The sequence below is a fragment of the Dasypus novemcinctus genome, chromosome 7 (assembly GCF_030445035.2).
Source record: "Dasypus novemcinctus isolate mDasNov1 chromosome 7, mDasNov1.1.hap2, whole genome shotgun sequence".
Classification (NCBI taxonomy): domain Eukaryota; kingdom Metazoa; phylum Chordata; class Mammalia; order Cingulata; family Dasypodidae; genus Dasypus; species Dasypus novemcinctus.
In genome coordinates this window covers 114448705-114592883 of record NC_080679.1, presented here as the reverse complement: position 1 = coordinate 114592883, position 144179 = coordinate 114448705, and the positions used below count along the sequence as shown (strand labels likewise).

The 144179-nt window shown below is 39.7% G+C and overlaps 2 protein-coding genes and 4 pseudogenes across 17 annotated transcripts in view; 3 read left to right on the top strand and 3 right to left on the bottom strand.

The window, feature by feature from the left end:
- The window catches only part of R3HDM1 (R3H domain containing 1), a 139114-nt gene extending 111551 nt beyond the window's left edge, over window positions 1-27563 (top strand). For all 15 annotated transcript variants that reach the window (XM_058301079.2, XM_058301071.2, XM_058301057.2 and 12 more), the window contains 6 exons: window positions 6669-6772; window positions 9125-9297; window positions 16341-16485; window positions 24729-24811; window positions 25269-25353; window positions 26213-27563. In XM_058301079.2, the coding sequence (XP_058157062.1) occupies window positions 6669-6772; window positions 9125-9297; window positions 16341-16485; window positions 24729-24811; window positions 25269-25353; window positions 26213-26574 (952 nt within the window). In that variant the 3' untranslated portion in view covers window positions 26575-27563. The remainder of the gene's footprint in view (window positions 1-6668; window positions 6773-9124; window positions 9298-16340; window positions 16486-24728; window positions 24812-25268; window positions 25354-26212) is intronic.
- A 36196-nt stretch (window positions 27564-63759) lies between these two features.
- Window positions 63760-73055, bottom strand: LOC101417898 (mediator of RNA polymerase II transcription subunit 4 pseudogene; annotated as a pseudogene).
- Window positions 73056-77087: 4032 nt separating this feature from the next.
- LOC131279226 (lipopolysaccharide-induced tumor necrosis factor-alpha factor homolog pseudogene) lies at window positions 77088-78844 on the bottom strand (annotated as a pseudogene).
- A 3446-nt stretch (window positions 78845-82290) lies between these two features.
- UBXN4 (UBX domain protein 4) lies at window positions 82291-143918 on the top strand. Of its 2 annotated transcripts, none has more exons than XM_004480159.5 (13): window positions 82291-82609; window positions 93109-93211; window positions 97122-97150; window positions 98501-98619; window positions 99284-99461; window positions 108521-108614; window positions 115680-115734; window positions 116482-116646; window positions 117328-117455; window positions 128455-128557; window positions 137654-137785; window positions 138244-138446; window positions 141585-143918. In XM_004480159.5, exons 1-13 carry the CDS (start codon window positions 82528-82530, stop codon window positions 141721-141723), a joined length of 1530 nt encoding a protein of 509 aa, XP_004480216.2. In that variant the 5' UTR covers window positions 82291-82527; the 3' UTR covers window positions 141724-143918. The 2 variants fall into 2 exon arrangements, with proteins under 2 accessions (XP_004480216.2, XP_071072573.1); XM_071216472.1 differs by having other exon boundaries at window positions 82389-83297.
- LOC139439370 (gamma-aminobutyric acid receptor subunit rho-1-like) lies at window positions 124092-126435 on the top strand (annotated as a pseudogene).
- LOC139439369 (small ribosomal subunit protein uS5 pseudogene) lies at window positions 139834-140662 on the bottom strand (annotated as a pseudogene).
- Window positions 143919-144179: the final 261 nt, after the last annotated feature.

The window sequence follows — 144179 nt, the reverse complement described above, 5'->3', positions numbered from 1 at the left end:
ATTAAAGAAATAATGAACCATATTAGCCTTTTTCAGGAATTTGAATCTGTTTTTCCAAGAAAATTGTGGCAAGTGACCATTCATTTACAGTGGAGGATGATTATCGTTTTATTATGGTTAACGATAATTGCTAAAATCTGGTTGGTAAAGAGTGGAAGTTTGAGTAAAAAAAAATGGGAAATGTTACTATTTGGGCATTCTTTCTTTTGAAATTATGCTTAAAAGTTGGATGAAGCTGTTAGAATAATGGGATGCATGTTCTTCAGCTGTCACACAAGAAGGTAAGCATTGTCCTCAGTGTCTATGACAATTTTATGATCCCTCTAGGCTTAAGAAATAGCTCAATTATAGCCAAAAATAGCAGCTTGAGGTCAACTGTAGTAAACTAAAATTATTGTTTCACAAGTGTTTTCTGCCACTTAGATGAACTACGAAGTGATATACCAACAGTCCACTAATGCAGATGCTTGACAGAATCTGGCTCATCCTCATGGGCCAATCAAAATATGGCCCTTTCAAAATCAGCCATTTTCCCAGGAGCAGTGGTTAAATCTTTTTGATTGATTGTGTTTGTTAATACCTGCCCTTACAGTTTCTCAAGCAAAAGACATCTTTCCCATGAATTTTGTAGTATAGACCATTGGGTCTCATGCAAGTACTTATTTAAGTTCTTGGAGAGTTAAAGTCATTTTTAAGGAAAATATTAGCCCTACCTCAAGGTACTTCTGCATCCTACCTATTTATTAAATGGAAAATAATCCTCCCTTTGGGCTAGATTACTGGTCCAGCCTCAAAGTTTAGTAAAATGTCAACTATCTCATATATTGTACCAAAGGACTGGATTCCTGTATTATTAGACAATTACAAGTTTTAAATGCATCATGTTTCCCTTAACATCCTGGTAGACTTGTATAATCCTCTGTGTTCACCACTTTGTATTAGCTGCCAGGAAAGACAAAGCTAAATTAAGTGTTCCCTGAGAGCGACAATCTTATCCCAGGTGTTTCTGCTTCTGTAGTTTTTCTTTGTTTAAATATTTTTTTTTTCATATTCAGTTTTTTAAATATTTCATATTTGGGTATTGGTGAGCTATAAATACAAGTATTTGGGGCCGGCAGACTTGGCCCAGTGATTAAGGCGTCCGTCTACCACATGGGAGGTCCACGGTTCAAACCCTGGGCCTCCTTGACCCGTGTGGACCTGGCCCATGTGCAGTGCTGATGCGCACAAGGAGTGCCCTGCCATGCAGGGGTGTCCCCCGCGCAAGGAGTGCGCCCCATAAGGAGAGCTGCCCAGCACAAAAGAAAGTGGAGCCTGCCCAGGAATGGTGCCACACACACACAGAGATGACGCAACAAAAAGAAACACAGATTCCCATGCTGCTGACAACAACAGAAGCAGACAAAGAAGACACAGCAAATAGACACAGAGAACAGAAAACCAGGGTGGGGGCGGGCAAGGGGAGAGAAATAAATAAATATATCTTTTTTAAATTAAATAAATAAAAAAATACGAGTATTTAACCCAGACAAATTGGGTGTTAGCACTTCAGGTATTACACAATGTTTTACTTGATTAGTTTAGTCAAATTTAGTCAAGTTTTGAGTAGTTGGGAATTTATTTACTTTTTCCTAAGCTTATGCCCTTATCACAAAAATATATAGGGTGGAAATTACCTCCACTTGGAGAAAATTTGAGGCAGAAGACTAATTTTTTTTCCCAGAAACAGAAAGCCTGACTGAGAGTCTGACCCTTAAATGAAATTGAAGGTTTATATTGCTCAATATCCATGTAACCATCTCCAGATGACCGTGCTGTAACATCTGCTGAAGATTTCTGAAGCAGATTCAGATTGTTCGTTGAAATTAAATCCATGATACAGCTTTTAAAAGTTAAACTTCTTTGACTGTTTTCGTAGGGTATTTTTAGTGTTTACTTTTTATAATTTCAAAATGTGTGCCTCTTTGGAAACTCTAAAAAAAAAAGTAAATGAGCAAGAATCAGCCATGTTCCCACTACTGTAAGTTGACCACTGTTGGCAAGTTAATATTTTTCTCTTGGTCTTTTTCCTTTTCTTACATAGTTTTAACATAGTTGAGTTTCTGTTACTTTTTTTTTTTTTTTTTTTCATTTGGCATAGTAAGTATTTTGTCACTGAAACATTTCTTTGTAAATATAATTTTTTCTGATTGTATTCCATTTTATGAATATATAGTGATTTAGCCTATTGCAAAACATTTAAGTCAAACATTTTTTTACTTTATTGAACCATCTTGTGAGCAGCTTTAATTTCTTCTCTGATACAGGGTCCTTAAGGGGAATTAATAGATAAAAGATTTTTAAGGTCCTCAGTACATATTGACAAAATCTTTCTCATTTTATAATCCCAGTTGGTACTGACTCTTTTTCATGTTTGCACATTTCATAAATGGTGTCATATCTCATTTTAATTTGGATCTGTGATTATTAAAAACAAAGTTTTTGCATTTGACTCTTTGTATTGTGAGTTGTTTAGCTAAGTCTTTTATCTTAGAGCTCCTTAATCAAAGTTGGAAGATGATAATTTATTGTTTTAAAAACTGCTTTCATAAATATTGTTATTTTTGAATCTCACAGTAGCCTTTTAAGTTTGCCAAGAAAGGTGTTAATGCTCGTTTATTAGTGAGAGAGCTGAAGTTTAAATAATATGTTCAAAGTCACACATCAAACACAAAGTGGAGTTTGTACTCAAACAGTCCTGCCTTCTGATACCCAAATCCCTGGTACTTTTTTAGGCCAAGTAAAACCATTAAAATAGATAATAATGTAACATAACTTGAATTTGCAAAAATATCTAGTGACTGGCTTAATACCAAGCATTAATTACCATTCATATCATGGTGTATCATATAGATTATCATTAATCAAAATGGTATCTGCTGTACCTTAAAAGGCCAATTTTAAGCACTCCTGGTGGGTTTTATGACATAAAAAAAATTCTTTACATTTTGATAGACTTCTGATTTAAAAAACATATAATGTATTTGTCATTTTTCCCATCATGACTTTGATTTTCCAAAAGACAAGAATGAAGAAATAAGTATCATAAAACATTTTAGAAAACAGATGAACATTATAGAAACACAGAAGAAACTTCATTGGATATCTTACGGTGCCATTCATCAATCTCCAGTGATCTATAGAGAGGCATTTCTTAGAAATTTTTTTTTTAAGATTTATTTCTTTATTTCCCCTTCCCCCCTCCCACCCTGGTTGTCTGTTCTCTGTGTCTATTTGCTGCATCTTCTTTGTCCACTTCTGTTGTCGTCAGTGGCATGGGAATCTGTGTTTCTTTTTGTTGCATCATCTTGTTATGTCAGCTCTCCCTGTGTGCGGCACCATTCCTGGGCAGGCTGCACTTTCTTTCGCGCTGGACGTCTCTCCTTATGGGGAGCACTCCTTCCACGAGGGGCTCCCCTATGCGGGGGACACCCCTGTGTGGCAGGGCACTCCTTGTGCGCATCAGCACTGCGCAGGGGCCAGGTCCACACGGGTCAAGGAGACCTGGGGTTTGAACTGCGGACCTCCCATGTGGTAGACGGACGCCCTAACCACTGGGCCAAGTCCACCGCCCATTTCTTAGAAATTTAACTGACTTTAGCATATAATAGGAAGAGGCAAAAAAAAAAAAAGAGGCAACTCCTAAAAATTTTGGCAAAACAATTGGCCTAAGTGACCAGACTAATTTTCGTTGCTGTGGCCCTTAATACCTTTGAAAGTTGATGTTATTAATTAGTTATTAACTAGTTACTAATGTGAATTAATTTACACATTCATGGTTTTAATTCAGAACTTTTCAGGGAGTTTGGGAACAAAGGGTTCATGTGATTAATATTTTATTTTCCTGTTCAGGGTAGAATATGAACTTCTTCAAGGGTTAGACTTGGCTTGTTACTTTAAAAAGTCCCCTTCTTTCTATTTAGTACAAAGTTTTTTCTTTCTGCTTAATTTATATATTTGTATTTTAAAGTGAGAGTGGTATTTAAAGGCTGACTCATGCGTTTCTATTTTCTGTGTTCTCATTCTTCCTTTAAGGGAGGCAAATTAGATGATAATTGAAAATATGAATGTTTAAGTGATTTTAGAGGGTGGCTCATTGCCCAGTCTGTGCCCCTTGAAGTGTCTGTCTTTCTCTTGAGGGAGAATAGTAGAGGTCTGGCACACAGTTTTATAATTCTAAATCTTGATTTTTATTTATATACTTAAAGGATAATCTAATGCTAGAAAACTAATTTATACTAAATAAAACTAAAGCCCTACTAGAGAGGTAAATTAGGAGTAACAATTTGTTAGAGATAATATTGGGATGTACCTCTCACCTTAGTATAATATAGGAAAGATATTGTCATCGGGATATGACCAGAATATTCTCACTCCTCTTCACGGTGCTTTCTCAAAGCTGTGCCTCAGAACATGAATTAGCCATTGGACTGTGCTTAAAGAACCATATCTGGGTGTGCACTGCATGTCCCCAGGGCAGCACATTTACAAACTGTCTCTTAAGCTGCATCATTTCCATAAGTAGCAAACACTCATTTAATGCATTTCAATCATAGTTAAAATCATTTTCAAAAAGCACTGTTTATACATTTTGTCATATATAGTCCAAAATACTCCATGACATTCTCTCTTTGCCCCTGTCTTTTCCCCCTTTTATGAAACTGCACCAAGTTACTGATTCCTAAAAAAACAAAATTTTACTAATTCCTTTTTTTTTGAAGTACTGAGGCCAGGGATTGAACCCGGGACCTCGTGTGTGGGAAACCAATGCTCAAACACTAAGCCACATCAGCTCTCCTGAGTTAGTTCCTTTGTTTGCTTGTTGTTTTTTTGTTTTGTTTTTAGGAGGCACCAGAAACCCAGCCTGGGGTCTCCCATCTGGGAAGGTGTTCAACCTCTTGAGCCACATCTACTCCCTTTCTAATTCTTATTAATTGGGCAATTTCCAGCCTGAATTAGAACTAGTTTCTTTAACTTTTTTTTGTTATGGGTATTTTTTAATGTCCATAAAAGTATGTAAGTAGACAGAACCCCCATGTACTCATCGCTTAGCTTCGGTGTTTACCACCTAATAACTACTTGGTTTTCATTTAAACCTCTACCCTATCCCATTTTATTTATTTGTTTGTTTATTTAAAGACTTATTTTTTTTATTTAGTTCTCTCCCCCTGTCTTCCCCCACCCCTGTTGACTGCTCTCTTGTATCCATTCACTGTGTGTTCTTTTGTGTCTGCTTGCATTCTCTGCGGCACCAGGAATCTGTGTGTCTTTTTTGTTGGGTCAGCTCTCCGTGTGTGCAGCGCCACTCCTTGGTGGGCTGCGCTTTTGTTTCATGCAGGGCAGCTCTCCTTGCAAGGCACACTCCTTGTGCATGGGGCTCCCCTACACAGGGGGACACCCCTGAGTGGCATGGCACTCCTTGCATGTAGCAGCACTGCACGTGGCCCAGCTCACCACATGGGCCAGGATGCCCTGGGTATCAAACCCTGGACCTCCTATATGGCAGGCAGACACTCTATCAGTTGAGCCACGTCCGCTTCCCACATTTTATTTTGAAATAAATCCCAGATGATATATTATTTTGTTCATAATCCCACAAAACCACAGTACCATTTCATATCTAAAGAAAATTTAACAATAATTCCTTAATTTCATTAAATATCCTGTTATCCTATTTCCAGCTATTCTGTAAATATTTCTTATGTTTATACATTCTTGTTTTATAGTTTCCCATAGTCTGGATTTTACTGATTGTATCAACAGGGTATCTTTTAACATCTCCCTCTATATTCTCTGTAATCTGAAAGTTGAATCTAAAGTAGTATTTTTAGTAGTTATAGGAAGTGGAAGTGCAAAAAGTTGTCCAAGCTAGATTAAGAATAATACTGCTTTTCCTAAGGAATGCTTTTTAAAATGTTGAAAAAAAGCTAATTGGCAATTAATAGGGTTTTATATATTAATTAGTTGATAATTCTTAGAATTTAAAGTATCACTCTGCTTTTAAACTGTTACTCTGGAGGAATTTGCTAAGCAGAAAATTTTAGAGACATGAGAAATCCCTTTTATTTTGAGTCTCAACGACTGTTTAAAAAATACAGTAATAATTTAATGGTTTACACTAACAGCCATTTATTTTTGCCGCTATTTATGTTAGAATTTGTCAGAATCTTGGTCTGTTATTTTCTTTATTTTTATGTCGTACATTCTTTATGAAATGAAATATTTTCTGGGTCTCATTGTCAAACTTCATATTTTCTAAACTATAGCTCAGAGAGATCCAAAAAATTTCTCTTTTTTGTGAAGTTTTAGTCCGCTAATTTTATTCTTTTTCAAATAATTATTTGAGCAATACAAAACCCAAATGTAGAATAGATTGCTGAATTATAAGAATGATGGAATTAGGAGTTGTTTTTTCCTTGTTTTTAAAAAAAAGTTATTTTCATAAATATACAGTGGTTTTATGTAGTAATTATTTCTAATTCAGAGAAAGTTAGGTTTGACTTTTACTGCTAACTTATTTGAAATTTTATTTAAATAAATTTTTTAGACTGTTCGTTCAAAGAATCTTTACAGTCATCATCATCTCATTGTGCTGTGTTTTTGTGTTTGTTTGATTTTATTCCCCATAGCTCATCAGTAGGTTTCTTGCAACATCCAGGATCAGAACAAGTACAGTTTCCTCGAACTACTTCACCATGCAATTCCCAACAGCTTCAAAGCCACCATTGTGCAGGTATGAATCAATAACTGAAAAAATTAAAAAGGGAATGGTTTATCCATTCAAAAAATAAGTTCCTTGGGCATTTCTAGAAAAAGATTCTAAACTTGTTATGTGCCAAGACATACCCAGGATATAAGGGTGCTGTAGTAATTTAAGGTTTCCATGTTCAGTGCACTTCTTTGGCTTAGGCTACTAATACCACGCTGCTACCCTGGTTTTCCTCCTTCAGGCTCTGCTTCCTGTCCTGCCTCCACAGTATTGATATTCTCTAGGATCCTGTCCTAAACAAGCCTTTCACTATTCTTCAGGCTCTTTTTAGGTGATCCAGCCACTCCAAGTCTTCACAATGCTTTTTGCCCAAACCTCCTAAGTCTTATATCTGCTGAGAAAAACTGTATACTTGACTGCCTACTGGGCATTCCTATCCCACTTGTCAGAGGCACAGCAGAATCGGGATTTCACCCCCACTTTGTCTTCCTCTTGAATTCCTTCCTTACTTCCACCAAGGGACCATGGCAGAAATTCCAAAGTTATAATTAACTCCCTTCTGTACTCCTTCACATTCATGAAGTTAGCAGTTCCTCAAATCTGATACTTTCTTTCTCCATTGTTGCTACTTTTAGTCAATTCTATTCATGTCTTGTTTGCAGTGGTCTCTTTTTTTTTTATTTTAATTTCTCTCCCCTTCCTACCCACCCCCCCACCCCCCCCCCACCCCCGGCCCCAGTTATCTGCTCTGTGTCCGCTTGTATTCTTATTAGCAGCACTGGGAATTTATGTCTCTTTTTGTTGCATCGTCTTACTGCATCAGCTCTTCGTGTGTGTGCAGCGCCACTCCTGGGCAGGCTGCACTTTTTTCATGCTAGGCAGCTCTCTTTACAGGGCTCACACTTCAGGCGTGGGGCTCCCCTACGCGGGGAATACCCCTGCGTGGCACGGCACTCCTTGAGTGCATCAGTACTGCACGTGGGGCAGCTCATCACATCGGTCAGGAGGCCCTGGGTTTGAACCTTGCACCTCCCATGGGGTAGGTGGACGCCCTGTCCATTGGGCCAAATCTGCTTCCTGTGCAGTAGTCTCTTAAGTGATTTATTTGTCTCATGTTCAAATCACCAACTTTCCTCCTCCCAAACACATACACACACTGTCTTTCTCTTTCAAAAATTATCATCCTGAAAAATATCTCATCATGTCATTGCGCTGAATAAAAACTTAGATGAATTCCTCACCTAAGCTCCCTAGTGAGCAAGCCTCCTGTTTATACTTATATGCTCAAGTCAGACATAACTTTGTTTCCAGAATACTCTATGCTTTTTTATACCAAAAATGCCTTTGTACCTCTTATTACCTCCACCTGAAATGCCCATCCATCATCCTTCTGTTTGTCAGAATCCTTTTCATCCTTAAAATTCGGCTCAAAAATCACCTCTTCAAGCCCAGTCTTAAAGACAGTGTTTGTTGCTTCCATAATGCTTTATACAAAGCTTTATTATCACACCATATTTTATTGTAATGAATTGTCAGCAATAGACTTAAGCTCCTGAAAAACAGATAATTAATAAATGATTATCAAATAAATGACTAATGGTGGCTGCACACATGGCTGTTGTGGCCAAGGAGAACTTACAGATGTCCCTAAGCCCGTCCATGCTTTGCCTAGCAAGTGAGGTTGATTCCATCTCTAGAGCTAGAAAACACCATTATGGTTGCTACAGTGCAAACTGTGTTCCTGAAGACCAGACATGGGATCTGGCCTCACAGAGGTGAAGTTAGGGGCAGATGAAGTGCATGCCTGATGCCAGTACTGCTGTGCTACTAGTATGCAAGACAAGTAAATATTGTAAAATAGATAAAATCCAGAGTTATGGGATATTTCAGTATACTAAAACTATGCTTTCTTTTCCATGTCCCAAACTTTTTCCTCTTCATGAAACTGGTTCACTAATTTACTCTATAAATAATAAAAAGATGACTTTTTATTGCGTGTCAGTATTTCTAGAGGATTATTACTTTTTTCCAGTTTTTCTTTGTGTATTCAGAATAATGCCTGTTTTAAAATTAGTTCATTTTTTAAAAAAACACTTTTCAGATTATAAGTACTAGCTCCTGCAGGAGCTAATTGGTCTTTCCTCAGTAACTCTAAGCCTCTTATTTTTAGAATGAATGAGATATTTAGGTCTGCGGGGTCACTTTTTAAAGCACACATTGCTTATAGCATAAAACATTAGAGCTTAAATCTGGCTTACATATCTAATAGTAATATTTTGTTTAGAAATGTAAAGTTCTTGCCATTATCCTACTGTTAAAAGATACCAACTAATTGCTAAAATACACTGATGGTCGTGGCCTCGTTCTGTTTTTCAGCTGTGCCGCCTCCGCCACCTGGTGGAGGAATGGTGATGATGCAGCTCAATGTACCAAACAATCCGCAATCTCGTGCCCATTCACCTCCCCATTGGAAACAAAACAAATATTACTGTGATCACCAGAGAGGACAGAAGTGTGTGGAATTTGGGAGTGTTGACAATATCATTCAGGTATAATGCTTCCTTCGCTTGTTATTATTTTAAACCTTGACAACATTTTAGTCCATAATTAAGTTTGACCTATAAGGCTTAACACTGATATCAAAATCTTCTTAAGCATATTAATAAAGAAGTTTGAACACTTCTATATCCAGACTTTTTTTAATATTTCAGTATTTTTTCCCAACTTATGCATGTCCTTTGTTTGTTTGTTTGTTTGTTTGTTTGTTTGTTTGTTTGTTTTGAGGTCCAGGGGCCAGGGATTGAACCTGAGCCCTTATATGTGGGAAGCCAGCACTCAACCATTGAGCCACATGAGAGTCCCTGAGTTTGTTTTCTTGTTTGGTTTGCTTATTGTTTTTTGTTTTTTCAGGAGGCATTGGGAACCGAACCCAGTACCTCCCATGTGGGAGGCAGGCGCTCAGCTGCTTGAACCACATCCGTTCCCTGTCCAAATACTTTCTGACTTTAGAAATCAGAAGACAGGGAAGCGGATCTGGCTCAACTACTTGGGCACCTACCTGTCACATGATAAGTCCCAGGTTTGGGTCCCGGTGCCTCCTAAAGAAGACAAGCAGACACCACCCCCGCTGCAAAAAAAACAAGCTAGATGCTGCCCCTTCCGCAACAAACATGCAGCAAGCCAGCAGACACCACAGCCTGCAGGGAGCGGGTGTGACTCAGGCCACTGAGCACTCGCCTCTCATGTGGAAGGTCCCAGGTCCACTTCCCGGAACCTCCTAGAGAAGGCAGGCAGACTAGAGAACCATCTGGGGGAGGGGAGGTAAATAAAGAAAAATAAAAGTAAATAAATCTTTTTTTAAAAAATCAGAAGATAGATGAGGAGTGGCTGTAGCTCAAGTGGTTGTGTACCTGCTTCCCATGTACAAGGTACCTCCAAAAGAAACAAACAGAAAACGAAAAAACTACAACTCTCAATGGGAGCAGAATGTAACCAAATACTTGATGAGGAAATGTTCTTCATAAGAAATCTAGCTAACAAATGCGAAGCAATGGTAGAATTTGAAAATGCCTGTTTTGTAACCCTAGTAATATAATTGATCAGCAGATACTAAAAACACTAATTTAAAGGGTATATGGGGAACTTGAAAATGGATGGACTAGACATACAACACTTGGACCCACTGATCAATGGTAGCATTACTAAACGGGGCAACCAAACATTATTTGACTCCTAATATGGTATGAGAAGAAGTACAGAGGAAGCAGTTATGGCTCAAGCCATTGGGCTCCTTTCCACTAGATGGGAGGTCCAGAGTTTGATTCCCGGGGCCTCCTGGTGAAGGCAAGCTGGTGCAGCAAGATAACGCAGCAAAAAGATACACAGAGGAAAGACAACAAGAGATACAGCAGACCAGGGAGCTGAGGTGGTGCAAGAGATTGAGCACATCTTTCCTACTCTGGAAGGTCCCAGGATTGGTTCCCAGTGCCTCCTAAAGAGAAGGCAAGCAGACACAGAAGAACGCACAGCAATGGATAAAGAGAGCAGACATGGGTGGGGGGAATGGACAAATAAATAAATAAATCTTGAAGGAAAGGAAGGGAGAGAGGGAGGGAAGGAAGCATAGGGAGCACATGTGGTTCGAGCAGTTGAATGCCTACCTCCCACATGGGAGGTCCCAGGTTCAGTTCCCAGTGCCTCCTAAAAAACGCCAACAACAAAAAACAGACAACAAGCAAACAAGGGAACCAACTCAGGGGAGCCAATGTGGCTTAGTGGTTGAGCGCCACCTTCCCACAAACAAGGTCCCATGTTCAATTCCTGGCCCCCAGTACCAAAAAAAAGATAGTAGTTGCAGCATCACTGATGATTTACTGGTCAGAAAAATTAAACTTGAATCTAATAAAGCCTCTAAGTCTAGCTACTAATTAGGCAATATGGAAAGAAAAAGAAGAAATTTGTGATACCATGGATATTTTACTGGACAAATTGACCTGCTTTTTTTTTTTTTTTTTTAATGGCATTTTGAAATGGGAGTAGTAGGACTGTTACCAATTAAAAGATTGTATAATGGTCAGGTACAACATATGGATCTTGTGTGAAACTGATCAGTCAGAAGACATTTTTTAAGACAAAAGATATTTAAATATGTTAATTTTGGTAGTATGATAATGGTGGTGTAGTTATGTTAAAAAATAGTTCTTATCTGTTAGAAACATTTATATACTAAAATAGTTACAGGTGAAATGAGATATCTGAGATTTGCTTTAAATACTTCAGGTAAAACAAAGCAGGAGGGATTGTAGTTGAAGCTGGATGGTAGCTGCATGAAAGTTCATTAGTATCATTGTACACTTTTATTTGGTTGAAATTTTAAAAGGTTTTGAAAAAAAGAATATTTTCAGAACCTGTGACAAAACCATAGCAGAATAAAAGATCAAAAGTTATTTATAAATTATTTCAAAAACTAAATGGCTAATTGCCATTAAACAGGTAAATACATAAAAATATTTTTCAGCTGTGTGATTTAGAAAATTTAGGAAGAGTAACAATTTGAAGTGTTAACAAAGATATGCAATTATAATCTTGCTTGTATTCTCTTGGTGGTAGTGTAAATTTGCACAACTCCTTTTGGAGTATATTTTGGTAACATTCTTCAAAATGTAAAATGGGCATAACTTTTGATCCACAAACCCATTTCTGGAAATTGGCCCATTAAAAATTATGAAACAAGCCTACAAAAATATGTACAAGGACATTTCTTATTTCCCCATTGTAACTTTGAAAAATTGGAAATAGCCTTGACTTTCATCAATAGGTAGCAAATAAATTACTGGTACTACCATGCAGGAAGATACCCTTAAGCATATCTATTAACAAGAATGAGATATACCTACCACCCAGATCATGTTTTCAAGTATCATTCTCCACTTAAAGGAACCAGGGCTCCTTATAGAAATGACCATTGCCAGTGTTGGGGCAAGGAAAGTACAAAATTAGATTGGAACATATTACTGTGCTAGAAAGTAAGAAAGTACTCAGAAGAAAGAATTAGGGGAGGTAGATGTGGCTCGGGTGACTGGGCTCCCACCTATTACATGGAAGGTTGCTGGTTCAGATCCCAGTGCCTCCAAAAGAAGACAGCAAGCTGAATGCGACGGGCAGGCACAGCGAGCTGACACAAAAGGGATGTGGGCAGGAAAAACATAATGAGAGATACAACAAAGCAGGGAACAGAGGTGGCTCAAGCAATTAGGCACCTCTCTCCCACATCAGAGGTCCTGGGTTCAGCTTCTGGTGCCTCCTAAAGAAACAAGGAAGACCAACAGACACAGCAAGTACAAACAACAAGGAGGTGGGGAGAAATAAAATAAATCTTTAAAAATAAAAATAAAACAAAAGAGAATGAATTGGACATGTCAGAGGATATAGGATTAGACTTGGAGTCTCTGGGCATCAAAATAATGAAATAAATGAGTAATAACCCATAGAATAAAATAAGAACCCATGAGTCCATACTGATATAAATAAATGAATAAATGAGGGAGAAAGTGAAGTTTTTCCTTTCAGTAGAATGTGAGTTAATGATGTAAAAGTAATAATGGAATTAGACAGTCACCACCTGGAAATCATCAGGCAAGAATCATGATTGGATGCTAAAACTAGTGTATGAATAGACTAGTTTTCACGAGAAGTAGAATATTTTTATAAAATATCTTCCCACAAGATATTTAAAACCACAAAGGGAAAAAATATAGTAACTTTACAATGAAGAAACCTGGCACACACTACCTTAACCAAGTGATCACAGTAAACATACCAGCCTGTGATATAAATGCATATCATTTTCCTCCTGATATGACGCGCTGAGAAGACGCAATGTCGTTTCTCTGGTATTCATTCCCAAAATGCTTGACATGAACTTATTGATGAGGAGGCAGCAGACAAACCCAAATAAAGGGGAAAATCTACCAAATAATCTTCTAACTGGTCTTCAGAAGCTAATCTTCAAAAATGTCAAAGTCATGGAAAAAGAAAGACTGAGATTCTGTTCCAGATTGAAGAAATAGAAGAGCCATGACAGCTGAGTGCAGCACGTAATTCTAGACTAGATTCTCATTAGAAGGGGAAATTTTTCTTCTCTTTTACTATAAAGACATTAATGAGACACTTGACAAATTTTTAATAAAGTATAATTAGGATATAGTGTTAATTTCTTGATTTTGGTAATTTTACTGTGACTATGTAAGAAAATATCCTTAGTTTTAGGAAGAGACAAATATTTCAGGGTAGAGAGGCATCATGTGTGCAAACCGTTGTAAAACAGTTCAGGAAAAGAAATAGAAGCAAGAGAAAGCAAATATAATATGATAACATTTGGGAAATCTAGGAATTTTTTGCACTTTTTTTTATTAGAGAAGTTGTGAGCTTACAGAACAATTGTGTATAACATGCAGAATTCCCATGTATCAGCCCACCACCAGCACTGTTTTGGAACATTTGTTGCAAATTATGAAAGAATATCATCAAAATATTACTGCTAACTATGGTGCAAAGCTTACATTTCATATTTTTTCCATAAACTACCCTATTATTAATGCCATATATTAATACTGTTCAAGTATCATAGTTCATGAGGGAATGCCCTCATATTTGTACTGTTAACCACAGTCCATAATCAACCATATGTTCACTGTGTTATATAGTCCCATGCCTTGTATAGTCTACCCAAAGTATACACTCAGTGGCTTTCAGTTTCATAACAGAGCTGTGCTGTCATTACCTCAGTCAATTTTAGAACTTTGTCCAATAGAAAAATCCCATACCCCCGTTACTGACCCTTAGCATTGATGCAGTACCTCCTTCGCCACTGATGCAAGAATATTGCAATACTGCTGTTAACTATAGTCCATAAATTACATTAATTATATTTTCCCAGGTATACCACATTCTTAACACCTTGTAATAGTGACATACATTTGTTCCAGTCCATAGAACATTCTTGTACTTCGATTTGTACCATTAACCACAACCCTCATCCATCACTGAGTACAGTGTGGTATACAGTCCATAGATTATTCTCTAGCTTTTTTTCCATTGACTTTTAGGTCCCTAGGCTGCCCCTTTCAGCCACAGTCATGTTTATAAATCAGCAGTGTTAGCTGTACCCACTATAATGTGTTACCATCTACTCTTATTTCCACACTTAGAGTCAACCTAATTAAAAGCTTTACATACATTAAACATCAGTAACTATTCTCAACTCTCATTTTATCTCCTAGTAACCAGTGCTCTAAATTTAACTCCATGTGTTTGCTCATCGTATTTAGTTCATATTACTCAGGCCATATTATATTTGTCCTTTTGTGTCTGGTTTATTTCACTTAACATAATGTCCTCAGGGTTCATGTGTGTTGTCATATGCATTCCAATTTCATTTCTTCTTACTGCAGCATAGTATTCCATTGTATGTGTATTTATCACATTTTGTTAATCCATTCATTGGTTAATGGATGCTTGGGTAGTTTCCAGCTTTTGGCAATTGTGAATAATGCCTCTATGAACATTAGGATGCACATGTCAGTGTGTGTCCCTGTTTCCAGCTCTGCTAAGTATATTCCTAGTAACAGGATTGCTGGATCCTACATTAGCTCTATATTTAGCTTCTTGAGGAACTGCCAAACTGTCTTCCACAGAGGCTGCACCGTTCTACATTCCCACAACAGTGAAGGAATGTTCCTGTTTCTCTACATCCTCTCCAGCACTTGTAATTTTCTGTATTTTTAATCATGACCATTCTATAATGTGTGAAATAATATCTCATTGTACTTTTGATTTGCATTTCCTAGGTTCTTGTGATATTGAACATCTTTTCATGTGTTTGGTTTTTTTTGCCATTTGTATTTCCTCTTTGGAAAAATGACTTTTCAAGTCTTTTGCGCATTTTTTAACTGGATTGTTTGCCTTTTTATCATTGAGTTGCATAATCTCTTAATGTAACATGGAAATCAAACCCTTATCTGATATGTGGATTACAAATATTTTCTCCCAATGAGTGGGCTGCCTTTTCACCTTCTTAACAAAGTCCTTTAAGCACAAAAGTGTTAAAGTTTAAAGAGATCCCATTTACCCATTTTTCTGTTCATCGCTCATGCTTTGGGTATAAGATTTAAGAAACCACCTCCCACCAGATCTTGAAGATGTTTCCGTACATTTTCTACTTCTTTGTACTGTTTTTGCAGTTATTCTCTAAAGATGAAATTGTTTAAAAATAAAATACTAAAACAAAGCAACGTTTAATGTGAAAAAAATGAGGTAAATGTATATATTCTCTCATGGAAAAGTAATATAGTTAAGGTACAAAAGCAAGCTACAAGAATAGGATCTGTTAACCATTCTTGTTAAAAATGTATGTATAGGAAGCAGATGTGGCTCAAGGGATTGGGCTCCCATCTACCATATGGGATGTCCAGGGTTCGATTCCTCGGGCCTCCTGGTAAAGGTAGGCTGGCTCTTAAGGAGAGCTGGCCCACACGGAATGCTGACCCATGTGGCGAGCTGGCCCATGCGGCGAGCTGGCCCGAACAGAGAGTTGGCACAGCAAGATGACACAACAAAAAGAGACACAGAGTAGAGACAATAAGAGGCACAGCAGACCAGCAAGCTGAGGTGGTACAAGAGATTGAGCACCTCTTTCCCACTCTGGTAGGTCCCAGGATCAGTTCCCAGTGCCACCTAAAGAGAAGACAAGCAGACACAGAAGAATGCATAGCGAATGGACACAGAGAGCAGACAAGGGGGGAGGTGGGGAGGTAGAGACAAATATATATATATATATTTTTAAATATATAGTGCTCACTTCAACACATGGACTAAAACTAAAATATATAAACATATATACATAGAAACAGCGCCGTCAGTATTTGTTTTTGGGAGTTGCAGATTTTATATTTCTGTAATGTATGGATTTTTTTTATAACAAGTACAAGTAATATTTGTTATCAGAAAAAATAGAAAGTTTTTATCCTTAAGAAAATTTGCAAAAACCCTGTCTAAAATGCTAACCCATTTTCTTGATGTATTGTAATTGCAGCACAGCCCTCAAATCAGTAGTCCCATTATTTCACCAGCTCAGTCACCAGCACCAGCTCAACTATCAACCCTGAAAACTGTACGTCCCTCTGGACCACCACTTTCCATCATGTCCCAGTTTTCTAGACCTTTTGTCCCTGGACAAGGTAAGTGTGCATGAAACTAGTTATAGCCTCATAGAATTTTAGTCAGATATTCCCAATTTCTCTGTGATTGACCTTGGTAATTCTACTACTGCCTTTCATTTTTCTTTCAGGCCTGCATTTTTACCTCCAGCAAGGCATATCTATTACCACATACTCTTCTATCCTTAATGTTCCATCAGTAAGACTTATTTCATTTGTGAAACTAATTTTCACTTGCACTGGTTTGCTGAACACTAGAAACAGTTTGACTCTAAGGAAGCCATTTTTTTAGATGAGATCCACAACTAAGTTGAGATGGAAAAGCTACTTTTCACAGAGAAAATGATCTTATATATATATATATATATATTTTTTTTTTTTTTTTTTTAAGATTTATTTATTTAATTCCCCCTCCTTCCCCGGTTGTCTGTTCTCTGTGTCTATTTGCTGCGTCTTGTTTCTTTGTCCGCTTCTGTTGTCGTCAGCGGCATGGGAAGTGTGGGCAGCGCCATTCCTGGGCAGGCTGCACTTTCTTTCGCGTTGGGCGGCTCTCCTTATGGGGCGCACTCCTTGCGTGCAGGGCTCCCCTATGTGGGGGACACCCCTGCGTGGCAGGGCACTCCTTGCGCGCATCAGCACTGCACATGGGCCAGCTCCACATGGGTCAAGGAGGCCTGGGGTTTGAACCCGCGGACCTCCCATGTGGTAGACGGACGCCCTAACCACTGGGGCAAGTCTGTTTCCTTATATTTATTAAGTCATTTAATAACTAGAATTAAAATAGGTTAACTTAGAATCCCTTCCTTTAATGTACAGTGTTCTATATTTGTTCTTTATCTGATTTCTATATTAAAGTATTCAAATCATCAATTTATTCAAGAACTATTACCTGAGTACATTCTGTGCCCCTGATGTAAAAGGTTAAATAAGGCAAAGTCCTCACCCTCAGTAACTCCTCAGTCTAATTAGAAAAGCAAACATGAGAAGATGATTATGGGGCAGGAGTAGCGCAGTGATTGAGTGCCTGCTTTACATGTATGAAGTCCCAGGTTCAATCCCCTGTATTGCCTTAAAAAAAAAATTGCTAAGTACCAGAAACTGGAATCAAAAGATGAGTATAAAGTAATATGGAAACCATTCATTTTATTTCCTAGAATTTATCCTAAGGATACTGCACACAAAGAATAATGCACGGAAGAATCCTGTAGCAAAAAAATAAAAATCAACATAAATTTCAAAGAGTGAGGATCAGCTGAATTATGGAATATGCATAAAAAGAATACTATGCAGCTGCCTAAAAACTATGTTTTAAAGACTCTTTTAAAAGGGTATAATTCACAAAATGATGAGTGATTTTAACATATTACTCAAACATTTCACAAAAGAAGAAGGTATACAAATCTCCAATAGGCCCTTGAATAAGTGTTCAACATCATCTGTCATTGCAGAAATGAATATTAAAACTAGAATGAGATAATACTTCATGTGCACTAGAATAGCTAAAATCAGTAAGACCAACATCAAATGTTGGTGAAGATATAAAGCAACTAGAACTCTCACATATTGGTGGTGGGAGTATAAAATGAAACAACCACTTTGGGAAAAGGATTGTCAGTTCCTTACAACATTAATGACTTACCATATAACCCAGCAAACCTATTACTAGGTACTTAAGAGAATACCTTTAAGAGAAATGAAAACACGTCCACACAGACTTGTACAAAAATATTCATAACAGCTTTGTTTTATAATGGCCCAAACTGGACATGACCCAAATGTCCATCAGTGGGAAAAGAAATGAACAAATTGTGTTATATCCTTACAATAGAAAACCATTCATCAGTAGGAAAGATCCAAATGAGCTAATGACACACAAAAACATAGGTGAGTCATTATGTTAACCAGAAAACAAACGAGACATAAAATCAATGTATACTGTATGATTCCAATGATATGAAATTCAACTAAAGACAAATCTAGTGTCTGGTGTTAGAAATCAGATAGTGGTAGAGATGGGGGATAGAACTGATTAAAAGAAAGTTTAGCATATAGAAATGTTCTGTATCTTACTAGGGTTGTGGTTATTTAGGTTTTTGGTGGTGGTGGTGTTTTTTTTTAAGAATTTTTTTTCTCTCCCCCCTGCCTCCCCAATTGTCTGCTTTCTGTGTTCATTCACTGTGTGTTCTTCTGTGCCGGCTTCTGTCCTTATCAGCGGCACCAGGAATCTGTTTCTTTTTGTTCTGTCATCTTGTGTCAGCTCTCCATGTGTGCAGCACCATTCTTGGGCAGGCTGCACTTTCTTTCGCACTGAGCAGCTCTCCTTATGGGACGCACTCCTTGCACGTGGGGTTCCCCTACACGGGGGACACCTGTGTGGCACAGCACTCCTTGCACGCATCAGCACTGCTCATGGGCCAGCTCCACACGGGTCAAGCAGGAACAGCGGACCTCCCATGTGGTAGGCGGACGCTCTATCCATTGGGCCAAGTCCACTTCCCTATATAGGTTTTTAAAATTTTCATCAACCCCGTTATCTTCATTTTATTGTATGTAAATTATATCTCAGTTTTTTATGTTACAAAATACATACATAGATGGAGCAAAGACTGAAAAGATATCACCAAAACATTAGCAGTTTGAAAAACCTTTAACTAGAATGACAAAGAAAAAAAGAGAGAGAAGATATAAACAACTAAAATCAGAAATGAGAGGAGGGAATGTTGCTTCCAATCCCACTGAAATAAAAAGGATTATAAGAAGATACAATGAACAATTGTATGCTCACTAATTAGATAACCTAGATGCAATAGACAAATTACTAGAAGCACATAAATTGCCTACACTGACTTAAGACAAAATAGACAAGACAATCTCAGCAGACTAATAACCAGTAAAGACATTGAATCAGTAAATCAAAAAGGTCCCAAAGGGGAAGCAGATGTGGCTCAAGTGGTTGGACTCCTGTGTACCATATGGGAGACCCTGAGTTCGCTTCCTGGGGCGTCCTGGTGAAGGCAGGCTGGCAGCCTGCACCACAGAGAGCTGACACAACAAGATGAAGCAACGAAGGGAGATGCAGAAGACCGTGGAGATGAGGAGGCTCAAGCAATTGAGTGCCTCTCTCCCACACCGGAGGTCCCAGGATCAGCTCCCCTTGCCTCCTAAAAGAGAAAAATGAGAAGAAAGGACAAGCGGACACACAGCAAATGGACACAGAGAGCAGACAGAGAGCACAAACAACGACAGGGGAAAAAGAATAGATTAAAAAAAAAAAGCTCCCAACCAACAAAGAAAAGCCCAGGACCAGAAGGCTTCACTGGTGAATTCCATCAAATATACAAAGAACAATTAACACCAATTCTGCTCAAACTCTTTCAAAAAATTGAAGAGGAAGAATACTCACTACTCATGGTCAGCGTTACCCTAATAACAAAACCGGATGAAGATATCATAAGAAAAGACAATTTTAGACCAATATCCTTCATGAATATAAATGCAAAACTCTCAACAAAATAACAGACCAAATCCAATAGCACATTAAAAAATTATACACCATGATCAAGTGGGATTTTTGCCAGATGTGTTAGGCAGTTCAACAGAAGAAAATCAATGAATGTCATCACCACGTTAACAGAATGAATTGAAACACTATTTCAATTGATGCAGAAAAGGCATTTGCCAAAATTGAGCACCACTTCTCAGTAAAAAACATTTAGAAAACTAGGAATAGAAAGAAATATTAACATGGTAAAGGGCATATGTGTAAAACCCACCACTAACGATTTACTCAGTGGTGAAAAACTGAAAGCTTTTCCTGTAACATCAGGAACAAGTCAAGCATGCCCACTGTCACCACTGCTTTTCAACATTTACTGTAAGATCTAGCCAGAGAAATTAGGCAAGAAGAGAAATAAAAGCATTCAATAGGAAAGTAAGAAGTAACACTCTGTCCTCTTTGTAGATGACATGATCCTACATAGAAAAAATCCTGAAAAATCCACAACAAAGGTTCGAGCTAATAAATGTAACCAAGGTTGTAAAGGACTTGTGCATGGGAAACTACACAACCTTGATAAAAAAATTTAAAGACCTAAATAAATGGAAGGACATTTCATGTGCATGGATTAGAAAACTAAATACCGTTATGTCAGTTCTACCTAAAGCAATATACAGATTCAGTGCAATTCCAGTCAAAATTCCAACAGACTTCTTTACAAGAATGGAAAAGCCAGTCATCAAATTTATATGGAAAGAACAGCAGCCCTTCAAGCCAAAACCATCTTGAAAAAGAACATGTGAGTTAGGGAACTCACAATGTCAATTTTAAAAATTATTACAAAGCTATAGTAATAAAAAAAGCATGGGGGAGGCGGATTTGGCTCAACGGATAGAGATAAATAAACAAAAATAAAAATCTTAAAAAAGATTCATCCATTTTATAGCATGCATCAGAACTTCTTTCCTTTTTATGGATGAATAATACTCCATTGTCTGCACAGATCACATTTTGTTTATCCATTCATCTATTGTTGGCTACGTGGGTTGCTTCCACCTTTTGGCTATTGTGAATAATGCCAATAAGAACATCATTGTGCAAATATCTGTTTAAGTCCCTGCTTTCACTTCTTTTGTATGTACCTAGAAGGGGGATTGCTGAGTCCAAAGGTAATTCTATACTTCATTTTCTGAGTAACCACTAAATCTTCCACCCACAATGTAGGAGGTTTCCCTCCCTTCCCCCCACCCCAGTTGTCTGCTCTCTCTGTCCATTTATTGTGTGTTCTTCTGTGTCCGCTTCTATTCTTGTCAGCCAGCGACACCTGGAATCTGTGTCTCCTTTTGTTGCGTCATCTTGCTGCATCAGTTCTCTGTGTGTGTGGCGCCACTCCTGGGCAGGCTGTACTTTTTTTGCGCTGGGCGGCTCTCCTTACAGGGTGCACTCCTTGCACATGGGGCTCCCCTATGCAGGGGACACCCCTGCGTGGCAGGGCACTCCTTGCATGCATCAGCACTGCGCATGGGCCAGCTCCACACAGGTCAAGACGGCCCGGGGTTTAAACCTTGGACCTACCATGTGGTAGGGGGATGCCCCATCCACTGTGCCAAGTCCACTTCCCTGGATGAATCTTGAACACATCGTGTTGAGTGACATAAGCCAGACACAAAAGAACAAATACTGTATGATCTTACTTATATGAAATAAACAGAATATGCAAATTCGTAATGTCAGAAACTACAGGTTACCAGGGACTGGGTGAAGGAGGGGAATGCAGAGATGATGGCTAATGAGTACAGAGGTTCTGTTTGGGGCAAAGGAAACGTTTTGGCAACGGATGACGGTGATAGTGGCACAGCTTTGTGAATATGAATGTAAATTTGGAAAAGTAAAAAGGGAAATTTTAGATTGTATAAAAGGTGCCATAAACATAAAATTACCCTGTGGAATCATAGAACACACAGAGTGGACCCTAATATATACGGTAGGCTAAATTAATAGCATAATTACAATATTTTATCAGTTGTAACATGTACCAAACCAATGCAAAATGTTAATAATAGGAAAAACTGTTCAGGAGGGAGGGTATATATAATTCTGTACTTTATTTTCACCTCTATTTCTAAATTTCTACCAAGCCCCTGGGACACAGGGCACAGTCAGAGCAGGGGCCGCCCCCTCATGGGTCATGCCCTGCAAACTCGCAGGAACCCTGGTGCTAAGCCATTCATAGACCACCTGCTTCTGATCGGGGTTTCCTGCATAGCAAAGCAGCTCCCTGCAATCTATTGGAAGTTAGCTTTCAATACAAGGGTTTGTAAAAACTGAAGGTGAAATTCTACAAAGCCAATTACTTTAATAATCCAGAAAAATAATGTAAAAACTAAAACCGTGTGTGGCGATACAGTGAAACAGAAACATGGTCTAGTATTAATTCTCCTTACCCTGCCTTTAAGGAAGGGTATCTGGTCTTCATTTATAGCTAACTATCTCATCTCCATATTTGAAAAGAATACTATTCCTCAGGACTAGGTGTCCTTTACCAGGGTGTGATTTACCAGGAGTTTGCCTGAATTTTTGAGCAATATTCTCTATATTCTTTTGATACTAAGTTTTTGTACCTTATCAATTTCTTAACTTCATCATGGTAATATTAGCTGTCACTTCTTTGCAACAGATTTTTTATGCATCACCACACTTCATATTACATCTCTGATCTCAGTCCTAAGTCACCATGTCATAACTGTACCCTTCAACTGGAACTTGGGATGGAGGAAGTATTTCATGGGGGTGTCCTGCCAGATAATTGCCTAAAACACCTTCACAGGTGTTAAAGCAGGAAAGAGCCCCGTGTGTCATAGGAATCCACACCTTGGTTCTCTCTTAAAAAGCTGTCAGGATAAAAGAAATAAGATTTCCTAGAGGTGCTTTCCAAGCATCTCCCCATAACCCTCCTCCAAATACAGAATGTGCTAAATTGGGACTTGTGGTTAAAATACAGTGAAATTGAGACATCAGTGAAAATGTTATTCTCCAGGACAAAGTTTTGTCAATCGACATTTATTAAGCCCATACCATATGATGACTTCAGGCTCTCTTGAGTGAAAGAAAATAATTGGAAGATCGTCCTGCCTACCCACCTCTTGTTTATTTAGAAGTGGGGAATACTTATTCATGGCTAACAAGAACTATGCCACTCATTTTAAGCAAGTACAAGTTATAAATACAAATGTCCATTTAAAGAGAAATTAAGAACAGTCCTAGGGTTATACTGGATAAAAATATGTGTGAATATATGTAAATGTATGCCTGCATATATTTATAGCAATTGATACTGAATTTGGAGAGATACAGAACTTAATGTTTATCCTTTTTTTTCCCCCCATGAAATCTACGTTATGTTAATTTTTAAACATCATGGAAAGATGTGGTTTTAAGTGAGTTAGAAAGAGTATTATAAATGTTTTGTTGGACTTCATGTAGGATGTTAGGATTTTTTTTTTTAATTGAAGCCATTTTCTTTGTACACTATGCAATCCATCCAAAGTGTCAATCAGTGGCTTTCAGTATAATCACAGTTGTGTATTCATTACTTAATTTTAGAACATTTTCATTGCTCCAAACATAAAAAATAAAACAAAAAGGGTAAGACCCTTATCCCTTATACTCCCCTATTATTAACCTTTAGTATTGGTATAGTTTCTTTGTTAAAATTAATAAAAAAAAATTACATTACTGTTAACTATAGTCGATAACTTGCATTAGTTGTATATTTTCCTGTATACTACCCTATTATTCCTTATAATAGTGGCATACATTCATTATAGTTCATGAAAGAACATTCTTATATTTGTACTAGTAAATCCAATCATCCACAACAGGGTTCCCTATGTTATATAGTCCCATGTTTAATCCTCTCTTTCTAATGACATACATGACCCTGAACTTCCCTTTTCAACCACAACCACACACACAATTCAGTGCCACTAATTATGTTCACAATAATGTGCTCCCATCACCTCTGTCCACATTCATATATTTACTATGAACCTTCTTGTAAATTCTGCACAAATTGAGCATCAGCTCTCCATTTACCACCCTTGTTCTATTTCCTATTGCAACCTATATTCTAGATACTAAGCCCATGAGTTTGCTCATTATAATTAGTTCATATTAGTGAGATACAATATTTGTCCTTTTGTACCTGGCTTATTTCACTCAACATCATGTACTCAGGCTTCATCCATGTTGTTGCATGCATCAGGACTTCATTTCTTCTTGCAGCTAAATAATATTCCATCATATGTATATACATTTTGTTTATGGGATGTTAGGATTTAGTGTCAAAGTTTTCTCAGATTCTTTCTCTTCCACATCTTCCTGTTTCGTTTTGTTTTTTAACCTTCCGTTGTCACCCACTCTTGAAAGTTTTACTCAGTTTTTTAGATAATACATTGAAAAGGTTCAAAAATCAACAGATATTTAAAAGAATCCAGAGCCCTCTCTCTACTCTGTCCCCTACACACCCATTTCCTGCCATTCACCCTTCTTCATAACCACTTAGTCCTTTCAGAAATGTACTCCAATTATTTAAAGAATATACAGAAATGGTTAACTTTTTTAACTGTCAAAACCTATTCTTGTTTTATTCTGCCAAGTGTGTTTTCCCCTTCTTGTTTTAGTTGGTTTGAACAACTTAGAAAACTTTGTCAAATAAATTTATAAATGAGGAGAGAAAAAGCTAAAAATATTTTTTATTGGTTTTCAGGAGATGCCAGATATCCATTACTTGGCCAACCACTGCAGTACAACCCTCCTACCGTTCTGCAGGGACACATTCCAAACCAACAGGTGTGAAAGCCAGCTGTCTTACCTCCTAGGCATCGTTGGTAGAACAGCACGCTTCTGTTGCTGAGTGTGCGGGAGGGACCCCCAAGCCCACCTGTTGGAGCACACAAAGGAGAGCTCTGTTCTTGTGTATAAAGGTTAAGTCACTGGCTCCATTGAGAACAGAGCAAGGAAGAACGGGGTGCACTGCAGGCCTGAGCAGTAATTCGCCAGCACTCTCCAAAGGTGGGCAGTAGCAGGGAGGGTCACCGGTCCCCTTGCTTGTGAAAGCAGGGACAGGTCCTAGTGAGGGACAGAAATGCCATTGCCATGGAAGCAGAATTCAGAAGCCCTGGGAATGTTGTTTTTGTTTTTATTTTTTTCCTGCTGAAATAAAAAAAACCCAGACCAAGTTTTTTAACATTATGAATAAAATTTTCTCCATAATTAACTTTGTTTTCATCTGTTTGTGGGTTTGCAGGGTCAGGCCAGCAATCGGCATGGAAACCGAGGAAGGAAACAAGCTAAAAAGGCTGCATCTACTGACCTTGGAGCAGGGGAAGCAGGTGTGTCCCTGAGGGGCAACTGAATGTGGTTGTACAAACTCTTTACTAGTTTGACAGTTATTAAAAATGTGCCATACCACAGAGAGTGGATGTAGCTCAATGATTGAGTACCTCTTTCCCATGTACAAGGTCCCAGGTTCAATCTCCAGTACTTCCTAAATATGTGTGTGTGTGTATTTATACACACCACACCTTAGAAATGGATTTTCCTCTGCCTAGAATCTCCCCAAAAGCTACAGGAATTTCATACCATCTAGAACTAAAAGTTCTCAAATATGTTCTTTTAATTTTGTCTCTCTTCAGATGTGAGAATATGGTAACGTACAGGTGGATTTAGGAAAAGCAAAGGAATCAATAGAAGGACAATTAGAATTAATTCTTTGCCTCTGAATTCTTCAAGAAAAGTGGCGATCCTTTGCTACCTTTATGGGAAATAGTCTGAATGAACAAATATATTGCTTTCCTACATAAAGTGATTTCGAGTATATATTTTAACTTTCTACACATAACAGCCTTGGGGTGGTTAGGATGAGTGTATCTTTACAATGGGAATGTTAAATTCATAAAACTGTTTGCCTGAGATTACATCCCTAATAGAGAAGCCACTGTCCAGTGCTGCAATTTGTGTGTGCAACTCTCAGTGAAGACCATGAAATAGGTAGATCAATAAGGTTTGCCTAAGGGTCAGTTGAAAAGGATCTCAGAGGTGACTATAACAATTACAATTTTATAGATTTGAATGGTTTCAGAAAATTCCGTTCTTTTCCTATATCATGTTTGAAATTGCAGTACTTTTTACCCCTTCCCCCCCCCCTTTTTTTTAATGGGATGTATTAATCTTACACCTTTTCCATTCCAGTTGTTGGGAAGGTTTTGGAAATTACTGAACTACCAGATGGAATAACACGCATGGAAGCTGAGAAGCTTTTTGGAGAACTCTTTAAAATTGGCGCTAAAATCCGGTGGCTCCGGGACCCCCAGTCCCAGCCCCAGCTGCGTCGTCACCCCCTCTACTGTGGCAGCGGGGACAACACTGTCAACCCTGAACGCTCTAAACCCAGTGACTTGGCCTCCACATACACTGTCTTAGCCACATTCCCCTCCATTTCAGCTGCACAGAATGCACTGAAGAAACAAATTAACTCAGTTAACAAGTTTAAGCTGAGAACAAGCAAGAAGCACTATGACTTTCACATTTTGGAAAGGGCAAGTTCTCAGTAACAGAACCACCTTTGGACCCTTTGCCTTTATGATTACCCTGTCCTCTCCCATCTTTGATTGGCTTGGTATTTGGAGCTTCTGTTAACATTATAGAGACTCCTAGGACATGTGGTCATGGCATTATAGCTGTTGAAGAAAGGCCAGTGATCCAGCAGAGGGTGGGGGGGCATATGCATTTTGCCTCAACTGACTGTAGGAATCCACATCGGAATGAGACAGTTAGCAGCTTTTTCTGAGGAAATGCTGTTCAAATGCCTCCTAACTTTTATAGTTACTTTGTTTTATATTTCTGAATTCTTGTATCAGATCCAAAGCTCTGTTGTACAGCAAATTATTCTTCAAAATGATTATAACCAGTTGCAACCTGTATTTCTTTTTGCAGCCAGCGCACTGTGACCCAACTTAGAATTTGGGAGGGAAAGAATGCAGGAGTGTAATAACCAAGTCAAAACTATATACTGTCTTTTTTGGAGGATGGGGGATGACCAAGAAGAGCCCACAAATAGAAGATTACTTATCCCCTAAATCTTAAACACAGAAACAATGTCCATAAAATACGGAACTCCCATATAAGGTCCTTATTCATTCAGGTCGTATCAACATTAAGTGTCAAGTAAATTATGTTCTTAACACCTCTAAATCAGACCACTTAAATTCAAAGGGGAATAGGAATCAGTCTAAACAGGAAAATACTTGCACTTCTTTTTTTTTAAGAGATCCTCCAGTAACTAAATGCCACTTATTTGCATTCCCCTCCTTGTGGATCCTATTTTCAGTTACCTAAAGAATTGCATTTGATGAGTGCTGGAAACTTGTTAAGTGGTTTAAAATTCGTTTTCATTGTTTGCAGCGGATCACTGGACATCAAACATTCATTGCACTTACGGACAAGGAACCTTGTTTTCAATTTCTGTGTAATTTGCAAGGCTGTACAATGTGTGCTGATGCAAGCCTTTTTCAGTTCAAAAGAATAAATGTTTACAAATACAGATGCACTTTGTCTTTTTTAAATTAAAAATGCTTTTGAAATGAGTTTCTGTTTTGAAGATTTAATAACATGAATTGAAGATTTCAATTTCGAGCTTTCAGAAAATGAAAGACAGTAAACCACCTTGTTTTACAAATGACCTAAAAATTAGCCCTTTCTCTTCTGTGGGAGTGATTCATTATGGATACAATTCATTATTTGGTGTTTTCATAAAGTTAATACCAATCAGTTGTGAATGATTTGGAAAATGAAAAAGCACACCTGACAACTGAAAAGAGAACATTAGGGGAGCCGATGCCACTCAGTGGTTGAGCGCTGGCCTTGCATGCATGAGGTCCTAGGTCCAATCTCTAGTACCGCCTATAAATAAATAGAACATTGCTTAGGCAAAGACTTCATGTTTTTAGCTTAAATATTGAACATCCAATTGTCCAGTTCTATTCAAATGATTTATAGAAGGCTTTCCCTACTTGTTAGCCAAGCAAAGTCAAATTACTCAGAAATCTAAAAGGTGAGGGGTCTGCCACCTTCACTTTGCCTAGAGACAGGTTTCCTTCAAGCCCAGACTAGAAGTTTACTTTTAAAGTGAAAAGCAACAGGTATCAGACTCTAGGATAGATGTTCACTCACTCTAGAGCAGAGGTTCTTTTTTTTTTTTTTAAAGATTTATTTCTCTCCCCTTTTCCCCATTGTCTGCTCTGTGTCCATTTGCTGTGTGTTCTTCTGTGTCCACTTGGCTTCCTCCACGGCACCAGGCATCTGTGTCTCTTTTCGTTGTGTCATCTTGCTGCATCAGCTTTCCGTGTGTGTGGTGCCACTCCTCAGTGGGCTGTGCTTTTTTCACACAGGGTGGCTCTTCTTAAAGGGTGCACTCCTTGCGTGTGGGGCACCCCTACGCAGGGGATACCCCTGCATGGCATGGCATTCCTTGTGCACAGCAGCACTGCACACAGGCCAGCTTCACCACATGGGTCAGGAGGCCCTGGGGATCGAACCCTGGGCCTCCATATGATAGACAGACGCTCTGTCAGTTGAGCCATGTCCACTTCCCAGGAGCAGAGGTTCATAACCAGGGGTCTGTGAGCTTGAATTGAAACTCAAAAAAAACATAATTGTCAGGACATGGTTGTGTGTGTGTGTTATATTTATTAAATAATATGCATTATAATGTGGGCTTAGTAAAGGGTCCAAGGTTTTCACCTGACTGCCAAAGAGGTCCGTGGAACATAAAAGTTAAGAACCCCTGCTCTAAAACATTTGCAAAGTCCCACTTGGCCCCAGAGAGTCCGAGGCCTTACCCACAAGCAGGCACAACCTCATGAGTACTGGTGAGATCAAAAGTTGGAGCTGCCTTAGAACCATGTCAGACTGAGGAACCACAAGGCCTGACAATTTTTTTTGTCCTACAGAAAATCAGAGATGGAGAAGACATCTAATCAGGACCAGATTACAGCAAGAATTATTCTTCAGTCATACATGGGAATGGAGACAAGCACAATCCCATGGTTTATTTCAGTCAGTTTCTCAGAGTATTATCTTTAACTCCTGAGGTTGGAAATCTGATAAATCCAAGGCTTTTTTTGTTTTATATTAAAGAAGTTAAATGTTTATAGAACAACCATGCAAAAAATACAGGATTGAAATATTTTCAAACTTACAGGACAGTTGCAAAAATAGTACAAAACCCGTGCAGAGAACTCCAACATACACACACAACCCACATATCCAAATCCACCATTTTAACATTTTGCCACATTTGGCATGTATTTCCTGAACATTTGAGAACAGGTCATTTACATCATGCTCCTTGAATACATTATACTTCCTTGTACATTTCCTAAGAACAAGAATGTTCACTTATTTACCTTAAGTACAGTTATCAAGTTCAAAAAATTTAACATTGATATAAAGCTTACAGTCTATATTCCAGTTTTTCCATAAATATTGGTCATGTCCTTTTGAGTTTATTATTAGATCCCATTCAATATCATGTATTGCATTCATTGTCTCTTTAGTTCCTCTTTTTTTAAATTGGATATAAATATAAACTTTCCCATCTCAACTACCTCCAAGCATATCATTCAGTGAGATTAATGGCATTCACAATGTTGTACTACCCTCACCACCATCCATTACTAAAACTTTCCCATCACTCCAAACAGAAACCTAATGCCCATTATACATCAACACCCCAGCCCTCCACCCTGGTAACTAACCTCTATTTCAGTTTGTCTCCCTAAGTTTACATATTCTAGCTATTTCATGTAAGTGGAATCATACATTATCTGTCCCCTTCTGTCTGACTTGTTTCACTCAACATGTTATCCTAAGGGCTCATCCATGTAGTGGCATGAATACAACCTCATTATTTCTTAAAGTTGAGTAATACTCCATTGTATGTATAAGCCACATTTTATTTATCCATTCATGGATGGATGGACATATGGTTTCCTTCCACCTTTTGGCAGTTGTGAATAATGCTGCTATGATCATTGGGGCACAAATTTCTGTCCAAGTCCCTCCTTTGATTTCTTTTGTAAACCCAAGTTTTTGCTTTAGACTTTTGGCTTACCCCGTAGGAGTTGGTTACTGCCCAGAAGAGAGACTAAGAAAGAAGCGTAAAAAGATCAGAGACTATTGTGAAGTCTATCCTTAGTCACAACCACCCATTCCCTGTTCACATGGGAGTACTAATGAAATTGATGACACCCCCAACATTCCCTAGCCTGTATATTGCCCTGTTATTTTTTGATCTGGAATCTTATTTCCACTACGTAAGAATGGTGGGAGGGAGAACCACCCATATAGATGTGATTTGGCCCAGACTTCAAGCCTTCCTGAGGACAGCTTCAGACATCCCACAGTCCTGGCAGCGATCCTTCCTATGGTGGGTTTTCCCAAAGTACTAACCATATTTAGGGGCAGATGTTACTTTTACCAATAAAATGGAATATTATTTCTTATGCCAATATTAGCTCCAATATTATCATTCCTTTGGGAAGATGAACTCACTTCATAACTTTCTGTCCACTTCTATATATATTAGAAAGCCGAGAATAATGTGTAGAGGTTTTTAAGCCTTTGGTCCATGAAAAACAGATATATTGGGTATGTTTGTGAATCTAGAGCAGAAAGTATGTTTGCCATGGTACCAAAGGCAACTGAAAATGATAAGCTTGACTTCTGAGCTGACAACAAAATAGAGATCTGAACCTTCTTCCGAAGTCAAGAAAATATTTTCTTTATCCCACTGGACAAGGACCTGTGACCTATGAATAGTTTCTGCTCTGGACTCTAGTAGAACCAACACTTCCTGAGTGGGAGGAGGCAAGCTAGCACATCCAAACCTACCTCAGGGAGCAGGTGGGAGTCGGACATTCCACATGTCCCTGTCAACAACAGAAGAAAGTGCCAGTCCAAAGGCAGCAGAGGCCAGCTGTAGGACCTGATGATAGGGCCAGAACCCACACTGACAGATAATGGGATGTGGTATCTGTAGTCTTCAAAGGCAGAGGAGATGGATTTCACCTTTTACTAGTGCCCAGTGCTGTGCTAGCACGGAGGTGCTCTGCACGTGCTGACAGCACTCAAAGTTGGACCATGTTGATTGGAATTTTAGAAGCCTTTCTTTACGGCCTGGTGCTACAAGAAAACCCAAGGCTCCAGTGTGCACACTCAGCCCATGGACATTCCTCAGCCTAAACAAGAAGTGGATATGTCTGCTCTTTAATCTGCCCCCACGCACACATAGGCTCAGTCTGCATATTACATATTTGTGAATTCTCTTTTAGTGTCTTCACTTTGATTCATTTCAGTCTGATTTCACCAGCATAAAAAGTCAGGGGTGGGATATGTTAAAGAACAAACAATACGAACTTCTGAATCGGAAAATAAAAATGTTAAAACTCAGAGGTTGGTCCTTGGCGGGGTGGGGTGGTGGGGCAGGGAGCATTGAAATAGATAAACCGGGAAACGGACTTGGCCCAGCGGTTAGGGCGTCCGTCTACCACATGGGAGGTCCGCGGTTCAAACCCCGGGCCTCCTTGACCCGTGTGGAGCTGGCCCATGCACAATGCTGATGCGCACAAGGAGTGCCGTGCCACGCAGGGGTGTCCCCCGCGTAGGGGAGCCCCACGCGCAAGGAGTGCCTCTTGTAAGGAGAGCCGCCCAGCGCAAAAGAAAGTGCAGCCTGCCCAGGAATGGCACCGCCCACACTTCCCCGTGCGGCTGACGACAACAGAAGCGGACAAAGAAACAAGACGCAGCAAAAAGACACAGAGAACAGACAACCGGGGGAGAGGGGGGAATTAGATAAATAAATCTTAAAAAAAAAAAAAAAAAGAAAAGAAATAGATAAACCATTAGCTAACATACTCCAGGAAAAGAAGAAGAAAAGCTGGAGCTGGGCTGGAAGGTTCAAACTAGCCTTACATGCCTGAGATTTGAGGATCTGTGGGCTGGCTGTCAGCTACAATACCAAGTTCTCCTCATGGACCTTCCTTCCAGTACGTTTCTCGTCCTCCAAGGAGGCTCTCTGTTAATGTGGCCTCTCTCCAGGGGCATACACAGAACTTCATCACACAGCAGCTGGGCTTCCCAGAGTAAAGCGGGGAGCTACCTCTATCAAGATGGTGCAGTGAGATGCCTCAGGGTTCTATTCCTACAGAAGCTTTGACAAACCAGCAAGAACTGGCAGAAACATCTTTCTAAAAGCTCCAGAAAACTGTTAAAAGATTTCAGGGCAGTGGAAGCAGATTTGGCTCAATATTCAGAGCATCCACCTACCACATGGGATGTCCGAGGTTTAAACCCAGGGCCTCCTGACCCGTGTGGAGCTGGCCCACGTGCAGTGCTGATGTGCGCAAGATGACGCAACAAAAAGACAGATTCCAGGTGCCGCTGACAATATAAGCTGACACAGAAGAACACCCAGTGAATGAGCACAGAGAGCAGACTACTGGGGGGGGGGGGGGCGGGGAGGGGGAGAAGGGGAGAGAAATTTTTTTTAAATAATAATTAAAAAATCTTAAAAAAAAAAAAGATTTCAGGGCAAGTTCTTAATCAAGTAAAAGGACACTACAAAACAGTAGGATATCCTGGTGCGCTGGCTGGCCCTTCCTCCACCCCTCACTGGTTTGGCGCAGAGCTGACCTGTAATCCCATTGCAGGTCCCCAGTTCCAGTTCTGGAGGAGAAGAGTAACCCTCATGCACATACTGGGAGCATGTATGTCTGGTCCCATCTGGTAGTGGCCTGAGAGACTTACTGTCCCAGAACTTTCCCTGCATGTAGAAGGCAGCTCTCTGAGCTCTCCTACAGAATACTGTGGGAGAACAGTCAAGGTATGCTATCTGGAGCAAGAATTGCTGGCTGTAGAACATACAGTGTGGTGCCCCAGACCGTAAAAAACTTTCACAAGGAAGAGGGGTATTTGCATCCAATTCCACAAGAGAATTCCTAGGTCCACACTACTGCCAAAATAAGCATGAGCAAAAAGCATGCAGAAGGCCTCATACTTTGGTCTGGAGCTATTCAACTATTCCCTAACCTCATTATATGTACAAACCCTGAAGGAGAAGTCAATCCACAAAGACTAAGAAAGGTGTTTTCTTTTTTTCCCTTTTCCTCCCCACCCCCCCCTTTTTTTTTAGCTCCTGGCATTCAAGGAAAACTCTGTCATGACACTAGCTAGATACAAGCGCAATGAGTGAAAGGAAAACATGGGCAAAGAACTAAAGAAAATCCAGAAAAAAATAGATGAATACAAAGAGAATATCAATAAAGAGCTGGAAAATATGAAATGGAGCCAAAAAGACCTGAAGAGCATAGTAACAAAAATTTTGAATTCCCTAGAGGGGTTCAATAGCAGATTGGAGCTGGCAGAAGAAAGAATCAGTGAACTTGGGTATAATACTATTTTATCCAATATGAGGAGCAGAAAGAAGATAGAATGAAGAAAAGCAAACAGTCTGAGGAACTTGTGAGATACCATCAAGAGCACCAGTACATTCATTGTGGGAGTCCCAGAAGGAGAAGAAAGTAAGGGGCTGAGAGAATATTCAAAGAAATAATGGCTGAAACCCTTCTAAATTTAATGAAAGGCATGAATATACACATCCAAGATGCTCAATGAACTCCAAATAGGATAAATTCAAATAGATGCCATATTTAACCAAACTGTCAAATGCCAAAGATAGAGATTTCTGAAAGCCTCAAGAAAGAAGCAATGTGCCACATACAAAGGAGCCACAATAAGATCAAATGATGATTTCCCATTAGAAACCATGGAGGCAAGAAGGCAGTGGGAAGACATATTTAAAGTACTGAAAGCAAAAAAAAAAAACTACCAAGAATTCTATATCCAACCCAGGAAAAGGGACCTCTGCCATTTTGACTGGCCATGTGAGAAAGAGGACTCCAGTTCATTTACAGCTGCCAAAAGGCAGAGAAGCCCAAGTGATTGAGAGGTACTGGAGTCTGAAATTAGTAGAGCACCAAGGAACAGAATGAGGACCCTGAGGGGCCAGGCTCAAGGAACAGCTCAAGGCTGAGGAGATCAGCCCTACGTATACTTGATTGCCACATGACAGGACACCAAGAGCACCAGGAGCTGACTTTGGTGAGAAAGCATCTCTGATGGTTCTTTGATTTGGACATTTCACAGCCTCAGAACTATAGTTTTGATCCTGATGCTTCCTTGAAACACTTGTAATCAGTTATAGGCCAAAGCACTTCATCTTCAACAAAAAGGACTGTCTCAAAGACTCCTGGAAATAACTATGCCAGGTAATCTGGGTAGAAGGCATAAATAACTTTCAGACCATACCACTGGACTGGGTCACAATCTCCAGAATTCCAGTGAAGAAGCCGATGATTTTATCAGATTGCAAACACAAGGTCAAATGGAACAAAGCTTAATTACCCAGGTAGGACTGAATGAAATGATAAAGAATGATTATAGGTTTTGTTTGGATTATTGCTTATGTGTTTTTAATGCATAAAATACAGGATTCCCATACACCACCCTATCATTAGCACCTTGCTTTGGTGTGATACATCTGTTACAATTGATGATAGCTCACTTCCATAATTATATTATTAACTAAAATCCATGGTTTAGGGTTCACTGTATTGTGCAGTTGTGCAAGTTCCATGGATTATAGTTTTTAATTTTTATTCTAGTAACATATATCCAACCTAAAATTACATCCAAGTATATAATTCAGTACTTTAATTACATTCACAATGTTGTACCACCATCACCACCATCCATTACCAAAACATTTCCATCATTCCTAATGGAAACTCTGTACATTTAAGCCTTGAGTCTTTATTTCTACCCTAGCCCAGCCCCTAGTAACCTATATTCTAGATTTTGACTCTATAAATTTGCTTATCTAATTATTTCATATCAGTGAGATCATGAAATATTTCTCCTTTTGTTTCTGACTCAACACGATATGGTGCCTTCAAGGTTCATCTATGATGAAACATGTATTGGGACTTCATTCCTTTTTATGGCTGAATAATGTTTCATTATATGTATATACCACATTTTGTTTATCCAGTCATTGGTTGCTGGACAGTTGGGTTGCTTCCACCTTTTGGCAATTGTGAATAATGCCACTATGAACATTGGTGTACAAATTTTTTAAACTTTTAAACAAAGAATTCTATATCCAGCAAAACTGTCATATAAAAGTGAGAGAGAAATTAAGCCATTCCCAAATAAAAGCTGAGGAATTTCACCACCACTAGACCAGCACTACAAGAAATGAAAGCTGGGACTCAAACAGATAATTGTACTCCCATGCCATAGTGGTATTATTCATAGTTTGCAAAAGATGAAAGCAAACTAAGTGTCCATCAACCAATGAATGGATAGACAAAATGTGATATATCATGCAATGGAATATTCAGCTGTGAAAAGGAATAAAGTTCTGGTACATGTGACAATATGGATTCCTTCTTAACATAATAAAAATAAATCTATTTTAAACTAAAAGCAGCACTGTACCAAAGAGGAAAACACCAGATACTTTCCCACTAACATTAAGAACAAGCATCTCTACCATAACCACTATGATTTATCATTGTTTTGAAATACCAGTCAAAGCAAAGAAACAAGAAGAAAAAATAAGGCAATATGCCTCACTGAAATGTTGGAAGTAAATTAATACTATTTGAAAACTTTATAATTATAGAATTTAAAAAGCCAAATTTTAAACACAGTAAGAGAATTCAGAGAGGTGCTGGTACAAATTTAATATATAGCAATCAATAATTTTTACAAATACCAATAGCAATGAGTTAGAATTATAATGGATTTTACCAAGTCATTACACCCAAAATGGGTAATTAATGGGAAATCATTAAATATTATTTTGACTTTTTTTTTTAAAGGTTTATTTATTTTTATTTATTTAATTCCCCTCCCCTCCCCCGGTTGTCTGTTTTCTGTGTCTTTTTGCTGCGTCTTGTTTCTTTGTCCGCTTCTGTTGTCGTCAGCCGCACGGGAAGTGTGGGCGGCACCATTCCTCGGCCCTCCTTCGCGCTGGGCGGCTCTCCTTATGGGTGCACTCCTTGCGCGTAGGGGAACCCCACGCGGGGGACACCCCTGTGTGGCAGGGCACTCCTTGCCTGCCTCCCACATGGGTGGTACCGGGTTCGGTTACCAGTGCCTCCTAAAGAAAACGAGCAGACAGAATGAGCAGACAACAAGCAAACAGATGAAGAAGCCATCTCAGGGGGGCAGGTGAAATATGAAAGGAGCAGATGTGGCTCAAGCAATTGAGTGCCTGCTTCCCACATGGGAGGTCTGGGGTTCGGTTCCAGGTGCCTCCTAAAAACAAAAGCAAACAACAAGTAAACAAATGAAAGAACCAACTCAGGAAAGCTGATATGACTTGGTGGTTGAACATCGGATTTCCACATCCAAGGTACCAGGTTAAATCCCCAGCCCAGTACCTCAAAAAAAAAAAGTTGAAATATGAAGAGAAGCAGAGACCAGGAAGCAAAATTCACTCATAATCCAAGCCCCCCACCAAAAAAAAAAAAGAAATCCATCTTAACAAGGAAAAAAAAGCATTAACTCTAATCCCTTCCAGAAATAACCATTCAGAATCAATATTTTGATATCGTTTTCAAGTTTTTTGGTCCTGTTCACAAGCTTACTTCTATAAAGTTAGGGTTATTCTGAAAGCTTTCTGTAACCTCCATATTTTAGTCAACAATATGCTAAAAAATACTCTTCATGTAAATAAATATGCTTCCATAACAGCATTTGAATAAATACATAGTAGTTCATTATTTGAATGACCCTTTCAAATAATGGGTACTCCATATTTAGACATTTCTACTTCTTTCCCAAGTTTTTACCATTATAAACAGTTTTAATACAAACATTGTATTAGTCAACCAAAGGGGTGCTGATGCAAAATACCAGAAATCGGTTGTTTTTTATAAAGGGTATTTTTATTCATGGTAGGAGCTTACAGATACCAGGCCATAAGGCATGAGTTACTTCCCTCACCAAAGTTTATTTTCACATGCTGAAGCATGATGGCTGCTGACGGCTATGAGGGTTCAGACTTCCTGGGTTCCTCCCTTCTTGGGCTTGCTTCTCTTTCCTCTGTGTACTCACTTCCTGGGGTTCCAGTTTAAGGCTTCAGCATCGAACTCCAACATTAAAACTCCAAATCAAAACCCCTTAACTCTGTCCTTGGTCATGCCTTTTATCTGTGAGTCCCCACCCACCAAACCTATTGGCCTAAGAGGTTTACATAATCACTTAATCAGGTAAACCTATGAACCAATATAATCTAATATGCCCACAGGAAAAGATCAGTTTACAAACATATTCCAATAGTTCTTTTTGGAATTCATCAGTAATATCAAACTGCTACAAACATTCTTGTAGCTAGATCTTTGCAAAACGCTCCACAACCATTACCTTACCATAAATTTCCAAGGGTGGAATTGCTGGACCACAAGTATTAGCATAATCAGGCCCTTTATTCCCTCTATGAAGCCCACTTGGCATCCACAGATTGTATACTAGTTAAAATTACTTTGTTTGCAAACAAAAAAACACCTTATTTTGGTTATCTTAAGCACACAAAAGTGGTGCTTTATTGGAATACTACTGTAGCATATCACAGAATTGAAGGCGCTACACAGTGAAGATCTGGGAAGGGCACAAAGCAGGATAGCCCCAAGTACCTCCACGATGGAGATCAAGAACTTCTTAACAGCGCTGTCATTTCTGGGGCTCAACAATAACCACTGCCAGGTTCTGTGACGCTTCGTCTGAGCTGTAATTTCCCAAGAGAGAACCTGACTGTACTTTCTTTGGTACTTCCATTATATAGGAAATACGGCTCCTGGAGCCCGCTTCTGTGAATAGGGGCATGCCACCTCAGAGTAGTTGTGAATTGTTGTGTATTGAAATGGTATTAATGGCTTTGAATCCCCCAAAGCATTGTGAGCATGTTAACCACAATTAGAATGTAAAATTGAAGGAAACATGCTTTTGTAAAAAGTCCTAACCAGACGTTTATGCGAGAATATGATATGGACTGGCTTCTTGCCAGCCAGAAGAGAGCCTCCTATAAAATCCAGTACAGACGCTGCTTTGGCAAGTGTCAGGTAAGAGGCAGGCTGACACCTGGTGGCGCCGACTCCCTCCTCCAGCGCCCGTGCTTTGCTGTGATATCCTGCCATTCTTGCTGACACACTGCAACCAGACCAGAACTTCCCAAAGTCGGCTTGGTAACCTCTGCTGAGCACAACGTTGGACCTGGCTCCTGTGGCCCCTCCTTAAAGATACAGCCTACTTATCCCCCTGTCGTTAGGCCCATGGACTTTAAGAACTCTGATATCTGCCATGTTTAAAAGTATTGTATGCTCTCGATCTGACTATTGTGCGTTGGTTGTATTGGCAGCTTGCGACTGCATTGAGCATTCAAACTAGAGTCATGTCAGATTTGTTTCAAGGGCTCAATTTACCTTCGGTTTCTATCTGCTTTCAGTTTATCACAACAAATACATTTATACTACACCTAGGCAGTACCCTGAAGGAATAGACTAGAAAGAATAGTGGTTAAGAGTACGTGGAGTGGGTGCCATGTCAGAGGGCCCTACTTTGGAATTTGTGCTCTTGAGTGTGATACTCAGGGGACTTGAATCTCTGGACTGCCCATGCGCCAGCTGGGCCTTGAGCCTCAGCAGAGTGGCGACTCCTACTCTCTGGTTTGTTGGTCTTACCCAGGTCAGCTAACAGGGAGGTGAAGATGGTCAGTCACTACACCAGGGAATCAAGAGCACCTACAACTACAAGCAGAGGAATTGCATCCATCATCCATGTGGAATCTAAGCCCCTCTTGATCTAGAGGTGGAGTGGACATCACCATCCCAGGATCCACAGAATGGAGGAATAAAATATGGACTAGAGTGGACTTACTGATATTCTACTATAAAACTACTGTGACGAGTAATAGAAGAAATTTTAGCATCACGGTGGAGAAAGTGGCCACAGTAGTTGCTGAGGGCAGGGAGAGCATAGAAGAGATGTGACGTGGGGGCATTTTTGGGATTTTGAGTTGTCCTTAATGATATTGCAGGGTAAGATGTTGGACCTTATATATCCTGCCATAACCTACTGAATGTACTGGGGAAGAGTGCGAACTATAGGGTAAACTATTATCTGCGTAGTGCAGCAGTGCCCCACAATGTGTTCACCGAATGCAATGAGTGTGCCACAATGATGGGGGAGGTTGTTGGTATGGGAGGAGTGGGGTGGATGGGTGGGGGTGTACAGGAACCTCTTATATTTTTTTAGTGTAATAGTGTAATATTTATTCCTTTTGTGATGTATATATCTTCAAAAAAATACAATTTACAAAAATAATGTGGTGGGGGTGGGGAGTGGATTATATGGGAACCTCTTATGGTTTTTTGTTTTTTATGTTTTTTAATGTAACATTCCTTGGGATCTATTAGCTTTAATTTTAAAAATAAAATAAAAATAAAAAAATAAAATAAGGATTTAAAAAAAAAGAGTACATAGACTGAGAAGCGGATGTGGCTCAAGCAGTTGAGTGCCTGCTTCCCACATGGGAGGTCCCAGGTTCGGTTCCAGGTGCCTCCTAAAAAAAAAACAAGCAAGCAAAAACAAAACAAAAAAGCCAACTTAGGGTTGCTGATGTGGCTCAGTGGTTGGGCACCAGCTTCCCACGCATGTGGACCCAGGTTCGATTCCCGGCCCCCTGCTACATCAAAGAAAAGACACACACAGGACCTGCTCTCAAATGTTCAGAAGGTACAAATGTTCAGAAGGTAAGATGGATAGATATGAGAAAGGGACTGATAAGGCAAAGGTGGCAAAATGTTACAATTGTTGGATTAGTGGATCTGGGTCTCTGGAGAGTATATGTTGGAGTTCTCTGAATGGGGTTTTCATTGTTTTTGCAACTGTCCTGTAAGTTTGAAATTATTTTCAAATAAAAAGTTAAAAAAAAAAGAATATATACACTGGAATCAGTTACTTGGGTTTAAACCTTGGCTCCATCACTTACTAGCTAGGAAGGCTTGGCAAAATTACTTCGAAATCTCTTTCTTCCTCTCCCCTCTCATCCCTTTCTTTCCTTTCCTTGCCCGTCTCTTCTGTTTTCCTCTCTCCTACCGGCCTCTTATCTATCTACACACTCTTCCTGGGTTACCTCGTGCAGTTTGATGTTTAAGAACCACTGACATGCTGGTAATTTTCAAATCTATCTCTACCCCTTACTTCTGCCCTGGATCTCCAGACTCATAGAGACATCTGCATTCTTGAAGACTCCACAAGAATAGCTAATAAGTGTTTCAGGTTTAACATAGCCAAAACAGGGCTCTTGTTTTCCACCCCCTCCCAAAACCTACTCATCCTGCAGTCTTGCTCATCTAAGACATGACACCAGACGGGAAGCAGATTTGGCTCAACTGATAGAGCATCCGCCTATCACGAGGAGGGGCCAGGGTTCAAACCCAGAGCCTCCTGACCCGTGTGGAGCTGGCCTCCGCCCAGTACTGATGCGTGCAAGTACCGTGCCACGCAGGGCTGTCCCCTGTGTAGGGAGCCCCACGTGCAAGGAGTGCGCCCCGTAAGGAGAGCTGCCCAGGAATGGCACTGTACACACGGAGAGCTGACGCAGCAAGATGATGCAATAGAAAGAGACACAGATTCCTGGTGCCGCTGACAAGAATGCAAGCAGACACAGAAGAACATACAGTGAATGGACACAGAGAGCAGACAACAGGGGGAGGAAAGGGGAGAGAAATAAATAATAATAAATTAAATATATATATATATGACACCAGAATCCATTCATTTGCCTAATTTAAAAAAATTTAACTCTGATTTCTCCTCTCTTCTCCCACCCTTGTTGATCAAATCCATCAGCAAGTCCCATCGACTCTACCTCCAAACCAAATCCTGAATCTAACCTGTTTTCTGTATTTCTGTTACTGAAACAGTCTTCCTAACCAATTTCCCAAATCCCACTCTTGTTCCCCTATCCACACAATGGCCATAATGATCTAAAGGACAATCAGTTCTGGGAAGCAGATGTGGCTCAAGTGACTGGGCTTCCGCCTACCATATGGGAGAATCTGGGTTTGATCCCTGGGACCTCCTGGTAAAAAATGAATAAACAAAAGTAAAAATTTTTTTAAAAAGCATGCCCACTTGGCAAACCAAGTGCCCCTGTGTCAAGCCAGTGCCTGCACATGGGAGTCATACAGCAAGATGATGATGCAACAAAAGAGAGACAAAGGGGAGAGTCAAGGCAAGGCACAAAAGAAACCAGGAACTGAAGTAGTGCAGGTGACAGGGGACCTCTCTCCACATCAGAGGCCTCCAGGATCAAATCCCAGTGAATGCTAAAGGTGAAAATGAGAAGAGAAGACAAAAAGAGAAATAGACACAGAAGATCGCACAGCAAATGGACACAGCAAAAAACAGCAGGGGTGGGGAGGGGGAGGGAAAACATTTTTTTAAATTAAAGAAACAGACAATCAGTTCATGTCGTTCCCCTGCCTAAAATCCCCCAATGGCTCCCGTGATACTTAAAATTGCAAACATTTTTCATCCTGGCTTACAAAGCTCAACTTATCTACTTTGCCTAGGTCTCTGTCTTCTCACCTCAAGACATTTGTACTTATCTGAAATACTCTTCCTCTGAACTTTGTCTGGCCAGTGCATATAAATTTCATTTCAACAAAGAAGGCTTTATTGGCCACTGAGTCTAGTGCCTGACCTTTGGCATACAGGCCCAACCCTCTCTATATCATTTGTTTCAATTTTCTGCATATCACTTATCAATATCAGATGTTTTTATTTTGCTTGTTTTCTCTCTCTACTACTAGAATATAAATTCCACAAGATTGATCCTGTCTTGCTTGTTGCTACATTCCCAAGCCCCTAGTAGTTGTTAAACAAATATTTGTTGGCTTTTTAGTAACAAACAGAGGATCAGGAGAATCCAAGTGTATTAATCAGACAAAGGGGTGCTGAGGCAAAGTACCAGAAATCTGTTGACTTTTATAAAGGGTATTTATTTAGGGTAGAAGCGTACAGTCACAAGGTCATAAAGTGCAAGTTACTTTCCTCACCAAAGTCTGTTGCCACATGTTGGAGCAAGATGTCTGCCGATGTCTGCCAGGTTTGGGCTTCCTTTTCCTCTTAAGGCTCCATGGTTCCAGCTTCTTCCAGTATCAGCTGTAGGCTGGGATATGTCTAGTCTCTCTCCCAGGGCTCGTTTCTCTCTGGGGCTCAACAGCTCTACTCTCTCCAAAACCAGCTGTAGGGAAGTGGACTTGGCCCAATGGTTAGGGCGTCCGTCTACCACATGGGAGGTCCGCGGTTCAAACCCCGGGCCTCCTTGACCCGTGTGCAGCTGGCCCACGCGCAGTGCTGATGCACGCAAGAAGTGCCGTGCCACGCAGGGTTGTCCCCGCGTAGGGGAGCCCCACTTGCAAGGAGTGTGCCCTGTAAGGAGAGCCGCCCAGTGCAAAAGAAAGTTCAGCCTGCTCAGGAATGGTGCCGCACACACAGAGAGCTGACACACAAGATGATGCAACAGAAAGAAACAGATTCCCGTGCTGCTGACAACAGAAGCAGACAGAGAAGAACATGCAGCAGATAGACACAGAGAACAGACAACTGGGGTGGGGGGAAGGGGAGAGAAATAAAATAAATAAATAAATCTAAAAAAAAAAAACAAGCAGCTGTAGACTATCAGGCTAATGGATCATCTCTCTTCCCGGGCCTCTGCCATGCCTAATGGAGCCTTTTCTCCTTCCTCGTGTATCTGCTTCTCTGTCTCTGTCTTTATTTCCCAGGGCTCCAATATCAAAATTCTAGCACCAAAACTCTTACTTTCTCTTCTGCCATGTCATTTTTTCTGTAAATCCTACTGACATGGCCCAATCAAAGTCTTAATCATTACTTAATCAAGTAAAAGTGAAACCTCTCAATCCAAACCAATCTAATATGCCCAGAGGAATAGTTCAGCTCACAAACATAATTCAATATCTATTTTTACAATTCATAAACAATATCAGACTGCCACACTCCACCCTCTGAATTCCAAAAAGACATTACAATATTCAAAAAACCTTATTCCAGTAAGAATACAAAGTACAACATCATATCACAATCAGTTTAAAGAAATACAGCTTGTCTTGGGAAAAGTCCATTCTGGCTGTAGACCTCTGAAACTTACAAAACAATTTATCTGCCTTCAATACACAAATGGACAAAGGATAAACATTTTCATTATCAAAGAGAAATTGGGAGGGAAACACGAGTCATGGATCCCCTAAGTTCTGTAAACCTGCAGGGCATACTTCATCAGATTTCAAAGTATGAACGCCAGTTTTAAGATGATGGTTTCTTCTCCCTGGGGTGACATGGGGATCCACCCTGTCCAGAGGCTCTTCCAGCACCCATTTTCTTGGTTCCACCATCATCAAGCACCTGGGTAACAACCAAGCTCCAGACTTCACTCTGGAGCACACTTTATCCAATCTTTGGGTTAGAGTCTTTTTTCTTTTTTAAGATTTATTTTTTATTTATTTCTCTCCCCTTCCCCTTCCTCCCCCCAGTTGTCTGCTCTCTGTGTCTATTCACTGCTCTTTCTTCTGTGACTGCTTCTATCCTTATCAGCGGCACCGGGGATCTGTGTTTCTTTTTGTTGCGTCATCTTGTTGTATCAGCTCTCCGTGTGTGCGGCGCCATTCTTGGGGGCAGGCTGCACTTTCTTTCATGCTGGGCAGCTCTCCTTACGGGGTGCACTCCTTGCACGTGGGGCTCCCCTAATGGAGGACACCCTTCATGGCACGGCACTCCTTGTATGCATCAGCACTGCGCATGGGCCAGCTTCACATGGGTCAAGGACGCCCGGGGTTTGAACCACAGACCTCCCATGTGGTAGGCATATGCCCTATCCATTGGGCCAAGTCAGCTTCCCTGGGTTAGAGTCTTAACCCCCCTAATACAGTGAAGTGAAGACAACATCCTCCCTAACCTTTGGCATACAGGCCCAACCCTCTTAGAGCAACGAGATGGTGATCAGTCCTTCCCTAATCCACGGGGAACTGGCCTGCCCCTCTCAGACCTATGGGGCATCAACCTCAACCTCCCTAATCCCCAGGGAATGTGCTCCACTCTCTCTGTACCCTGGGACAGAAAAAACCCCTGAACATTGGGTGGGAACATCCACCCTCTTCAACTGCTGGGGCAAACTCACCCTCTCTGTACTCATGAATGGAGTTCCTCTCTTAGCCCAAGGATGTGTCTTAATTCCAGACATGGTTTTCCTCTTAAAGTTGTTTCCCCTTCAATCTTGCTCTTCCATGTCCCTCTTATCCCAGACTGAGAGTGATTTTGTTCATACAGCTCTCTCAAAAAGTTTGGTGATTTAGCATGCAGGAAGCAGGGTCCAAGGCATCAGACAGTAAGACTTTCCACAAGTCTTCCCAAGATAACAGCGTTTTCTTTTTCTTTTTTAAAGATTTATTTTTTGTTTATTTCTCTCCCCTTCCCTGCCCCCCTAGTTGTCTGCTCTCTGTGTCCATTCACTGTGTTTTCTTCTGTGCCTGCTTGTATTCTTGTCAGGGGCACCCAGAATCTATGTCTCCTTTCTGTTGTGTCGTCTTGCTGTGTCAGCTCTCTGTGTGTACAGCGTCATTCCTGGGCAGGCTGCACTTTTTTCGTGCTGGGCAGCTCTCCTTATGGGGCACATCCTTGTGGGTGGGGCTCGCTTACACGGGGGACACCCCTCCATGGCACGGCACTCCTTGTGCACATCAGCACTGCACATGGGCCAGCTCACCACATGGGTCAGGAGGCCCCAGGTTTGAACCTTGAACCTCCCATGTGGTAGGCAGACGCCCTATCTGTTGGGCCAAATCTGCTTCCCAATATCAGCATTTTCAATCCTGATTTACAAGTTCCTAGTTAAGACCTCAAATGGGGCACTATCATCTGGGAGCTTGATTTCCAGTGACTTGGAATCTGACTCTGGAATCAGTTTCTGTTTTCATTGTGCCCAACAGTTCAGCTCTCATTTTATTTCTCTCATCTCGCATTTTACTGCAAGGTGAAGCCAAGTCACATTCTCTGAGTTTACTTTGGAAAGTTCTTCAGCTAAATGCCCATGCTCATCATTTTCAAATTCTGTCTTCCACAAAACATTAGGTGTCAACCTTGCTAAGTTCTCTGTGGTTTTAAAACATTGATCACCTTTCCTCCAGTTTCCAATAAGAGTTTTGTCCCTTGCTTCTAAGCCATCATAAGTCTCTTCAAAGCACACTAGGCCTTTTCTATCAAACATCTCGCAATTCCTCCCCAAAAATACCCCTTACCCACTTATAAATCTGTTCCAGCATTTTGGCAATTGCAAGAGCACAGCCCCACTCTTGGTACCAAATTCTGTATTAATTAACCAAAGGGGTGCTGATGCAAAATACTAGAAATCTGTTGGCTTTTATAAAAGGATATTTATTTGGGATAGAAACTTACAGTTACCAGGCCATAAAGCATAAGTTCCTTACCTCACCAAAGCCTGTTGCCACGTGTTGGAACAAGGTGGCTGCTGATGTCTGCAAGGGTTCAGGCTTCTTATTATTATTAAGGCTTCTTGGTCCCAGCTTCTTCCAATATCAGCTGTAGGCTGGGATAAGTCTCAGCTCTCTCCCAGGGCTCATTTCTCTCTGGGATCAGCTGCTCTGGTCTTCCCACAATGTCAGCTGTAAACTATCAGGAAAACACTTTATCTCTCTTCCCAGGGCCTCTGCCATGTCTATGAAGCCTTCTCCCCTTCCAACATTAAAACTCTACTGTCTGTTCTGCCATATGGTTTTCTCTGTGAGCACTGCCCACCAAGGGGGCAGGGACTCAACATCCTACTGACGTGGCTGAATCAAAGCCTGAATCATAATTTTTTTTTTTTTTTAAAGATTTATTTATTTATTTAATTCCCCCCCTCCCCTGGTTGTCTGTTCTTGGTGTCTATTTGCTGCGTCTTGTTTCTTTGTCCGCTTCTGTTGTCGTCAGCGGCACGGGAAGTGTGGGCGGCGCCATTCCTGGGCAGGCTGCTCTTTCTTTTCACGCTGGGCGGCTTTCCTCACGGGCGCACTCCTTGTGCGTGGGGCTCCCCCCACGCGGGGGACACCCTTGTGTGGCACAGCACTCCTTGCGCGCATCAGCACTGCGCATGGCCAGCTCCACACGGGTCAAGGAGGCCCGGGGCTTGAACCGCGGACCTCCCATATGGTAGACGGACGCCCTAACCACTAGGCCAAAGTCCGTTTCCCCTGAATCATAATTTAATCATGCAAAAATGAAACCTCTAAATTCAATACAATCTAATATGCCCAGAGGAAAAAACCAGTTTACAAACATAATCCAATATCTATTTTTGGAATTCATAAATCATGCCACACTGCTACACCAAACTTCCAGACATGATCATTTTGCTTGTCTGGAATGCTCCTATTAAGTGATATCAAGAGATGAGAGCAGAAGGTGGGGCAAGATGGCATCTGAGTCAACTAACAGGGAAGTGAAGATGGTCAAGCACCACACCAGGGAATCAAGAGCGCCTACAACTGCAAGCAGAGGAATTGCATCCATCATCCATGTGGAATCTAAGCTCCCTCTTGATCTAGAGGTGGAGAGGACATCACCATCCCAGGGTCCACAGAATGGAGGAATAAAATATGAACTAGAGTGGACTTACTGATATTCTACTATAAAACTATTATGACGAGTAATAGAAGAAATTTTAGCATCAAGGTGGAGAAAGTGGCCACAGTAGTTGCTGAGGGCAGGGAGAAGGAAGAAGAGATGTGATGAAGGAGCATTTTTTGGAATTTTGAGTGTGTCCTAAATGATATTGCAGGGTCAGATGCTGGACTTTATATATCCTGCCATAACCCACTGAATGTACTGAGGGAAGAGTGTGAACTACAAGGTAAACTATTATCTGTTTAGAGCAGGAGTGCCCCAAAATGTGTTCACAGAGTGCGATGAGTGTGCCACAATGATGGGGGAGGTTGTTGGTGTGGGAGGAGTAGGCTGCAGGGGGAGAGGAGTATATGGGAACCTCACATTTTTTAATGTAACATTTTTTATGTGATGTATATATCTTCAAAAAAATTCAATTTACAAAGACGATGTGGTGGGGGTGGGGAGTGGGTTATATGGGGGGAAATTAATTAATTTTTAAAAATAAAAATAAAAAATAAAATAAAAACAGTAAGAGAAAAAAAAAGAGATGGGAGCTGGAATGGAAGCATGTTTCACTTGCCCTGTTCTGGCTATGTTCTGGCCCTGAGCTTAATTCCTTACTGTCTGGGGCTTGAAGGGAGTCTATAGAGGTGGGTTGGTTGGTCACTAGTGGAAATGAAATGATCAGCACTAAAGGAATGCTTCTTAAATTTTAATGTGCATATGAATCATCTCAATAATCGTGTTGAAATGCAGATCCTGGTTCAGTAGGTCTGAGTCGGGGCTTGAGAGTCTGCATTTCTAACAAGCTCCCAAGTCAAGATGATACTGCAACTCCTCAGACAACAGTTAGTAAGGAAGCACCCAGGCATCCCCATTATCAGAAAATGACTCAAAACACAAAGAGTTGGGTCTTAGGGAAACGGACTTTGGCCCAGTGGTTAGGGCGTCCGTCTACCATATGGGAGGTCCGCGGTTCAAACCCCGGGCCTCCTTGACCCGTGTGGAGCTGGCCATGCGCAGTGCTGATGCGCGCAAGGAGTGTCCTGCCACGCAGGGGTGTCCCCCACGTAGGGGAGCCCCACACGCAAGGAGTGCGCCCGTGAGGAAAAGCCGCCCAGCGTGAAAGAAAGAGCAGCCTGCCCAGGAATGGCGCCGCCCACACTTCCCGTGCCGCTGACGACAACAGAAGCGGACGAAGAAACAAGACACAGCAAATAGACACCAAGAACAGACAACCAGGGGAGGGGGGGGAATTAAATAAATAAATAAATCTTTAAAAAAAAAAAAAAAAAAAAGAGTTGGGTCTTATATCAGTCATCTGAGGAGGATATTATTCTAGGTGCTCAGAAACCTCAGAAGTAGTTCAGAATCGTACAGCTCCTTACCAATCAAAGCAGGGGATTCTCTGCTCCATGCACTCAAATGACCAATTCTTGAGACACCACTGTTTCAAAGAGAGAAAGAGTTTATTGCTAAGCACAGAGCAGGAGACCAGATGGTCCATTAGCCTAGAATTTGTCTTCCCTTGAGCCTAAGAAGTTTAGGGTTTTTATGGATTCAAACAAGGGGAGGTGGAGTTGTTACCTTTACAACAAGAATAAACAGACTGGAACTAAGCTAGAATAAACATTACAATAGCAAGTATAAGCACTGTAGTCAGCGGTTACACTGTAACATATCCTTAGCTTGGTTAACTCCACATGGACAACAGAGAAGCAACTTCTTCAAATAACTCAAGGACAAATGCCTGCAAAACACTCATTTTGTTGTTTTGCCCCTGCAGTGTCACAGTACAAATATCCACAAGCTATTCCTCCTTAACTGTGGTCTACATCATCCACTCTTCCACCCTCACCAAAACATAAGTCACATTTTGTGGTGGACAGCCATCAGATTTGGATGTCTTTTAAATCCTCTTTCCATATTTGGGGATATTCCTCCATTACAAGTCCCTAAAAAAGAAGCCAAGACTCAAATTGCCAGCTTCTCTTATGCTCAGAAAAGCTGCATCCTAGCTAGGATGCTGGCTTGTAATCTGGGTTCCAGCAGCAAGATTCACTTGGGAAGAATTTGTTTAGGAAGAGAGCAAGGAGAGGAAGCAGGTTTTATTAAAAATCCTTAGTCATAGTATGACAGTGGTTGAAAGGAAAAGTCTAAGGTAGTGTATATTACTAAAAGGAAAGCTAAAAAATATAACATAGGATTGCACAGCATAGTAAAACCTCATGTGAAATATGACTATGGGTAATATTGCATATATAAGACTGTTTTTATCTGAAACTGAATAAATGCATGTTAATGTTATAAGATGTTAATATCAGACAAAAATCGTTGTGCTAAGTGAAACAGTTCAGACACAAAATATTACATATTGTCGAATTCCATTTATATGAAAAGTAAACACAAATCAATTTATAAAGAGGAAATTATATTAGTGGTTATGCAGGGCTGGGGAAAGAAAGAGGGATTAAGAGGTGACTGCTAAAGGCTATAGAGGTTTTTTTGGAGTAAAGAAATTGTTCTAAAATTTTTTGTGGTGATGAATGCACAATATTGTGATTATAGTAAAAGCCATTGGAAACAGATGTGGCTCAACCAATTGAGCTCCCGTCTACCATATAGGAGGTCCAGGGTTCTATGCCCAGGGCCTCCTGGTGAGGGCAAACTGGCCCCCGCAGAGTGCTGGCCCCGCACAGAAGTGTGGCCCTGCACAGGAGTGCAGCTCTGCTTGGGAATGTCGCCCAGTGCAGGAACATTGCCCCTCCCAGGAGTGCCGGCCATTGCGAAGAGCTGGCACAGCAAGATGATACAACAAGAGACACAGAGGAGAGAAAATAAGATATAGCAGAACAGGGAGATGCAGTAGTGCAAGAGAGTGATCGCCTCTCTCCTGCTCTGGAAGGTCCCAGCATCAGTTTCCAGAGCCGCCTAATGAGAATACAAGCAGACACAGAGGAACACACAGTGAATGAACACAGAGAGCAGACAATGGGGGGAGTGAGGGGGGAGAAATAAATTTTTAAAAATTCTTTAAAAAAAAAAGCCATTGATTTTACACTTTGGATAGATTGTATGGTATGTGAATATATCTCAATAAAACTTCTTAAAAAAAGAAATGTGCAAGAATAGCCAGAAATAGCAGCTATGTATAGCAGGGGAAGCACAGAGATTGAAAGTTGATTAATTTTTTGTTTATTTATTATTATTATTAACATAATGAAAATGCTCTAATAATGATTGAAGTGATGAATGCACAATTATATGATTATACCAGATACCATTGGTTGTATACTTTGGATGGATTATATGCTTTATTAATATGTATCAACAAAATGATTTGCTTTTTTTTTTTAAATTCCTTGCCACAGTTGAATTGTTTCTGTGTGCAGTCCCGAGAGATTTCAAAACTGCTGAGCCTTATTCTCCTGAGGGTTTGTGACCAAATATCTTTTTATTTTTTTTAATTAGAGAAGTTGTAGGTTTTCAGAATAATCATGCATAAAGTACGGGATTCCCAAATACCACCCCACCACCAACACATTGCGTTGTGGTGGAACATTTCTTACAAGTCATGATTTTTATAATGGTACTATTAATAGTTTTACTATTAAAGTCCATGGTTTAACTACATAGTTTTATATAGAGTAATTCCATGCATTATTTTTAAAATTTTTATTCTGTTACGAAATATACAATCTGACATTTCCTCTTTTAATCACATTCATATATATATATATATATTTCATTGCTGTTAATTGCATTCACAACATTGTGCTACCCTGACCACCATCCATTTTCAAAACATTTCTATTGTTTCTTAAGAACTCTACATTTTGAGCCTTAACATCCCTTTCGCTATCCCCACCCTGCCCACTGTAACCTATATTTGAGATTCTAACTCTGTGGGTTTGCTTTTTCTAATTGTTTCAAATCAGTGAGCTCATAAAATATTTGTCCTTTTGTGCCTGGCTTATTTCATTTAACATGATGTCTTCATGATTCATCCATGTTGTTGCATATATCAACACTTCATTCCCTTTTTTGCTGAGTAATATTTCATTGTGTAAATATACCACATTTTATTTATCCATTTCTTGGTTGATGAACACTGGGTTGCTTCCATTTTTTTTGCCAATTGTAAATAATGCTGCTATGAACAATAGTGTACAAATATCTGTTGGAATGCCTGCTTTCAATTCTTTGGGGTATATACCTAGCAGTGGGATTGCTGGTTGTATGGTAGTTCTAAACTTTGCTTTCTGAGGAACTGCCAAAATGTCCTCCACATCAGGTGCACCATTTCACATTGCCACCAGCAATGAATGCGTTCCTATTTTTCCATATCCTCTCCAACACTTTATTTTCTGGTTTTTTTTTAAATAGCAGTCATTCTAGTGGGTGTGAAATGGTATCTCATTTTGGTTTTGATTTGCATTTCCCTGATGGTTAATGATGTTGAGCATCTTCTCATGTGCTTTCTGGCTATTTTTATATCTTCTTTGGAGAGATGTCTGTTTATGCCTTTTGCCCATTTTTTGATTGGGCTATGTGTCTTTTGTTGTTAAGTTGAAGTTTTTCTTTATATTATGGCTATTAAACTTTTACCAGAAATGCGGTTTCCAAATATTTTCTCCCGTTGAGTAGGCTGTCATTTTACTTTCATATTGAAGTAGGAGGAGGGACATACTGTCGGGGACTTTCTCAAATCAGTCTTTCCCAGAACAAAACAAGGCCAAGGACCTACGAAGGGGGCACAGGGCTCTGAAGTGCCCTGAGGAGGGGATCAGAAAGGGCGCCAAGAGCTTCTTCGGCAGCTCTCGAAAGCTTGGCGTTCCCGGGCCGCCTAACAAATGCAGCCCCTCAGCTTCCCTGAGGGGGCGCGGACTCCTTAAGTCTCCACTGCTGCGACCCCTGGTGGGGTGGTTGAAACGACGGCTGGCGACACCTCTGTGCTCAGGAACCTCTCCTTACCGTCACCTGTAGCTCAAACCCTTATTGTTTCTCGCCCAAACTACCCCAATAGCTTTTGGTCAGGTAGAGAAATTTAGGGTGTGATCTTCCTTACTACAAACTTTTCATAGTCCCTCTTTTCTACAGAATAAAACTTAAATCCCACATGACATGACTCCAGCTTGACTTTTGGTCTCATGCCCTGTACACGCAGCCTCATGCAGCTGAACTGTATATTCTGACTAAATCATATTTCTCCTTGTTTCTCAATCACATATTTACTTTCATGCCTATTAGTCAGTGCCTTTGCTCATGCTAAAGGAAAGCTCATTGCATGGGCAAATCCAAATTAAAAATAATAGTAAGGGGCTTAATTCTTCCTGGTGACCATAAAGGAAGACTTCCTTCTCATCGCTCTTTGCATTTACTTTGGAAAACCTGTAATTGTCAGTTTTTAGAGAAGTTTTAGAATACAGAAAATTTACATCATAAGTATATGGGCTTCCAATATAAAACCCCCATACACATTTTCCCCTATGAAAACATCTTACATTAGTGGAGTAGTTTGATATGGTTATGAATTCTAAAAATAGACATTGGATTATGTTTGTAATCTGGTCTGTACCTGGGCATGACTAAGTTATGATTAGGGCTTTGATAGGGCCACATCATTAGGGCATTGAGTTCCCATCCTTTGGTGGGTGAGGACTCACAGATAAAAGGCATGGCAAAGGACAGAGTTGGGAGTTTTTGATGTTGGAGTTTTTGGGTTTTTTAAAAAGATTTATCTTTATTTATTTATTTCTCTTTCCTTCCCCCCCACCCCTCACCCCCGTTGTCTGTTCTCTGTGTCTATTTGCTGTGTCTTCTTTGTCCGCTTCTGTTGTTGTCAGCGGCACAGGAATCTGTGTTTCTTTTTGTTGCGTCATCTTGTTGTGTCAGCTCTCTGTGTGGGCGGCACCATTCTTAGGCAGGCTGCACTTTCTTTCGTGCTGGGCGGCTCTCCTTACGGGGCACACTCCTTGTGCGTGGGGTTCCCCTACGCGGGGGACACTCCTGCATGGCATGGCACTCCTTGCACGCATCAGCACTGTGCATGGGCCAGCTGCACATGGGTCAAGGAGGCCCGGGGTTTGAACCACGGACCTCTCATGTGGTAGACGGACACCCTAACTGCTGGGCCAAGTCCACTAGAAGGACACCCTAACTGCTGGGCCAAGTCTGGTTCCCAATGTTGTTGGAGTTTTGATGTTGGAGTTTGATGCTGAAACCTTAAGCTGGAACCCCGGGAATTAAGCATACAGAGGAAAGAGAAGCAAGCCCTGGAAAGAGAGGAACCCTGAGCAAGGAAAAGAACACAGAGGAATAGAGACAGCTCCTTAGACACAGCAGAAACCCCAGGGAGAGAGACAGAGCCATTCACCTGATAGTCTACAGCTACCCTTGTGGAGAAAACAGAGGGGTTGAGCCCAGAGGAACCCAGGAAGCCTGAATCCTCCCTGACATCAGCAGCCATCTTGCTCCAACCTGTGGAAATAGATTTTGGTGAGGGAAGTAACTTATGCTTTATGACCCAGTAACTGTAAGTGTCTACCCCAAATAAATACCCTTTATATACACCAACCAATTTCAGTATTTTGCATCAGCACCCCTTTGGCTGACTAATACAATTAGTAAGGGTTTTTTTTTTTTGTTGTTGTTGTTGCTTGTTTTGTTTTTTAGGCAAAGAAGTAAAGAGTTTATTGAGAAATGAGAGAAAAAGAAGTACATACCCCAGACATAGGTGTGGGCATGGTCCAGGGTGAGACACACCAGTGAGGTGCATTTGTTATAATTGATGAACCAAATTGAAGCATTGCTACTAATCAAGGTCTATAGTTTATGGTTTACACTTTACACAATATAGCTTTATAGGCTTTGACAAACATATAATGTCATGTATCCATCATTGCAGTATCATATAAAATAATCCCAATGCCCTTAAAAATGCCCTGTGTTCTACCTATTCATCCCACCTTCTCCCCTCTGAACCTCTGGTAACCACTAACTTTATATCAATGTTACAAGGTCTTCTGTTACCACATGATAATACTAATAACAATAAATCTAAGGGGAGCAGATGTAGCTAAAGTGGTTGAGCACCTGCTTCCCATGTATGAGGTCCCAGGTTTGATCCCTGGTACTTCCTAAAAAATAATAAAATAAATCTACATTGGTTCCCCCCTCTCCCCATGTTGTTCATTCCTCAATCTTGAATTTGGGATGATGTCCACTCTTATTGCTTTGAATTGAGAGGGGGCTTAGATATTTTGAATTGAGAGGGGGCTTAGATATTATGGGGAAGATGAAAGGAACTGTTTTGCTTGCAGATGTAGACACTTTTGTTTTTCTGGGGGTGGATCTTGTCCATCATCATTTTATTAGTTGTCCTGGGCAAGTCTGAAGAACTGGAGAGGAGGTGTTGGCCATAACTCTGTTGGGATTCAGGGCTCAACCAGCATATGAAAAGTCCAAAGATTTAAGTCTCTGAGACATATATTTAATGGGTATAGTGATAACTATAGGTTTAAATAAAAGGGGTAGAAGAATCATGAGTAGGGAATTTATAAATGAGTCTATCTCTGTTATAAATACTGGAAAATAGGTTATCCTATATTCCCAAATAGGGCCTGCCAAAGGGGTGTTGGTTTCATGCAACTGTGTACCTTGCCTATAGAGTCCAGATGTCTCTAGAGTCCTCAAGAGCACCTTTGTTTGAGGCTCTGTTTACTGGGGCAGTTAGTGAAATCTTCCTGAGATGTGTATAAGCATAACCTCCAGAATGACTTCCCAACTAACGTTGAAATGTCTCAGCCATAAAAGTTTTTTTATTTAATGGATCCCCCTTTTGTCCAATGTCCATTTCCACATGCACTGGAGATTGGCACTTGGTAATAATTACTTGGTGCCGGGAAGGCTCATCCCCAGGAGTCATGTCCCATGTTGGGGTGTGGGGGTGTGTGGGGAAGGCAGTGAGTTTATTTGCAGAGTTTGGCTTAGAGATAGGCCACATTTGAATAACAAGGAAATTTTTAGTAGTTAACTCTTAGAAATTAATTATAATTAGGCTAAGTTTCATTTTTGCAGGTATAAGGTTCCTAGTAGAGGCATTAAGATTGGAACTTGAAGGGAAGTGGATGTGGCCTAAGCAACTGGGCTCCCACCTACCACATGGGAGGTCCCTGGTTTGATTCCCAGTGCCTCCTAAAGAAGAGAGTAAGCTGGCGCAACAGGCAGGCATGGCAAACTGACACATTAAGATGACACAACCAGAGACACAATAAAAAAACATAATGAGAGACACAACAAAACAGGGAGCTGAGGTTCCTGGTGCCTCCTAAAGAGGACAAGCAGGATAGCAAGCTGGCATGATGGGTAGGCATGGCAAAATGAGGCAACAAGTGACACGAGGTAAAAAACATAACAAGAGACACAACAAATCAGGGAATAGAGGTGACTTAAGTGATTAGGCACCTCCCTCTTACATTGGAGGTACTGGGTTCAGTTCCCGGTGCTTCCTAAAGAAACAGAGAAGATGAACAGGCACAGCAAGTGCAAACAAGGGAGTGGGGAGAGAAAAACAAATAAAATAAATTTTTTTTAAAAAAAAAAAGATTGAAACGTGAAGAAGACAAAAGACTTTGAATAGACATTTGTCCAAGAAGAAATACAAATGGTGAAAAAAAAAACCTTGAAAAAATTTTCAACATCACTAGCAATTAGGGAAATCAAAATAAAGCTACAATGAGATATCATTTCATACCTATTAGAATGGCCACTATTAAAAAGACAGAAAACTACAAATGTCAAGAGGACGTGGAGAGGGAAGCAGACTTGGCTCAATGGATAGAGAGTCCACCTACCACATGGGAGGTCCACAGTTCAAACCCAGGGCTTCCTTGACCTGTATGGAGCTGGCCCACGCACAGTGCTGATGCATGCAAGGAGTGCTGTGCCACACAGGGGTGTCCCCATGTAGGGGAGCCCCATGCACAAGGAGTGTGCCCCATAAGGAGAGTCACCCAGCGTAAAAGAAATTTTAGCCTGCCCAGGAGTGGTGGCCACATACATGGAGAGCTGACACAGCAAGATGACACAACAAAGAGAGACACAGATTCCCGGTGCAGCTGACAAGAATAGAAGTGGACACAGAAGAACACACAGCAGATGGACACAGAGAGCGAACAACTGGGGGAGGGGGGAACAAGGGGAGAGAAATAAATAAAAAATAAATCTTTAAAAAAAGAAGATCACTAAAAGATGGAAACAACCCAGTTGTCCATCAACAATGAATGGATGAACAAATTGTGGTATATTCATATAGTAGAATATTATGCAGCTGTAAGAAGGAATGGTCATGAAGCATTAGACAAAACGGGTAAACCTGGAGGACCTTATATTGCATGAAGCAAGCCAGACACAAAAGGACAAATGCTGTATGGTTACACTATTGTGAACTAAATATATTGTGTAAGCTTATAGAGTTAATGACTAGAGTATAAGTCACCAGAAAATAGAATGAGGTTAGAGAATAGAAAGCTGAGGTTCAAACTGTGCAGCATTGGTAAAAAGTTGCTCATAAGTCTTTGGAAATGAATCAAAATGGTGAAAGCAGATGATGGTGTTTGTAACTAACAATGCTAATAAATGGGTATGAAATGGGATTGAAAGGGAAAGTCTAAGGTCCTGTATATTACTAGAAGGAAAGCTAAAAAATGGGAGCAGATGTGGCTCAAGCCTGTGTCCCACATGGGAATCAGAGGTTCAATCCCTGGTACCTCCTAAAAACAAAAAGCAGGGAAACGGACTTGGCCCAGTGGTTAGGGCGTCCGTCTACCACATGGGAGGTCCGCGGTTCAAACCCCGGGCCTCTTTGACCCGTGTGGAGCTGGCCCATGTGCAGTGCTGATGCGCGCAAGGAGTGCCGCGCCACGCAGGGGTGTCCCCCACGTAGGGGAGCCCCACGCGCAAGGAGTGCGCCCATAAGGAGAGCCACCCAGCGTGAAAGAAAGTGCAGCCTGCCCAGGAATGGCACCGCCCACACTGCCCATGCCGCTGACGACAACAGAAGCGGACAAAGAAACAGCACGCAACAAATAGACACAGAGAACAGACAACTGGGGGAGGGGGGGAATTAAATAAATAAATAAATAAATCTTTAAAAATAAATAAATAAATAAAAATAAAAACAAAAAGCAAACAACAAGGAAACAAGCAATAAAACCAACTCAGGGGAGCTGATGTGGCTCAGTGGTTGAGCACTGGTTTCCCACATATGAGGTCCCAGGTTCAATTCCCCAGCCCAGTACCTCAAAAAAAAAAAAAAAAAAAAGTAGCATGGGACTGTAGAGCATAGTGAAACCTTGTGAAATATGAGTAAGGGGCAATACTGTATAAAGAAGACAGTTTTTCTTTGAAACAAACAAACGTACATTAATGTTACAAGATGTTAATATCAGGAAAATACAACCAAAGCAAACCATGGACAGTGTTATATAGTAATATAGTAATAACCTTCCATTAAGGATAAACAAAAAAGGAAATAGACTAAGTGAAAGAAACTAGACAAATAGTACTACTTGTTATTAGACTCCATCTATACAAAATATAAATACAAATAAATGAGAGAGATGGAAACAGAATAACAGCTATGTATGTCAGGGGAAGGATAGAGAGATTGAGAAGTGATTATTAAGGGGTAGAGATTTTTTGCTTATCTGTTTTTTGTTTATTATTGGAGTAATGAAACTAATATTTATTGAAGTGATGAATGTACAACTCTGTGATTATATCAAACATCATTGATGGTACATTCTAGCTGGATTGTATGTTTTATAAATATGTATCAATAAAATTTATTTAAAATGTTTATATTTTTAATGTAACATTTTGTGTGATCTATGTATCTTTAAAAAAAGATAATAAAAAATAATAAAAAGAAATTTTAAAAAATTTTATTAAAAATGAAAAAAGATAGAAGCTCATTGTGTAGGCAAATACAAATTTAAAAGAATAATAAAGGGCTTAATTCTTCCTCTGGAACATAAGGGAAGACTTCATTCTACCTCTCATCTCCCTTTACATTTACTTTAGAAAACCTGTGATTGTAAGTTCTTTCTTAGTTTATCCTTTTAAAATAAATGTAGATTTAAGATGTAATAGGTTGAATGAGCCTCTTGAAATTTTCACCACCCTCTGAAAAAGTTCATTGGATGAATGAGTGAATGAATGAAGCATCATTGTTCATTACGCCAGGACCTTCCATTTTCTTAACTTTTCCTTTCTATTCTGCCTCTCTAGTGTAACCCCTTACCATTCACTCCTTTATTGCTGCAATAGCCTTCCAATTGGTATACTTGCCTGCAATTTCTCCTTCCCTCTCTTCCACTCCACCTAGCCACATCATACCTATGCTTCAACCATGAAGAACTACCTGATTAGTCAAGGTTACTGAGATTTTTAAAAGTCAGTTTTAACACCTGTGGCAGTTTGATATTATTAATTCCAAAAAGGAGGTATTGATTATTTTATAAACTGGTCCATCTCTTTGGGCATGATAATCCTTTGATTATATTAGATTCACCTGAGACATTTGATTAAATTTTGTTAAGATTAGGGCTTTGATTCAACTATGTCATTAGAGTGTGATGCAGCATTGAGTGCCCACCCCGTTGGTGGGTGGATAAAACAGACTCTCAGGAAGCGGACGTGGCTCAACTGATAGAGCGTCCGTCTGCCATATGGAGGGTCCAGAATTCCATCCCCAGGAGCTCCTGACCCGTGTGGAGCTGGCCCATGTGCTGTGCTGCCGCGTGCAAGAAGTGCCATGCCACGCAGGGGTGCCCCTGCATAGGGGTGCCCCACGCGCAAGGAGTGCACCTGGTAAGGAGAGCCGCCCCACGTGAAAAAAACACAGCCCACCCAGGAGTGACGCCACACACACGGAGAGCTGATGCAGCAAGATGACGCAACAACAAGAGACGCAGTTTCCCAGTGCCCCTGGATAAGGCCAGCGAACGCAGAAGAACACACAGCGAATGGACAGAGCAGACAACAGGGGCGACAGGGAGAGGAATAAATAAAATAAATCTTTAAACAAACAAACAAAAATAAAACAGACTCTCACACAGAAGTAGACACACAGAGAAGATACACACAGGATTCTGAGACCCCAGGAAGAGAAAAGAGCCTGAGAACATACAGCTGCAGCTGAGCCTAGAAAGAAAGAAGCCCCGGGGCAGAGACGAGCCTTATGCTGGCCTACAGCTGAGATGGGAGGAAGCTGGGACCATGAAGCCTTAAGAGGAAGAGGAAGAGGAAGACTGAACCTTCTCAGACACCAGCTACCATTTTACTCCAACACGTGGCAAAAGATTTGGTGAGGTAAGTAACTTATTCTTTATAACCCTGTGACTGTAAGCTTCTACCCTAAATAATATCCTGCATAAAAGCCAACAGATTTCTGGTACTTTGCATCAGCACCCCTTTGGCTGACTACTATCACACCTAATGCTTATTAAACACTGTGTGCTAAGCATTGTACTAAAGGCTTCATAATGCTTACCAATGCAAAAACCTGACTCAAAGGGGCTAAAGGAAGTAAATCTACTAGCTCACTGTAATTGAAAAGAACTGGGGCAGATGTTTCTGGATCCAGGAGCTCTGCAGTATCATTAGGATATATTCTCTTTTCATCTGCAGACTCTTCTATTCTGCACCAACTGTATGTAGACAGGTCTTCCCATTTTGTAACACCATGGCAACCAGCAGACCCAGTTTATATCCTTTTCTCTTAGCTCCCACAGTGAAGAAGAATGGTTCTTTCCCAGTAATTCACTAGTCTGGCTTGGTTCAAGGGACCTCCCTAAACCCACCATGCTAGTCAGGAATATGGATTTGGCCAGTGCTGGAACATGTGCTAACCTCTGCAGAAGAAGGATGAACGCAGCTCCACCCAGACCAAGCACACGGAGAATGAAAGAAGTTGTCCATGGGGGGAAAGTGGGAGGTGTGGGGAGTGGGGCTTATGGGAATCCCTTCGATTTTTTAATGTAAAATTTTATGTAATCTAAATCTTTTAAAAATAAATAAATATAGGAGAGCCTCGACCCTAGTTTCCGTATCATAAAAAATAAATAAATAAATAAATATAGGAACTATATAAACTGAAAAAAATAAAGGAAGGGAGATTAGACAACCGTGGTCAGAAGACGGAGAGTGAGTCCCTTACAGGCAGAAACTACAGACATCTGTACCAAATTCATCAGGTCATTTCCTTCTTAAAATACATTTTTTATTTTATGCATGGTTTTTCTGTAAATCCTCAACTTCTATCATTAAAAAAGGCACAGCAATTTCAAGGTCAATATCATTAGCTACATTTTACTAAAGCCTAGCTTAAATAGCCAACTAATAAGTTATTTCATCAGGTTTAGAGCTCTGTTCCCTAAACTCTATCCCTTTCTGAATTGTGTATAGCATAGTTTATACTCCCTTTGTGACTGATTTGGTTTTTGTCATATACTGCCTAGTATTGTTGGCTATTTCTCCATGGAAAAATTTTATCCCAACTCCTAAAACTGTGCTATCCTATGTGATAGCCACTAGCTACACGCAGCTATCGATCTATTTATTTATATTTTATTTTATTTTTTTATTTTTTTAGGTCCTGGGATGGGGCTTGAACCCTGAACCTCTTATGTGGGAAGCCAGCACTCAACCACTGAGCCACATTTGATCCTGTGAGTTGGCTTTTGTATATTTCTTTGCTTGTTGTTTGTTTTGTTTTTGGGGAGGAACCAGCAACTGAACGCAGGATCTCCTATGTGGAAAGGAGGTGCTCAACTGCTGGAGCCAAATCCACGTCCCTTGATTAAAACTAAATTTAAAACCCCAGAAAAAAAAATCCATTTCCTTAGTTGCACTTGCCACATTCAAGTGATCACTAGCCACTTGAATATTGGAATGAGCAGATACAGAACATTTCTGTCATTGCAGAAAGTTCTGTCAGATTGCATTATCCTAGAAAATTGGGGTAAGGTCATATATATATGTGTCTTTAAGGTCCCATAGAACCTTATGTTCCAAAGATTCTGAATAAATGCTGATTAATCTAAAACATAGTGAAAATCAAGTGTGGATGATGTGATCTAAGAGCAGAAATTCAAAATACAGATAGATGAGGATGTGGGATAAAATAGTCAACTTGTCATTTTACCTACCTCTGTTGGCATAGAACAGTGTAATGTCAAAAGTCCCTTATCACTTCTCTCCTGGATAATTGCAATAGTGTCCTGACCGCTCTCTCCACATGCCCTCAACCGCCATACCATCTACTCTCCACTTTACAGCAGTGCGACCTTTTAAACACCACTCTGATCACGGCACTTTCCTGTTTAATGCCCTTCAATGACTTCACGGCCCACCCAGAATCCTGAACAGGACTCGCATGCCCAGGCCGACCTCTCCACGCTCATCTGGCACTAGGCCCTCTCCCCTCCTCTCGTTGTGGTCAAACTGGACTTGTCTAAGTTCCTCAAACATGCCATGCTCTCTTGTCTCTGGGGTTCTATACATTGTGATCCTCTGCCTGACACTCCTCTTCTCCCCTTCTGTGGCAGAGATTCACTAGTTTTTCACCAAACTGGGAATCTTTCTTCATAGGCAAAACATCAGAGTAGGTTTCCCAGCTCCCTGTATCTATGTGGAACCATGTAACTGAATCTTGGCCAATGAAATGTGGACAGAAATGATGTGTCTTACTTTGTCCTTTTAAATGTAGGTAAATTTAAGATGTAAAAGGCTGAATGAGCCTCTTTAGCCTGGCCCATAACGCTTTCTGAGAGATTCTCTCTGCCCTTGCTAATAGAGTGGAAACTGGACCAGCACTTATCAGTATTACCACAGTGTTTGCTGCAAATGCAAAACCTTAGGTCCCACCCCAGACTACTGAATTCGGATCTCTGTTTTTAACGAGGTCTTCAGGTCATCTGTAATCATATTGAAATTTGCTTGTTGCTGGGTGTAAAGGAACTAATGGAGATCTCTGGGGATCACAAGGAAAGGAAGAGGCACTGGAAGGGAAGATCCTGAATGACTGTATGGAGCAGAACCACTTAACCAATGCCCACCCCACCACACCCCACACCTGTGCGTGCACACATGTGGGTGCACACACACGCACACACGCACACACCTCTGACTGGCCTCAGTCTGTGAAGTGAATGAGAAATAAACCTTTGTTGTTAAGCCACTGAAATTTGGGAACTGTTTGTTTCTGGATGTAACTTACTCTCTGCCTGGAACATTTATGCTTCCTACTCCACCTTCCAAACTACTCCTGGTTAATTTGTACTCATGCTTCAGATCGCCCAGTATTAATACTTCCTTTAGGTAGCCTGCTCTTCTTCTAGAATTCCTTATTTTAGTCCTCAAGATTACGTCATTTCTGCTTGTAAAAAACTCTAATGATATCCTGTACTTCCTCTTCAAAGCATTTATCACAATGGTAAGTATACGAATAAAAATGGAAAACAAGGTGTTCAATGTTTTTCTACCCATCAGATCATAATTTTCAAGGGCAAGGAAAATGTCTTTCACTCTTCTTTAAAAATACATCCCCAGGGAAGTGGATTTGACTCAACAGATAGAGCATCCACCTACCAGGGTTCAAACCCAGGGCCTCTTGACCCGTGTGGTGAGCTGGCCTATGCACAGTGCTGATGAGGGCAAGGAATGCTGTGCCACACAGGGGTGTCCCCCACGTAGGGGAGCGCCACGCGCAAGGAGTGCGCCCTGTAAGGAGAGCCACCCTGTGCAAAAAAAAGCACAGCCTGCCCAGGAGTGGCACCGCCCACACGGAGAGCTGACACAGCAAGATGACACAACAAAAAGAGACACAGATTCCCGGTGCCACTGACAAGACTCCAAGCAGACACAAAAGAACACACAGCAAATGGACACAGAGAGCAGACAACGGGTGGAGGGGGAGAAGAGGAGAGAAATAAATTAAAAATAAATCTTAAAAAAAAAAATTACATCCCCAAACCTACCAGTACCTGACTCAGTAAATACCTATTGAGTAAATGAAGAAGTGATCTGGCTAAGTGAAATGCTTTGAATCTTGAAGGGCATATAAATATTTCTCCAAAGCATAGTTTTGGCAGGCAAAAATAAAGCCGTTAATTACTATATGCCAAGCATTTGGTAAGCCCTTACCTGGGTCCTTATTTAATCGTCTCAAGAGCCCTATTACCCCAGTTTACCCCAGTTTACTAAACTGAAGTGTCAGAGGTAAGGTAATTTGCCCAAGATTGCACAGCTAATAAGTAGTGGTGGTGATGTGTGAAGTGGGCAGGCTGACTCCAGAGTTCATGGACTTACCCATTGGTGCTTCTGCCTCAAGCTTTGTTAATGTAGTAATTACTATTTTTTAACAACAAAAATGTGTTTATTTATAAAAATTACAATAATTATGAACAGCATAAATTGAGACAATTTTTCCTGTTCCAGCAACAGAAGACAATAGCCTTCACTGTGAAATGAGGGATTTTGTTATTCTGAAATATGTCACATATTCAGTGATCCACTGTTTTTTATAACTTGCTTTTCTAAATTCCAGGACAGCTGTGGATGGGTTGTTTCTCTTAAATCTTATTTCCAGAACTACTATGTACAAGCCCAACACAACAGGAATAGAACAGGGTAAGACAGCAGCAAACAACTGAATAATCTTTTCTATCAACAGTAAATTTTGATTATTCCCTACACATTCAGTGGATGAGAATTGAAATCATGACTTTTGACTTTAAAAAGAAAACTCACTGTGACTTTTTAATTGGTTGTACAACACTGCTATATTGCCCATATTTACATTTGGCTATACTTACAGGTTTACGATTTACATTTCCCTGCTATTGTTTAAGGAAAAGAATTCTTCAATATTCAGTTCTATATGCTTTTTTGTCTTTTATGCCTGTTGAATCAAAGTCACTATTACTAGAGTAGTCGGGTGACATTACCTCTACATTATCTTCATTTTCTTATTATGTTCCAAGAGGTTCCCACAAAAAGTCATTACTGTGATTTGGTGGTAACTTATTCCTTGGCGTATCGTTTGACTGCTACGGAGACTGTGGAGCAAGCTCATCTGGCAATCTGCCTGCTGCAAGTGTGTCCCGGTAAATGACCACTGACACCGTTAGTGGAAGGATCACTCATCTGACCCAATAACCCACTTCTCATCTCCAAATCGGTAGGGAATGGTGTCCGTGGGTCCCCTGGAGCCCAAGTCAGTGGGGCACCCATGGCATTGTTTGCGCTAATCCTATGTGCTTACTCAATGGTTTCTTCAAAGAAGATAGCACCTTTTCTTGCTTTTCTACTGTGTTTTTCTTTTGCTTGGTAAACAGCTGTCGCCAGTATTTGTTTTACTTCCTTTAGCTCAGGGGTTCTTTTTTTTTTTTTTAAGATTTATTTTTTATTTTTCTCTCCCCGCCCCCCAGTTGTCTGCTCTCTGTGTCCATTCCCTGTGTGTTCTTCTGTGACCACTTCTATCCTTATCAGCGGCACTGGGAATCTGTGTTTCTTTTTGTTGCATCATCTTGTCAGCTCTTCATGTGCGTGGCGCCATTCCTGGGGCGGCTGCACTTTCTTTCACGCTGGGCCGCTCTCCTTATGGGGCGCACTTCTTGCCTATGGGGCTTTCCTACGCCGGGACACCCCTGCGTGGCAGGGCACTCCTTGCGCGCATCAGCACTGTACATGGGACAGCTCCACACGGGTCAAGGAGGCCCAGGGTTTGAACCGCAGACCTCCCATGTGGTAGGTGGACGCCCTATCCACTGGGCCAAGTTTGCTTCCCGTACCTCAGGGGTTCTTAACCTTTTTTGCTCCACAGACCCCTTTGCCAGCCAGGGGAAAACCACAAACCCCTTACTAAGTCCACACTACACTGTGTATTACATAATAAATACATCATTCCTGTACCAACAGGTCCCCACAAGAATGTTTTTTTGAATTTCAATTCAAGCTTACGGACCTCTTGTTAAGATCCTCCCTGCCCCCACACTGCTTTAGCTGTTTCTATCGTTGCTGACTATCACTGTCTCTCTTTTCTATTTCTTTTTCTAAAACTTGCGTATCATGGTGGATTTTTCCTGATTAAGTGCTAATGTCATTAGATCTTGAAATTTCCCATCTCTGTGAATTAACAACTCCAGGATCTGGTTTCCCCCTCCAGGCTGTAATGTCTTTTGGATTCTTGAAATAGCCAGTATTTCTTTAAGTTCCCTCTACAAGACCTGCCACTGACAGTGGCTGCTCTCAGGTCCTCTTACCACCTGCCTCTCTGTAATTACTATTTTTTATTTGCCTTATTTGCCTTGATCTGGATGAGAAGTCAGAGAGGAGTGCCATCCTGTCTCTAAATATGAAAATTCTAATGTTGTGAATGAAGCTTGGAACATGGTCAAATGTTTGTTTCTTCTTTCAGTTTCCATTTTTTGTGCATCCATAAGCTATTCTCTTGCACATCTACAGGTGAGTGATGTTGCTTTATATAATCAATTTCCTCCCTTATACTTTGCACTCTTTCAGTCCAGAACAGGCAAGAACACAGTAATATTTTTCTTTGACATGTTTTTTTATATAAATAAATTTATTTATATAAATGACTTTGCCATATGTAAGTCATATAGCCTCCCCTGGTGGTAAACATGTACAAGTTTTTATTTTTTTAAAGGTTTATTTTATTTCTCCCTCCCTCATTGTTTGTGCTGGCTGTGTTCATTCACGGTGCACTCTCTGTGTCTGCTCATCTTCTCTTTAGGAGGCACAGGGGACCAAACCCAGGACCTCCCATGTGGGAGAGAGGTGCTCAGCTGCTTGAGCCACATCCATCCACTTCTTGTGTCTCTCATTGGGTTTCCTCTTTGTGTCATCTTGTTGCATCAGCAATTCAGTGCCAGTCCATTGTGTCAGTTTGCTCTCTTGCTCATCTTCTCTAGGAGGCACTAGGAAATGAATCTGGGATCTCCCATGTGGTAGGCAGGCGCCCAAATGCTTGAGTCACATCTGCTTCTCCATGTACGTTTGTTTTTTTTACTTTTTACAATTTTATTGAAACATATTCATAAACCAATGCAATTCATCTGGAATGTACAATCAATGGTTTTTGGTATAATCACAGATTTATGCATTTATCATGTCAATTAATATTAGAGCATTTTCATTACTCCAAAAATAGAACATGACAAAAAACAAAAAATAATCTATATCCCTTATTAGTCACCTCTCAAATCTCCTTTCTTTCATGCTTTACATAACTGCTAAAAATATATGTCTCTGTAATTGATTTGCATTTACATTTTGTGTAAATGGAGACAAATATTATGTAGTAATTTTTGCCTAGTTTCTTTCACTTTATTTTCACCATTGATGGAAGATTTTTAGTATAATATACTACTGTTAATAGAGTGCTTTGATTGTATTTTTGCCCAAAATAGCACCCTGTACTAACCTCTTTTAAAACATTAATGTACATTTTTTTGTACAAGTTTTGACAAAGAAAATGTATCTGTTTTTTAAAAATGCATGGCGTGGGACTCCATATTTTGAGGTCATTTTACCAACTCAGCCTCCATAAGAAAGGCATTTTGAATTCTTTTTCAAGTAATGGTAAAAGGCTGGCATGGAACCATTCATCTTCTTAGGAGTACTGGAATATACTTGAGTAAGCTGAGTTAAGAATTCAGATATGGAGGATTTTTATCTGTGCAAATTGAAATAGAACATGTGAGGAAATTTTGGCCTTAATAGCACCATTTATTAATTCATCCATTTGGGAAAGAACACAAAGCTTTATGAGGAATAGATAGAAGGCTGAGTAGAGTTACTGCTTATCATCTTTGGAGGAGAGAAGACTTAAAGAAACTTAAATAACTGTATAAAACAAAATGTTCATGGGATAAAATGACCATGGGAAACTTAGCTCTTTCTCCAAATGTGATTCACTTTACTTGAACCAATTGTCCTTCAGGGTCTTAGATGTAAGTTAGTATGGAGCAGGTTGGTGAAATACTAACCAACATGGTGTGTGTACTTATGCCTAATGCCAGCTGAATGTGGACAGCCATAGTTAATATGGCTGGAGAGTAAGTAAATGCATGAAGATTAGAAATGGGAGGGGCTGCAGCAAATTAGCGTGCATGTGACTTTTCTAAAACCTTGTGCAGGGAGCCATAAGAATATCATATACAATCCACTGGCTCCCAGACAAGCACAGAACCCAAACATTCAAAGATCCTGCACTGCCAAAACATGATGAGAGTTAAGGGCCCCTTCAGGTCCTCTGATGAGCAAATCTGAAGAAGCACAGGAATACACAGGAGTCCAGGAGTGATCAGTCACAAAAGTGAACTGATAGGTTTCCAGAGGTGGAGGGCCAGAGGGTGTATGATTGACCAAATGGGATGGTTCCCCCTCTCGGCCCAGGACAACAAAGAACAACCTCCCTGTCTCTGATGATAAGAAGCCAAACTTTGAGAATGCACAGTGAGGTTAAGCAGTTTGGTTGAGCTGTTGTGGTGGGGATTCTTCCAATGATCATAGACATATCACTGAAATCTGTCCTTCTTCAATGTCTCTAGACCTAGTAACAGGCCTGACATCCAAGATTCCTCTAAGAACTCATTGCAATGAAACCACTCTTAAAGGGGCCCATAAAACCTTGGAGCCCTGTTCGTGGGAAATCTTTTACCTCTAGAACTGAGGGGTGGCAGTGAGAAGGAATAGAATTGACTTCCTCTTTCTCCTACTGCACACCAATAAACAGACTTTTTTTTTCTCTCCCCTCCCCACCCCCAGTTGTCTGCTCTCTGTGTCCATTCACTGTGTGTTCTTCTGTGTTAGCTTCTCTCCTTATCAGCGGCACCGAGAATCTGTGTTTCTTTTTTTGTTGCATCATCTTGCTGTGTCAGATCTCCGTGTGTGTGGCACCATTCCTGGGCAGGCTGCACTTTCTTTCGCGCTGGGCAGCTTTCCTTACGGGGTGCACTCCTTGTGTGTGGGGCTCCCCTATGAGGGGGACAACCCTGTGTGGCACCCCTTGCACGCATCAGCACTGCACATGGGCCAGCTCCACACGGGTCAAGGAGGCCTGGGGTTTGAACCGTGGACCTCCCATGTGGTAGGCAGACGCCCTATCTATTGGGCCAAGTCTGCTTCCCCAAACTTTATTTTAAGAGCCTAAATCTAAAAAGAAGTTTATGTTTTCATCAGTGATTCAGGTCCATTTAAAAAATAGGGCTGACTCATTGACAAGCCCTCCATGTCCCTCCCTTCTTCCATATATGGCTCTTTCATTTTGCACAAACCATCGTATTACGTATTTATGTATCAGTTTTTCTCACTTACTAGTGTGTAAGCTCTCCCTCAGTACCTAACATAGTGCCTTCCCCATAATGGATATTCAAATTTTGTTGATTGAGAAAGAAGAGCATTTCATGCAAGAGTTGTGGTGTGAACAAAAGGAGAGATGGGACAGAGCATGACCCTGACAATGAATAAAATAGTCTGTGTGGTCTAGAGAGCTCAGGTGGGAAAGTCGGTTAGAGTCAGACTGGAAAGGTCTTTGAATGTTGGACTACAGAATTTGTACTTTTTTTAATCATCATATGGCCTCTTTTTATTTTTACAACATAACCCTCTGAGGTCATACTATTATTATCTCCATTTTACAGATGAGAAAACTGACACACAGGATGCAAAGCAAATGACTCGAGATCGTAGATGAACAAGAGAGACAGAATGCCAGGGTTAGCTACTACTATTTTCTCCTTCCTTTGCTCTCATTGCAACTATGGCAAATAATAAAGGAATGAAGGAAAGGAAATCCATGTTTCTTAAATACTCTCCCCGAGCTAAATATCTTCAAATTTTGTCTCTTTTTAGCCACGAAATGAATCTGAGAAGGATGCTTAATTCTTCTCATTTTTACAGAAGGAGCACAGAGAGTTTGATTAACTTTCTCAAATTTACACTGTACATAAGGTAACCTACATGTAAAAAAATATATTTTTATTACAGAGGTTGTGAACTTACAAAACAATCATGCACATGTGTAGAATTCCCATACAACACCCCTTCACCAACATACTGTCGTGGAACATTTGTTACAGACTATAGATAATATCATCAGATTTTACCACTAACTATGGTACGTAGGGTATATTTGGCATATTTTTTCCCTACTCCCTATTATTAATGCAGTACATCTTTGACAGTGATGCAAGAATATTAAATTATTGCTGTTAACTATAGTCCATAAGCTACATTGTTTTTTCCCACACTTCTCCACATTCCAACGATCCTGCAATAGTGACATATATCTGTTCTAGAACTCAGAGGGAGATTCTTGCATTTATACTATTACCACAATTCTCATTCACCTCTGGGTTCACTGTGTTATTCGGTCCCTAGATTATTCTCTAGCTTTCTTTCAATTGACATTTACATCCCTAGACTACCATTTTCATCCACAACCCATTTATAAACCAGCTCCTACTCACTATAATATGTTACCATTAACTCTATCCATTTCCACACTTTTACAGTCAAGTTAATTAAAACTTATATATACATTAAGCATCAGTACTCCTTCATGGCCCTCCTCTTACCTCCTAATAACCTAGACTCTATGTTTTAACTCCATGTATTCATTCTTCATATTTAGTTCATATTAGTGAGATAATGCAATATTTGTCCTTTTGTGTCTGCTTATTTTACTTAGCATAATATCTTCAAGATTCATCCATGTTATTATTACATGTGCCCCAATTTCATTTCTTCTTACTGCAGCATAGTATTCCATCGTATGTATATATCACATTTTGTTTATCCATTCATTGGTTGGTGGACAATTGGGTTATTTCCATCTTTGGGCAATTGCAAATAACACTGCTATGAAAATCGGTGTACAGATGTATTTGTGTCACAGTTTTCAGTTCTGAATAATTTCCTAGTAGAGGAATTACTGGATCATATACTAGTTCTAAATTTAGCTTCTTGAGGAATGGCCAAATTGTATTCCATAGATGCTGCACCATTTTACAATCCCACCAACAGTGAAGAAGTGTTCCTATTTCTCCATATCCTCTCCAGAACTTATTGTCTTCTGTTTTTCTTTTTTAATAATGGCCATTCTGTGCAGTGAGATGATATCTCATTGTCATTTGAATTGCATTTCCCTAATAGCTAGTGATATTACAATTTTTTCATGTGCTTTTTGGCCATTTGTATTTCCTCTTTGGAGAAATGTCTAAATCTTTTGCCCATTTTTAAATTGGATTTCTTTCTCTTTTATTGTTGAGTTGTATGATCTCTTTATATAGAATGGAAATCAAGCCTTATCAGATATGTGGTTTCCATATATTTTCTCCCTTTGGGTGGGCTGCCTTTTCACCTTTTTGATGAACTCCTTTGAATCACAAAAGTGTTTAAGTTTGAGGAGGCCCCATTTATACATGTTTTTCTTTTGTTGCTCATGCTTTTGGTATAATCTTTATTTTTGTCTTCTCTTCTTGTCTTTCTTCTCTAGAGTTCACCAGGATTCAATCCTGAGGACCTCTGATGTGGAGAGAGGTTCCCTGTCAATTGCACCACCTCAGTTCCTGGTCTCTGCTGTGCTTCACCTTGACTCTCCTCCTTGTCTCTCTTTTGTTGCATCATCATCTTGCTGTGTGACTCACTTGCGTGGGCACTGGTTCACCATGCAGGCACTCGGTTGCTCTGTGGGCACTCAGCTCGCCATGAGGACATTGGCTCACCGACGGGCACTGGCTCACCATCGGGCACTCATGTGGGCACTCCGCTCGCCACATGGATACTAGGCTTGCTGTGCAAGCACTCGGCTCGCCCCATGTGCACTTGGCTCGCCATGTCAGTATAAGCTTTAAGAATGCATCACCTACACCAGGTTTTGAAGATGTTTTTCTACGTTTTCTTCTCAGAGCTTTATGGTTCTAGCTTTTATATTTAGGTATTTGATCCATTTTGAATTGATTTTTGTGTAATGTATATATCTTTGGGCTATGGATATCCAGTTTTCCCAGGGCCATTTGTTGAATAGACTGTTCTTACCCAGGTGGGTGGGTTTGACAGGATTGTCAAAAATCACTTGATCATAGATGTGAGGGTCTGTTTCTGAACCACCAGTTCTGTTGCATTGGTCTATGCATCTATCTTTATGCCAGTACCGTGCTTTTTAAAATTTCTTTGTTTTGTTGTTTTTACCACTGTAGCTAGGTAATATGATTTAAAGTCTGCAAGTACAAGTCCTCCTACTTTGCTTTTCCTTTTAAAGATGTTTCAGGCTATTCGGGGCCACTTACCCTTCCAAATAAATTTTGATACTTGTGTTTTCCATTCATTTAAAAAATGCTAGTGGAATTTTTATCAGGACTGCATTAAATCTGTATATCAATTTGGGTAATATTGACATCTTGTTTTTTATATATTCTGTTTGTTTTTGAGATATTGGGGCCAAGGGCTGAACCCAGGACCTCATAAGTGGGAAGCTGGCACTCAATCACTCAGCCACATCAGCTCCCCTGGGCTGATTTTTTCATTTGTTTGCTAGTTGTTTGTCTTTATTTTTAGGAGGCACCAGGACCCAAACCTGGGACCTCCCTTGTGGGAGGTGCTCAACTGCTTGAGCCACATCCACTCCCGAATTGACATCTTAATGATATTTAGTCTTCCAATACATAAGTATGGAATGTTCTTCCAAATATTTAGGTCTTTTAAAAATTTCTTTTAGTTTTTATTGCTTTTAGCATTGTAGTTTTCTGAATACAATTGCTTTACATCCTTGGTTAAGTTTATTACTAAATATTAGATTCTTTTAGTCACTATTGTAAATGGAATTTTTTCCTGACTTCCTCCTCAGATTGCACATTACTCGTGTACAGAAACACCACTGATTTCTGCATATTGATCTTGTATCCCGATACTCCACTGAAATCTTGTATTAGCTCTAGCAGCTTTGTTGCAGTTTTTGGGGACTTCCTAGGTATAGGATCATATCAATATCATCTGCTAATAGCGAAAGTTTTACTTCTTCCTTTCTGATTTGGATGACTTTTCTTTTTCTTGCCTGATTGCTCTAGCTAGAATCTCTGGTGCTATACTGAGCAACAGTGGTAAAGTAGGCATCCTTGTCTTGTCCCTGATCTCAAAAGGAAAGCATTCAGTCTTTCACAATTGAGAAAATTTCCTTCAATTTCTATCTCTTTTTTTTAATTGTTTTTTTAAGGATTTATTATTTATTTATTTCTCTCCCCCCCCCCACCCCATTGTCTGCTCCCTGTATCCATTTGCTGTGTATTCTTCTGTGTCTGCTTGCATTCTTGTCAGCGGCACCAGGAATCTGTGTCTCTTTTTGTTGTGTCATCTTGCTGCATCAGCTGTGTGCAGTGCCATTCCTGGGCAGGCTGCATTTTTTTCACACAGGGTGGCTCTCCTTGCAGGGTGCACTCCTTTCATGTGGGGCTCCCCTATACAGGGACACCCCTATGTGGCACAGCACTCAGCACTGCGCATAGGCCAGCTCACCATATGGGTCAGGCGGACTTTCTATCAGTTGAACCAACTCTGCTTCCCAATTCCTATCTTTTGTAGTATTTTTTATCAAGAAGGATGCTGTATTTTGTCAAATGCCTTTTCTACATCAATCAATAGGATCATGTGTTTTTTCTTCTTTGATTTCTTAATGTGGTGTATTACTCTGACTTTCTTGTGGTGAACCAACCTTGCATGCATGGTATAAATCTACTTGATCATGATGAATAATTCTTCTAAAGTGTTGTTGGATTCGATTAGCAAGTATTTTGTTGAGGATTTTTGCATCCATGTTCATTAGGGAAATGGATCTGCAATTTTTTTTTCCATAATATCTTTACCTGGCTTTAGCATTAGAGTGATATTGGCATCATAGATGAGTTTGGTAGCATTCCTTCTTGTTCAATTTTTTGGAAAAGCTTGAGTAATATTGGTATTAATTCTTCTCTGACTGCTTGGTAGAACTCACCTGTGAAACCGTGTATCCAGTCTTGGGCTTTTCATTTTGAGGAATTCTTTGATTACTATTTCAATCTCTTGTGATTTGTTTAGTGAGGACTTCTATTTCTTCTAGGGTCAGTGTAAGGTGTTTGTAGGTTCCTAGGAGTTTTTCCATTTTGTCTACATTTTCTAGTTTTTTGGTGTACAGTTGTTCATAATATCCTCTTATGATCTCTTTTATTTGGGTGGGGTCAGTAATACCCCCATTTTCATTTTTTATTTTATTTATTTGCATCTTGTTTCTTTCTTTGTCAATCTAGCTAAGGGTTTGTCAATTTTGTTAATCTTCTTGAAGAACCAACTTTTGGTTTTGTTAATTCTCTACATTTTTTTTGGTTCTCAATTTCATTTATTTCTTCTCTGATCTTTGTTATTTCATTCCTTCTGCTTGCTTTGGGAAGAGTTTGCTGTTCTTTTTCCAGTTTCTCCAGCTGTGTAGATAGGTCATTGATTTTAGCTCTTTCTTCTTTTTTAATGTAAACATTGAGAGCTATAAATTTCCCTCTCAGCACTGCACTTGCATATCCCATAGGTTCTTTTTTTTTTTTTTTAAGATTTATTTATTTATTTAACCCCCCCCCCCCCCCCCCCCGGTTGTCTGTTCTCTGTGTCTATTTGCTGCGTCTTGTTTCTTTGTCCGCTTCTGTTGTCGTCAGCTGCACGGGAAGTGTGGGCGGCACCATTCCTGGGCAGGCTGCACTTTCTTTCGCGCTGGGCGGCTCTCCTTACGGGGTGCACTCCTTGCGCATGGGGCTCCCCTATGCGGGGGACACCCCTGCGTGGCAGGGCACTCCTTGCGCACATCAGCACTGCACATGGGCCAGCTCCACACGGGTCAAGGAGGCCCAGGGTTTGAACCGCGGACCTCCCATGTGGTAGACGGACGCCCTAACCACTGGGCCAAGTCCGTTTCCCTCCCATAGGTTCTGATATGTTGTATCCTCCTATTCATTCATCTCAAGATTTTTTTTTTTTTTTAAAGATTTATTTATTTATTTAATTCCCCCCCCTCCCCTGGTTGTCTGTTCTCGGTGTCTATTTGCTGCGTCTTGTTTCTTTGTCCGCTTCTGTTGTCGTCAGCGGCACGGGAAGTGTGGGCGGCGCCATTCCTGGGCAGGCTGCTCTTTCTTTTCACGCTGGGCGGCTCTCCTCACGGGCGCACTCCTTGCGCGTGGGGCTCCCCCACGCGGGGGACACCCTTGCGTGGCACGGCACTCCTTGCGCGCATCAGCGCTGCGCATGGCCAGCTCCACACGGGTCAAGGAGGCCCGGGGTTTGAACTGCGGACCTCCCATATGGTAGACGGACGCCCTAACCACTGGGCCAAAGTCCGTTTCCTCATCTCAAGATATTTATTGATTTCTCTCACAATTTCTTTTTTCCCACGATTATTTAAGTGTGTATTGTTTAATCTCCACATATTTGTGAATTTTCCCTTTTTCTACCTCTTGTTGATTTCTAATTTTATTCCATAATAATTAGAGAAAGTGCATTGTATAATTGCAATCTTGTTGAATTTATTGAGATTTTCTTTATGACCCAATATATTCCTATCCTATGGGGAGGAGGGTGTGTGTGGAGATGGAATCTGAAGGCACTCAACAAACCAGTTTGTGTGGACCAAAAGCACCTGCAGTTACCTGGAGAAGCTGGGACAGGCCCCATCGGCTTCTGCTCTGCCGAAAGTGGGACTGGAGCCTACACTGGGGCTGTAGACCGATCTGGGTGGAAAGAAGCTGGTCCCTACCATCACAGTGATTTTCAATCAGCCCTGCTTCCCCTCATCCTGGAGGCGGAGTTAAAATGGCAGCTACTGGCCTCTTTTTTACTTGGATGGGTTCAAACTTTAGCTGTTCTTTAGCCATCCAAATTTACTAATCAGTAGCTGAAGTCAGTGGCCAACTGTCTCTTCCGCCCCCATCTTTGGGAAATGGATCTTCCAACTGCAGTCATGGAATTGCTCCAGAGGTGGCTTGTTTGCCTGTGGAGGATGGGCACTGGCCTCTGCAGAGTGGAATGTTCTACTCAGGAATCTCCACTGCAGATGGGAAGTCTCCTTCCACTCTTTCAAGGATGTTGCAGGATGCTCTTCTGGTTTCCTGGGCCCCCAAATGAGTCCATTACAAAGCTCTGGATGATTACTAACTGCCCTGTAGGATGAGCTGACTCTTGGAGTGCCTTACTCAGCCACCATCTTGCCCCTCCCTGTACTTTAGTTTTGAAGGCACTAGAAAATCACCAAAGATTTTTAGGCAAGAACAAACATACTAAAAATAATTTGAGGAGAAGATGATATGACATCAGTGTGTGGACTGGACTGAAGGCAGAAAGAGATTCATTAGGAAAGTTGGGTGACTCTTTCAAGCATTAGGTGATTAGGACTCTGTCACTTGGTGTGGCAGTTTGATATTATGAATTCCAAAAAAGGGCATTGATTATACTTGTAAACTAGTCTGTTCCTCTGGAAGTGATATCCGTTTTATTGTATTAAATTCAGAGTTTCACTTTTATTTTATTAAATCAAGATTAGGGCTTTGATTTGACCATGTCATTAGGGCATGCAGGATTGAGTCCCCACCCCCTTAGTGGGCTATATAAATGGATGCTCAATCAAGAACATGGAATACATGGGAACACAGAGGAAGAAAGACAGCTCCATAGACATGGCAGAGGCCCCAGGAAGAGAGATTAGCCTAATAGTTTGCAGCTGAAGAGAACAGAGCAGCTGAGAAGCCCTGAGAGAAGAGCCTTATGCCAGCCTACAGCTGAGATCAGAAGAAGCTAGGATCATGAACCTTAAGAGGAAGAAGGAAGGCTGAACCCTTGCAGACATCACCCACCAAGTTGCTTCAATATATGGCAATAACTTTGGGTGAGAAAGTACATCTTAAGGTACCTTGAGTTGGACTGTTTGGGGCTTGTAACTATAAGCTTTTACCCCAAATAAATACCCTTTATAAAAGCCAATAGATATCTGGTACATTGTATCAGCACCCCTTTCTGCTAATACAGTTGGGTTCACAGAAATAAGCTGAGAGATTTGAGTGCAGGAAGTTTATTAAGAATTGAACTCATTAACAACATTGGTAAGATGCAATTGTGATAGAGACCTCAGATGATCCCATGGGGAAAGCTGGAGATGAGATGGCATGTCAGAGGCCAAAACGAGGCAAGGGGCCCAGGCCTTTGTGCCCTCAACTAGGTGTAACTTCTGGAGAAGGGCACAGCTTTGAACCTACAGCAACTGACCCTCCTGGCAGTGCAGGCAGTGAGTACCTGACACTGGAGGGAGGCTCTAGGTAGGGCACTACAGGGAGGAAGCAAAAATGAAAAGGATTTAAGACAGCACAGAAGAATTGAAAGATGGCTGACTGGTTGGTGACAGGGTCAAGGGTAGACTGGTTTTACACTATGCAAGAGGAAAATTTTAAAGAACAAGAGGCAAGTTGATTTGGGAAGGGAAATGTTCTCATTATTGGGTTCAACAATTTCAGACTTCAACATTCAAGAATCTTTTCCACAGGTTCCCTCCCCCAGAAAATTTAACTTTTTAAAATCCCATATTGCTGACTAAGATCTCCTGCCTGCCCTAAGTTCTAGGCCATTGCCCCTCACCCACCTTTTTTTTTTTTTAATCCATTGTCTCTCTTCTGCATTTATTTCCCTCTCCATCTCCATCATTTTTGCTGTTTGTTTTTAGAAGGTATGGAGGATTGAACCTGGGACCTCATATATGTGAAGCAAGTGCTCAACCACTGAGCTACTCCTGCTCTCCATGTAATTTATTTTATTTTGCCAGTAGATAAAATTATTTTTTGGTTGTTGTTCAAATATAAGAAGTGAGACGCATCGGCAAGGGTGAAAATAGTATCAGTCACATGGTTATGGACAATAGTTCTATAAAGCTCTCCTTTCAAAATGATGTTCAAAGAATGTTTAAGACCGAAGGAGTTCATAAAAACTGTTAATACACATAATTCCTGTACAAGAAAAAAAAAGCTTTCCATGTACAGTGGCACAGAGGTTCTGATATGTAGAACCAAAGAAAGGCGGATCATAGATAAGATCCAGCCCTCTTTTTCTAACATATATTCAAGACCTCATAGACATGTCTGGTGGGTAATAAAAGTCTCTCATTGGACTTAAAAAAGAATTAAAAAATTAAAGTGTATTTGCATGCTAGTGGAAAAGTCTACAAATGATAGAATCTGAGAGCCAAGCCCTTAATGTCTATAAGGCAAGATTTTTGTCCCTGGGGTGGGGCAGGACGGATAAGATGGTAGGCACTGAAGGCTGGTCCAGCCTAATTCAAGACAGAACAGTCTCAAAAATAAGGAAACCTGTGACTTCTCAGTTTGAGACCACCACCAGAAGGGCCCACTGATGCAGGAAAAGGAGCCGCCCAATGACAAATCAGCAGACAGGGCAACAATCACAGTTAGATGGTGTGACTTGGGTCATGGATAATGGGTGGAAAACCCTTGAATCAACACTCAAAAGTGACTATCTCTGCATGTCCTGTGCAGATCTCCAAGCAGCAATTTCTGACTTTTGGAGGTTGATTACTTTTGCCAGATACTTCCCCCAATAAAATACGATGATGGAAGCCTTGATGCCACCACCAAAGCAGAACTTCCACCGGGGCAGAGCTGGGTAACAGTTGGAGAGCCAAGTCCTACAAACGTTTATAGGTGCCCAGGAGCACGTTGCAGTTGGGACAGTAGTGGCGCACGTCCTGCACGGAGTCCAGGAAGAAGGGGATGAAGCAGCAGCCCCCTATACACCCCAGGAGGCACAGGCTCCCGCAGGTCAGCCAGGTGAGGGCGCCGGCGGTGTAGGAGAGCTGGGTCACGATCATCTTGCTGCAGGAAGGACAGCACATCTGGACAGGGCGGTCGAAGAAGGAGACGGACTGCTGGACAAGCACGGGCTGCGCAGCAACGGCGTTGGCGTTGGGGTCGGGCACCAGCTGGGTGCGGCATGCGGGGCCAGACCCCTGTCCCGTGGCCGGCCCGGGCATGGGCGCTCGAGGTGTGGGAAAGTAACTGTTAACAGCCACAGTCTCTTCGTAGGACGGCGGCACGGTTGGCGTGGAGGAAGGCCCGGCGGCCGCCTGGTATTGTCCCGGAGTCGACATTTCACGGCCGGAGTGGAGTTTCCATCTAATTTAGATGGCAGGTTCCATCACATTCTTTTGCTAATCTCCTAAATTCTCTTGTTCTTTTGTTCTTTCATGCACTGCCTAGCAAACAAAACCCTGGATAAAGCCAAGTATTCACTTTCTTAGTATCTGAACCCCAGACCCTCAGAAATTGAGTGACCACTGGAGAAAATCAAACAATTGAGCAAATTCAGGGTTACCAATTTCACTGGGCACTCATCACTGCCTGGTGGACCAACTATTTTTCTCTCATTCACTTAGCCTCCAACACTCAACAACATTGTTTCAAACCTTGTCCATTATCTACCAGGAGCCAATTGCCTTACCTTCCCCTTGACTCAGCAAATGATCTCTCTTTCATGGGGAAAAGTTAAGCCTTCCGATGAAAATTTCAATTTTTTGTCCTGAAATTTATAAGCTTATTTACATCCAAACTTATTTTTCCTTTCTTCTTCCTGATAAAAAAGGAAAGTGTTTCTTCTATCTACCTGTGCTCTGGATCTCATCCCAGTTTGTTTAGAATGATGGGGAAAAAAAAAAAGAATGGTGGTGATTACAAGAAGCAATAGCCAACTTACAGTGGCCTAAACAATGAGGACAGTTGTTATCTCAGAAAAACAGCAAGTGTGGAGACTGGATAGTTCTAGGGTTGGTTCCAGAGCTCTGTGATGTCATGGTTGATGCAAGTTTTTTCCATATTCCATGCTACCATTCTCAGAGTGTTGACAATGCCTACTCTCAAGGCCATAAGATGGCTGTAGCAGTACCAGGTACCATATGCACACAACCAAAAAGAACAGTTGTACTTTCTTCCACATGTCTCTTTTTATTAGGAAAACTTTTCCTACCTGTGCCCTGTCTCCCAGCACTTCCAAAATGTCCCACTGGCTGCAAGGGGAAATTGGAAAAGCAAGTTTCTGGCAGTTTTTGCCTCTCAGTAGAAAGTGGACTCTGCCAGCAAAGAATAATAGGGGTTCTTATTGAAGAATGATCATTGGGTGGGCTATCAACAGCCACTTATCCCACATCCCCTCCCACCTTCATAGGGGCCTCCCTCTCTCCTGTGTATTCAACCTCTCCAAGACTAGCTTCTTTCCACTGGCATTTAATCTTGTACAAGTCTCTCCAATCTTTAAAAAGCTCTTTTCCATCCAAATCCCTGCCCAAATAATGTCCATCCTTTTCCTTCCTTTTATACACTGATTTTCCTTTCTTCCCTTCCCTTACTCTTCAGGACTGTCATTTGGCTTCCACACAGAAGAACCCACCCAAACCATTATTGGTAAGTTTACTCATCACCTCTATGTTGCTAAAGACAGTCGATGTTTTTTAGTGTCTTAATCCAAAAGTAGCATTTAATATAGATTCTTATCATTCACTTCTTCTCAAAACTCTATCTTTGGCTTCTTTGGCATCACACAGTAACATGTTCCTCCACTCTACCTACCCCTCATTTTCTCCTTCTGAGTTTACTGGTTTATACTTTTGTGTACAGCTCTATAAATTGTGAGAGCCTTAAGACCTCAATCATATACCCTTGTCTAATTTCACTCTATACAATCTTCTCAAATGATAGCATCCTCCAGAGCCTAATTATGCCCTGTATGTAGAGGAATCTCAGCTTCCTATCTGCAGTTAAGAACTGTTTTCTAAGTTTCAAATCTATTATCTGCCTATTTAACATCTCCACTTGACTGTTTCTCCAGCACTCTAAACATGTCTATTATTGAACTGACAATCTTCATGTGCCTCTCCCACTAACTTGTTTTTCTTATCTACAGTTTCTATCTCAGTACCACCTTTTACACAATTTCACAAGACAAGAGACCCAAGATCCCTTAACTCCATCCTCAACCTTCATATCTAATCATCAACAAAACTCATTGGGGAAAATGGATGTGGTTCAAGCGACTGAGCTCTCGCCTACCAAATGAGAGGTCCCTGGTACAGTTCCTGTTGTCTCCTAAAGAAGACAGCGAGCTGGCGCGATGGGCAGGCGCAGCAAGCTGACACAACTAGATGACACAACAAGCTGACATAACATGATGATGCAACAAGAGACACAAGAAGAAACACATAATAAGAGGCACAACACAGCAGAGAATGGAGGTGGCTCAAATGATTAGGTGCCTCCCTCCCACATCTGAGGTCCCAGGTTTGGTTCTTAGAGTCTCCTAAAGAAACAAGGAAGATGAACAGACACAGCAAGTGCAAACAACAAGGTGGTGGGTAGAAATAAATAAATAAAAATAAATCTTAAAAAACACAAACACTTGAGTGGGTTTTTTCATTTGTTTCCCTGTTTTATTTGTTTTTAGGGGGCACCAGGAACTCCCATGTGGGAAGCAGGTGCTTAACTGCGTGAGCCACATCTACTCCCCAATCCTAAGTAGCCTCTTAACCTAACTCTTCACATTCATCCATTCCTTTTTCCAATTGACACAGCCAATATAGCTACAATTGAATGTCCAAATTTTATATGTTGCTCATTGGTCCAAAATTCTTCATTTTCTATAATCTTTAGAAAATTGTCCAAAATGCTTAAATAATTTCTAAAACCCTGTATAGTCTTGATCTTTGCTTATCCTCCCAGCCTCATTATTTTCCACATTTCCCTATGTTCTACCCACAATGGATGTTTGCCATTTCAAGTGCCCTGTGCTTTCTTCAGTCTTCACAGTGTTGTTTCCTTTGCCTGGAATAGTCTTCTTTTTCTCTTCCACCCAGCTAGAGCTCTCTTAACATGTCATTTCCTTAAGAGGCCTTTTTGGACCCCAGCAGGCCATGTTGGCATGTCTTCTGCACTTCCCCCCTGTGGCACTCTTCATCACAATTACCTGTTCAACATCTTCCTTCCTGACAACACTGTACCGTCCACAGGGGCCTCGTCTGTCTGGATCACCTCCTTATTCCCCAGTGAGAGGTATCATGCCTAGCTTATAGTAGATGAGTAATAGTCTGATGAATGAATGGAAGGCTAGGAATGAGTATTAGACTAAACTCTACTGGAAGAATTTACAGATTGAATTTAAGTAAGACCACTTAAAGTTGATGTGAAAGATCAGTCTTAGTACTTCCTAAAGAATGGTGTCCCATTTAAGTAACAACTGTCTGTAATCTGTTTAATAATCTGTTTAAAATTATGCTATATGAGATGCCTGATTAGGAAAAAATTAAATATTTACTGTGGTTCTGTTAGCTACTTTTAAGTAAACTATATGTGGGAAAGGGATATTTGTACTTCCATAATCATGCAAAGATTGTCAAATGGTTTCACTGCTAGAAGAACTATTTAATTGATGTAGAATGCTATAACGCAACTTTAAATAAATCATGTAAGCCCTTAGCTAATATCTATGACAGATTACAATATATCATGAAAATATTAAATATGAATCACTTTTCATTTTAATGGCAACCACAAATTGCCATATTTTGATTACAGGACATTCTCACATAAAATTGAGAACCAAATCATTTTCTATTCTCTGCTTTTGTATTACCATAGAATATATCCGGACAGCAAATCAACTTTAGAAAGCAGCTGTTGCGAAAGTATAGCTAGTGCTTTGAGGTTTTGTAACAATCTCTAGCTAATGCCTAGGAAAACTGCTGAAGGCCTACACTATTAATACATACGGTATATGGGCTTTATAGTATTACAGAAAGTGACTGTTGTGTTGTTTTTTTTATTATTTTATTTTTTATCCCATTCTATCCTTTTTTCAAGACTGGGCTAATAATCAAGGTCAACAGATGGAGTTAATCCCTACAAAGCCCATTTAACTCAAGGCGGAGAAACACCCATGCTATCTCACGCAATGGTCACTGATCATAATAGAGATATTTTCATTAGGCAGGGTCCACGTGGAGCGGGGGACGACCACCTCCACCTTCAAGGTCTCAAAGAGGCCGAGGATAACATCTCTGTTACTGACGACCACTTCTCCTCCCCTTTATAGATTGTTTAGTTATTCTCACTACTTCCCCCGTTAGCCGTGGCCCGAAAACCACAGTCACATTTGCCACACTAAGAAGCGAACAAGCGTTTTAAGAAGACTACAATTCCCGTCGTGCCCGTTGGCTGGCCCGTCGTCGCGCCACAGCCTCTCCCACTACCTGCTTCCACTTCCTGGATTGCGTGGTTTGAGGAGCTAGCGGGCGCGCGCACGCACAGACTTGCCAACGTGACAAGGAGCCGGCGTCGGGCGCCGATGGTGACGTGTGACGTCACGCGCCGCGCCCGCACGTTGCGCGCGTCCCAGGGTCCCGCTGCTGGGCGTGTGCGCGTGTGCGGAGCCTGAGGCGGGGACCGGACCAGCGGAGGCTGCTGGGGCCGCTGGGTCCGACGAAGTGGGGAGGGCGGGGTTAGCTCCAGGACCGCGGCGACGACACACCTAGCGAGCGCCTGGGCCCGAGGAGAGCAATGCTGTGGTTCCAGGGCTCCGTTTCGGCCGCCATCTCGTTGGCCAAGAGGAACGGCTCGGTCTTCGTGGTGTTCGTGGCAGGTGAAGGGGTCCGGGGCCTGATATGCGGCCGGGACTCTCCCCGCCTGCCTACCTCCATCTTTCTCTCTACCTCCGCCGCCCGTCCGCCCTTCCCGAGACGCGGGCACCACTAATCTCACAGAGTCGGGGTTGCGCCTTCGACCCCGCGACCCCGGGCTGCCCCAGCCCCACGGTGTTCCCCACGGAGGCCTTGCGGAACCCCAGTCTCCGGCTCCTCCAGGCCCCAGGCGTCCCCAGCTTTTCTCCGGGCACCAGGAGGCCCGGGCCGCCGCCCCCGCCTTCCCAACGCCTACCCTTCCCAGCCCGCGTCAGTTTGGGACACACTGGGCCAGGTCCCGCCGCCGACTTCTCCCGGCACCTTTCAGGCCTCATCTCCAAAGCGCGCCAAGACGCCAACTCCTGGCGCGGGCCAAGGGAGGCAGCGGGCAGGCCCTCGCTGCCCAGCCCCACTCTTCCCCGCCGAGAGCCTCACAGACCCCTCCCCTGCGCCGCCGGGAGACCTCTCCTCGGGGTGCTTCGGGATACTTTAACGCCCATTTAGTGCCTAGGGTTTATGTGGAGTAGGGGCGGAGACAGGCCATTCCTCTAGTAGTTGGGTTTGTAACTAGTTGTGGACAGTCGGGAAGAAAGCTGTGTCATCGGTAAACAACAAAGAGAAACCATCTGATGCTGGTGCTCATGGTTACGGGTATTAGTATGTTACGAGTCGTAAACTTTTGAGCTTTATGTAGGTTTGGTTTTTTTTTTTTTTTGTACATATGTTGGGGAAATCTAATGTGGAATAATTACTTTGTTGCAAGTTGATTTTTTTTTTAAACCATTTGTTTAAAAGAAGTAGGCTTTCAGGCGTTCTTCTCTTTACTGCCTTCCTACTCTAAAATCTACATAGTTTGGAGAGTGTGTAACTCATTTACCATATGTTGCTCTGGGTTATTTTGCTCCACATTCCCTTATTTTTTACGAATTTACCTCAAACCTCTGTGGTTTTACTGATTGTATTACGTGAACCCAGTCAATGTTTGTGACTGCTATTAATTTTAGGTGTATTATTTATTCAGTTGTGATTAATAACCGTTTACTCATAATTCACGTCCCTTGGGAGAGTAGGTAATAATTCTATAACTTTATGCAGTGCAGTGAGGAAGTAGTTGCTGAAACAGAAATTTTGGTTAATATTAAATTTGAAGTTTATAATATTTTAAATTATACTAAATTTTTATGCCAGTGCTTTTAATTGGAAGAGTTTGAATAGTTCAGATTCTTTTAAGCTAATGTTTTGGAGTTTTATTATTCTTTACATGAATAACTTGAGATCCTGTAAGAAAAAAAGAGTTAAAAAAGAAACTTAAATGTCAGTCAGTGATCCTTATTACAACAGTGCAATAGTAGTTTTATGACGTTTTAAACTGTCAGTATTTTTTATGTAAAATCTCAAATAATCCGTTTGATAGGTAGAACAGATTTTATTATTTCCATTTTATAGATGAGGAAACTTAGGTCCATAGTTGTTAGGGACATGCATCTGTGTCATGAAAAGGATTTACATCTTCTGTCTTAACAGTCATATTTCTTAGCAGTTTCAGAACTGCTTTTTTTTTTCTTGAAGTAAAAGCTGAACAGTTGTACACTGTTATGAAGTTATTAAGTTGGTGTCTAGTTTGCGAAAAGCTGCTGAAAGCAACATAACAGATATGGGTTGGCTTTTAAATGGGGGTTTATTGACTTGCATGCTTACAGTTCTTAGGCTGAGAAAAGTGTCCAAATCAGGTTATCATCAGGTGATACTCTATCCCAGAAGACTGGCTGTGGGTGATCCTGGGCTCCTCTGTCACAGTCTGCTGGTCTCTGTCTTCTCTTCCCGCTCCTTTACTTTCAGCTTCTGGCTGCTCCGCCTGTGGCTTTCTCTCTTAGCTTTTGTGGGTTCATACCTGAGCTCCTGTGGCTTTTTTTCTCTTTGTGTCTCTCCATATTAATCCGGTTTATAAAGGATGCCAATAAGAAATTTAAGACCCACCTTGGGTCAGGCATTATTTAATCAAAGACCCTTAACTGAAGTAATTTAATTGAAAGGTCCCACCTACAATAGGTTTATACCCACAGGAATGTATTAGCTTTAAGGATATGATCTTTTCTGAGGTATATACACTTGTAGACTACCACAGTTGGTATAGAAATTTGCATATCTATGATTTTGATATTTATGTATTTAAATAAAAATCATGATTTTTGGTGTGCAAACATTTCTAGAAATCATTCTTGTGGTATTCAGTTAATTTGAAAAAGAAATGCTGGATTTAATTAAATATTTGGAAAACCATTTGGAAATTAGTACACATTATTAAAAGACTAAAATAAGTGTTTAAGTCTTACATATATGTTCTTTAACTTTTTACTGGTAAGCATGTATTATATGCATTTAGAATTCTAATGACTTTTTTTTTAAAAGATTTATTTATTTATTTAATTCCCCCCCTCCCCTGGTGTCGGTTCTCTGTGTCTGTTTGCTGCGTCTTGTTTCTTTGTCTGCTTCTGTTGTTGTCAGCAGCACGGGAAGTGTGGGCGGTGCCATTCCTGGGCAGGCTGCACTTTTCTTTCACCCTGGGCAGCTCTCCTTGCCGGGCGCACTCCTTGCCGGGCGCACTCCTTGCGTGTGGGGCTCCCCTACGCGGGGGACACCCCTGGGTGGCAGGGCACTCCTTTCGCGCATCAGCACTGCACATGGGCCAGCTGCATGTGGGTCAAGGAGGCCCCCGGGTTTGAACCGCGGACCTCCCATGTGGTAGATGGTCGCCCTAAGCACTGGGCCAAGTCAGTTTCCCTTAATGGCTCTTGAATGGTTGCTGTAGGACTGTTATCAACCTCACAAAGGAGTCTGTTGGCCTGTTTCAAAATTCTTTTGACTATTCTACAGTTTTAGCAAATTAATCCCCAAGATTAAACAGCATTAGGGTCACTCCAGGAGTAAGTAGATAATGGACTTAATGAAACTGCAGCACTTAAAATCGCTTACAGCTTTGTTCATGACTTTGGAGAATACAGCCAGAACTGAAGATTTTCTTAGGACTGAGATCTTAATAAGATGGGAATACCATCCATTCAGTGGAAGAATTAACAAGGTATAGTTATAGCTGGAAAGAGTGGTATCAAGGGTATGCACTTTGGTTCATATAAGTATTCATTTGGTAAATATTTTAGGCAAGCTGTTTATATTTAGTGAAATTTTTGTGGATAAATTAAAGAATATCTGAGAACTGATGTTAAGAGACTGAAGAGATTATTACTGGTTCAGCCAGCAAGTTAACTATTTTCAAAATACTATATCTATGTAAATTGAAAGAAGTAAAACTGAAAAAGATTTTATTCCTGGGAAGGTGGAATAATCTACTAAGGACCCTGAAGCAAAAAATGTCTGTTTTCTGCTGACTAGTTTTGCTTTTGAGCTAAAAATTTTAAATGACAGATAACCATTTACTACCCACCCACCCCCCTTTTTTTTTTCTTTTTTTGGTTAAAATAGACCATGAAAGTCTTTACATTTTGAGCAGTTGGAATTATCTGAGTTGGAAGGAGTGGCTGTACTAGTACTAACACCTTGCAACCCTGCTTCTGAGTTCTTTGTTTTTCTGTTTAGGTGCTTTTTTACTTTGGATATTTCTCATACCACCGATAATATATTTCATTCTAAAATCTTGAGCCCATCTAATTCCATAGCATAATTAATAATTCGATGAAAACTAAGAAACGAAAGATACTGACGTTGATAATTAATGATCCCACTCAACTTAGCAGTATTAAGAATGCTCGCTTTGAGTTGAGTGATTCCATTCAGCCCTACCCCCACCCCACCCCCCCCACCCCCCACCCCCCACCCCCCCTCCGGCTTGTGAAGCCACCACTGCCACCACTAGGTTGAGTCATGGACAGCGACTGCCAGAGGGGATACGTTTGTGATCCAGAGTGGTACAGAATAGGTAAAAGAGTGAGAAGCACCAATCCCCCAAAAAGCAGATCTGTACTTCTGGGTTACCTACTTGACATCCCTATTTGAGTGCCTCACAGGATTCTCAAACCTAAAAGTAGTTACTGTCTAAGCCTGTTTTTTTCTTCTGGTCTTCTACATCTCAGTAAATGACACCACCGTACATCCCGTTGGATAAACCATAAGTATTAATTGTAGGAGTCTTTGGCTCTTTCCTCTTAGTTAAGTCCTTCCCTGTTCCATCCTAAATCCTAATGATTTGCCTACTAAGAATTAAAATATCTCCTGAATCTATCTGTTTTATCTGTAGTGACCATGCTATTCCAGGCCACAATCATATCTCACCTGAATCATTGAAGTTTCCTCCAGCCTGGCTTCCATATTCCATTCTTGCTCCCTTTATAATCCAGGGCTAGGCTAAACTTAAAAATAAAAAAATTAAAAAAATAAATGGTCACTTCCTTGCTTATTTTCATTATACTTAAAAAACAACAAAAGCAATTGAGCCAATAATGAAAGTGCTGTAAAAATTAAGTGATGAACGCACAAATATGTGATTATACCGAATACTATTGATTGTACACTTTGGGTGGATTTATGCTTTATTAATATTTATCAGTAAAATTGACTTGTTAAAAAAAGATACCAACAAAGAAACAGTCCACCTGTTTTAGCCATAGCGGACTATGTTCTGCATGATTTGCCCCCTAAGTCTTCAGTCTCATTTTGTGCATCCTGTTACTCATGACACTGCCAGTCACACAGCCTTCCCCTAAAAGTCCCAAGCATGTTCTTGCCTCTTGGCCTTTATATACCTATTCCTTTTGCTTGTGAGCCTCTTATGGCTCTTCACATAGCTCAGTCCTTTCATCTTTCCTTAAATGTCACTTCAGGACTTCCCTGGTCCAAAGAGGTCTCATTTTTTCTCATACTTCCTTTTCTACACAGCATTTATTATTGTAATTGTTTGTTTATGGTTGAGTTGTTTTTTCCCCCTACCATTAGATTTTTTTTTTTCCTTAAGGTACTGGGGGCCAGGGATTGATCCCAGGACCTCATATGTGGGAAGTCAGCGCTCAACCACCGAACCACATCAGTTCCACTGAGTTGGTTTTTCATTTGTTTTTGCTTGTTTGTTTTTTGTTTTTTGGGAGGCAATGATAACCGAACCAGGGACCTCCCATGTGGGAGGCAATACTCAACTGCTTGAGCCACATCCATTCATCCTGCCATTAGATTTTAAGCTCTGTTGAGGACAGACCCTGTCTTGCTTTATATTTAGTATATAGCCCAGTATCTGGTACATAATGCATACTTCAAAAATAGAGAAAGTATGGAAGAAAGAATGAATAAAAAGAATCCTGCACTTCCCATAACCCTCTCTAAGAAATGTTTATAGTAAGAACTTTATAGTTTGACAGTGAGTCATTTACATGAAATTTAATACTTCTGTAGACTGAAGACACACTCAGAATTATTTAACCACTAATGGTAGTTTTCCTTCATTGCACTTCTTCAGCATTTAGGTTTCTGCTAATGGAGCATTCTTTTCGGTCATGGAAATGGGTGCATTGTAGTCCCTGTTTACTTTTTTAAAAATAATTTCAAATTTATAGGACAGTTGCAAAAATAATATAAACCCTATTCAAGAGCTCCAATATATCCCCACACCCCAGATACCAGTTTCAACATTTTGCTACCTTTGCCTTACCATTTTACCTATTTCTGAACATTTAAAAATAGGTTGCACATTAACATACTCCTTGAATGCATATACTGCTGTGTACATTTCCTGTGAACAAGGATATTCACTTATGTAATCAATCTTAAGTACAGTTATCAAGTTCAAGAAATTTAACATTGAAATAAAACTTACAGTCTATATTCAGTTTTTTCTTTTTTTTAATTTTTTTAATTTTTTTAATTTTTATTTACTTAATTCCCCTCCCCTCCCCCGGTTGTCTGGTTTTTTTTTTCTGTGTCTTTTCGCTGCGTCTTGTTTGTTTGTCCGCTTCTGTTGTCGTCAGCGGCATGGCAAGTGTGGGTGGCACCATTCCTCGGCAGGCTGCTCCCTCCTTTGTGCTGGGCGGCTCTCCTTATGGGTGCACTTCTTGTGCGTGGGGCTCCCCTACGCGGGGGACACCCCTGTGTAGCACGGCACTCCTTGCACGCATCAGCACTGCGCATGGGCCAGCTCCACACGGGGCCCGGGGTTTGAACCGCGGACCTCCCATGTGGTAGATGGACGCCCTAACCACTGGGCCAAAGTCCATTTCCCAGTTTTTTTCTTATGTTCCAAAAATGTTTGAGTCTTTTCTCCTCCATTCTTAGATCTCATGCAGTGTCATGTGTTGCCTTTAAGTGTCATTATCTCTTCAGTTTCTCTTTTTTTTCTTTCCATTTGTGGAAACATGTACAACTTAAATATTCTCATCTCAACCTTTCCCAAGCATACCATTCAGTGGGAAATCACATTCACATTGTTGCAGTGCCCTCACCACCTCATGCAGTACTATAACTTCCCCTTCACCCAAACAGAACCTACACCCATTTTGCATTAACTTCCCAGTTCCTCTCCCCCTGTACTCTACTTTCTGTCTCTATGAGTGCACAGTCTCTGATTTTCTTTGTGGTTACCATTAAGCTTAAATTTAATATTTTAAACCTATAACAGTCTCTTTTCTTTAATACCAGCTTATCAATTTCAATAGCATTTGTAAACTGTGTTCTTATACCCTTTGCTTCTCCACCTTTATGGAGTTCTTGTCACAAATTCTATATTAATATATTATGAACCCCAAGTCACTGATTTCTCATCACATTTTTATGCATTTGTGTAGATCCTCTAGGAAGACTAGAGTTACAAGCCAGTAGTACTGGCATTTATATTTACCTGGGTCATTACCCTCACTGGAAATCTTTATTTCTTCATGTGGCTTCTATCTCTTGTCTGTTGTCCTTTCGTTTAAAACTGTCAGAACTCTCCTTAGTTTCTTTTGTAGGGCTGGTATAATGGTGATGAAGTCCCTCAGCTTTTGTTTATCTAGGCATGTCTTAATAGCTCCCTTGTTTTTCAAACAGTTTTGCTAGATATAGAATTCTTGGTTGGCATTTTTTTTGCTTTGAGCACTTTAGATATGTCTTCCCACTGCTTTCTTTCCTTCATGATTTCTGATGGGAAATCAGCATTTAATCTTACTGAGGCTCCCCTGTATGTTGCACCTTGCTTCTCTTGTGGCTTTCAGAACTATCTATTTTTGGCATTCAGCAGTTTGATTATAACTTGGCACAGTGTGGGTCTATTTGGTGTTATCCCATGTAGGGTTTTTGGGCGTCTTGGATGTATATCCTTATATCTTCTGTTAAATTTAGGAAATTTCCAGCCATTATTACTTTGAATATTCTCTCTGCCCCTTTCTTCTCCTTCACTGTCTCCCATAATGCATATTTTGGTTTTGGAAATTAGTGCTGTCTCACAGGTTCCTTAAGGCTCAGTTTACCTTTTTTTCATTCTTTCTCTTTCTGCTTCTTAGACTGGATGATTTTAATAGTTTTATCTTCAGGTTCATTGATTCTATCTTCTGCCAGCTCCAGTCTGCTGTTGAACACCTCTAGAGAATTTTTAATTTCTGTCACTGTAGTCTTCAGATTTGCTTCCTTTTTCATAATTTTCATTTCCCTGTGGATATTCTCTTTGCATTCATATATTGTTTTTCTTATTTCCTTTAGTGGTCTTTCCATATTTTCCTTTAGCTCTTTGAGCACATTTAGGACCATTTTCTTAAAGTCTTTGTTTGGATTGTCCCACATCTGAGCCTCCTCATTGATGACTTCTGTTGCTTTAGTTTTCTTCTTTGCCTGGGCCGTCAGTTCTGTTTCTTTGCATGTTTGTAATCCTTGTTGAAATCTGGATATTTTGATATTTTAGAGTGTTATTGCTGGAATTTATACTCTGAGACTTTGGTTCCTTAAGCTTGTATCCACAAATGTTATGATCTAGCTTTCCTTGACTGGAGCTAACAAAAAGGAAAAACAAAAAAACTCCACAATTTTCCCAATCTTTAAAGAATAACATGTGCTGTTTTAGGGTTTATCTGTACAGTGAGTTTGGAGAATAGATCCAGCCAAAGTATAGGGGTCTCCCTTTTCCTTTCTGTGCATCCTCTTTGTCCTGGGCATGGGTGTCCTGGGCGTTGTGAAACAATTGTAGAGTTTGAGCAGAAGTGTGTTGTGCTCTGACTTTCTTTTTAAAGAAAGTTGCTGTGTTCTTAAATATTAATAGTGGTAATATTATACTTAATATTAACTGTAGCTTCCAAACTTGTTAAATGATGGTAGAACCTTGGACTAATATTTAAAAAAATAATAATTTAATAATTTGTGTTTACCTGAAGACTTCTAAATAAGTTACATTTCATAAAAGAAAATAAATTACATTTCCACCACATTAAAAAAAAAAATAGACAAAGCTGAAAACTATTTAGGAGACTATTGGAGTCACCTAGGCAGGATTGGCTAGTTGCTTGGATCAGGGTGGTAGCAGTGGAAGCAGTGAGAAATAGTTTTATTTTGGGTATGTTTGAAGGTAAAGTCATTGGAGGCACGGATAAGTAAAGTGTTTTTTTGCTTTTTTAAAAAGATTTATTTATTTATTTCTCTCCCCTTCCACATCCCCCCCCCCCCCAGTTGTCTGCTCTCTGTCCATTTGCTGTGTGTTCTTTTGTGTCCGTTTATATTCGTTAGCGGCACTGGGAATCTGTTTCTCTTTGTTGCATCATCTTGCTGCATCAGCTCTCTGTGTGCGGCACCACTCCTGGGCAGGCAGCACTTTTTTTGCGCTGGGTGGCTCTCCTTACGGGGCACACTCCTTGCCTGTGAGGCTCCCCTACTCAGGGGACACCTCTGCATGGCAGGGCACTCCTTGAGCACGTCAGTTCTGCACGTGGGCCAGCTCATCACATGGGTCAGGAGGCCCTGGGTTTGAACCCTGAACCTCCCATGTGGTTAGGGGAACACTCTATCTGTTGAGCCAGATCTGCTTCCTGATAACTAAGGTTTTTTGACTCAGAATTGAAAAGATGGAGGTATTATAAACTGAGATAGGGAGGGCTAAGGATAGCTTGGGGATACATGGAGAAAGCAACTTACGAAAGAGTAGAAATGATCTTTTGTTAAACTAAAATTGTGTCCTTAAATGTTTTTTAAATCCGTGAATTGGAAAAGATTGCTTACCTTTGAAAAAGCACTTAGCTCTGCTAACCTCAGAAATATTTTTCAGTGATTCAGGTAAGTTCCTTTTGCCCATAAATAAGTGGTTATGCCATAGTCTAGACATTATAAATCTAAACTTGGAAACAATCTCTTTATAGAGATTTTTAAACATTTTTATTAAGATAAGACATACAGTCAAGTACATATATATATTACAAAGTGAACAAACAGCTCAATGAATTTTTGCATATGAATACATCTGTGTAACTGTCACTCAGATCAAGATGTAGAACTGTTCCAGCACCCCAGAGGGCTCCTTTTCTAATAATAGCCTCTCCCCATTAACACCAGGGCAGCCACTATGCTGAATTTTGTCACCATACATTAGTTTGGGATCATTGTAACTATTATAAATGATAATTAGTATAGCTATAGTAAAAGGCAAATTCAAAACTGCAAGCAGAATTGTACCTCTATATTGCTTCTCTATATTGTGGAATAATTTGGAGAGTAAGTACTATACTACATGTGGAAGACATTGAAATTCTCAACAGAAAATTGTTACATATAAAGAAAAGGGGGGAAACGGACTTTGGCCCAGCGGTTAGGGCGTCCGTCTACCATAAGGGAGGTCCGCGGTTCAAACCCCGGGCCTCCTTGACCCGTGTGGAGCTGGCCATGCGCAGTGCTGATGCGCGCAAGGAGTGCCGTGCCACGCAAGGGTGTCCCCCGCGTGGGGGAGCCCCACGCGCAAGGAGTGCGCCCGTGAGGAATGCCGCCCAGCGTGAAAAGAAAGTGCAGCCTGCCCAGGAATGGCGCCGCCCACACTTCCCGTGCCGCTGACGACAACAGAAGCGGACAAAGAAACAAGACGCAGCAAATAGACACCAAGAACAGACAACCAGGGGAGGGGGGGAAATTAAATAAATAAATAAATCTTTAAAAAAAGAAAAAGAAAAGGGTATTGTACTTTTATTCTCTAAAATCATATATTGTATAAAAGCCCAAAGAGGTACTGTGTTTTTCTTGGTACCCATTACTTATTTTTGTGATGCTATTTGCATCATAATTTGAAGCCTTATAGAAAATACTTCGATTAATCTAAATAGCAGCATTTCATTTTTCATTGCTCTTATGTCAACAATGTGTGCACTCACTTCATTTTATAGAAAAATTCAGTTTTCAAATTTGGTGGAAAATGTTTTTTGTGGGAGTATATTTTATCTGAAGTTCCAAATTTCCATGGAATAGGATTTGTAATCAGCAGATCCTGACTTTATGATATAAGGATTATTGAAATGTTTTACAGATGATGATGAGCAATCTACGCGGATGGCTGCAACTTGGGAAGATGAGAAAGTGACAGAAGCCTCTGCAAACAGTTTTGTTGCTATTAGAATTGATACCAAAAGGTTTGCTTATGTTTTATATTTCATGAATTTTTTACATTGTAATCATGGCCTAAAGTTGTGATTTATGGTGATACCCTTGGACAATAAGAATGTTAATATTATGTTTTGGGTATCTTAAATTCTTACTGCCATTTTCCAAATTCATTATTATATCTTGCTAAAAAATGTCAAATTCTCCCAGTCTACCAAGTAGCTATGTGACGTGTACCAGGATGCAAGAACTGTGATCTCCAGCTCACAAGAACTTGGAAGAAGCCATAAATTATATATTGAATATCTCTGAAAAGTTGATCACCCACTCTTTGGGATCTAATTTTTGAAAACAACAGTATTTATAGGTTCTTCATAGTACTTCTTCAAGTCTTTTGTTTTCCCATTCTTCTCCCTCCTTTTTAAAACTTTTTTAGGGAAAGTTTCAGACATTTACAAAAGCAATTGAATAGTGTAATGCAGGGGATCTTAACCAGGGGTCCTTGAACTTGTATTGAAAATTCAAAAAACCATTATTCTTGAGGGGACGTGTTGGTGCGGGTGTGCTCTATTTATTAAATAATATAAATATAGTGTGGGGACGCGGACTTGGCCCAATAGATAGGGCGTCCGCCTATCACATGGGAGGTCTGCGGTTCAAACCCTGGGCCTCCTTGACCCGTGTGGAGCTGGCCCATGCGCAACACTGATGCGCGCAAGGAGTGCCGTGCCACGCAGGGTTGTCCCCCATGTAGGGGAGCCCCATGCGCAAGTAGTGCACTCCGTAAGGAGAGCTGCCCAGTGCAAAAGAAAGTGCAGCCTGCCCAAGAATGGCGCTGCACACACAGAACTGACACAACAAGATGACGCAACGAAAAGAAACACAGATTCCCGGTGCCACTGATAAGGATAGAAGTGGTCACAGAAGAACACACAGTGAATAGACATAGAGAGCAGACAACTGGGGGGAGGAAGGGAGAGATAAATTTAAAAAAAAAATTTTTTTTTAATTAAATATAGTGTGGACTTAGTATGATTTTTATTTTAATGTAGTGTGTTTTGAGTGCAGTTAACCTGCAAAAAGTTTGGTAAGGATGGTGGAGGTGGTTTTATGATGCTGTGGGAAAACTCAAATTTCTAAATGTTCGTTGAAAGTGACCATTCAAACTGTGTTGAACTGTGTTAGGTTATCAGTATTGAAATTAAGGGAAAGTTGTAAAAGATAATTTTGAATAATCCTAAAATTTAAAGATAGGCTGATATTAAGGGACCTAAAAATATCTGCCACTACGTTCTGGGAAGGGGTCCATGGTTTTCACCTAATTGGCAGAGGGATCCATGAAACAAAAAAGGTTAATTTTTTGGTGTATGGAACCCCATGTTCTTTCAACTAGTTTCAACAATTATCAACTCATGCTAATCTTGTTTTATCTGAACCCCCCTACCCAGTTCTACTTACTCCATAAAATTTTGAAATCCCAGGCTCTTACCATTTTATCTATATGTATTTCATTATGTCTCTGAAGCGTAAGTCTTAATTTTTAATATAATTGTAATATTTCAAAAACAAATTAATATTTCCTTAATATCAAATACTAGTTACTGTTGGGATTTTCAGTAGTCTCATCAGTCATAATTTTATTTATTTATGTATATAATTTATTATAGTTTGCTAGGTTCAAGATCCAACAAGTTCCTGATATAATCTCTCTCAAGTCTCTTTTAGTCTGTAGGATTCCTTTCTTTTCATCGATCCCTCTCCCTCTTTCTTTCTCTCTCTTTTTTCCTTGTAACATATATTTTTTTAAGAAATCAGATCATTTGTTGTATAGTTTCGACATCTGGATTTTGTTGATTGCATCCCTGGTTGTGTCATTTAATTTGTTCCTCTGGTCCTCTGTTTCCTATAAATTGATAAATCTTGAGACATGATCATATTCAGGTTTAATTTTTTTCTCAAGACTACTTCATTGGTCATGGCTTTGTCTTCTGTTAGAAGGCACATAATGTCTCTCTTTTATGGTGTTAGCAGCTGTCAGTGATTAATGCCTAGAGACATTAATTCATTAACAAATGCAAAACAATATGTCCATCCTTTTTTAAATTAAATTTTTTTTATTGATCACAAGGAATGTTATATTAAAAAAACATTTAAAAAAAGAGGTTCCCATATAATCCACTCCCCACCATATCATTTTTGTAAAGTGTATTGTTTTTTAAGATATATACATCACAAAAAAGCTGTTACACTAAAAAATATGAGATTGTATTCCCCCCAACCCCCCACCCCACACCTCCCACACCAACAGCCTCCCTCATCATTGCAGCACCCTCATCGCACTCATTGAACACATTTTGGGGCACTGCTGCACTACACAGATAATAGTTTACCCTGTAGTTCACACTCTCTTCCAGTAAATTCAGTGGGTTATGGCAGGATGTATAAAGTCCAGCATCTGACCCTGCAGTGTCATTAAGGCAACTCAAAATCCCAAAAATGCCCACACATCACATCTCTCCTACCCTCTCCCTGCCCTCAGCAACTACTGTGGCCACTTTCTCCACCTCAGTGCTAAAATTTCTTCTATAACTCGTCACAATACTTCCATAGTAAATATCAGTAAGTCCTCTCTAGTCCATATTTTATTTCTCCATCCTGTGGACCCTGTGGACCCTGGATGCAATTCCTTTGCTTATAGTTGTAGGCGCTCTTGATTCCCTGGTGTGATGGTTGACCATCTTCACCTTCCTGTTACCTGACCTGGGTAAGACCAACGAACCAAAGAGTAGGAGTTACCACTCTGCTGAGGCTCAGGGCCTAGCTGGCATATGGGCAGTCCAGAGATTCAAGTCTCGTGAGTATGGACCATCCCTAGCATCAACCACAGGTTCAGTAAAAGTGAAAGAAAATCTTTTTGAAATTGATAATACCAGAATGAATAGTGTTTGAAAATTGCTCTCAGGTTTAAAATATTCAGAAATTTGTCTATAGGTTTGTACATTTTTTTTATTTAAAAGTTTTTCATATTAATAAAAAAGTCATAACAAAGCAAATAACATAGTTCAGCCTGCCTCATAGCAGTGTTTAGTTACAGAATTTTACATTTTTTGGGCTGTAATAAGTGTTTTTCTTTTTAAAGATTTATTTATTTTTTACTGTCCCTCAGATGGTCCTCTCATTTGTCTGCTCATTGTTTGCTCACCTTCTCCAGGAGGCACCGAACACCATACCAGGCCCTCCCACATGGGAGGCTAGTTCTTGGAAGATTTAATTTGATTCTTGGAATTATTCATCCATGCCGATTAATATCTCTTATTTTATAGTACAAAGTCTCTTCCCCATTGTTATCTCTAACCACTCAGTTCCCTTCTCTAGAGGCAATCAGTGTCACCAATTTCTTAAGTATGTTTCTTTCTGAGATATTTCTTCCAATAATCACGAAACTATATTTAGGTTTGTTTTCTTCCCCATTTGTACAAAAATGGTAGCATTTCAACACCAATTTCTGTCCCTTTTCCACGGTTGCAAAATTCTTTTTTATTGGGGATATTTTGATTGTTTCAAAACCTTTGTTACAAAGTGTTACGTTATCACGTGCACAGGTAAGTCATAGGGATTATTACTGTCTTGTTACAGGTGACTAGATTGCATTCTGGTATACTTAATTGCTGCTGGGGAAATAACATGGCAGATACTAATTCTGGAAAATTAGTAACCAGATCCTGCCACCAGTTCTTGAGTTGTAAGAGCCATTGGTTCTTTAATCTGAAAATTATAAAATGAACAAACTTAAAACAGTCTTGTAAAATAAGAATTATATTTTTCTCAGGGCTGTGAAAGGAACTCATTGCTTCTGAGGAAATACTTTTGATTGGTACAGTAAGTTTTTATAAAAACAACTTGACATTTGGGAAACATTCATCTGTTTTTCTTTTACAGTGAAGCCTGCCTACAATTTTCACAGATCTGTATCCTTTCAATGAAGAACCAGTTTTTTATATATTCAGCTAGAGGATTTACATTTCTTTTGGTTATTTCATGAAATTTAGATATTCATTTTTATTTAGGAAATCATGTTTTCTTGATATGGAAACTATGTTACTGAGTGTCCTTTGAGATAATACATTATCTCAAGTAGGAATGCAGGGAGTTTTTTATTGTGAATATCTGAAAAGCAATATGGAGCAGTTTGGATTGTTAAAAGTAGCTGACAAATAAAAAGTACCTGGCAAGAGGCAGCTGGGAGCAAAAGGCATGTAGAAAAAATTTATAGTATAGACAAATGTAAAAGATGTTCTTCACTCAGATATACAAATAAATGTTTTTTGGTGTTCTTTTTTTAAAGATTTATTTATTTATTTCCCCTCCCCCCCTCCCACCTCAGTTGTCTGTTCTCTGTGTCTATTTGCTGCGTCTTCTTCTTTGTCCGCTTCTGTTGTTGTCAGCGGAACAGGAATCTGTGTCTCTTTGTTGCATCATCGTCTTGTGTCAGCTCTCTGTGTTTGCGGCGCCATTCCTGGGCAGGCTGCATTTTCTTTAGTTCTGGGCGGCTCTCCTTACGGGGCGTTTTCCTTGCGCGTGGGGCTCCCCTACGTGGGGGACACCCCTGCATGCCACGGCACTCCTTGCGCGCATCAGCACTGTGCATGGGCCAGCTCCACATGGGTCAAGGAGGCCTCGGGTTTGAACCATGGACCTCCCATGTGGTAGACAGACGCCCTAGCCACTGCACCAAGTCCGCCGCCCCCTATAATGTGGTATTAATGACATTCACAATTTGTGCTACAATCCCCACTATCCATTACAGAAACTTTTCTATCACCTCAAACAAAGTCTGCTCATTAGGGATTAATTCCCAAACTTACCCTGTCATATCTTATAATCACCTTTCTGCCTCTGAATTTGCGTATTCCAGCTATTTGGTATAAGTGAAATCATGTAATATTTGTCCTTTTGTTTCTGGTCTTCTCTCAACATGAATGCTGTCTTCAAGATTCGTTCATGTTGTAGTATTGTCAGAACTGCATTCCTTTCAATGGTATATTCCATTTATGTATACGTCACATTTATTCAACTCTGATGGACATTCGGGTTGCTTCCACCTTTTGGCTGTTAGGAATAATGCTGCAGTGAACATTGATGTATAGTTACCTCTTGTCCCTGTTGGGTCATATGATAATTCTATACTTAAGTACCTTCCTGAAATTGTTTCTTAAACATGAAGTTTGCAAAATGTGTTTTGCTTCGTTATCAGTTAGTGTTTTATAAAATTGCCTCCTTATTTCAAATGAAATGTTAGACTTAATTAAACTGTACAGATCCTGTAGTGTGTGTTCCATCCAGTTTCTTTATTGGAGACAGTGGAATTCCCTTGGAAGTAATAGCAGGAAGTGTTTCTGCAGATGAACTTGTTACCAGAATCCACAAAGTCCAACAGGTGAGACGGAACAGAATTGTTCTTTGCATAAACCTGATAAAAAATATGTCATGAATTTATGGAACCCTTTTGTATATGCAGGAACCTGCCAGTTCCTTTAAACTTTTAAGATAATAACTGTTGTTTCCTGGATTGATTTTGCAAATAGCATTATGAAGTTGGAGGTACCTATATTTAATACTAAGTGATAACTTAGTCTTTTTTCTCAAGTTTTCCCTTACCCCCAAGCACATAATACACATCATCATTACTTTGTTGCATGGGAGAATTGCTGTCACCCTAATAGTATCTTGCTTGACATATTTTAAGGACTCTGTACTTAGTAATTTCTCATTTGCAGCCTCTTGACTTCTCCTGAAAAGAAGTGGCTCTGAACGGAAAATTACTAATAATAACTTGTAACTTTTTTCTTTGAATTCTAATCTGAAAGAAAACAGTATGCTTTAAGAATTTTGTGTGTGTGTGTGCTTTCATCAGCTTATAGTTTAATTTCATAATGTGATATTAAGGAGTATTTGATTATATATTATATATTTATCTACTTGAAAAGTTTACTATTTCTCCCTCCTGTAGAGTATACATTGGTTTAACTCATGTTTTGGCCTTATTTTGCCATAGCAAATTTAATTCTTCTCTGTTAAATTCCAATTTGTCTTCTCCCTAGATGCACTCCTTAAAAGGTGTGGTATCAGTTGTGACTGAGAACCAGTCAGAAAGTTCAGTCTCTACTCTGTCCACCTCACTGGAACCTAACAACACTTGTGAAAACTCTCAGTCCAGAAGTACAGAGCGGTGTGAGAGACCACCCACTTCTCCTAATACAAAGTCAGATACTGCAGCAGGTAAATTTTGAATGCATCCTTTTGGGTACAATAGAAATATTTCTTTACTTCATTATAAAATGTAGGTCATAGATTTAGTAGCTTTAAAAATAAACATATTGCCTGGAAATTTTCAAACATATAAAGAAGTAGAGAGAACAGTTTAAGAATCTGTTGCAACCAGGCTCTAACCCTTATTGTTGTAACTGGACACTTCCTTGGCCCATCTTTGGTCTCCCTTATAACTATTTTACCCCAGCCCCCCTTACCTCGTTAACAAGTTCTCAAAGATTCTACAGAAGCAGTTGTGCAAAGGGTACTAGAATTCAGGTAACCATGTCTTTGAGGGGCTCAATTATTAACACTTGGGATTTCAAGGGACAGTTAGTTATGTGTTGGTAGGGCATTCATTGATGCTCATAGAAATAAGAGATCTATGGATAGATATGAAATCAGCTGCTTTCTCTTGTCCGTTTTCATTCTCAGAATTTCCTTTGGCTTTCCTTTACACCAGTTCATGACCTGAGTGTGTCATGCTTAGAGCTACGTCATGATGATCCTGGGAACTTAATTCCCCACCAGTCATTGGGTTTAGTTTCCTGGTACAGATTTCCAAAATGAAGTCAAAGGCATACCTTGGTTATTGGTCAGCATACAGTGGACCATGGTTTGACATTGGATAGGTGTCAATCCATGGTCCAGTCGCAGTAAGGGGACACAAGTATAGTAAAAATGTCTTCATCCCTTGTACAAGAGTTGTTGGTAGAGTCTTAAAAGGGGTATTTGTCTAGTGTGCCCAACTGTTCGGTACAGTTTTGTCAGCCTGGGCACAATGGCTGTTTTTGGTTGGATAAGCTTGGGACTTTCATATATGTAAAATGTTCAGGAGCATCTCGGGATATTACAAAATAGCCTCTGGGAGACAAAATTGCTCTTGATTGATTGTTATCACTCTAGAATCTAGACTTTTTTACATTCTCTGTTATGGGCCCTCAGGTCCTTATAGGCAGCCATACCTGCCATAAGTTCCAGGTCATCCCCAGCAGAGCGTAAGTTCCATCACATGTTGGTTACTTAGACCTCCAGCAGAAATGGCTAGTCTCAATCTCTATGGTTTGGGCTGTTAAAAACTGATCACCCTGTGGATAAACAGATCCTGGGGTAGTAAGCCCTTTCACTCTATTGTTCTGTGTTCACTTAAAGAAGCAACAGAAGTCCCCGATCAGTAGCAGATATCTAACTAACGTTCTTCACATTACGTGCTGCCAGTGCCCTAGGATCATTTTATTCAGGTCCATTCCTTACTATGATTTGAGAACATAGCAAGAAATATTGTTCAGTTTGCCATTTTATTTATCTGTATATTGGGCATTAAGCACTTTTCCCTGTTAAAATCCATTATCCAATACATTTGAGACCCAAATTTACCGGAAATAAACACATTGATGGACTAGAAAGGGTAAATGTAAATATAAATTTTTCCATCTGCAAAAAGGGAAAAGGTCCCACCTCCTGCCTTAGAGCCTATTTTTGTGCAGAGCTTTTTATAAATCCTTTCTTTCTTTGAGATGTATGTAAAATTTTTAAAAGATATATAACCTTTTTGCCACATTTACAACCCAAGAATATCTGTGAGAAATTTTTGGAATGTAAACATGAAGAAAGGTAGCACCCTTCTCTTATTTCCTTGGGGGTCAGGCTCTAAGTTTTAACTTTCCTCTGGTTTTAATAATCCATTGGATAGAGGCAGTTAACAAGGGCCCACCCTAATTACCAGGTGAATTGAACATGAGCTACATGACAAATGTTGCCAAGTCCTTTTACATGTATCCAGGACTGTATCTGGTTGACTATATAAATGAGTTAGTGTTCATTCTATCCTTGTACTCTTCAGCAGATTGCCTGTGATTTGTCACATTGTGGTTTCATGCTTATTCAAAAATAAAATTGTTTCCTTTATCAAAAAAAAAACAAAAACAAAATAAAAAGCATTGCTTAGCTTTAGGTATTAGTTCATTGTCAGTATCAGTATTGTTTCATCTGTGCTCTCATCTCCACCACCTATTCCTTTTCTTCCCACGTACTATTTAGTGGTAAATCGCAGGTATAATATCGTCTCATAAATTTTTTTTTTAAGATTTTTAAAATTTTTATTTTATGTCTTTCCTGTTCCCTGCCCACCCTACTCCCCCAGTTGTTTGCTTTCTGTGTCCATTTGCTGTGTTCTTCTGTGTCCGCTTATATTCTTGTCAGCGGCACCAGGAACTTGTGTCTCTTTCTGTTGTGTCATCTTGCTGCATCAGCTCTCCATGTGTGTAGTGCCACTTCTGGGCAGGCTGCACTTTTTTAGCGCTGGGTGTCTCTCCTTACAGGGCACAATTCTTGTGCATGGGGCTCCCCTTCGCAGGGAACACCCTTGCGTGGCACAGCACTCCTTGCATGCATCAGCACTGCGTGTGGGCCAGAAGGTCCAGGGTTTGAACCCTGGAACTCCCATGTTGTAGGCAGATGCTCTATCCATTGAGCCAAAGCTGCTTCCCTCATAAATATTTTGATATGTAGTGCTAAAGTATAAGAAGGGACTCTATAAAACAGATGAAGTTGCCTTTAAAAAAAATATTTTATTATAGAAAATTGCAATCACATACAAAAGTAGAATAGAATAAGAACCCAGTACAGCTTCAATGATTGTCAGTGTTTATCATCTGCTTCCCTATACCACCATCCCTTCCAGATTATTTTATTTATTTTTTTTAGATTTATTTTATTTCACTTCCCTCCCCCCCCCCCACCCACCCCCGCCCCAGCTGACTGTTCTCTGTGTCCATTTGTTGCGTCTTTGTCTGCTTCTGTTGTTGTCAGCGGCATGGGAATTTGTGTTTCTTTTTTGTTGCATCATCTTGTGTCAGCTCTCCGTGTGTGTGGCGCCATTCTTGGGCAGGCTGCACTTTCTTTCGTGCTGGGCGGCTCTCTTTATGGGGCGCACTCCTTGCGGGTGGGGCTCCCCTACACAGGGGACACCCCTGCGTGGCACAACATGGGCCAGCTCCACATGGGTCAAGGAGGCCCGGAGTTTGAACTGTGGACTTCCCATGTGGTAGATGGTCGCCCTAACCACTGGGCCAAGTCTGCCGCCCCAGATTATTTTAAAACCCATCACAGGTATCAATGTCATTCTTAATCTGAAAAAAGGTAACTATCTAAAAGATAAGAACTTTTTAAAAAAATGTTCTATTATCTATATCACATCTAGAAAATATAACAGAATTCCTTTCTGTCATCATTATCTGGGCAATGTTTATATTGCTGTAACTTTTTTTGTTTGAATTAGAGTCCAGTATTGCTATGGGTTGATGGGTTTTTTGATTCTTATTTAATATAAAGATACCCACTCTCATAATGGTTTTTTCTGTACCTTCCCACAGTCTGGATTTGCTGCATCCCGTGGTACTATGTAAATATTCTTTTGTCCCTATTATTTTCTGTAAATTGGTCGGTAGAGATACTGGCTTGATCAGATTCAGGTTCATTATTTTTTTGGCAAGTCTTCTTTGTAAGTGATGATGTATATTTCCATCAGGACGTATATGATACCTAATAATCCAAATTTTTATTCATTATGTTGGGGTTTTTTTTCTGCTTATTGAGGTTTTTTTTCAATCTGGAACTTTTTATTCAGTAATTAGTAATTAAATATGACTTCTGATAAGCTATTTCACCCAGTATTGAGTTACCCATAAAGTTATAAATATATATTGTTTACCTTCATGTCATTTATCGAATGCCAAACATAGAGAACTTTATAGGTGTACCATTGGAATTCTTCTAGATGACATCTTGCCATTACTTTTTTTTTTTTTGAAGATTTATTTATTTTCAAAAATTTCTCTCCCCTTCCCCCCTTTTGTCTGCTCTCTGTGTCCATTTGCTGTGTGTTCTTCTGCATCTGCTTGCATTATCAGGCAGCACCCAGTCTAGCCATTACTTTTAAATTATATTATGTATCCACCCAGTTGTACATATCTAGCACTTTTTTTTCCCCTTGTCTGCAAATTATCTTCAGAAACTTTGTTACTGAAATGAAGATACATTATGTTCTTGACCTTCATTTTATTTGTTTTATAGCTGAAGTGGGGAACCACCCCCACTCAGGTTTTTCCTCAATTTAACAGATTTTATAAAAGCAGCTGTAGGTACACAGAAATATTACAGAGTTCTCATATACTACCCTATATACATACCCAGTTTTCCTTATATTAACCTTTTGCATTAGTGTGATAAATTTGTTATAGTTGGTGGACCACTATTATAAGAATTATATTATTGGGAGGCAGACTTAACCCAATGAATAGGGCGTCTGCCTACCACATGGAGGTCCGCGGTTCAAACCCCAGGCCTCCTTGACCCATGTGGAGCTGGCTCATGCGCAGTGCTGATGCGTTCAGGGAGTGCCCTGCCACGCAGCGTTGTCCCCCACGTGGGGGAGCCCCACACGCAGGGAGTGTGCCCCGTAGGGAGAGCCGCCCAGCGCAAAAGAAGGTGCAGCCTGCCCAAAAATGGCGCTGCACACATGGAGAGCTGGCACAGCAGGATGACCCAACAAAGAGAGACAGAGATTCCCGGTGCCACTGATAAGGATAGAAGTGGTCACAGAAGAGCACACAGCAAATGGACACAAAGAACAGACAACTGGGGGGCGAGGAATAAATTTTTAAAATCTTTAAAAAAATTATATTATTAACTAAAGTTCATACTTTACAATAATATTCACTCTTTGTGTTGTGAGATTTTTGGGGGTTGTTTGGTTTGTTTTTTAACTTTTTTTTTTTTGTTTTTAGATGACTAGGAATTAGTTTATTGGTAGGCACACAAGTTGGGTGAGGACTGTGTTGACAAAACCTTTGCAAGTACAGGACCTGCTACTTGTCCATATAGGCAACATACTTTTTCCCATTTTAACTACTTTGAAGCATACAATTCACTGTTAAGTTACCATTACCTCCATCCATTATAAAACCTTTTCTGTCATCCGAAACAGAAATTCTGTACCTATTAAGCAAAATTTCCCGTTTCCATTCATCCCCCACCCCATCCCTGGTAACTTGTAATCTACTTTTATCTCAGTGAATTTGCATATTCTAGTTATTTCATATGTGATATCATACATTATTTGTCTTTTTGCATCTGACTTATTTTAGTCAGCATGATGTCTTCAGGGTTCATCACTTTACAGCTTATATCAGAACCTCATTACTTTTTTAGGGCTGGATAATATTGTGTTGTACGTATATACAACATTTTGTTTATCCATTCACCATTGATGAGCATTTGGTTTGCTTCTACGGTTTGGCTGTCATGAATAGTGCTGCTGTGAACATTAGTGTTACAAGTATCTGTTCATGCTCTTCTTGCCATTCTTTTGGGTATATACTAAAAGTAGGATTGCCCATTCACATGGTAACTCTTATATTTAACTCTCTGAGGAACCACCTCAGATGGCTACACCATTTTACATTTGCATGATCAAGAGTTCTTACTTCTCTGTACCTTACCCAACATTTATTTTCGTTTTTTTTTCTTTCCTTCAATAATAGCCATGCTAGTGGATGTGAAGTGTTATTTTATTGTGGTTTTGATTGCATTTCCTGAATGGATGATATTGAATGTTTTTTCATGTGCTTATTGGCCATTTATAAACCTTCTTTTTTGAGGTACTGGGGCCAGGGATTGAACCTGGGATCTCTTGTGTAGAAAGCTGGCACTGAGCCACATTGGCTCCCTTGAGTTGGTTTTTCATTCGTTTACTTTTTTTTTTTTAAGATCTATTTATTTATTTATTTAATTCCCCCCCTCCCCCAGTTGTCTGTTCTCTGTGTCTTTTTGCTGCGTCTTGTTTCTTTGTCCGCTTCTGTTGTCGTCAGCGGCACGGGAAGTGTGGGCGGCGCCATTCCTGGGCAGGCTGCACTTCCTTTCGCGCTGGGCGGGCTCTCCTTACGGGCGCACTCCTTGCGCGTGGGGCTTCCCTACGCGGGGGACATCCCTGCGTGGCAGGGCACTCCTTGCGCGCATCAGTACTGCGCATGAGCCAGCTTCCACACGGTCAAGGAGGCCCAGGGTTTGAACTGCGGACCTCCCATGTGGTAGACGGTTGCCCTAACCACTGGGCCAAGTCCTTTTCCCCTCGTTTACTTGTTTTGTTTTGATTTTTTAGGAGGCACCAGGGCCGACTCTGGGACCTCCCATGTGGGAAGTAGGCACTCAACTGCTTGAACCATGTCTGCTCCCTATTGACATTTTTATAATATTTAGCTTCCACTCCATGAACAGGGGATGTCTTTCCACTTATTCAAGTCTTTTTAAATTTCTTTCAGCAATGTTTTGTAGTTTTCCATGTACAATTCCTGTACATTCTTGGTTAAATTTATTCCTAATTTATTTTAGTTGCTATTGTAAATAGAATTGTTTTCTTGATTTTTCCTCTTCATATTGTTCATTGCTGGTGTATAGAAACACCACTCATTTTTACATGTTGATCTTGTATTCTTCCACTTTGCAGAATTCATTTATTAGCTCTAGTAGCTTTCTTTTTACTACAGTGGAATCAGTAGTAATGTCCCGCCTTCATTTCTTCTTTTGGTTATTTGCATCCTCTTTTCCCCTGCCCCTCCCCCTTGTTTTTTTTGGGCAGGCTTGTCAATTTTGATCTTTTCAAAGAACCAACTTTGGGTTTTGGTAATTCTTCCAGTGTTACTATTTTGTATATCATTGATCTTCATTCTAATCTTTATTATTTCCTTCCTTCTACTGACTTTTGCTTTCGTTTGCTCTTCTTTTTTCCTGTTCTTCTTAGTGTGAGCTTAGATCTCTAATTTCAGGTTTTCCTTCTTTATTTTAAGCATTTAAAGCTATACATTTCCCTCTGAGGAATGCTTTTGCTACATCCCATGAGTTTGGTATTTTGTGTTTTCATTTTCATTGATCCTAAGATGGTCCCTATTTCCCTTCATTTAGTTAAATTTATTTATTTTTAAGGTACTGAGACCAGGAATTGAACCTGGGACCTTGTGTATGGGAAACACATCTGTTTCCCTGAGTCGGTTTTTTCATTTGTTTGCTTGTTGTTGTTCTTGTTTTAAATTTTGTTTTGTTTTTAGGAGGCCCGGGAACTGAGTGCGGGACCTCCCATGTGGGAAGCAGGCACTTAACTGTTTGAGCTACGTCTGCTCCCCATTTTATTTTTTTAAGAAAGATCGTTAATTTCTTACTAAACTTAGGCTTATTGCCAGTGATCACCAGGTCTTATCCATGGTTGCATTAGTTGGTATGCTGGTAAATGTTTGCCAAGCTCTCTTAAAAAAACAAATTTTTTTTATTGTTTGCTGATTTCTGAGATATAAATATTCTCACTATGGTTCATTTCAGACCACTTAGATAATACCACTGAATGCAGAGGTAGGTAAGGGTGTGCACCTTCAGTTCCTGTGTGATGGTATCAGTGCACTACTGACAACATTTCACTTATTTAATTTGTTCTATAATTTTATTACTATTTATCTCAATATTTGAGAAATATCTGCCTGTTTCTTGTAATTTTTGATTTCTCAAAGACATCAAGTTTTATAAACCTCCAAGTTCTTTCATGATACAGAATCGGGAGCCAGTTATATAGGCTTAGGGCCTGTGTTTAAGACTCTCAGGTGCTCTCACCTCTCAGCTGTTTTGGTGTTTAATATCAACTTACTGTTTTCTGCTCTTTGAACTTTTAAAGTCAATGAAGAAGATAAAACACAAATAGATATGGCATAATTCTATCACTTTGAATATTATATCAGTTTCCTAAGAAGTAGGCATACTTATACTTTGTTCATCATTTTATATTAGACTTAATGAACCCTTTTTGGTTGTTGTTACCTTTTTTCACAGTCATTCTTCCTAACTCTTTACAGTGTTCTAAGCATTTTTACAGTTTTTAAAATATTTTTTCTAAACAATGCGTCTAATAATCCTTAAATATAATAGGAGATAATTAAGAATAACAAAATTATAAGAATTAGTTAGTAATAATAATTATCTCTCCTAGTACTGTAGTAACTAAAGCACTTACTATGTGCCAGTCTTTGTAAACTTATAAGTGCTTTACTTTACCTCATTTAGTTCTCACAACAATCCTATGAGATTACTATTCCCATTTTACAGATGAGACACAGAGAGTTTAAGTAACTTACCAAAGTGACAGAACCAGGACTTGAACCCCAGCTTTGTGGCTCCGTAGTACATCTTCTTCCAAAGATTGTAAATGTAAAGAAGAATCAAATTGATGATGAATGGTAAGGAAGGAAATGACAGGTTCTAGGCATTCATCAAAGAAACACCAGACCATAGCTGTCCTCTAGATGAAATTCAGTCATTCAGGAAATCCTTAAAAAGAATACCGTGTGGCTTAGAGCCTCTCTGAGGAGTCACTCAGGTTGGCCCAAAGGATCTGCTTAAGCAAACCAAAGTCTAGAACCATACCAAGGTTTAAACTTGGCTTCTAGAGCTGCATTGTTCAATACTGTAGCCACGTGTGGCTATTTATATTAAAATTAATGAAAATTTAAAATAAAGTAAATGAAAAAAAAATTAAATACAGTTAGGAATTCATTCCCTCAGCTGCACTAGCCCTATTTCAGGTGCTCAGAAGCCACATGTGTCAAGTGGTGACCATATTGGACTGTATTGAGATTGGACAGTGATGATCTAGAATAAAGCCTACTCATGGCTAGAGCACACTTAATCTGCTTCAGTATCCCCTTTTCTGCCAGCTTATTGAACAGTTCTTCATATTTTACCTCTGACCTTTGTATTTTACCTCTGAACTTCACCTTGGTGGCTCTTAACTGGATAATTTATACTTTATTTCATCCAGATCCAAACTTCAATTTAGTAGTAGCTCATTTCTTATCTCCTGTTCCATTCTTACAGAAAATATGTAATGTTTAAGAAACAAGATTATTCATAAATGTTTTAGCATAAAAGTTTATGTCTTTTAAAAATTTGTATTAATTATGGTATTCTCTTATTTCTTCTTAATAATTAAGGAGGAGAAAGTTCAGGCCATACTACTCCTTCTCAGGATCCTAGTGGATGTTCTAATCAGAGACCTGCAGAGGACCTCACAGTCAGAGTGGAAAGGTTTGCTCTTACTTTTTCAAATAGTATTTTGTTAAAAAGCCAGTGATTTTCAGTTAGCTCATTAATTTGCATGAAAGCTATAAATGTATACAAATGAAGTTTCAGAATTCTGGTCTGAAATTTTTGACCTCCTGACCAACTTATTTATACCCTTAAGGTAACAGTCTTGAAAGTTAGGCTTTTGTTTATCTGTGATTGAAGTCATTAGTCACTTACAGGTCTGGTCATTCTATGTTTGGTACATGTGTTTCCATCTGTCACTTCTGCTTTTATCTGTCTATATAGCCTAGGTTAATAGGCTTCAAGTGGTAAGAACTTCAGATAATTTTATGACCATACTCAATCTGGGTGTGTACTAAGTATCGATAATTTTTTAAAAGTTAGTCTAATAATCACATACAAATTTCAGACTTTCTGTTGTTTCTAGTTTAGTATTTTTAATAATACAGTACTTTTCAAATCCTAGTTTTAAGCTGTGTTTCTTAAGTGTTATTTGAGCTGTGAATAGTTAATGAGGAATCAGGAATGTTTTAAATTTTGAGTTAAACTATTTAGTGTTATAGTGTTACATGGAAGTAAAAATTTTCTTAGAGTAGATATTCTCTGGATCACATAACTGCTATGGGAAAATAAGCTTCAGAATGATTGTTGACATTGGGTCTTTGAGGTCACCCAAGACTCAAGAAAGATCAGCTTCCTTTCAGCAAAAGCAAGATTCTGATTGTTTTGGGGCAGGAGCAGGGCCATGATTTTTAGGTAAAAGCAGGATAAATCCTCTCACATTGGGAGGAAATGGCATAATGTTGGAAGAACCGCAGCAGGGAAACAAGGTTCTCAGCAGTGAATCCGCTTTCATTTTTTCTGTTTTGGTAACATACACTGTCCGTTTTTGCTTGTCTGTGAAGACTTTAAACACACCCTCATTTTTGAAGGAAATTTTTGCTGGATACAGAATTCTTGGCTGGCAATTTTTTTCTTTCAGTACCTTATATACATCATATCACTTTGTTCTCACCGCCGTGGTCTTATGAGAGGTTGGCACTTAATCTTATTGCAGTTCCCTTGTGTATAATGCTTTGCTTTTCTCTTGCTGCTTTCAAAATCCTCTCTCATATTTGTCATTTTGCATAGTAGGTGTCTTGGAGTAGGTCTGTTTGGATTTATTGTTTGGTTTGTGTTGTCCTTGGATATTGATCTGTATGTCTTTTGTAAGGGTTGGAAAGTTTCAGTCATTATTTTCTCATATATTCTTTCTGTCCTTTTTCCATTCTCTTCTTCTGGGACGCCAATAACACATATGTTTGTGCATTTCGTGTTGTCATTCAGTTCCCTGAGACTGTGTTCCATTTTTTCCGTTCTTTTCTCTTTCTCTTCTGTCTTTTCCAGGTCAGATGTTCTGTCCTTGAAGTCACTTATTTTGTTTTTGAGCAATTCAGATCTGATTTATGTGCCTCTCATATATTTTTGGGGAGTTACTAAGGATTGAACCCAGGACCTCATACATGGGAAGCAGGCACTCAACCACTGAGCTATGCCTACTCCTAATGAGAGTTATTTTTTTTCATCTGCTTGTTTGTTTTGTTATTGGGGGGTACCAGGAATCAAACCCAGGACTTTGTACATGGGAAGCAGGTGCTCAACCTCTTGGGCTATATCTGCTCCCCTCTAAGTATTTCTTTTTTTAGGTGTGCCTTTCTGCTGAAGCAGATTTATTGTTGAAACTTATTTTATTTTTATTTTTTAAATTTTTTAAAAATTTATTTCTCTCCCCTACCCCCCCCCCCACCTCCACCCTCTTGTCTGCTGTCTGTGTCCATTCACTGTGTGTTCTCTGTCCACTTGCATTCTTGTCAAGCAGCACTGGGAATCTGTGTCTCTTTTTGTCACATCATCTTGCTGTGTCAGCTCTCCATGTGTGCAGTGCCACTCCTGGGTGGGCTGTGCTTTTTTTTCCCACACAAGGGAGGCTCTCCTTGCGGGACGCACTCCTTGCATGTGGGACTCCCCTATGCAGGGGATACCCCCCATGGCACAACACTCCTTGTGTGCAGCAGCACTGCACATGGGCCAGGACGCCCTGGGTTTGAACCCTGGACCTTCTGTATGGTAGGTGGATGCTCTATCAGTTCAGCCACCTCCACTTCCCGGTATTTTTTTTTATTAAGATTTATTTTATTTATTTATTTCTACACTCCCCTTTGTTGTTTGCTCTCTGTTTCCTTTTTTTTTTTTTTTTTTCTTAAGGAAGCACCAGCAACCAAACCTGAGCCCTCCCATGTGGGAAGGAAGTACCAAATCACTTGAGCCACTTCTGATCTCTGCTTGTTGCATGTCTCATTGTGTTTTTCCTTGCCTGTGTCTCTTAGTTGCATCATCTTGCTACCTCAGCTCGCTACACCAGCCGTCATGTCCGATCCCTGTCTTGCTTGTCCTCTTTAGGAGGCACTGGGAACTGAACCCAGGACCTTACCCTGCCACTGCGCCCCCCCCCCCTTGTGGTAGGCAGGTGCCCAACTGCTTGAGCCATATCCACTTCTCTCTGATGTGTTTTTAATTTTATTCATTATGTCTTTCATTTTTATAAGCTCTGTTACTTTTCTTTGTAGGCTTTCACATTGTTCTTTATGCTCACACAGTGTCCTTTTTTTTTGTTCCCCCTCCTTCCTGTGATGACTCCCTCATCTGTTTGCTCATTGTTTACGCTTGTCTGTTTGTTTTTACTCATTGTCTGCTCGTTGCATCTTTTTTCTTTAGGAAGCACAGGAACTGAACCCAGGACCGCCTATGTGGGAGATGGGTGTTCAGCTGCATGAGCCATGTCCTCTCCCTGCTCTTTTTTTCCCCTAATTTCTGCTTGTCTGTCTGTCTTCTTAAGGAGACACTGGAAACTGAACCCAGGACCTCCTTTGTGGGAAGTGGGCACTCAACTGTTTAAGCCACATCCACTCTCAGTGTCTTTTTTTTTTTAATTTATGTTACTTATTTCTCTCCACCCCTCATTTTCACATTTTCTGTGTCTGTTTGTTGTGTGCTTGTCTTCTTTTTAGGTGGTACCGGGTACTGAACCTGCAACCTCCCATTTGGTAGGCAGGAAGGACCTCAAGTGCTTGAGGCACATCTGCTTCCCTCAATGTCTTAATATCCTTTATCTTCATTAGTCATATTTTCCTTCAATTCTTTGAGTTGATTTAGGAGATTGTGTGATTATCATTAGTTATTTTTTAAATCCTGTATATCTTCAGGATATTTGATTTGTTCTTTTGGCTGGGCCTTCTATTCTTGTTTTCTGGTATGGTTTGTAAGTTTTTGCTGATGTCTAGGCATCTTATATGTTGTTGGATTTACTCTCATAATCAATTTCTCTCTCCTGCCTAGTTTCTTTTTTTTCCCACAGCTCTTCTTCGATTTTTGGTTCAACTTATTGTAAGTCTTTAAAATTGCCAGTTTAAATTATCAGAATTGGGCCAGGGACTTAACTAGTGAGGTGCAGATTGTCTCTTGGGGCTTAAGAGAGACCTAAATACAATTTTTCTGCATGCAGTATCCTGACTGGCCAGCAGATGCCACTCATCGGCAAACCTTTCCACTGAGGTATTTTCTTTAACCTCTGCTTTCCAATGTTTTTGGTATGGCCAGAGCCAAGATTCAGAGCAGGCTGTGCTGGCCAAATACACTGAAGAGAAGACTTCTCACTCGTCCTTCCTCTTCCCCTATAACAACTGACAGGAGGAAGACGTCTCTTTCCTCTCCTTTGGCTACAGTGATCCAAAGATTTTATCTAGGCTTTCCGTCTTGAGAGTGGGGAGTGGGAGCGCTTCCCTGCCACCTCGAGGATTTAGTAACTCATGTTTATTGTTTTGGCTCTTTGTCTCTGTCTCTCAACCTCCTAGGAGTTGCACAGCACTGTCGTAGTCTGCTGACCCCCAAAGCAGGTCCCTGCTTTGGCCAAAAGACCTTTCTCCATTGTTTTTATGAGGGAGTTGAGCCCTGCCTGCCTACTCTGACACCATCCTCCTGGAATTCTGATGCTAGTTTTGACAATGGTTACACCTCAGCCAGGGCTACATGGCCACCCTGGGCAACTTCTCCAAGGCCACCTTGGATGCCATGTCCAAGACCTACAGCTTCTTACCCTTGACCTCTGGAAAGACGTGGTCTTCTTCATCTCTCCCTCCTCAGAATTTCACAGACCATCTTGTAAAGACCCATACCAGAGTCTTTGTGTAGTAGACCTAGGTCCTATGTGGGTACCATGTAGGATTTTTATACAAGAAAGGTAAAATGACTTAAGAAATAAAAATATAAATATACATATATTTATATTCATATAAATATACATATTACATATAAATATACGATATACATAAAATATACATATATTTATATTCATATAAATATACATATTAATATACATAAGTAATTTTTTAAAGCATGTGCTGTTAGGACCATGACATGAAGTATATGTGGGCTGTGGCATTTTTAAAAAGATACTAGTATAGAAATAGGATGAAAAGATGATAAACTTTTGATAATGAAACAATTTTTATTTGGAGATAACTTTTCACTCCTTATTTAACCTTTGAAAAATCCACATCGTTTGGTTATATGATTAAAATCTTATTAATATAATCACTTTAAATTGTTACTGAGATTAATTTTTCAGACTTAATCTATATAAATTATACATAAGATTAAATGAATTATGTAATTTATCATACTCAACCTGTTGAAAGTCTGGGTCCTGATACTACATAAGCATTTGTCCATTCTATTGATCTGAGTTTATATCCAATTAATGAATCTTGTTAATCAGATTTATAGACACTTCTAAGTAACTGATAACACTAATCTCTGTAATTTTCCTACCCCAGATGACCTCTTTGTTCATCAAGGTATATCCTTATTGCACTCATCCTTGCTGTCCCCTGCCATTGACTCTTTGATGCCCTTATGCCTCTGACTCACTCATCCATGACATCCTGTGCAGGGTTATTGGACTTTGAAACCCTAAAGTTCTGCCAGTAATCCTGTACCTGAGAACCGAACTGCTTGCCTTTTTTTTTTTTTTAACCTAGATAAGTTGGGCCCATAAATTCCCGTGGTATAATCTGATATTTACAGAATTATGTAATTCCCATGTGTGTAAAGCAATATTGATACATTTTTATGACATTTTCTATGCTATGTTTAAAATATATTTTATGCAAATGAAAAATCAAGCCTTAAAATTTAAATGTAAGATTCCATCTTCGATTTCAGCCTGTAACATCTATTTCCAGGAACCAGGGTTTTGGAAAATTAATGATTCCATATCATATCTTCAGCTTCTTTCTCATCTAGCTTTAAGAAAAATTAATTTTTTTAGGGGAAAAAGTGAGCTAATTAAATCGATGTCATTTAGCTTAGAAATTCCTCCTATCTTGTATGTAATAAGAATGTCTTTCGGTCTTGAACTGCTTTTAGTGAAGGAAGTTGTGTTTTTCGGTTTGTTTTTTTAGGAGGTATTGGCATTGAACCCAGGAATTGAACCTAGGACCTTATACATGGAAAGTAGGCAGTCAACCGCTGAGCTATACCCGCTCCCCTAATTGTAGTTTTAATTTGCATTTCCTTAATGGCTAATGATATTGAGCATCTTTTCTTGTGTTTATTGGCTATTTGTATATCTTATATGGAGATCTCTCTATTCAAGTTCTTGGTCCATTTTTTTATTGAATTATTTGTTGAGTTGTAGTTCTTTATATTTTCTGGATGCTAAAACCTTTATCCATATATGGTTTGAAACTATTTTCTCCCATTTTGTAGGTTATCTTTAAACTTTCTTGATAATTTCCTTTGATACACAAATGTTGTTTTTTAACCAAGATATTCTGTGTAGCAATTTTTAAAAGTTAATTTATTCCTGCCCTCACCCCCCCTCCCACCCCTGTTGTTTTGTGCTTGCTGTATGCTTTCAGTGTCTGTGTGATGTGTGTTGTTCTGTGTCTGCTTGTCTTCACTTTAGGCGGCACTTGGGAACTTCTAGAGTGGGAGAGAGGTGCTCAATCTCTTGCACCACCTCATCTCCCTGGTCTGCTGTGTCTCTTATTGTCTCTTCTCTGTGCCTCTTTTTATTGTGTCACCTTGCTGGGCGAGCTTGCCACATGGGCCAGTTTGCCTTCACCAGGAGGCCCCGGGAATTGAACCCTGGACCTCCTGTTTGGTAGATGGGAGTCCAGTTGCTTGAGCAATACCTGCTTCTCCAAAAATGATTTTAATTTTGATGAAGTCAAATTTGTTTATTTCATTGCTTATGTTTTGGTGTTATATCTACGAATCTATAGGTATGTCTCAGGTCACGAAGATTTGCCCTTGTATTACCTTCTAAGGGCTTATATTAGGTCCCTGATCCATTTTGATTTGATTTGCTTTATTCTTTATGGTGTGAGGTAGGAGTCTAACTTCATTCTTCTTCTTGTGGATATCCAGTTTTTCCAATACATTTTTTTTTAATGAGACTATTGTTTTCCCACTGCATGTACCCTTTTCATAGATGTATGGGTCTATTTCTGAACTTTCAGATGTGTTCCACTGATCTATTTGTCTCTGTACCATTAGTTCTTAATTGTTGGACTTAAAATTGGGAACCAGATCAGTATATTTTGGTGGTATTAATAGTGGGTGGGTTTTTTTGCTTTTATTTTTGACAGTTCTGTGCTGTTTCTGTTTACTTCTATGTAAGAAATAAAGCATTTATAAGTTACTGTTGTATATATTTGAAAAGTCAGTCATATATAATTAAAATGAATATCAGATAAATCAGACCAAAAAAAGTGAGGGGTAAAGGTAAGTAGGTGTTAAGGTACTTAGAGGTGGAATTGGGCCTTTGATAGCTCCTATTGACTCATAAGTAACTATGAATCAGGAATGAGTTAGATAAGTTGGGCTATGCGTTCAGGGAATTTTCATGTCGATTTCGACATTTTTCCCAGTTGCTTTTAAATGAATCTCCTGAATGTATTTGATGTTAAGATACAATATGCCTCAGTTAATGCACTTTTTTTTTTTAAAAAAAAAAACAAACAGACTAACCAAGAAACTTGAAGAAAGGAGAGAAGAGAAAAGGAAAGAGGAAGAACAGGTAGAGTTCATGCATGTAGCATTATTTTACTCTTCCACTGCGTAAAGGATGCTGTGATTATTCTATTCAGTTTGACAGACCAAGGATATCTTCCTAATTATAGTTAATTGTTGCAGCTTTGTGAAAGGGGAATTATCTGTCTTCGATAGTAGGATCATGGTGGATACTTTTTTTTTGCTAGAAATAAATTGGCTCTCCTCTTCCTCCGCTGTTATTCTTTTCTGCTAAGAATAAAGGGCTGAGCTAAAATTGTTTGGTCTGAAGCACAAGATCAAATTTTTTAGTTCCTTTTTGTGAAAAACAAATACATAGAAATTCTGCTGTATTTTTCTTCTCATTGTGTATTTTAGTCCATTCCTTTTCCTCACAATATACATCAAAATTGCATCTTCTCTTTGGAGTTCTAATATAGAAATATTACCATTTCTTCAGACCAATTAAATGATTGCCTTGTTGCTTTTGGAGGGTAGCACATTCATCTTAAAGAAATAAAGATCTGTAATTCTGCTTGCTTTCAAATTACACTGACCACCTCATAATCTTAACAGATCTATTTGCAAAAATTTATAAGTTGATAGACATTTGGCCATTTACCATGCTGTTAATAAACTCTACCCTTACATTTTTAAGTTGTTTTATTCTTTTAGCTAAACCCTTAATCAGTTTTCCCTACATTCAAAATAATACATGGGTCAGACTCTCAAATTATGTTTTTAGCTCATAAGACTTAGTTTTTCTTTTATTCAGAAAGAGATTAAGAAGGAAATTGAGAGGAGGAAAACTGGAAAAGAAATGTTGGATTATAAAAGAAAGCAAGAAGAAGAATTAACAAAAAGAATGTTAGAGGAAAGAAACAGAGAAAAGGCAGAAGACAGGGCAGCTCGAGAGCGTATAAAACAGCAGATTGCATTGGTGAGTATTATTTTTAGTGCTTGACCTTAGGACATTTGTAAAATGGTTTTCCCATGCACAGTGGCTTTGGTTTTCTGTAAAACAGTACAGACAGAAATAATAGATTTAATTGATTCAAAGAGTAGTGATTCTCAACTTCATTTTATTAGAAATTGTATATTATGTTAAGAGATAGTTAATTCTTTAGATGATTTTTTTTAAAGTAATTTTTCTCCTCGTTTTGTTAAGTTGTAAATTTTATCAAAATAGTTAGAAACATCTCTTTAGAAAGCAAGTTAAGAATTGGCTATCAGTATCCTTTAGATATACACACTTGTGTGCCATTCAAAGGATTTAGACACCTCATAGAGGCTTAGGATGGTTTTGCAGCATGTGCTTCTAGAATAAGCAGTTGTAATAAATACGAACACCATACCTGCCTTAACATTGTTTCCTCATATGTTGAATCAGCAAATATTTGTTGAATATCTACTATATGCCAGGCCTTGTTTCAGGGCCTAAAGCTACAATAATGAGCCAAATCAATTCCTTGTATGTTCAGAAATAATTTCAGGTCCTTGACAGTTGATAAAACTAAAAATACCAGATCCAGAATTTTATGGTTCATAAATTATTTTAAGGAATCTCATGCATATTTATGTTTGTTCTGGCAGTGAAAAATAATTTACACTTGTTTTAAAGGACCGTGCAGAGAGAGCTGCTCGTTTTGCAAAAACTAAGGAAGAAGTAAATATTGCCAAATCCGCTGCCTTGCTGGCCAAACAGACAGAAATGGAAGTCAAGAGGGAATCTTATACAAAAGAAAGAAGGTACTTTATTTCATGTTTAAACATCTGTGTACATGGGGGCTGAGAAGAGCAATGATTGTGGTGGGCTGTTTCTTATCACTGATGTATGCTGTCATCAATACCAGAACATACTGACTAGTTTGACAGCTGCCAATGATATTTATCATTAAATGTGAATTCAGTTTATTGAACTGAATGTAACAGTACTAAACATTTAAAAGAAAGCCTAAAACTCTGTTTTCAAAAGAAGAACCACATATTTCAAAATTATTACACTAATTATCTCATGTTTATTAGAATGCTATAGTTGTAAATGTCAGAATTCCAAATAGAATTAAGCAAAATTGGGAATGAATTGGCTCTACCATTGGGAAATCCAAGGGTAGATTTGATGAGGTATAGTTAGATCCAAGCATCTTAAGGATATTATTAGGATTTCTCTCTTTTTCTCTTCCCCGTCCCTCTTGGTTTCTTTTGTTTTAGCTTCGTTCTCAGAGAAACATTCCAAATGGTATCAGGAGAGTTCAGGGCCTCCTGGTACCTTAGATCTTGAGCTCATGACCCCAGAGAGAGAAGTTAATCCTGTTTCCCTCAAAGCCCACATCAGTCACTGGAGAATTCTGATTAGCCCTGCTTGGGTCATGTGGACACTGCCCGATCTATTGCTGGGTCCACTTGTATGGGCCCTGGTTTGGGTGGGTGACATGCCCGCCCCCATGATGAAGGAGATGACAGAAATGTACTTGATAATCATATCTGAATAGAATGACATGTAGCAGAAGAAAGGCAAGATTTCCAGTACATCCTGCTAGTTGGATTATGGTTAATGTTTATATCTTCTCTTTGCTTTTCAGTGTTTTGTGTATTGGACAATTTAAAAGTATTACTTTTCTTTTTTTAAAGAAGGTACTTGGAGAGTGAACCTGGGACCTCATACATGAGAAGCAGGCACTGAACTACACTGCTCCTCAAAAGTATTAATTTTCGTAATCAGAAAAACTATTTTCCACAATGTATAAAATACCTAGGAATAAATTTAATGAAGTGTGAGACTTGCACACTGAAAACTACAAAACAGTGCTGAAAGAAATTAAAGGAGGTCTAAATAAATGGAAAGATATTCAATGTTTATAGATCAGAGGACTTAATATTGTTAGGATGGCAGTACTCCCCAAACTGATTTACAGATCCATCACAATCCCTCTTAAATTCCTGGCTATTCTATTCCAGAAATTGACAATCTGATCATAAAATACATATGAAAATGCAAAGGACCCAGATAACAAAAACAGTTTTGAGAAAAAACCAGAGGACTCACACTCGTAAATATCAAAACTTACTACAAAACAGTAGGGTATTAGCATAGGATAGATGTATACATGTATGTAATAGAATTAAGTGTCCAGAAATAAACCCTTACATATATGATCAACTGATAAATTTTTAATCATTTTCTTACTGTTTTTTTTGTTTTTAGAGTAGTGGTAGGTTTACAGAAAAATCATGCAGAAAGTACAGAGTTCCCATATACTATTCCCACACGCACATAACAGTTTTTCTTATTACTGACATTTTGCCTTAGATAAAATTAATGCTATCTTTGTTGAGATTAATGAACCAATATTATATTATTAACTGTAGTGCATAGTTTACATTATGGTTCACTTTTTGTGTTGTAAAGTTCTGTGAGTTTTTAAAAAATATTAACATATACAACATAAAATTTCCTATTTTTACCACTTTTCAAGTGTAAGATTCAGTGGTATTTTTTTTTTTTTTTAAGATTTATTTATTTATTTTATTTCCCCCCCCTCCCCTGGTTGTCTGTTCTTGGTGTCTATTTGCTGCATCTTGTTTCTTTGTCCGCTTCTGTTGTCAGCGGCACGGGAAGTGTGGGCGGCACCATTCCTGGGCAGGCTGCTCTTTCTTTTCACGCTGGGCGGCTCTCCTCACGGGCGCACTCCTTGCGCGTGGGGCTCCCCCACGCGGGGACACCCTTGCATGGCACGGCACTCCTTGCGCGCATCAGCACTGCGCATGGCCAGCTCCACACGGGTCAAGGAGGCCCGGGGTTTGAACCGCGGACCTCCCATATGGTAGACGGACTCCCTAACCACTGGGCCAAAGTCCGTTTCCCTCAGTGGTATTAATTACCTTCACAAATTTGCCCAAAAACAGTGGTGTGCAAATATGTGTTTGAGTCCCTGCTTTCAGTTCTTTGGGTTAAATACCTAGAAGTGGTATTGTTGGATCCTATATTAATTATATGCTTAACTTTCTGAGTTGTTTTTCACTGTAGCTGCACTCTTATATTCCCATCAGCAACACATTCCCTCCAACACTTATTTTCCTTTTTTTAAAAATAATAGGGACTGAAATGTGGTTTTGATTTGCATTTCCCTAATGGCTAAAGATGTTGAGCATCTTTTCTTTTAATGTACTTGTTAGCCATTTATAGATCTTCTTTGAAGAGTTGTCTTTCCATGTCTTTGGCCTGTTTCTTACGTTGTTTGTTGACTTGGAGGATTTCTTTATATAGTCCTTTATAAACCTTTATAGTCCCTATAAACCTTTATAAAGGTTTAGATAGTAAACCTTTACCACATGTACGGTTTTTGAATATTTTCTCCTGTTCTAATAAGTTGTCTTTTAACTTTCTTGATAAAGTACTTTGATGCAAAAAAGTTTTTAATTCTCATGAAATCCAAAGTACCGATTTTTCTTTTGTTGCTTGTGCTTTTGATGTAAAGTCAAACCATTGCATAGCACAAGGGCCTAAGGGCCTATGTTTTCTTCTAGGAATTTTATAGTTTCAGTTCTTGTATTTAGGTCTTTGATCTATTTTGAGTTAATTGTATAAGGTGTAGGGATCCACCTTTCTTCTTTTGCATATGGCTCTTCAGTTTCCCAAGACCATTTTGTTGAAGAGACTATTCTTTCCCAATTGAGTGGACTTGGAACCCTTGTCAAAAATCCATTGGCCATGAATGTGTGGGTTTATTTTTGAACTCTCAATTCTAGTCATTGGTTTATGTATCTATCCTTGTGCCAGTAACACAGTTTCTTTTTTCTTTTTTCTTTTTTTTTTAAGATTTATTTATTTCTCTCCCCTTCTCCCCCCACCCCAGTTGTCTGCTCTCTCTATTTGCTGCGTCTTTTTCTTTGTCTCCTTCTGTTGTTGTCAGCAGCACGGGAATCTGTGTTTCTTTTTGCTGCGTCATCTTGTGTCATTTCTCTGTGTGGGTGGCGCCATTCCTGGGCAGGCTGCACTTTCTTTCACTGGGTGGCTCTCCTTACGGGGCGCACTCCTTCCATGTGGGGCTCCCCTAAGCAGGGGACACCCCTGAGTGGCAGGGCACTCCTTGCGCGCGTCAGCACTGCATATGGGCCAGCTCCACACGGGTCAAGGAGGCCTGGAGTTTGAACCGCAGACTTCCCATGTGGTAGACGGACGCCCAAACCACTGGGCCAAGTCCGCCACCAACACAGTTTCAATCACAGTAAATGTGTGATACATTTTAATATTGGAGAATGCATATCATACAACTTTGGTCTTTTTCAAGATGATTTTTGCTATTCAGGGCCTCTTATCCTTCCATATGAATTTTTCTTTTTTTTAAGATTTATTTATTTCTCTACCCTCCCCCGCCCCCCACCCCCCACAGTTGTCTGCTCTCTGTGTCCATTCGCTGTGCTCTTCTGTGACCATTTCTATCCTTATCAGTGGCACTGGAAATCTGTGTTTCTTTTTGTTGTGTCGTCTTGCTGCATCAGTTCTCCATGTGTGCGGCACCATTCTTGGGCAGGCTGCCCTTTCTTTCACGCTGGGTGGCTCTTCTTACAGGCTGCACTCCTTGCGTGTGGGGCTCCCCTACGCAGGGGACACCCCCTGGGTGGCACGGCACTCCTTGCGCGCATCAGCACTGCGCATGGGCCATCTCCACATGGGTCAGGGAGGCCTGGGGTTTGAACTGCGGACCTCCCATGTGGTAGATGGACTCCCTGTCCATTGGGCCAAGTCCGCTTCCCTCTATGAATTTGATGATTGGCTTTTCCACTTCTCCAAAGAAGGCTTTTGGAATTTTGATTGGATTTGCGTTGCAAATTTAGTCTTCTGGTCCATGAACACAGAATGTCCTTCCATTTATTTAGGTTTTTCATTTCTTTCATTGTTTCATAGTTTTCCATGTACAAGTCTTTTCCATATGTGGTTAAATTTACCCCTAGATATTTAAATTTTTTAGTTATTGTAAATGGAAGTGTTTTCATGATTTTCTCTTTGGATTGCTTATTACTAGCATATAGAAACACCAGTGATTTCTGTGTAGTTTAGTTTGCTCTGCTTTTTGTAGTTCTTCCAGGTGTAAGGTGTGATTTGAGATCTTTCTTCTTTTATAAAATGTAGGCATTTAGAGCTATAAATTCCCCTCTCCGTTCTGATTTTCCTGTATCTCATAAGTTTTGCTGTGTTTTCAATTTTATTTGTCTTAAGGTATTTCCCAACATCCCTTGGTGATTTCTTCTTTAACCCATTGGTTGTTTAAGACTGTGTTCTTAATTTCTACATATTTTGAATTTTCCATTTCTCTCTTATTCATTTCCAGCTTCATTCGATTGTGGTTGGAGATGATACAGTGTATGATTTCAGTCTTTTTTTTTTCTTTTTTAGTACGTATCAGAGTTTGAACTGGGCCCTCATATATGTGAAGCAGGTGCTCAACCACTGAACTACACCTACTAGTTGTTGTTGTTCTTGTTTTTCTTTTTTAGGAGTGATTTCAGTCTTTTTAAATTTATTAAGACTTGTTTTGCGACCTACCGTGTGGTCTGTTCTGGAGAATGACCCATGTGTACTAAAGAATAATGTATTTAGTTGCTAGTGGGTGAAATGTTCTATATACATCTATTAAGTGTGCTCACTGCCGCCTTGTCTGCATGTTTTTTGATGTGAAATTGGCACTTAATCCTATTGGGACTCCTATGTACATGACATGTTGCTTCTTTCTTGCAATTTTCAGGATTCTCTCTTTGTTTTTAACATTTGACAGTTTGATTATAATGTCCCTAGACATGGTTGTCTTCTGGTTTATCCACTTTGGGATTTGTTGGGCTCTTTGGATGTGCATATTCATGTCTTTTTTTAAATTTAGGACTTTTTTTTTGCCATTGTGTCTTTGAATATTCCTTCTGCCCTTTACTCTCTTTTCCTTCTGGGCTTCCCTAATATGTATGCTTGATAGTGTCCCATAGGTCTCTGAGGCTCTATTCACCTTTCTTCAAATTTTCTTTCTGTCCCTCTGCCCAAATCATTAAGTTATTTTAAGTTCATTGATTATTTCTTCTACCAGCTCCAATCTATTGTTGATCCCCTCTCAGGAATCTTTTATTTCAGTTAGTATGAGCCTCACCTCCCCTACTTCTATTGATTCCTTTTTATTTCTCTTTATTGAAATTCTCATTTTATTCATATGTTACTTTCTTGATATTCTTTAGGTTTTATCTACATTTTCCTTTAGTTCTTTTTTTTTTTTAAGATTTATTTTTATTTATTTCTCTCCCCTCCCCCCCCCCCCCCCCGTTGTCTGCTCTCTGTGTCCATTCGCTGTGTGTTCTTCTGTGTCCGCTTCTATCCTTAACAGTGGCACCGGGAATCTGTGTCTCTTTTCGTTGTGTCATCTTGTTGTGTCAGCTCTCCATGTGTGCGGCACCATTCTTGGGCAAACTGCACTTTCTGTCACACTGGGCAGCTGTCCTTACGGGGCGCACTCCTTGTGCGTGGGGCTCCCCTACATGGGGGACACCCCTGCGTGGCAGGACACTCCTTGCGCATCAGCACTGTGCATGGGCCAGCTCCACACAGGTCAAGGAGGCCTGGGGTTTGAACCACGGACCTCCCATGTGGTAGGCGGATGCCCCTATCCATTGGGCCAAGTCTGCTTCCTCTCCTTTAGTTCTTTGGGCATATATAAGATCATTTCTGAAAAGTTTTTGTGTAGTATGTCCAAATTCTGATCTTTGAATTTTTATTTTGCTCCTTTGAGCCATTCTTTCCTGTTTCATTGTATATGTTGTAATCATTAGTTGCAACTTGGATATTTGGATATTTTTATATGTTAACTGTGGAATTTAGTCTCAGAGCTGTTGTATCTTAAATTTGGATCTAACTAATGCTATGACAGTGATTTCCCTAAAGGCCAAGAGCTAACTAAAACAAACACACAGCCCTTGCTAATTGGCTCTGCATTGGTTCGTGCTCTCCTTCAGTGATTTGCCATCCTAACAGTAAAATGAATATCAGCCTAATGTGAAAGCACAGTGTCCACTTTGATCTTTTCTGAGCACGTGACATATCCTTGGTGTGTGCTCATAATCTTAAGGAATTCCCGTTTACAGGGATCTGAAGCCTACTTTTCTCCCTGCCATCCAGGTGATCTACTGTGCATCTTAAAGCCAGTAATCTCTTGCCCCAGGCTGCTATAGTTTTATTGTTTAGACTGATTTAACTCTCAGTAAGATACTTTGCGTGCACGTCAACTTCTGGGACAGCGAGCTGGAGACAAATGTTCTGGTATAGTACTCCATGCTGCCACCAGATAAATGGAGAAAGACATTCATGCATCCCAGGATATGTATAGGGGTTATTCTGCTTCCTCCGGAATGGGGTCAGGGACCCTCACTGAGAGAGTAGGTGGGCTACACACCTGAGCAAGGGAGACTGGGAAGTGCCAGCAAGGACCCTGAGAGGTTTTCCTTCTAATTTCATGTTGTCTCTTTCTCTCTTTTTTTTTTTTTAACCTATAAAATTTTCATTTTAAAATAATTTTACCTTACAGGACTGCTGCAAATATAATACAAATAATACAAACCCTATATAGAGAAATCTAGCATACCACCATCCCCCACAGACAGATACCCAGTTCCATCAATTTTAACATTTTGGTACATTTGCTGTATCATTCTATCAATCAGTCTTTCTGGCTATTTATATGTTTTCTGAACATTTGAGAGCAGGCTGCACATGTCATGTTTATTGAATACATAATATATCCACATACATTTTCTAAGATTAAAGATAATCACTTAATTACCACCTTAAGTATTGTTACCAAGTTTAAGAAATTTAACATTGATAGCTTACAGTCTATATGGTAATTTTTTTATATATCTCAATAATATCCTTTTGCACCTTTTCTTCTCCAGTATTAGATCCCATCCATATTTCCCTATTTCTTGATTCAGTGCTTGTCCGGTTACTGCAACCCTTTTTCTGTCTTCTGGAAGATGGCTCTGCCAGTTTTTGCTAAGTGTCCAAAGATCCTGTGGGGGAATGCAACTCTGGGAGTATCTCACACTGCTGTTTTGGTCAATTTGAAGTCAGGTCACTTGACTTAACAAAGGTACCAAAGAATATTCAATGGGGAAAGAATAGTATTTTCAAAAAAAGGTGCTTGAACAACTGGAAATCTACATGCAAAAGAGTGCATATATGGAAGAATACAAAAGAAAAGTATATACAAAAATGAGTGCATATGTAAAAAATTAAGTCAAAATGCATCAAATACGTAAATGTAAGAATGAAAAGTATAAACTCTTAGAAGAAAACGTAGGAGTACATCTTTGTGATCTTGAAGTACACAGTCGATTCTTAGCTATGGAATCAAGAGCACAAGTGAAAAAGGGAACAATTACATTTCATCAGAGTTAATGGATGGATGATAGCTAAAGATTATAAGAATTCTTTTGGAGGTGATGAAATTGTTCTAAAATAACTGTAGTCAGTAGATCTTTCATGACCTTGGATTTGGCCACAGTTTTCAAAATATGACATTAAAAGCAAAGACAAGAAGCACACGAAGATAACCACAAATAAGTCAGCAACCCAATTCTAAAACAAAGTCCTGACACCATCAAATTACCACTAACAAAACCTGAACAACTTCTGAGGATAGATGACTGTGATTTCAGCATGAAGCTTGGTTTTGGAGACCCAGCTATTCCTATTGGTGTGGATGTGTAAGTGGAGAGCTTGTACAGCATTTCAGAGCTTGACATGGACTTCATGATGACCCTTTCTTTACCTGAGGTAATACTGGCAGGATGAGAGGCTGTCTTTCCCAAGCTCCAAAATCTCAGCATGACATTTGATGGCTGTCTGGTGAAGAAGATCTGGATCCTCAACAAGTTTTTTTGTGCACTTCCAAGTTGCTCCTTCATCCATGATATTAGTGCAGACAATGAAATGCTGCAGGTGTAATTCAACAGGAAAGTACTGTACAGTTTTAGGGCTACAGTGACTGCGATGTGCAACAGAGACTCCAGAAGATTTCTCCTGGACACACAAACATGCTCTCTCAAAAATGAAAGCTATTCCTCTATAGAAGATGACCCCATATAGTGGAAAAAAGGCAAATACTCTTCCTTAAAGATACATGAGTAGATCTCACTCTCCCAGTTTCTCATTCAAGAATTCCACACCATCTCTTTATTAACTTTCCACACAGCAGCACAGGCTGGTACAACTGCCTGTGTATTAATTCCCTCTGCATTACTATATTGTCTTCTTGCTTCACCCCTTTTCCCTGTTACCCTGGTAGTCATGCTGTCCTGAGTGGCCTTCTGAATCAACCACATATGTCCTCCAGAGTCCCCTTAGGTGTTACTCTGGTGCTGACCATGTCCATCAACTGCACAGGTATGAACAACTCCATGCCTTGTATCTCCTACATCAAGGCTATCGACATCCATCTTGGGGTCAGCTGCTTCTCGGTGCTGAGTACATGCTGTCAGCTTCCTGATCGTGGTGCAGGAACAGAAGGTGCGGAGGCTGGGCTGTCATGTGGATGGCAACTACAGTGGTGGACAAATGAATGACTTGGAAATTATATGTTGGAGAATGGTGAGAAGCCAGACAGGATGATGGTTCAGCTGACTGTAGCTTTGGAGGCAATCTTCCCTCAGAGGAAGTCAGAGAAGCAGCTAAGTGAGAATGAGGATCATTAACCATGCCATTGATAAATACTCCAGCATAATTTTTCCAACAGTAAACGTTTTATTCAACTTTATATGCTGATCCATTTTTTCATAGATGCCACAGTTATTCTTTAAGCTTCACATTCTTCATGGCATGTTCTACAAAATACTTGTATGATGAAAATAATTTAAAGTTATGGTTTTTTAAAAATTCCCAATACCCCACCCATGGTTCACTATCCCTTCTCTAGCTTTTCTTCGGTACATTGACAATATAATCACTCATTTAATTTTCACTTATTAACCATCTGTTGTATATATGTTATTAAACTATTGCAAGAATGTGACGCCCATAGCAACTGACAATAGTTCCAGATCATCTGGAAAGGCACACTGTCAGTGTTGTGGGCACACCTCTTTTGGACCATAGGTGCTTACCATGTGAATAAATTCTTTTAAGTAAGTATCATTATATATTCTCTGGAATAGGTGAAATTGGGAAACACCTAAAGTTCATTTGCATGGAACATAAATGCACTTAAATCCCCACTTTGAAAGAAATTCATTTCAGTTTATAACCTGTCATCTAATTTTTTATGCAAGTCTCCTTATGTTTGTTTTAATAAAAAATAATAATGTTCATTTTTTTAAAAAAGCACATGCAACAAAAGAAAATAGATTATGGAACCTCATAAGATTAAAATACTTTTATACATCAAAGGACTTTATTAAGAAAGTAAAAACACAATGTGCAGAATAGGAAAAAGTATTTGTTAAGGGTTTAATATCCAGAATATATAAAGAACTCTGACAACAACAGAAAGAAAGCCAAACAGCCTATTAGAAAAAAAATGGGAAAGTATTTGAATATACCTTTCTCCAAAGAAGATACGCAAATGGCCAGTAAGCACAAGGAAAGATCATTGTACATCATCAGCCATTTGGGAAATCCAAGTCAATATTGCTATGAGATAACACTTCATTTCCACTAGAATTGCTATTTAAAAAAACAAAATAAGGAATGTTGGTGAAGATGTGAAGAAATTGGAACTGTAGTACCTTATTGGTGGGGAGATAAAATGGTGCAGCCACTTTGGAACAGTTTGGCAGTTCCTTATAAACTTAGAATTACCATATAACCCAACAATTCCACCCTTAGTTATATAGCCATGAGAATTTAAAACATAGGTCCACACAAAAACCTGTACACAAATATTCATAGCAGCATTCTTCCTATTAGCCAAAAAGTGATTACAATGTAGATGTTTATCAGCTGATTAATGGATAAACAAAATATGGTATATCCCATATAATGGAATTTTACTAAGCAGTAAAAAGTGATTAATGAAAACATGCTACAATAGGGATGAACCTTGAAAACATTATGCTAAATGAAAAAAGCCATTTACAAACAGCTGCATATTGTATGATTTCATTTGTCTATATGTCCAAGATAGACAAATCTGTAGACAGAAAATAGATTAATGGTTGCCAGGCACTGGAGGAGATGGAGAAATGGGAAGTGACTACTCATGTATACAGGATTTCCTTTTGAGGTGATAAAAATTTTCTGGAACTGGGGAGTAGATGTAGCTCAAGTGGCTAAGCCACTTCTTTGCATGTACGATGTCCTGGGTTCTATCCCTGGTATCTCCTAAAAAGTAAAAGAAAAAAATCTTCATTGGAGATTGAATACAGCTCAGCAGTTGAATGCCTGCTTCCCATGTACCAGGTCCTGCATTTGATCCCTGGTACCTCCTGGAAAAAAAAAATTCGGAATTATAAAGTGGTTGGTGATGGTTGAACAACTCTGTGAATATACTAAAACCACAGAATTATATACTTACACAGGTGAATTTTATATTATGTCAATTATATCCATAAAGCTGTTTTTAAAAATAATTTAAATTTTTTATATAATATAAAAATGTTAATATAAATTAAACACTACTCATTGTTCATTTTTACTTCCTTTTCTCTTAACTTTTATTAGTATTGTTGGAGAATATATAGAGATACTGGTGTTAACCTTAATTTTCTTATTTAATAGCACTATTGCAAGAATTCAATTCCGTCTTCCTGATGGCTCTTCCTTTACAAATCAGTTCCCTTCTGATGCGCCCTTAGAAGAAGCAAGGCAGTTTGCTGCACAGGTAAATTATGTCTTGAGTTATGGGAAAGATAAATATATAGGCTGTTGTAATGTAGGAGGCAAACATTTTCAAGCAGAACCTGAATAAATTGTGACTTACCCTCAGAAGTGATACACAAGACATCTCTGGGATATTTTGGAGCTTCCATCCCGTATTAGTGCCATATGGAACAGTGTTTCTCTTCTTGTGCAGAAATGAAAATTGACTGATATTGTACATGGTTCTGGAAACTTCTCTTATTATTTCACTCAGTTGGAGGAGTGAAAACCAATTTTCCCAAAGATCCAATCTGAGGCAGTTGTTCCATTCATCCATAAAATGATGGTAATTCTTGGTCCCCTCTCTTCATACTTCCTCAGATTATTTAGAATAACTTGAGACTGGCCACCTTTCTACCTGTTGTCCAAGCCTATAGATCAATAATCCTTATTTGGGAACGTGTGTTTCCTTCAGGAATTTAGTTCCGAAGGTGGTCTTAGAAGTCAAAATCTGAATGGCTTGTAAGATTTTATATCTTAGAAAATAAGATATAAGAGTAATTTCCAATGATTTTTTTTTTTGTATTAAAAAAATAATTGGAGTATATCATTCATACATAAATATACGTAAACAGTATACACTAAAAGTTGTGAACTTACAAAACAAACAGGCATGTCATACAGAGCTCCCATATATCACCCCACAACCAATACCTTGTTTGGTTCTGAAACATAACATTTTGTGGAAGAGGGTCATCAAAGTATTAAATACTAACTATAGTCCATATCTTATATTTGTTGTATTTTTTCCCCCAACCCATCCTATTATATTTTTTTTGTTCATAAACCATACAGTTTACTTAAAGTGTACAGTCAGTTGCATTTGGTATAATCACAGTTGTGCATGGTTGGCGCTTCAAACAATATTAGAATATTTTCATTTTCTAAAAGAAAAAAAACAAAAAGATCAACAAATCACTATCATACCCGTGTGTTAGCGCTTCTAATTACAAATCCTTTGATGTGCTGTTACCATTTCTATTCATTTCCGAACATTTTATAAACAACTTGTACAAATTCAGCACTAATTAAACCTCAGTTTTCCGTTCTTTATAATCACATTCTATTTTCTGGTGACTTATATTCTAGCTATTAACTCCATGAGTTTGCTCGTTATATTTAATTCAAAATAGTGAAATCATACAGTATTTATCCTTTTGTGCCTGGCTTGCTTCACTCAACATAATGTTCTCCAGGTTCATCCACATTGTCATATGCTTCACAATTTCATTTCCTCTTAGAGCTGAATATTAGTCCAGCTTGTGTATATACCACAATTTGCTTATCCATTTGTCAGTTGAAACCTGGGTTGTTTCCATCTTTAGGCAACTCTGAATTATGTCGCTATGAACACTGGTATACAGATGTCTGTTTGTGCTCTCAGTTCTTCTGGGTATATACATAGTAGTGGTATTGCTAGGGCACATGGTAGGTCTTTATCTAACTTCCTTAGGAGCCACCAGACTTCTACAGGGGCTATACAATTCTGTATTCCCACTATCAGTGAATAAGTGTTCCTGTTTCTCCAACACTTGTAGTTTTCTGTTTTTTTAATACTGGCCATTCTGTTAGGTGTGAAATGATAAATCTCACTGTAGTTTTGATTTGCATTCTTGTGATAGCCAGTGATATTGAACATTTTTAATGTGTTTTTCCATTTGCATTTCTTCATTATTCAGGTCTTCTGCCCCCTTTTTTTTTTAAGATTTTTTATTTCTCTCCCCTTCCCCCACCCCCAGTTGTCTGCTCTCTGTGTCCATTCTCTGTGTGTTCTTCTGTGTCTGCTTGCATTCTTGTCAGCAGCACCAGTAATCTGCGTCTCTTTGTTGTGTCATGTTGCTGCATCAGCTCTCCATGTGTGCGGTGCCACTCCTGGGCAGGCTCTACTTTTTTCACGCAGGATGGCTCTCCTTTCAGGGTGCACTCCTTGCATGTGGGTCACCCCTAGGCGGGGGTCATTCCTGCGTGGCAGGGCACTCCTTGCGTGCATCAGCACTATGCACAGACCAGCTCACTACACTGGTCAGGAGGCCCTGGGTTTGAACCCTGGACCTCCCATGTGGTAGGTGGATGCTCTATCTGTTGAGCCAAATCCACTTCCCTTCTGCCCATTTTTTAATTGAATCATTTGTGTCCTTATTGTTTGTAGGATCTCTTTATATATCATGGATACTACACCCTTGTTTGTGTATGGTTTCCAAATATTTTCTTCCATTGAGCAGGCTGCTTTTTTAATCCTCTTCACAAAATACTTTGAGGTGCAGAAGTGTTTAATTTTGAAGAGGTACCATTTATCTGTTTTTTTCTTTTGTTGGCTTGTGCTTTGGGTGTAAGGCTTAAGAGACCTCGTAGATGTTTTCCCTATATTATCTTCAAGGAGTTTTATGGTCCTGGCTTTTGTATTAAGGTATTTGTTCCATTTTGAGTTGATTGTTATATGAGTTAGAGACCGTCCTCTTTCATTCTTTTAGTTATGCATATCCAGTTCCCCCAACACAATTTGTTGAAGAGACTATTCTGTCCCAGAAAACTGGACTTGGTAGACTTATCAAAAATCAATTGACCATTTCTTAACTCTCAGTTTGATTTAATTGATCAATACTTTTATGTTTACGATATTGGGTTGTTTTTTTTTTTAATTTTTTTTATCTTAAACTTTTCTCTCTTTTTTTGTCTTTATTTTTTTTTAAATATTACATTTAAAAAATATGAGGTCCCCACATACCCTCCATCCCCCTCCCCCCTCCTCCCCCCATAACAACAATCTCCATCATCATGAGACATTCATTGCATTTGGTGAATACATCTCAGAGCACCACTGCACCTCATGGTCAGTGGTCCACATCATAGTCCACACTCTACCACGTTCCACCCAGTGGGCCATGAGAGGACATACAGTGGTAACTGTCCCTACAGCATCACCCAAGACAACTCCAAGTCCCAAAAACGCCTCCACATCTCATCTCTTCCTCCCATTCCCTACCCCTAGCAGCCACCATGACCACTTTCTCCACACCAATGCCACATTTTCTTCGATTACTAATCACGGTAGTTCATGAATAGAGTATCAGTAAGTCCACTCTAATCCATATTCTGTTCCTCCATCCTGTGGACCTTGGAATGGTTGTATCCACTCCACATCTATAGCAAGAGGGGGCTTAGATTTCACATGGATGATGGATGCAATCCTCCTGCTTTCAGTTGTAGGCACTCTTGGCTCCCTGGTGTGGTGGTTGACCTTCTTCAACTCCATGTTAGCTGAGTGGGATAAGTCCAATAAACCAGAGTGTAGGAACAGTACTGTTTTGACTATTGTACTGTATAATACACTTCAAGGTCAGGAAGCATGAGTCGTCCAACTTCACTCTTCTTTTTTAGGATGTTCCTGGCTATTCAAGACCCCTTTCCTTTCCAAATAAATTTAGTTATAGACTTTTCTATTTCTGTAATGTAGGCTTTTGAAATTTTGATTGGTATTGTATTGAATCTGTAAAGTCTGGGTAGAATTGATATCTTTATGGTGTTTTTTTAGTCTTCCAATCCATAAACGTGGAATGTCCTTCCATTTGTTTAGGTGGTCTTTGATTTCTTTTAGCAGTGTTTTGTAGTTTTCTGAATACAGATCCTTTACATTCCTGGTTAAATTAATTCCAAGATATTTGAATATTTTTGTGGCTATTGTAAATGGAATTTTCTTCTTGATTTCTTCCTTAGCTTGCTCATTACCAATGCATAAAAACACTACTGATTTTTGCATGTTGATCTTATAACTGCCACTTTGTTGAATTCATTTATTAACTCTGGTAACTTTGTTGTACATATTTTGGATTTTCTAAATATAGGATCATGTCATATGCAAATAGAGTTTTACTTTCTCTTTTCCAATTTGGATGCCTTTTATTTCATTTTCTTGCCTAATTGTTCAGCTAGAGCTTCTAGCACAATGTTGAATAACAGTGGTGACAGTGAGCATCCTTGTCTTGTTCCTGATCTTAGAGGGAAGACTTTCAGTCTCTCCCCATTGAGTATGATATTGGCTGTGGGGTTTCCATATATACCCTCTTTTGTGTTGAGGAACTTTCCCTCTGTACCTATCTTCTGAAGTGTTTTTATCAAGAAAGGATACTAGACTGTCAGATACCTTTTCTACATCAATTGAGATGATCATGTGGTTCTTTTCCATCAGTTTGTTAATGTGGTGTATAATGATTGATTTTCTTACGTTGAACTACCCTTGCATACTAAGACTAAAAACCACTTGTTCATGGTGTATTACTCTTTCAATATGCTGTTGAATTTGGTTTGCAAGTATTTTGTTGAGAATTTTTGAATTTGATTATTAGATTGGTCTATAATTTTCTTGTATCTTTATCTGGCTTCGGTATTAGGATGATGTTGGCTTCATAAAATGTTGGGAAATTTTCCCTCCTTTTAAATTTTTTGGAAGAGTTTAAACAGGATTGGAATAATTTTTGAAATGCTTTGTAGAATTCACCTGTGAAGCCTTCTGGCCCTGGACTTTTCTGTTTTTTAGAAGATTTTTGATGACTGATTGACTCTCTCTGAATTGATTTATTTATTGAATTCCTGTATTTCTTGTAGAGTCATTTGTGCATTTCTAGGAATTTGTCCATTTCATCTAGTTTGTCTAATTTGTTGGCATACAGTTTCTTAAAATATCCTCTTATGATCCTTTTTATTTCTGTGGGGTCAGTCGTAATGTGGCCCCTTTCATTTCTGATTTTATTTGTGTTTTCTCTCTTTTTTCTTTGTTAGTCTTGCTAAGTGTTTGTTGATTTTATTGATCTTTTCAAAGAACCAGTTTTTGGTTTTGTTGTTTTTTTCTATTTTTGTTGTTCTCAATTTCATTGATTTATGCTCTAATCTTTGTATTTCTTTCTTTCTGCTTGCTTTTGGATTGGTTTACTGTTCTTTTTCTAGTTTCTCCAAGTGTTCAGTTAGGTCTTTCATTTTAGCTCTTCTTTTTAATATAGGCATTTAGGGCTATAATTCTCTCTCAGCACTGCCTTTACTGTATCCCGTAAGTTTTGATAAGTTGTGTTGACATTTTTATTTGCCTCGCAGTGTCTACTAATTTCTTTTGCAGTGTCTTATTTGATCCACTGATTGTTTAGGATTGTGTTGTTTAGACTCCATATATTTGCAAATTTCCCCCTTTCTCACCTATTACCGATTTCCAACTTCATTCCATTATGATTAGAGATATTGCTTTGTATAATTTTAATCTTCTTAAATTTATTGAGAGCTATTTTGTGTCCCAACATGTGATCTATCCCGGAGAAAGATCCCTGAGCATTTGAGAAGAATGTATAACCTACTGATTTGGGGTGTAATGTTCTGTATATGTCTGTCAGGTCTAGCTTGTTTTTCATATTGTTCAAGTTCTCTGTTTCCTTGTTGATCTTCCATCTAGTTGTTCTGTCTATTGGTGGAGTGGTGAGTTGAAGTCTCCAACTATTACTGTAGAGAAGTTTGTTTCTCTTTTCAGTTTTGCCAGAGTTTGCCTCATATTTTGGGGGGCACCCTGGTGAGGTACATAGGTATTTATGACTGTTACTCCTTCCTTGTGGATTGTCCCTTTTATTAATGTGTAATGACCTTCTGCATCTCTCTCATTTTTTTGCATTTAAAGTCTGCTTTGTCCAACACCAGCTTTCTTTTGGTTACTGTTTGTGAAAAGTATCTTTTTCCAATCTTTCATTTTGAGTCTGTTTGCATCCTTGGGCCTAAGGTAAGTCTCTGGCAAACAGTATATGGATAGCCAATGTTTTCTTACCCATTTGGTCAGCCTTGTGTTTTGATTGGGGAGTTTAATCCATTAACATTTAGTACTATTACTGTAAAGGCATTATTTACTTTAGTCATTTTATCCTTTAGCTTTCCATATGTCATATCTTATTTTTGTCTTTTTACCCTTTTATTTACCCTTTCTGGCAGTCTTCATTTCTATACTCTTTTCTAAATCTCTCACTCTTCTCTTTTCTGGCTGCAGAACTCCTTTTAGTGCTTCCTGCACAGCTGGCTACTATTTTTACACACACTCTCAGTTTCTGTTTATCTGTGAATATTTTAAACTCAGTTATATTTGAAGTACAGTTTTGTTGGATAAAGAATTCTTGGCTGGCGGTTTTTCTCTTTAAGTACCTTAATTATATCATACTACTGCCTTCTCGTTTCCATGGTTTCTGAAGAAAAATCGTCCTAAGTCTAATTGGACTTCTCTCGAATGTGCTATTTTACTTCTCCCTTGCTGCTTTCAGAATTTTTTCTTTATCTTTGGCACTTGGCATTCTGAATATTACATGTCTTGGGGTAGATCTTTATGGATTTATTCGAATTGGAATATGTTGTGTTTCTTGGACACACATATTCAGGTCTTTCGTGGGAGTTGGGAAATTTTCACCAATTATGTCCTCAGATGCTCTTTTTGCTCTTTTCCCTTCTCTTCCCCTCTGGGATTTCCCTAACACATATGATGGTACACTTAATGCTTTCATTCAGTCCTCTGAACCCCTGCTTAATTTTTCCCATTCTTTTCTTTCTCTGTTCTTCTGTCTTTTCAGTTTCAGTTGTTCTGTCCTCTATATCACTGATTGTTTCTTCCATGATTTCAGATCTGTTGTATGCCTCTGTTGTATTTTTAATCTCACTTATTGTGTCTTTCATTCTCATAAGCTCTTTTACTTTTTAAGGTTTCAAAATTTTCTTTGTGCTCACTCAATGTTGTCTTAAAGTCTTTGGTTTCTTTAGCCATATTATCTTTCAACTCCATGATTTGATTCAGGAGAGGTTTATGAACCTCATTGATCAGTTGTTTCAAGTCCTGTATCTTGTCTGGAGCTTTGATTTGTTCCTTTGCCCATGTCATATCTTCCTTTTTTTTAGTATGACTTGTAATTTTTTGCTGATGTCTAGGCATCGATTCTGATACTGGGTTTAATCTGATGTTCAGTTTCTCTCTCTTGCCTAGGGCTTTACTGTTAAGTAGCTGTGTGCTGCCACAGTTCTTTGACTCTTGGTTCAATTTGTTCTACATATTTAGGTTTGCCCCTGTTTAGCTACTCAAATCAGGCCTAAGTACCCAATAATGGGGTGCAGGCCAGTTTCCAGGGGACTTGGAGAGGGTGGCAGTAAAGGCACCTGATTGCCTCTTTTATTTATTATTATTTTCCCTTTCTTTGGTGCATTTTTGTGGTATGCCAGCAGATCCACTTGGTAGACCTCTCAGTTTAGATCCCACATGCTAAAGGAAAATGGATTTACTGTGACCCCATCCTGGCAGGAGGGCCATGCCTCCCAAACAAACTTTCTCAGAAGTTGCTCTCTCCCCTTGGCTGGACTGTGCCTCATCAGAAACCAGCCCAGGGCAGTAGGAAGGGTGTTTGAGCACATTTCTTTAGCATCCTGTAGGCTCTCAGGGCAAACAATGTCACAGCCCCACCTAGCCTGAAAGTGTTCAGACCAAGTTTGCTGGCCAAAATCTGAATTGGCTATAGGCCGTGTCCCTCCCTCTCCTCTCTCTTGGGGACAAAGACCCCTGCAGCCTCGTCAGTCTGCAGCTACTACAGTCTGCAGACTGCTGTTTGCTCTGAAGGTGGGGGGATGGGCGCCAGTAGCTGCTGCTGCAGCTTTAGTCACAGAATTTTTCCAGCCAGCTGAGATTCCTTTGCCCCGCTCTATCCTGGGTGGTTTCTTGCCTTTCCTTCTTGTCCTAAGCCCCAGAGCAGCCGTCCAGACAGTCACCACCTGTCCTTTTGCTATTTTCTCTGGGAGAGAGGTGATCCCTTTGCTTCTCTAATCTACCATCTTCATGGAAGTCTCCAGCTAGTTTTTTTCTCTGATTAATTCCTTACTCAAAATGAATCCTGGGCATGAGGTATCCTTGAGGATCTAGACTTGTTATATGTATCTGTATTTTCCTCATATATAATTTCAAGTCTAAAGTTAGGGTCTTGGTTTCAGATCTTTCTGCCAGACCTCTTCTCTCCATTTAGTCATCTGTCTTTCTTGCGGTTCCCAAGAGGATACCTGAAAAACTAGCTGCCTTCTTCCACTGGTGAGCTAGGCTGGACAATGTAAAAACTTATTTCTAATAGCCCTATTTCCCAAGTTTTGTAGTACAACCAAGTAGAAATAGTCCCTTCCCTTTTTCTTTTGTCATGGGGTCCACCCTGGGCCTTCTAAGATGGGATACACATTGTCTGTTTCTTAGCATTTTTGCCACAGGTAGGTGAAGAGAAAGTCATATGGGGGGGGAAAAGAGAGAAAGGTGAGATCTTTGATTTTATCAGTCCTCTTAAGCCTTCATGTCACTAAAATGGCCTAACTTTGTATTTTTTGGATGTCCTCATGTTAGTGTGAGGACAGTGAGAGGAGTATGTATGTGATAACAGTAAAAATATGTAAAAAAGCAAGTATTAGTCTCTCTCTGGCATTTTCTAGAGAAAGAATAGACAGTTGTCTTTGTAAGATTTAACAAGTATAGGTGATTTTAAAATGTGAAAAGTAATGCTGCTGCTGCCCAGTGTAGTTTCTTGACTCTGATTATATGAGTGGTGTTGGTGGACCATGAACCATTTGTGCCTTGAGACTAGGAGGAGGCTAAAACTCTGGAAGTTCTATATATGAAGAAAATACCGATCTATTCTGGACTTCGAAGTAGTACCTATAATCCAAACGTGTGCATGTTAGACTTAATGTTACATATGCCAAAGGGTAGTGAAAACTCTGATGTCTGAACTGCTGCCATACTTTGAGGCAAATAATTGCTTTTTTAAAATTCAGTTTATTTACTTTATATGTTTTTAGGAACTATATTCTTACTATTTTTCGTCATTTTTCAATTAATAGAAACTTTAAAATTTGGATTTGAAAGCTTTTCAGCTACTTTTTGAAGCAGCTTTTTAAAATGTTTATGGAATTTATGTTTCTATGAACTTTTAAAATTAAGGCAATTTTAATACAGAGAGTCACTATGGATGTATGTGAATAATATATCATCTTTATAAAGACTTTGAAATTTATTCTTACATTACAGACTGTTGGCAACACTTACGGCAATTTTTCATTAGCAACCATGTTTCCCAGGAGGGAATTTACCAAAGAAGATTATAAAAAGAAATTATTGGATTTGGAACTTGCCCCCAGTGCTTCGGTGGTATTATTGCCAGTATGTATATAATATTTATATTTATTGTTGTTGTTATATTACTCTTTATTCCACTCTTGATATTTTCTTGTAATTAGTGGAAGGGAAAGACAAGGATGTGTTGTGAGTAATTAAAATTGAAATTATCAAAAAATGTTGGCTCAGTTTATTTCAATATTGTGTACTTTATATATTTGTATCACGTTTCTATATAGAAATGGACCAGTAATGGCTAATGCACACATCTTTTTGTATTGAAGTTGTTGGTTATATTACAAAAGTTCAATTTTGCTATCTGTAGTTGGTTCATTTCACCAAGAACTACTTTCTAGTTTATATATTATGATTAATCTTTAAAAAAAAAAACCCAGAGCATCAGGGGTTCTCAGAAGTTTATATATATACTGATAAACAGCAAAAGTTGGTAATTTTACCTTCTTGTAGTAAACCAAATTCAATAGGACCTTCTTCATTTCTAGGCAGGCAGACCAACTACATCTATGGTACCCTCTTCAAGCGGAGACATTTGGACATTGTTGGGGACAGTACTTTACCCATTCCTTGCCATCTGGAGATTGATTAGCAACTTCTTATTTAGTAATCCTCCTCCTGCACAGACTTCTGTGAGAACAGCATCATCAGAATACTCAAACCCTGCATCATCTAGCAACTCAGAAAAAAGGTATGTGGTTTACCCTTTTGCAATAATATTTTAGTAATGCTTAATAGCAAAAGGTCTATACCTTCTAAATGAAGAGTTTTGTTATGGGAACTTTCTTTTCTGTATATTCCCCCTCCCCAGTCCCCACTTCAGATAAAAGAAAACCAAATGGGAAAATGGACTTGGCCCAGTGGATAGGGTGTCCATCTACCACATGGGAGGTCCGTGGTTCAAACCCCGGGCTTCCTTGACCCGTGTGGAGCTGGCCCATGCGCAGTGCTGATGCGCACAAGGAGTACCGTGCTGCGTAGGGGAGCCCCACGTGCAAGGAGTGCCTCCTGTAAGGAGAGCCGCCCAGCGTGAAAGAAAGTGCAGCCTGCCCAGGAATGGCGCCACCCACACTTCCCGTGCCACTGACGACAACAGAAGCGGACAAAGAAACAAGACGCAGCAAATAGACACAGAGAACAGACCTCCAGGGGAAGGGGGGGAATTAAATAAATAAATCTTTAAAAAAAGAAAAGAAAAGAAAACCAAATGTTCTGAAGTGTTATCTTCTCTTTTGGGACGCTTACTATCTGAGTTTTTGCAGCCATCTTTCTAAAACCTATTCCATGGAAAGCAACTTTCACCTCTTTTTGGGTCTATTATTTTATTCTATTTGTTAAAATTGTGCATATTTGAAATAGGTTGTCATATATATTAGAAAGTATTTTCCTAGAAGGTGAGATTATCCCTTTGTAATAGTTAAATGGGAGCACTATTTATTATAATTTATACCTACTACTATAAAACACTCTGTTAGGCCTTTATAACAAATCTTTGCATGAATCCTGTGTGATAAATAATGAAAATCCTTGCCTCTGTCTGCCATCAGTAAGGAGCTCCCCAGCCTTGTGTCTGATTGACTCTGTAGACTATGATTTATGTAAGTAATGTGATGAGGCTAATTTAACCTTTGTCTTGGTGTATTTCTTAACTATTAATCAGGAAAACCAATTGCATTCCCAGTACATTCCTCAAGGGGGAATAAAGAAAAATTCTTCTATCTGGTCTGAGAATAGCATTTAAGCTAAGCCCTGTTAACAATGAATTTTAGAATTCTTGCTGAGCAATGGGTGGAAATATTTAATCTTGAATTGCTTTAATACAGAGTAGCTTGCTGTGGACTTTGAACTTTTTTCAAATAAGGGAAAAGATCTGGGGTTGGAGCAAAGGATGAATAGATGTGTAAATCTAAGAGGAGGAGGCTTTCAATTCCACTATTATTTTTCAGCATTTTTGTCTCCTAGTGTTAAAGGATTCTTTATAAAGACTTTTATCCCTATTTTCTTCCCATTTTCAGATAGGGCAGTCCTATTCTTTTTTTTTTTTTCATTCACACATTTAATATTTTTCTCATGAGTGCCTATTTGGGGGCCACAGTGGGACCCTGGGCCCTAGGCACAGAGACCTGGTGTGTATCTTGTCAAGATGGTCAGTGAACTCCTGATAAGGAGACTTGGTTTAATACATTCTCCTTCCAGAGGTTGGGGGTGAGATAACTGTAGGTCTGGGAGATGGAGTCAGAGGTGGCCTTGGCAAAGGGTGGCTGTGCAGCTCCTAGCTGAGGAGTAGCAGTTGTCGATCCCAGTCAGCAGCAGCAGCTTCTTGGGCACAGGGCTGATATGATGCCAGTGCCCCTGGGGGTGGGGTTGAGGCACTTCAGTGCGGAGCCACAGCGTCCTGTCACCTTGCACGGAACAGTGTGGGGCTTGCCAATCTTGCCAATAGCCCCGGTGCACAGGGACAGTGGAGAGCGTGGCCAGAATGCTGGCCCCATGGATGGAGCACTTCATGCCCAGACCCATGTGGCCATTGTAGTCCCTGATGGCGAGAAAGGCCTCAAGCCTGGTCCGCTGGCCATCATGGGACTGCTTCTGCACAGGCATGAATTTTAGAACCTCACCCATTAGTGACTTCCATAGCTAAAAGTCAGTGATCTCAGACTCCTTGATGGGCAGAGAGAAAAGATAGATCTCCAGGGACTTGATCTTCATGTCCTTAACCAAGCGGCCCAGCTTAGTAACCGGGGGCCACTCCTTGTCCTTAGCCTTGCCTCTGCAGGTTCCACAGCCAAGACCACAGCCACAACCACAGCTGCGACCTTGGCCCCAGACCCCACTTCCAAAACCTCCACAGAAGCTGCCGTGGCCTCCCATTCCAGGGCCTCCCGCAACACGAGTGTCATCTGCCATTTGATGTTTTCTCCCCTGTTTGTTCTTAACTGTTGATAAAAAGTCATTCTTCGAGATTTTGAAAGAATTAAAAATTGACTAATTGACCATTTCAGTCAAATTAGGCTATGACTAGACCTTTGGGTAGTTTGTAAGGTGCTGTATAAGTTATGAATGTTTTAGTAAAAATATCAACTTGCATAAATAATAAAAGTTAGCAAAAGTTCCCACTCTTCTAAAGCTTGGTGTGTTGTCAGGAAACACATGGAAATGGAAAATATGATTTGTTTCGATTGACTTGGAAAACAGATGAAGTTTGAACTGCCAAAGACTAGTGAAGTCTAGTACTGCATTAGTAGGTATGATTGTCTCCCATGGACTTTCATTACCTTAGGCAGGGTTAAAAGTAAAGCACAGGGAAGTGGATATGGCTCAAGTGATTGGGCTTCCACCTACCATGTAGAAGGACCTGAGTTCAATCTCCAGGGCCTCTTGGTTGGGGAAAAAAAAAAAAGCGTACCCACATGGCAAGCTAGTGACCGTGCAAGTGAGTCACACAGCAAGATGATGATGACACAACAAAAGAGGGACCAAGGGGAGAGTCAAGTCGAGGCACCACAGAAACCAGGAACTGAGGTGGCACAAAGTGACAGGGAACCTCTCTCCGCATCAGAGGTCCCCAGGATTTTGAATCCCAGTGAACCCTGGAGGAGAAAAACTAGAAGAGAAGAAAAAAGTAGATACATACAGAAGATCACACAGCAAATGGACACAGACAGCAAAAACAGCAGGCTGAGGGGCAGGGGGAGAAAAAAAATTCAGTATCTTTTAAAAAAACACACAAAAGTAAAATACGGTCACCTACACTAATGGAAATTTCTTTTTAATGGCTTTGTATTTCTATTTTCATTTTATATAATCTTCCTTTTCTCATTTTTATCAGGGAACAAGTCAGAAAAAGAGTGCTGGAGAAACGTGGAGAAGACTTTAAAAAGGAAGGGAAAATATATAGATTGAGAACTCAAGATGATGGTGAAGATGAAAACAACACTTGGAATGGAAATTCCACTCAACAGATGTAGTGCGACAAGTGTGATATGTGCAATAATCATTGTTTCTCTTATGATTTAATTCAACTAAAATTCTACTGGAGAAGTGTAGGACTGCTTTATGTTTTCTGACTGATCTATAAAGTGTCTCTTTATTCCTGTTTTAGTCGTGTGGGTTAAAGTTGTTTAACTCAAAAAGTCAAGAGAAAAATAATTGGCTCCTAGATCCTTGCATATGGTAACCAACTGCTAGAAGCCTGAAATAATCAAAAGGTCTGACTCAGCCTCTCTTCATCAACTTTCTTATTTAGTATTTCATATTAGCCCTGTGCTCTCAGATGACATGTTTTGATTTGAGCTCTTTTGCTCCAAAACTCTTAAGCCCCATGAAGTAACTGGTATGTCCCTGAGTAATTTGACTTTGAGTCAGAACATTTTCATTAGCCAATCAGATGGTAATTTATGTTTTAACTTTTCTCTTTTTGCTTATCAGCTGCAAGCAAAATCTTGTAGTTTTTAACCTTACTTAAACACTGAATAAAAAAGTCTTTTCCAAAAATCAGAATGATCTTATTTTTGCTTTAAGATTTGTAATCCTAGCATTTTTTACTGCACAGGGCTTTGCTGAATCCTGTATCCTGATTTCTCCCCCACCTGCCTACTCACTCCATTCAGTACTGCCCTGCAGCTATCTCAGGAAAGTAGCTGGCTACTTTACCCTCAATATCACTAAACAAAGACGTTTTCTGGCACACATTGATGCTTTGTCTCTTTCCTGTCAGTGAAGTATCATTTTGTTTGTATAATGTTATGGTCTTTGTTCTCATCACAGGCAAAACAACTGCTAGCACACAATCCATTTATTTCTCACTTTTACACTGAAATATTGCCTTTGAATAAACATACTTCAAGGACTTAAAGTACCTCTGGTATAAGACAAGAAGTATAAAATAAAGACATGCCTTTTCCTCGTTAGGTTATTAAGAATTTTAAAGGGATTCTTCATCTGATTTATATGCTCTTTTACTCATGTGTTTTGTTGGTGGAGATCAGAAAACTTAATGATGTTTGAAAAAGGAGTAAACTTGACAGGAAGTTCCCCTTTTAATTTTCTGTTTTTAGATTGGAAGATACCTGTCAGTCCTGAGTGAACATATGGGAGGATTATGACTTTATTTTGTAATGAAGGAAGAAATTTTCACAGAGGATACATTCTGTTTTTCACCTATAAAATAACAGTGACTTTAAAAAATGGTAATAGTGTTAGTAAGGGAACAGTGAGATATGCTATGTTGTTGATGGGAGTGAAGACAAGGGCAGTCTACCTGAAAAACAGTATTTGTCGGATATCTTCAACATCTCATATTCTTTCATCCAGTACTTTTTTTTCTTATGGAGTGATCTTAAATGCAGGGAAAGTTTAGGTATAAGTATATTCATTAAGCATTACTTAAGAACTGGAAACCATCTAAAATGCCTTTTGTAGAAATAATTTTTGATGAAGAGAAATAGTATAATACTAATTAATTCAGTAACATGTATGAGTACTTATGTGTTGGGGGAAGAAAAAGCAGGATACAGAGTTGTAGGTACAGTATGATCTCAGCTTTGTAAACACATTTTATATATAGATACTACTGTGTATTAATATATATGTAAAGGAAAAAGAAAACACACCAAAACATGAATAATGGGAAGAGTGGTTTTTTGTGATTTTAAGGTTTTGCTTGCTTAATATGTTCACCTGATTTTCTGCAATGGCCATATTAGTTCTTTAATCAAGAAACTAAACCAACCACCCTATTTAAGTAAGGGTTTGTCATCTTTAAATAAATATAGTAATAATCAAAAACCTGTCAAATGGGTGTGACTCAGTAACTACTAGAAATACATTTGGAAATACATTGAGTACCTCAAGTCAGTTTGACTTGAAAAAAAATCAAATAGATGTTAAAGAATTGTACATAGAAGAGCAGCTCAAACTCTTTAAATAGGATTTTCTCCTCAGTTTTTTATTTTTAAAAAGTATACCTGCTAAAAATTTTGAAGCAATATGGAAGACAATAAAATGGAAAATTAATTCTCCTTGCATCTTACCTTGCATCTACTATTCCCCAAAGGTAAAAACTATTAACAGATTCTTATGTAATTATCAGAAAAAATACATTGCTTATATAAGTAAATATGTAATCTTTATTTTTTAAATAAATGGGATCATATTATAAATACTCCCCTGCATCTGCTTTTTTACTTAATCTTGGAAATCTTCCCTATCAACACATTGCTACTGCATTCTTCTTAATGCCTGCATAGCATTCTGATTAATTCATGTACTTCAGTTTATTATTCAGTCTCTGGAAAATAAGACATTAAGGTTATTAAAAGTCCTTTATTTTCCTGTTACAAACATTGCCACAGTGAACATCCTTGGGGAGATGTCCTCTTAGTTGTGAAAATTCACCCATAGTGTACATTTGTATAACTTGTTA

Excerpts from the sequence above, each read along its gene's own strand:
- UBXN4 (XM_004480159.5), top strand. The coding sequence starts at position 82,528 with ATGCTGTGGTTCCAGGGCTCCGTTTCGGCCGCCATCTCGTTGGCCAAG. Across the intron at positions 97,151-98,500 it reads CCTACAATTTTCACAGATCT|ATCCTGTAGTGTGTGTTCCA; the intron begins GTATCCTTTCAA and ends TAAACTGTACAG. Across the intron at positions 117,456-128,454 it reads TCTTATACAAAAGAAAGAAG|CACTATTGCAAGAATTCAAT; the intron begins GTACTTTATTTC and ends CTTATTTAATAG.